The sequence below is a fragment of the Sinohyriopsis cumingii genome, chromosome 17 (assembly GCF_028554795.1).
Source record: "Sinohyriopsis cumingii isolate HCF-2022 chromosome 17, ASM2855479v2, whole genome shotgun sequence".
Lineage (NCBI taxonomy): Eukaryota > Metazoa > Mollusca > Bivalvia > Unionida > Unionidae > Sinohyriopsis > Sinohyriopsis cumingii.
In genome coordinates, this window is record NC_142977.1 from 4,097,013 (window position 1) to 4,241,191 (window position 144,179).

General features: G+C 36.7%; 4 protein-coding genes across 8 annotated transcripts; 3 read left to right on the top strand and 1 right to left on the bottom strand.

The window, feature by feature from the left end:
* Window positions 1-28,564: 28,564 nt before the first annotated feature.
* LOC149777664 (uncharacterized) lies at window positions 28,565-29,993 on the bottom strand. Its single transcript, XM_089940372.1, has 2 exons — window positions 29,950-29,993; window positions 28,565-29,510 (listed from the first exon to the last, which is right to left on the bottom strand). Exons 1-2 carry the CDS (start codon window positions 29,991-29,993, stop codon window positions 28,565-28,567), a joined length of 990 nt encoding a protein of 329 aa, XP_089796498.1.
* Window positions 29,994-61,113: 31,120 nt separating this feature from the next.
* On the top strand, window positions 61,114-67,095 carry LOC149777665 (uncharacterized). Of its 2 annotated transcripts, none has more exons than XM_089938227.1 (4): window positions 61,114-61,212; window positions 63,117-63,334; window positions 64,109-64,277; window positions 65,601-67,095. In XM_089938227.1, the coding sequence occupies exons 1-4, from the start codon at window positions 61,161-61,163 to the stop codon at window positions 65,825-65,827; spliced, it is 666 nt and encodes a 221-aa protein (XP_089794353.1). In that variant the 5' UTR covers window positions 61,114-61,160; the 3' UTR covers window positions 65,828-67,095. The 2 variants fall into 2 exon arrangements, with proteins under 2 accessions (XP_089794353.1, XP_089794354.1); XM_089938228.1 differs by having other exon boundaries at window positions 64,109-64,269; window positions 66,908-67,095.
* Window positions 67,096-77,080: 9,985 nt separating this feature from the next.
* LOC149777666 (uncharacterized) lies at window positions 77,081-82,879 on the top strand. Of its 3 annotated transcripts, XM_089938230.1 has the most exons (5): window positions 77,081-77,251; window positions 78,947-79,164; window positions 79,939-80,101; window positions 81,440-81,711; window positions 82,747-82,879. In XM_089938230.1, the coding sequence occupies exons 1-4, from the start codon at window positions 77,200-77,202 to the stop codon at window positions 81,664-81,666; spliced, it is 660 nt and encodes a 219-aa protein (XP_089794356.1). In that variant the 5' UTR covers window positions 77,081-77,199; the 3' UTR covers window positions 81,667-81,711; window positions 82,747-82,879. The 3 variants fall into 3 exon arrangements, with proteins under 3 accessions (XP_089794356.1, XP_089794357.1, XP_089794355.1); XM_089938231.1 differs by lacking the exon at window positions 81,440-81,711; XM_089938229.1 differs by lacking the exon at window positions 82,747-82,879 and having other exon boundaries at window positions 77,083-77,251; window positions 81,440-82,737.
* A 10,112-nt stretch (window positions 82,880-92,991) lies between these two features.
* On the top strand, window positions 92,992-114,693 carry LOC149777667 (uncharacterized). Of its 2 annotated transcripts, none has more exons than XM_089938233.1 (4): window positions 92,992-93,159; window positions 95,065-95,282; window positions 96,054-96,214; window positions 114,546-114,693. In XM_089938233.1, exons 1-4 carry the CDS (start codon window positions 93,108-93,110, stop codon window positions 114,616-114,618), a joined length of 504 nt encoding a protein of 167 aa, XP_089794359.1. In that variant the 5' UTR covers window positions 92,992-93,107; the 3' UTR covers window positions 114,619-114,693. The 2 variants fall into 2 exon arrangements, with proteins under 2 accessions (XP_089794359.1, XP_089794360.1); XM_089938234.1 differs by lacking the exon at window positions 114,546-114,693 and adding an exon at window positions 98,756-98,993.
* Window positions 114,694-144,179: the final 29,486 nt, after the last annotated feature.

Consider the following 144,179-nt stretch of genomic DNA (forward strand, 5'->3'; position numbering starts at 1 on the left):
GCAAAATCAACCAGTGGGAGGAGACAGTGCGCGAGCGTGGAGCAACCATCAGCGACGTAGCGAGATTAGAAACGTCGCTGAGATTTCCAATAACCGTTACAACGATAACCGGTGAAGTATTATACGAATCAAAGTATAAATCAAAGGGAACCCCAATCAAAATTATTGATCATAACGAACACGCATGGACGTCCGCGATCACAGTATTTCCACGGGATAGAACAGTAAAGTATATACCTGAAGAATTCCTGGGAGGGGGCGGTTTTCTCGCGGAGAGGAAACTATTTGATGCTATTGCCTGCTTGTGTAAAAACGACCCTGTATCAGTGTGGTTACTTCGCAGCGCTGAAAACGATGCGGATGCCTTTGATCAGTTTATAAGACCAAACGGTGAATTATATCGCACTGAAGCGTTTCACAACAAGATGAAAAAAACCGCCATGGAATTTGAAGAGCATGATGAACAACTGCTAACAAATTGTTTTACGATTCCATCGGTTGCGGCTCATGTTGCAGCAAAGAAAAATGCGTGGAGTCCAACACGCAAGGAATTTCTACCGGATGTACAATCCAGTTGTTTGGAATACTATCACGGTGGACTATGGAACACTGAATACAACCGCGACGCTATGATTTCCGTTGACATGGTTGCCTGTTATCCAGCGAGTTTTCTCGGGTATGGATCCGCCGCTGGGTACTTTAAACGATTTGGACACCCCAGACATGAAATGACTCGTGTTGCTATTAATGGACCACTGCCTGATTTTAATTTAACCGGATTCGCTCGCATAGTATCATTTGAATTCGCGGCAGGACTTCATCGCTGTTGCTATATTTGGATCGGTAGACACATGTCTGAAAAGAAGTGGCTGCCAATAGCGCTGCTACGGTATATGATTGATTGTAAAATGCTAGTTTCGTTGATTGTCAGTGACGCGATTATATCATACCGGGCGCAGACTGAAGTCTGGTTACCGGAACCGGAGCGTCTAGATAGTATAATTGACGAATCCAGAAAACAGATTGATGCCGACGAGGAATATATCGTCGAATGGTCCAAAAAGATATTCAACCAACGAAACAGAGAGGCAAAAGATCTCGGTAGAAGAATAATTGTTCACACAAGGTGGAAAAAACTGCGATTACAAACGATATTGCTCACGGCTGATTATAGATGACGCAGAATATGATTTCGTAATCAAGGACGCAGTGGCGAAAAATAAATACGTGAACTGTAAAACAGCTTTCTTGTCCAATGGAACAAGGTTGGGTACAGTTGTTACTTACAGCGATGGAGACAGCCCAGCATACCCGCATTTGAGGGCGTGTATGCTGGGTTATGCTTGCATAAATTTATTCTCGATGATAAATAGATTTTCCGACACCGCGGTTAGAGTTGCGATTGATTCATTTTATATTGACGTAAAGTATAAGGGAAACATAGCCGAGTTTACTAGTCCGGACGAGAGTTGGGGTACATGGAGAATTAAAAATGAAATACGACGCGATTATTCACCATCAGCAGATGTCACCGTTGAGAACAACTACTTACGCGGTGATAATCTATCAGAATGGTCTAATGCACCACCGTGTTCTGATCCAATTTGTAGACACAAAACAGTTTATTTAAGCGGCTGTGGCGGGTCAGGAAAGACGACTCGGGCAATTGAATTATTTCGAACGCGGGCAAGTATAATCGTGCTTACACCGACCCATAGACTAGCGCGAGAGATAAAACAACGAAATGTTGACGCCGTTACTTATCACAGCTTTTTTCGATACAGCGGCGGTGAGTGGACTCCTGATCGAATGGGGGAAAAATTTATTCCTGAGGTTATCATCTGGGATGAGATATGTACTGTTTCGTTAGACGTTTTACAAATGTTTCTTGATTGGTTGCTGCTCGCGAATACAGCGGTGATAATGTGTGGCGACCATGGCCAACCACCACCATTTGTCGGCGAGGGTCCCCATGATTGGTTAAAGGGTTTTGTGGACTATTATGAAGAAACCGATACTGATTACCGAGCACTTGATGAACAACTGCGCGAGGTTAAAAAATTAATCAGATTACAGCCGGATAGAATTCAATGTGAAATAATAATTCGCGAGGTGATTCCCGAAACTCCAATGAATGAATTTTGGGAAACATGGAGACCAAACGATTTGATTGTAGCGAGTAGAAAGATAGTCAGAGACACACTTCAGCAAAAGTTGTTTACGTTGCATAAGGAAAAGTTTCCAACGCGCCCAGTGCCGTTATGCTATAGACCCTCGGACACACGGCGGCAGAACATTGAAGTTGAAATCGCGGGCCCGACGGCGTCAGGGACAAAAAAACAAGTTCTCGTGCTGAATGATATCGTGCTCGTTGATATCAGCGTCGTCGAGGACGCGCTACGTGCTGATAAATCCCCGTGGACGCTAGGATACGCAACAACAATACATTCCTCGCAGGGACTAACCATCACGGACACAATTGTTTGGATAGTTGATAATCGCATCGAATGGTCGAATCTAGTCTATCTTGCAGTGCCCCGAGTACGGAGGATAAATCAGCTTCGAAGAATTGTTATTGACGAAGCCAGTGACGGAGTCAGTAACGAAGCCGGTATCACTTGTAGTTGCTCGCGTGTAAACCCTCGCTGTGGGACAGTTGAATCCAGTCTATAGATCGGTGGTCTACCAGTTGATCGTGTTATCGTTGATATGTTATGTGTGGTAACACTCCAAATAGGATCAGTAGCTCTTTTTTTACCGCCTTCAAGCTCTCCTGGTTCATATAGATATCTAACAGTGACATTGCCGAGAATCGGCTTGGAAACGCTATTTATTTTTGATCTTCCGGGTATATACTCGTATTTAATCGCGTCGCTGGGCTTCATGTTGATTGCTCGGGTAATCTCGTTATTTAACGCTGCAATTACGCCTGGCAACCTTTTGACCCATTCACGAGATCGTTTTTCTTGGATGAATTCCTTCGCGTATTGATACCCAAATAACCGTTCAGCAAGAGTCCGATTGAATCGTTCAACAATTGCCTGATCACGATGTAGCGCAGTATGACCTCGTCGTATCGCGACGCTATGATGCTTCAGCGTTGATAAAACAGCGCCGCGAAATTCACTACCAGGATCAACTTGTAATAGATTTGGCCAGCGCAGAGGACCCCTTCGATAAATCCGCTCAAACGCATCGGCTACTTCAGTTGCTGACTTTGTTTTTAACGGCTCCGCTTGTTTGTATCGACTCGCAACATCAACTACGGTTAGCGCGTATTTGTAACCGTTGTCATGCGGCAGAAATAGTATATCAGCCTGATGAACTTCATTAGGTACGCTGATATCAAAGCGCGAAAAGTTGATTTGTTTAGGCGGTGGTAGATAAATTTGCCATATAGCCTGTCTGGATAACCAATTAGCCGCGGTGGCCCTCGTTACTTTTGCAGCGCTTGCAAGCTTACCAATTGCGGCCTTCCCCCTCCAGTATCCTCTCGGAGAATAATAGATGGATTCCATGTTGTTATTATAAACGCTGGCGTTTTCAATTACCAGCGCGAGAAGCTCCGCTTCCAGTCATTAATTTACCTTTCATGGCCGATTTTACCAACCATGAAGCCAATTTTTCTTTGAAGGATTTATCAGGAATAGCATTTAACGCGTGAATTAATTTTACGTCCGCGATATGACGCTGTTGCAGATCGCTACTTTTGTAGTAAGCAACATCATGAGCATGACACGCCTTATCGATAGCGTTTATTGGATACTCACCGGGTTTGGGCTGATTTTGATCATCGAGTCTGATATCTAATCGTGTTCCGGGGCCACAGTAGCTATATCCTGGGAGGTGCTTTTCTCCTGGATACTTTGCCCACGGTGTTCCGGGGAGTTTTGATAACTTGGCTGCAATATCACCTCCTCGCTTTTTTTAAAACATCCCCGGGTCTAATAGAAATAAATCTAAATTTCTTTATACCGCATTGTACACACTTACCAGTAAGTGCCGATCTATTATTTCTTGTTGTAACGGTTGTCATATCATTTGTGCCAGTACGTACTCTACACTTCACACAATATAGATCCATAATTTATGTATAGAGATATGAATATAATTGATTTTTCGGCGACTAAAACAAGAGAACCAGTTAAGCATGTTGCAGCGTTACCAAACTCGATCAGGATGATTATCATCGGACCATCTGGATCCGGCAAGACGCAATTGTTACTTAATTTAATAATGAGATGGATGAAGTGGGATAAGTTGTATTTAATCGCCCCTAGCGTAGATGATCAACGATGCTACGAGGTGTTGAAAGATTTCAACGAGAATGCATCAGCGATCGCTGAAAAAAATGTTATTGAGTTTATTACAGATATCAATGATGCACCAGGTATCGATGATATTGATGGCGACGTTAACAATTTAGTCGTGTACGATGATGTTATGTTAGACAATCAAAAAACCCAGCTAGGATATTTTCCAGAGGCAGGCATAAAAACACCGACGTGATATATGTCACTCAACGATACACTCAGATTCCAAAAGTAATCAGAGACAACTGTAATATTCTTGCTGTGTTCAACGGCGTTGATACACACACGCTACGAAATATTTGGCAAACATGGTGCGGCGGTGACATGGACTTTAATGTTTTTCGAAACTTTTTTAGTCATGCTCAGTCGACCCCACATGGATTTGTAACGATAAATTTACATGATCCTCGGACACGATATCGTATCGGACTTGACCAAATATTCGGTTAAATTGTAAATAACCCCTTAGCAGCAGATGGGGCAATAACAACAACGCGGGACGCCCGATGATTACCACCGGAAAACACCAACGGGATGTTGTCGCGAAATATAGCGTTTTCGAGCAAAAAACACTAAGGCTCCATTTGCCAAACGGAGCCTTTATTTTTTTTTTGTTTGAAAAGTGAGATTTCGAAGGAAGGCTCTATTTGTCGTTTTAAAACCTCAATCAAATTTTGTCGAAAAAGTTGTCCGATTCGCCCCCTCTGCTGCTCAAGGTTCTTCTTTTCTTTTTTCCATGATAGTTCTATACTCTAATGTGTCATACAATTGGAACCTCATGTACATTTTTTTCGTGTTTGGTGTTATATTGGATATGTGAAAAAGACATGTATTTGTATTATTCTATTACGTAATGTAGGTATAATAGTTAAAATTAAAAAAAAAAATACATTCTTGGCACTTATGACGCTTTAAAATACCGTTAAACAGTCGGTTGAAATGACACCCGCTATAGCAGACTGATCGCTGTGTTCCGGTATGAATTTTTCCGAAACAAGGCTTGAAACTTAGTTATTTTATCAATATGTTACGACCTTCATTCAAAAACGGCAAGAAAAAGGTCAGCCCCTCTTTTTAACACGAAAATATACAAATGGATGAGAAAAATAGAAGAAAAAAACAACAACATGGGACCCCAGTTTCAGAGATATCTGTTAAAGACCCCACTTTGACGTTAAAACATGAGTGTGTGTGTGTGTGTGTGTGCGTGAGTGTAGGTTCATATTATTATGAAAATCAAAACCAAAAGACACTTACCTTTATCTTTCTGGTCTATTCTCGTAGAAGTTAAAGTCAAATGTCACAACACATCAATTAAAAAGTTCATAGGCTTATTCTTTTCTGTTCACTTTCTCCATTATGTGAATTTCTTCACTATCACAGGCTTTCCCTCCCCTTCTTCCTCACTTTCTTCTCGTCTTCTTTTCTTCTCTTTCTGGAAGGGTATGGCTTCTTCCTTTTCGGGGTGGGGGTCCATTTCTTCATATTCGGAACCCCTCTCTTCCTCCTGCCCCTTTTGTTTCTTGGATCGATTCTCTTTTTGCTTAGGACAGTCTGAAGACCAATGTCCTTTCTCTTGACAATGTTAACAGTGATGTGATGTGATGAGATTTCGATTTTTAACGTACCTTTAAAAAAAATTCAGTCATATAGCTACGATGTCTGCAATGTGCCAGTTTATAGTGATGTCTAGCACTGGGTCATCATGCCGCAGACATGTAGCATTATGTCCCACCCAGTCACATTATCCTGACACCAGGCCGACCAGTCCTAACACTAACCTCTTAATGCTGAACACCAAGCGAGGCAGCTGTTAGTAACATTTTTGTAAGTCTTCGGTATGACTCAGCCAGGGATCGAACCCACGACCTCCCGCATCCGAGGCGGACGCTCTAACCACTAGGCCACCAGAGCGGCCCCAATAAAACCAGTCTGAAGACCAATGTCCTTTCTCCTGACAATGATAACAGGTATCTTGACTTTTGTTTCTTATGACGCTTATCTTACTTTGACGTTTTGGTCATTCTGAATACCAATGCCCTTTCTTCTGACATATAGCAAGTGTCTCGACTTTTCTCTCGAACGGAGGGGGAGTAGTGCGTCGGCTTTTCTGAAGAAAACCTTCGAATGACACCTCGCAAAGCTCTGATCAGAAGTTAGATCTGTGTTGGCTGTTCCATCTTTCTGGTTGAGAGTGAAATTAATACTTAGTGGGAAGACACTTGCCCTTTATATATAAGAAGACACTTACCTTACAGTTACATACATACATACATACACACACCACCTACCTATATACTTACCTGCACATACATGCATGCATACATAAATACATAGATACATGCACAGACCGCTCCGGTGGCCTAGTGGTTAGAGCGTCCGCCTCGGATGCGGGAGGTCGTGGGTTCGATCCCCGGACGAGTCATGCCAAAGACTTAAAAAAATGGTATTAACAGCTACCTCGCTTGGCGCACATCATCAAGAGGTTAATGGTAGGACTGGTCGGCCTGGTATCAGGATAATATGACTGGGTAGGACATCAGGCTATATGTCTGCGGCATGATGCCCCATTGCTCGACATCACTATAAACTGTCACACTGCAGACATCGTAGTGATATGACTGAAAAATTGTTAAAGCTACGTTAAAAATCCAAATCGCACACACACACATGCATCCACACACCACCTACCTATCTACTTACCTGCACATACATACATACATACATACATACATGCATGCATCCATCCATCCATCCATCAATCCATACATACATACATACATACATACATACTTATCTTTTAAAATGCTGGAGAAAACAAATAAAATTACAGCAGAATGAAATGAAATGAAATGCAAGGACCATGTCATACACACCCATCTTACTCTCCAACATACTTGTATGCTTAGTGAGATTTTTTAAGACCAGCGAGAATGGTGGCTCAGTTGGAAGTATGTTGAAGAGTAACCTGTTCAATTACTGCCCAGACCAGGCAGGGATTGCCGCCTCTGTTTATCCTAGGGAAAGGCACTTGTTTGCCATTCCTTGGCATGATATAGCCTAAATTGTGTTAAACATGCAATGATGATCAATGACAACAATACAAAGCTTGTTTAGAACTACGTACAAAACACTAAAACAGACTAAATGGTGCTAGTACATCTTGTCAACATGAAGTAGATTATTAAACAGGACTAAAGAGTATTTACTTTATTTCATCATGCAGTTGTCGCCACAGAAGTGCATAGCGCTATTAAACTTTCATTTACTTCATTAATTTGAAAATGTTCCTTTTTTAAGATTGTTATTCTATATAACATTTATGGATTTAAAAAATAATGTACTTGTGTTGTTGTGCCACAAAATACCAAACCAACACATGTTCAGACAATTCTTAGTAGTTACATTTTAACTTGTGGATTTTTCTTTCTTTTACTTATGTGGTCACCTTTAAAGAATTGTTCCTGGGGACACAGTGGCTCACACAAGAATTGCCTGCAACATGTGAGAAAGCTAGAATGATAGCACAGCAGAATCAAACTTACAGAATACAGTACTCCACCAACTTAATTTGAATTAAATACATTCACTGATGCACACGATATATGAGTTTCAAAAACATTTTCATGAGACTTATTACTTATGCCTTGCCACGTAGAGGTGAGACTACATTAAACAGGAATCAGTTACATATGCCTTCCCAAGAAGAGGCGAGACATTAAATAGTCGGCAAAAGCAAATACATATGCCTTGCTATGTAAAGGTGAGACCTGAAATAGTCTGCAAAAGCAGTTACCTATGCCTTGGCAAGAAGAGGTGAGACCTTAAATAGTCTGCAAGTGCAGTTACCTATGCCTTGTTATGTAGAGGTGAGACCTTATATAGTCCGCAAAAGCCGTTACCTATGCCTTGCCATGTAGAGGTGAGACATAAATTAAACTAGAAAGCAGTTACCGATGACTTGCAAGGAAGATGTGAGACCTCAAATAGTCTGTAAAAGCAGCTACCTATGCCTTGCCATATAGAGTTGAGAACTTAAATGGTCTGAAAAAGCGAATTCCAATGCCTTGCCAATTCAAGGTAAGAGGTAAATTAAATTGGATAGCAGTTATCTATGCCTTGCATGAAGAGATGAGACCTTAAATAGTCTCCAAAAGCAGTAACCTACGTCTTACCATGTAGAGGTGAGACCTTAAATAGTCTGCAAAAGCAGTTACCTATGCCTTGCCAGGAAGAGGTGAGACCTAAATTGAATTGGAAAGTAGTTACCTCTGCCTTGCCACGAAGAGGTGAGACCTTAAATGGTCTGCAAAAACAGTTACGTATGCCTTGCCAAGAAGAGGTGAGACATTAAATAGTCGGCAAAAGCAAATACATATGCCTTGCTATGTAAAGGTGAAACCATCAATAGTCTGCAAAGGCAGTTACATATGAATTGCCATGTACAGGTGAGACCTGAAATAGTCTGTAAAAGCAGTAACCTATGCCTTGCCACGAAGAGGTGAGACCTTAAATAGTCTGCAAATGCAGTTACCTATGCCTTGCTACGTAGAGGTGAGACCTTAAATAGTCTGCAAAAGCAGTTACCTATGCCTTGCCATTAAGAGGTGAGACCTTAAATAGCCTGCAAAAGTAGTTGCCTATGCATTGCAATGTAGAGGTGAGACCTTAAATAATCTGCAAAAGCAGTTACCTATGCCTTGCCATGTAAAGGTGAGACCTTAAATAGTCTGCAAAAGCAGGTATCTAAGCCTTGCCATGTAAAGGTGAGACCTTAAATAGTCTGTAAAAGCAGTTACCTATCCCTTGCTACGTAGAGGTGAGACCTTAAATATTCTGCAAAAGCAGTTACCTATTCATTGTCATTTAGAGGTTAGACTTTAAATAAACTGCAAAAGCAGTTATATATCCTTTGCCATGTAGAGGTAAGACTTTAAATTTTCTGCAAAAGCAGTTACCTATCCATTGCCACGAAGAGGTGAGACCTAAAATAGTATGCAAAAACAATTCCCTATTCATAGCCATGTAGAGCTGAGACATAAATTAAACTGGAAAGCAGTTACCGATGAATTGCTACTAAGAGGTCAGACATTAATAAGTCTGCAAAAGCAGATACTTATAACTTGCCATGTAGAGGTGAGACATAAATTAAATCTCAAATAATCTGTAAAAGCAGCGACCTATGCCTTGCCATGTCGAGTTGAGACCTTACGTGGTCTGCAAAAGCAGTTACCTATGCCTTGCCACGAGGAGGTTAGACGTTAAATAGTATGCAAAAGCAGTTACCAATGAATTGCAACGAAGAGGTGAGACCTAAATTAAACTGGAAAGCAGTTACCTATGCCTTGCCATGTAGATGTGAGACCTGAAATAGTCTACAAACTCAGCTACCTATGCCTTGTCAAGAAGAGGTGAGACCTTAAATAGTCAGCAAAAGCAAATACCTATGCCTTGCCACGAAGAGGTGAGACCTAAATTAACCTGGAAAGCAGTTACATATGCCTTGCCACGAAGAGGTGAGACCTTAAATAATCTGCAAAAGCAGTTACATATGCCTTGCCATGTAGAGTGAGACTTTAAATAGTCTGCAAAAGCAGGTACATATGCCTTGCCAAGAAGAGGTGAGACCTTATATAGTCTGCAAAATCAGTATCCTATGCCTTGCCACGTAGAGGTGAGACTTTAAATAGTCGGCAAAAGTAGATACCTATCCCATGCCACGACGAGGTGGGACCAAAATTAAAATGGAAACCAGTTACCAATAGATTGCCATGTGGAGCTGAGACCTTAAAAAGTCAGTAAAAACGGTTATCTATGCACTGCTTTGTAGAGGTGGGAAATAAATTAAACTGGAAAGCAGTTACCTATTCCTTACCACGAAGAGGTGAGACCTTTAAAAGTCTGCAAAAGCAGTTACCTATGACTTGCCATGTAGAGGTAAGACTTTAAGTAGACTGCAAAAGCAGTTATATTTGCCTTGCCATGTAGATGTAAGACTTTAAGTAGACTGCAAAAGCAGTTGCCTATGCCTTGCCAGGAAGAGTTGAGTCCTTAAACAGTCTGGAAAAGCAGTCATCAATGCCTTGCCACGAAGAGGTGAGACCATAAATATTCTGTAAAAACAGTTACGTATGCATTGCCATGTAGAGGTGAGACCTCAGTTAAACTGGAAACAGTTACATATCCCTTGTCAGAAAGAGGTGAAACCTAAATTAAAATGAAACGTAGTCACCTATGCATTGGAACGAAAAGGTGAGACTTTAAATAATCTGCAAAAGCAGTCACTAATGCCTTGCCATGTAGAGGTGAGACTTTAAATAGTCTGCAAAAGCAGTTGTCTATGCCTTGCCACAAAAAGGTGAGACCTTAAATAGTCTGAAAAAACAATTATCGTTTCCTTGCCATGTAGAGGTGAGACATAAATTAAACTGGAACGCAGTTACCTATGCCTTGCCACTAATAGGTGAAACCTTAAATAGACTGCAAATGCAGATACTTATGCATTGCCATGTAGAGGTGAGACCTTAAATAGCCTGCAAACGTAGTTACCTATACCTTGCCATGAAGAGCTGGGACTCAAATTTAACTGGAAAGCAGTCACGTATGCCTTGCCAAGATGAGGTGAGACCTCAAGTAGTCTGCAAAACCAGTTACCTATGCCATGCAATGTAGAGGTGAGGCCTAAATTAGACTGGAAAACAGATACATATGCCTTGCCAAGAAGAGGTGAGACCTTAAATGGTCTGCAAAGCAGTTACCTGTGCCTTGCCACGAAGATTTGAGACATTATATTGTCTGACAAAGCAGTTACCTATGCCATGCCACGAAGAGGTGAGGCCTTAAATAGTCTGCAAAAGCTGTTACCTATGCCTTGTGAAGAAAAGGTGCGACGTTAAATAGTCTGTAAAAGCAGTTACCTATAACTTGAAATAATCTGCAAACGCAGATGCCTATGTCTTGCTATGTCGAGTTGAGACCTTAAATAGTCTACAAAAGCACTTACATATGCCTTGCCACGAAAAGGTGAGACCTTAAAGAGTCTGCAAAAGCATTTGTCTATACCTTGCCATGTAGAGTTAAGACTTTAAGTAGTCTGCAAAAGAAGTTACCTATTCCTTGCCACGAAGAGGTGAGACAAAATAGTTTGTAAACGCAGTCACCTATGCCTTGCCACGACGAGGAGAGACCTTAAATAGTCTGCAAGAGCAGATAATTATGCCTTGCCATGTAGAGGTAAGACTTTATGTAGTCTGCAAAAGCAGTTACCTATGCATTGCCATGTATAGGTGAGACTTTAAATACACTGCAAAAGCAGTTTTATATGCCTTGCCATATAGAGGTAAGACTTGAAATTGTCTGCAAAAGCAGTTACCTATGCCTGCCAGGAAGAGGTGATTCCTAAAATAGTCTGCAAAAGCAGTTATCTATGCCTTGCCACAAAAAGGTGAGACCTTAAATAGTCTGCAAAAGCAATTATCATTTCCTTGCCATGTAGAGGTGAGACATAACTTAAACTGGAAAGCAGTTACCCATGACTTGCCACGATGAGGTGAGACCTTAAATAGTCTGCAAAGGCAGTTACCTGTGCAGTAACATGTAGAGGTGAGACCTAAAAAGTCTGCGAAAGCAGTTACCAATGCCTTGCCGCGAAGACGTGAGACCTTAAATAGTCTCCAAAAGCAGTTACCTATGCCTTGCCATGTAGAGGTAAGACTATAAGTAGACTGAAAAATCAGTGATCTATGCCTTGCCATGTAGAGGTGAGACCTGAAATAGTCTACAAAAGCAGTTATCTATGCCTTGCCAGGAAGAGGTGAGACCTAAATTAAAATAGAAAGCAGTCACCTATGCCTTGGCACAAAATGGTGAGACCTTAAATAGTCTGCAACAGCAGTTACCAATGCCTTGCCATGTAGAGGAGAGACCTTAAATCGTCTGCAAAGGCAGTTACCTATGTCTTGCCATTAAGAGGTGAGTCCTTAAACAGTCTGCAAACTCCGTTACCTATATCTTGCCATGAAGAGGTAAAACCTTGAATTGTCTGCAAAAGTAGTTACCTATGTCATGCCACGAAGAGGTGAGACTTTAATTAGTCTGCAAAAGCAGTTACCTATGCCTTGTGAAGAAGAGGTGAGACCTGAAATAGTCTGCAAAAGCATTAACATATGCCTTGACATGAAGATTTGAGACTTTAAATAGACTACAAAAGCAGTTATCGATGCCTTGCAATTTAGAGGTGAAACCTTAAATACTATGCAAAAGCAATTACCTATGCCTTGCCATATAGAGGTGAGATCTTAAATAGTCTGCAAAAGCATTTACCTATGCCTTGCCTCGAAAAGGTGAGACCTTAAATAGTCTGGAAAAGCAATTACCTATGCCTTGACATGTTGAGGTAAGACTTTAAATAGTCTGCAAAAGCAGCTAGCTATGCCTTGACACGAAGAGTTGAGACCTACATTAACCTTGAAAGTAGTCACCTATGCCTTGGCACGGAAAGGTGAGACCTTAAATAGTATGCAAAAGCAGTTACCAATGCCTTGCTATATAGAGGTGAGACCAAAAATAGTCTGCAAGGCAGTTACCTTTTGCCTTGCCATTCAGAAGTGAGACCTTAAATTGTCTGCAAAAGCAGTTACCTGTGCCTTGTGAAGAAGAGGTGATGCCTAAGCCTTGCCATGTAGAGGTGAGACATTAAATAGTCTGCAAAAGCAGTTACCGATGCGTTGACATGAAGAGGTGAGACTTTGAATAGACTGTAAAAGCAGTTATCAATACCTTGCCATTTAGAGGTGAGACCTTAAATAGTCTGCAAAAGCTATTACCTATGCCTTGCTATTTAGAGGTGAGACCTTAAATAGGCTGCAAAAGCAGTTACCTATGCCTTGCCATGACGTATATCACAGTACACTCTGACCCCAGTCGAAACGACGGAGCTCCTACCATCATTAAAGTTTAAAACGACGTTGATCTGAAAATCATTTCACTGACGTAGACTACATTTAATGCATAAAGAGAATTAAACGTTGGTCAATTTATAAATTTCAAAGTAGTGAAAATACCACACATACTCGAGTTTTAATGACACAGTTTGTTGCCACAAGAATAAATTAGTACTTGTAGATCAAATACAGTTATTGCCTTAAGCTTTCAATCCCATCATTAGTTACTTGTACACATGAAACAGAACTTCCCTCAAGCCTTTTTTTCAAAGACAAGGCTATTTAAACCTATCATGAAATGTATATTCGCAAAGGTACGCTAGCAGATTCGTGATATATATCTTGTAAAATAAATGTCGGAATCACCTGAAATTATCAGCCAATACTATTTGCTCAGCTAAATTCGCGACAAGTTTTGATTTCATGCTGTTTTAAACTTTAAAATGATCAGCCACCAACGGGCTTTCTTGGACTAGAGAAAAATTCATCATGACATATTTTCTGAAACATGTCATGTATTTACTACCATGTTAGACGTCTTTGACTTTTCGATAACGTTAGTGCTATGACGTTAATGCAGTGATAAGAACCTCATGTCGTTGGTATGTAATATCAGTCAGAGGCTGGGTCTTTACGGAAGCAGAAGAAAAGACTAAAAAACTGCTTCTCGATAAAATTGTGCGAAACAATGCCAAATTGAATTCAACCTCGAGAACAGTATTTGCAATAAATAATGATAAACATTGCTGGATTCCATATTTGTGTGAAAGTCTGAATTGATAAATAAGGGAATAGGTGACGCTTTGTTGACCATGTTAGGTAATAAGACACGTTACGGATTAAGTGGAAATAAAGCAAAACATAATTACCTCCTACCTGAAAATTACGATCATTGACAATCTGAAGAAAAAAATGTATGTAACCTTTAATAGGTGGCTACAATGTAATACTATCGATTCCTACAAGTGGACCCGGAACTGATAGAAAAATATATATTTTCAACTTGTAAAATAAGGCATGGTACATATGAACACAAACTTATGTTAAGCCGTTTTAGAACTAATTGTTTTCACTTATTTAAAATTTCTTTAGCACATACTTACAATTCTTTATTATAATTAATAATTTCACACGATTCCTTCGCAAAAATGTAAAAATAATTTTAGCATATACAAAAATAATTTCTCAACTGAGTATTTAACCCTCAAGTCAAGGTAGACTAAAGTTAAATAGACCTAAGACTTAATATATATATATGTGTGTGTATATATATATATATATATATATATATATATATATATATATATATATATATATATATATAGACCAAACAGTAAAAAAATTGCTACAAAAACAAATATACTTCATTAGAGGTTAATATGCCAGATTCAAGCCCGAATCCAACCACTGAGCGATGTTGGGGCAGCTGCCGCAGATTGTCTTTTAGAAAGGTGAATTATTGTTACAAGTGGGTCAATTGTAGCATTTATGCTACATAATACATTTTTATAACTTTAATACTATTAATCTAGCATCCTAAAATGTTTTGTCACATAGCTAGCCTCCTCAGCCGCTCGCTATCGCTAGGGGACAGACGTTTTTAACCGCAAGAGTAGTCATACTGCTACAGTGTAGACCCGAAATGCTTGTGACTAGCCGTACGTCCTAGACACAGTACACTACTTACATGTGAAAGGTTGAATCCACTGGATTAAAGGATGTTTGCAATACACATCTGAACACATCATCACATTAATATTGCAATGTCATGAAATTAATTTTACTATTCTCAAGAGCGGCATTAGTAGCAAGCAGTATTGTCTTTAAATCCATATATATAGTTATTTTAGCTAACACCTTTCAGAATTTAGAAATACTGTAAGGATATTAAGAAAATTGTGTGAAGAATTTGAAATTAGTTTTTAAATATCTTTCGCTCTGCTATAACAAATTGTTTCATTCCCAGACGACAGTCTCTGATCTGTACAGAAAATATAAAATGAATATTACTCTGACAGATAGATTATGTCTCTAGAAAAAATAGTGAAAGTTTAAAAGCCATTTACAGTACTGTGAATTAAATCCCAAATAACCCACAAATCTAAAGTTACAGAATGATCTGAATCAAATAATCTTCCATATCCTGATGTACAAAGGGTCTTGAATGATCTGAATCAAATAATCTTCCATATCCTGATGTACAAAGGGTCTTGAATGTATCACAATGATATAATCCAGAATGTCTTTGAATGAGTTCTCAGTAATCCCAATGTAGGTTTAGTCCAAAAGCTGACATTAAATCGAAAAGCAGCAACAGACTCTGATCATATATTCATAAACGCTGATATAAAACATGAATAAAGACTATTTACAAAATCAATTATATACAAATTTCACTTGACCTAAGACACAATAGACTTTTCAAGGGAAAAACATAGGTCTTGTACTAATATCCAAGTAAACAGTTGGTTTATTTCTTATAAGCATGTCAATAATCAGGTAGAAAACACATGACAATAGTCAGGTAGACCAAACCTCTATCCTCACTCACGGAAAAGGTCAAACGCAATATAAATAGCCTCATAAAAAAAGAAAGATTTATACAATAAAGCTTTCTTTTGGATAGCAGGCAAATATACATGATTCTAAAATAATTAAAATTACATAGGAAAATGTGTTACGAATGCCACAAGATATTCACACAATAAATCAATATAGCACAATATGTCCTAAAATGTAACACTAACACAAAAACTCACTTTTGCATAAACGAAAACTGAACTGATACCAAACAAAAAAATTAAACGCAAAAAAGAAACCAAGATAAATCACGATACGATTCCACTCAATGATAAGATGAGTCATGTAAACAATAAGTTATCAATCAAATAATGATAAATGATTCATGCAGCCAATCACAAGCTTTCACACAAAAAAGACAAATAGTGATAAATGATTCATGCAGCCAATCACAAGCTTTCACACAAAAAAGACAAATAATTTTGAAACAAAGCCTAATGATTATGATTTACAAATAAATGATAACGATGCTCACAAAAATTAAAGATTTCACACAAAGGTAACAAAGATTTTCGTTGAAACATCAATAATGACGTTAACAATAACAAAGAAAGAACGTTCGCTCAAATAGCGATAATGACGTGAGCTCAGATATCTATAATGATAATATTTCTGGTTTTATAGCAATGATGGTGGTTTTTTATGCTCGAGTAGTGATCATGATATGTAACCCAAATGGCGGGAGATAACCTGGTGTCCAAAATGACACTCACATGGTATCTTCAGTCCCACCACTGTCGAATGGTGAAGGAGCCACCACGCATGGCCCGCCCCTCCCAGCCTACCCATGGATCCAATGGACCCTGCAAACCCGTTGGTTCCGGACCCCTGGTTCCTCTGCACGAGATAACCACAATCTCCATATGAACCTAACGTCACCGCCGACAGCAGCACACTAGGTACATATCAAGTCACACAGAACCACCACTCAACACCCAAACCAGCACCATGGCTAAAACATCCCCTCTAACACAGTTTCGCAGCTGACAACACAAACATCAACAGCTGTACGGTGGCCCAACAAACACGGACAGTCACTGGCTTTCTCATCAGCTCCATCATATCACATCACAGACAGTAACGTTCAGACACAAAGACGGACAGCATCGACTGCTCTACAGTGGCCCAACACACACGAACAGTCACTAGCTTTCTCATCAGCTCATCACATCACATCACAGACAGTAAAGTTCAGACACAAAGACGGACAGCATCGACTGCTCTACAGTGGCCCAACACACACGAACAGTCACTGGCTTTCTCATCAATATCGCCTTCATGACCTGTATGTCTTGCACTTCAAGATACATGACCTGTATGTCTTGTATGGCCCTACAGCTACCTTCAGCCCTAAACAGCTACAGATAGCTCTAGACATCTCTAGTCAACTCTAGTCATAGTCACAGTCACAATCACAATCACAATCAGCTACAATAAAACCTAACTGGTCATAATAGTTTCTGTAAAATCTCTAAAATAGTTTCTGTAAAATACATTATCCTCTAATAGTGACTTGTAATTCAAAGTTCAAATCTGCGTTGTAATAAATGCATTATTACGCGATAAGACATTACAAACCGAATAAGCTTCGCATATCAAATGAAATATAAATTTAACACTTACCCTTATGGCTGGAGAACAATGGAGAGCGTACACTCCTTGACGTGATTCAAAAAGACCAGTGTCGGTTTAGAAATTGATCTTACTTAAATCCATAGGAGAGTGAGCAATAGTCAGGGTAAAATACCCGTGAATATCATGTTATTAATGTCCCTCGTCGCAAGTAATTTCTGGCGAGGTACATGTTAATACAGTCGCTTACCTGGAAAAACACTTATTCATCCTAGATAACGTTGTACGTAATGTAGTAAATTTAGAGTATGTGCACGTGGTTGTAGTGCCCCGTTTTAAGCAATTCTTAGATTTGTGTGATTACTTGTTTGATTATTGGAATTCGACGCCATGGAAATATTCCTGGCCCGAACTAATGAGCTAATTAATAGGAGCAAACGTCACGGAGTGAAGTGTTAGTGTGTTTCCATGATGTCCTGGTTCACTAGTAGTGAATTCCGACCAAAACCGAATGAATGTCCCTGTCGTAAAATAGTACATATTAAAATCTAGTGGTATACATTGGTAGCGTGACTGCAAGGACAGCACTTACGGTATTAAACCGGTAAATTACACAAGGGCATAAATAAAAAGGGACTTGGCAGAGACCGTTTATGTCGCCATGCGGGCGAATATGGTGCAGTTATATCGGCGAAATGTGCCTGGAAAGCATACATACATTGACTGGCCTAAGGTGGCGGAGTTAAAATAGTTCCCATTGTTAGGGAGTACTCATGCATGTTTTAAGGCGTGAACGGTTGGTGGTACGGAAACATAATGAAGCCAAAACACGCAGATGTACGGTTGATAGATAGTTGACAGTTTGGTTTATCTGTGGTCTTGCATTAATTAGAGGAAAATTTAGGTATAGAATGGACACGTCGGGCTTTCTGATTTACAACTGAGGTTGTATGGAAGTCTTTGGAAAGTCGGGGAAACTTATGACTTCTAGCGAGAATCGCGCCAGGGTTTGACAACCGCTCGGTCAAGTAAATACCCGTGTGCGTGTAACAAGAAAATTTCTGGTGGCAGCGGTGGGAAATGTGAATAGTTATGTGATGTGTTGAACGTGGTTAGTTTTTTTGCTATGTATAGAACAGACTATTCCTTCGCAATTTTGAAAGAAAGACGTGTCCTATAAAATTTAAAAAAATAATAATAATAAATATTAAAAATAGATATAAATGATACAACACTTTTAAAAATTATTTTCATTATTTCGCAATATTTAGTCTGCGAAAGTAATTAGATTTATTTGCTCTTAAGAAATTTGTTTAATTTGAGTACACATGTCCAGTCGAGACGGAATATTTTACCTAGGATGTAATGTCAGCAGTGATGCAGCCAAGCAAGTGAAACTGGAGATGGCTCTCGGATAAACGAACGCGGGTCAGTCACAAGCATCGTGTCACATTGCTGAGACGTGGATATAGAATTGGGCAAAACGACTGATTATTCCCGAGATAACTAAGCTGAAATGGTCTAACGTTATCATAATTTATTTGGCCATGAAATTCTGTGCATTCCCGATTCATGAATTTGGCTGTATAATTATTAAATAATAAGAGAAGAACCGTGCGTAAGATCACGTGTTTGATACCCCCCCCCCCCCGAAATAGCATAAACACAGATTGGACCAAAATAATCGTCCATCTCGCTCTATTTTCGTATTAGTAAAACCTCATTTATTTCTGTTTTGACAGACCGATTACTTTCTCAGTGAATTGAAAAGTACACACATTGGTCTGCGTACTTGTGACTAGCGACCATTAATTGGTTTTAAAAAAAAAGTTATTTGACACCTCCCCCCTCGCCGTATTGTGTTAAGTCGATGAGTTTAATATTGAATTTATTAACATTTCGTAACGGTTTTGGCAAAACAATAACAACAACAACAACAACAACAAATATTTCTAAGCCTGTTCTAAATAGCAATTGGTAGTTGGAAAGTTTCTTTTAAAGTTCATCGCGACAGGCTAATAGGGAATTATTATAAGTTATTATAATGGCTACTGGCAGAGGTACGCCTACCTCTTTAATTGATACGCCTTTGCCACAGTCTGTTCACTGGCGACTGTTATCGCCCTTGTCGCCTACTATAGAGAGGCAGATAAAACATGTGGACGTAGACAGTAACGTCCAGTTTCTTGTGACCTCGACTCCGTGCGAGGCCAATAATGTTGATGGCGATGCCCGTGCATTTGGTGGCAAGTCGGATGATCTGAAGTTCGAAACTTTAAAGGAGGGTACGCCTGAGAACGTGAGGTCTGACGGTTACAATCGAGTTACGTATCCAATATCGAAGACACAGCTAAGTCCGCCCACTGATAGTCTGCTACAGACTATAGATACCCTCATCACAGAAAAGTTCGAAAAATTAGGAACAACCATAGATAATTTGTTGAGAGAAAAATCGGTCAGGAGCCACAGTGAGATAAACAATGGAAAAGTGATGTCAGGCTCACGTGTAACCAAGGGAGATGACACGGGAAAAACAGAGTGTAGTGCCCCTCTGTCTCCAACTCGAACAAAAACAAGAGTTAAAGCAGACACTTACGATGGTTCGCAACCTTTCCTAGACTACATGACACATTTCGAACACTGCGCAATGATTAACGATTGGAGTGAAGCTGAAAAAGGGTTGCGCTTAGCTGCGTGTTTAAGGAAAGATGCTCTCCAAGTCTTAACAGATCTCCAAGTCCAGCCCGGTCAAGTGGAATTTGAGAAGTTGAAAGCTTCCTTGGAAGCTCGCTTTGCGCCTCGTAACCAAGATGAGTACTACAAGGCACAGCTCCGAAGCTGTTTTAGGAGAAGGGGGGAAACACTCCCTGAATTAGGTCAAACAATACAAAGACTGGTTTCGTTAGCATATCCCTGTTGCCCACCTGATATTCGCGATAGGCTGGCAAAAGACCACTTCTCAGGGGCGGTACAGGATGAAAATCTGAAGCTTGAAATTTGGCGTCATCGCCCTAGCAGCTTGCAAGAAGCCATCAGGGTAGGGGTCGAAGGGGAGGCTTTCCTGCGTGCTGGTGCAAGGCAGAAGCCAGTAAGTTCTGCTAGTAAGGATTATGAGGAGTCTGCAGACAGGTGTAAGGAGAGTACATATAAAACTACAATAGAACAACTTGAGGCAAAGATAGAAACATTAGTGGAACAAAATAAGAAGTTGAATAAACAACAGCAGGTAACATTAGATCGTTGGCACCAGGCGGAATGTAGGCAACGCGAGTTAAGGCGATCAGGGGTTCAGTGTTTGAATTGTAACAGATGGGGTCATTACCAAAGCGAATGTACTAAGCCTCTCAACAAATACAACGAACAGTGGAGAAAAAGAGACCAACAAAAAGGGGACTCTAAAAAGATAAGCAGTACAGACATTTCCAATCCTGTACGTTACTTAAACGAAGAACCGGGACTGTACGCACAATGTCTTGTTAATGGGGTGGAGCTCGCTTTGCTGGCAGACACCGGTGCTGCCGTTTCCATTATCAGCAAAAGGGGGTATGAAGCACTATGTCATCGAAAGCCAAAACTCAGCACTGTGGATAGCCAACTAATCAGTGCATCCAGTAACAAAATTGAAACTTATGGTCAGGCTGAATTTTTGATTGCTTGGAAAGGCGTCAGAAGGCGACATGTTTTCGTCGTTGCTGACATTAGGCCTGATGGAATACTTGGGTTAGATTTTTTCCGTCTGCATAAATGTGACATTAGCATAACACGGTGTACACTGCAAATACAGGGACTAAAGCTCCCGTGCTACTTTGCGGGGTATTTAGGATGTCACCGTATCACCTTGGCTGAAAACATCTTTGTCCCAGGTGAGATGGAAATTATCACGCGAGGTTGGATGGCAAATGCCAGCTGTGGAAAGCGTGCTACCGAGTCAGTGCTTGAGCCTCTATCATCATTTAGACATGAAACAAAAATTCTTGTCGCACGAGCCGTCCTCAAGACTGTAGACGGAACAGTGCCAATACGGTTGCTAAACCCGACTAAAGAGGCGGTGAACTTGCAGGCTGGTGTTTGTTGTGCTGAAGCCAGTGCAGCCATATCTACACAAAATGTCGATTGTTCCAGACAGGATTCGAACAGCAGTCTACCGTTGTATTTGTCTGAATTATTTGAGAGGTCAAGCGTCCATTTGAATTCAGATCAAGCAGCCGCCCTAAGCAGACAGTTAAGCGCCTTTCGCACAGTGTTTGCTAAAGATGATGACGACTTGGGCAGAACAAACCTTATCAAGCACGCTGTCAAGACAATGAATGCCGCGCCAATTCGAGTACCACTTAGAAGATTACCGTTCCAGCTACGACAGGAGATTGACAGACAAGTGGACGACATGCTGAAAAAAAAGGATATAGAACCGTCCATAAGCCCCTGGGCTGCCCCTGTGGTATTGGTGACAAAAAAAAGATGGGAGGAAGAGGTTTTGCGTGGACTATAGGGCGCTAAATGCAGTTACAGAGAAGGATGCGTATCCTCTTCCTAGAATCGACGATAGTCTGGATTCGCTGTCTGGTATGAGCTGGTTCTCGACATTAGATTTGATGTCGGGGTACTGGCAAGTTGAAATTGAGCAGGCTGATCGGCCCAAGACAGCGTTTGCAACGCGAAGGGGTCTCTATCAATTTAACGTCATGTCGTTCGGTTTATGCAACGCGCCAGGGACCTTTGAGCGACTAATGGAAGCCGTCCTAGCCGGGCTGCAATATGAAGTTTGTCTGATTTATCTCGACGACGTGATAGTTTTTGGAAGCACGTTCGAGCAATTGCTAGAAAGACAAGCACGGGTCTTTACCTGTCATTTAGGAGCCGGCCTAAAGTTGAAACCCAGCAAATGTACACTCTGTGCACGAGAGGATCGGTATCTGGGTCATACTATTTCAGCGGCCGGAGTTGCCACTGATCATGAGAAAGTAGCAGCTGTTTTGAAATGGCCCACTCCGAAATCAGTAACCGCAGTGCGGAGGTTCCTTGGGTTTTGCAGTTATTATAGGCGGTACGTAGGTCACTTTGCTGAAATTGCAGCTCCCTTACACCGACTAACGACAAAGAATTCTGTTTTACGCTGGACAGAGGAACACCAGGCGGCATTCGAAAAACTACGCAAAGCGCTTGCCTCTGCACCAGTGCTGCCTGTACCGGATTTCAATAGCCCCTTTATACTTGACACAGATGTGAGTGGTGAAGCCATAGGTTCTGTCCTGTCCCAGAACATAGATGGGAAAGAAAGAGTAGTAGCTTACGCTAGTCGGTGTCTGGACAGGACCGAACGCCAGTATTGTGTCACTCGTCGTGAACTGTTGGCCGTCGTACATTTCATTCGCCATTTTAAGACCTACCTTTATGGCAGAAATTTCAAGGTACGCACTGACCACAGTAGCCTGCGATGGCTCATGAGCTTCAAAGAGCCGGAGGGACAGTTGGCTCGTTGGCTGGAGCAGTTGTCAGAATATGATTTTGTGATAGAACATCGCCCTGGAACTCGACATGCCAATGCTGATGGTTTGAGTCGCTTACCGTGCAACGGGTGCAAATACTGTAGCAAACGTACCGTGGGGTTTTCCGCTATACGGCTAGACAGTGGGATACATTTCGGAGAGATACAGAGACAAGATGCTACTTTATCACGAGTCATTAGTTGGGTTGAGGCACAGAAACGCCCTGCTTGGGAAGAAATACCTGGGAATAGTGCAGACGTTAAGGCTTTATGTGGGGCATACAAATTATTAGAGATGTCAGACGACATGCTTGTGCGAGTTTGGCTAGATCGTGCCGGCAAGCCAGTTAAAAGATACATCGTCGTACCATACAGTTGGCGGCGAGAAGTCCTAAAACAATGCCATGATGGAGCCGCCGGGGGACATTTAGGTGTTGACAAAACGCTCAGTAAAGTGCGTCAACGTTACTATTAGCCCGGTATGAGGGATGATATTCGTGACTACTGTGTGACGTGCTCCGTCTGCGCTCAGCACAAAAGTCCCAAACAGAAGCGCCGAGCGAAACTTCAGGGCATAACGGCTGGGGAAGCAGAAGAGCTGGTAGCCCTAGATATTTTGGGACCTCTTACGAAAAACGAAAGAAGGGAATGCATACATCCTTGTAATTGGAGATCACTTCACTAAGTGGATTGAGGCGGTGCCTCTACCTAATATTGAAGCCACTACGGTCGCAAGAGCGTTGCTGGATAATTTTTTCTGTAGATTTGGCGTGCCTCGTGTGCTGTTATCTGACCAAGGCTGGGAGTTTGAAAGTGCCGTATTCAAAGAGCTGTGTGTAATATTAGGGATTAAGAAGATGCGAACGTCTCCCTATCATCCACAATGTAATGGGATGGTGGAACGGTATAACAGAACTTTATGCCAGATGCTAGCAGCATACGTGGATGATAAACCAGAAAATTGGGACCAATACCTTTCTCTTACGAGCATGGCATATCGTGCATCTGAGCACACTTCCTCCGGATTCACCCCGAACAAGCTAATACTGGGCCGAGAAGTGATTCTCCCCACGGATCTTCTAGTTGGCAAAACACCAGACGAGGCCCCAAAGAATCTGCCTCGATTTGTGTCGGATTATAGAGAAGCAATGTGGGAAGCCAACGAGGAAGCCCGAAAAAAAAATAGGCACCGCTATTCGGCATCAGAAAGTCGCTTATGATCTCAAGGTTCATGGTCAATCTTTTAGTGATGTTGACCTAGTGTGGTTGCACCATACGCTACGAAAGAAAGGGAAGTCACCTAAATTACATGTCAAATGGACTGGACCATGGCGGATTGTTAAGAAAGTAACGGATGTTACATACCTGATCGCAAGAAGCAATCATAAGGCGACTCAGATTGTTCACTTCAATAGACTAAAACCATGCTTGGTGCGACCAGAAAGTGAAGGTACACACACCGATAGCCACGAAGATATACACGCTAGTGATGATGACACCGAGGAGGAGGAAGAAGTATTGTCATATCCAATTACGGCTCAAAGAACTAAACTAATGGAACAAAGAAGGGCTGGGCGAGGAAGTGTCACAGTGTTGTGACAAGTTACAGACATGTTTTTAAACTGAGTACAGTTATTTCATGAACTTATAGCACTGACCGGTGATAAACGAATGGGTGGGTAATAATCGTGTCCCCGTGATTATTAAATTGGTTGGGTACTAACAAATTGTCATAACGGGTTTGAAAACCAAGGCCACGCAGTTAGAATCATAATAATCTGCGCCCGTCGGCTGTGTAAATAGTGTGATTCTAGCAAATTAATTATGTGATGACAGATGTCCAATCTTTTTCTTTATTATGTTCCTATGGATAAGATGTATGTGTTGATCGTGTGGAGAGTTAATTCAAAATAGTTGTAGTTGTTTGCTGCTTGAATCCATAGTTTGGTAAATTAGATCTATTTGTTTGGTTTGTGCTTGGTGTGAAGCAAAGCTACATTATGAAGATAAGAGGGTGATTTTATGATGATTGTTTGGAGATTAGTGGACTGGTTTTTTTCTGTCACTGTAGAGTTAGTACAAGTGGTGAATAGATGATGGAAAAGGCAGTGTCACGTGCGTTCGGTGGATGACAATGTGTATCGCGCCAGTTTGGCGTTGAAGTCATGGTTGACTTGTATTTGAGGTTCGTAAGAGACGTGTTCTTCTCTGAAAAGCGCATTCTCTAACCCCGTTGTACACAGGAAAGTCCCTGTGTTTTCTTGTCATTGAACTGCTAAAGACTTGCCAGTTGAGAACTGCTTCGTACAGTGTGTGTTAAAAATTGTTCACTACCATCCTGACAATCATTATGATTCGGTGTGGTTTCCATCATGCGTAGTTTGATTTGTCTGCTTGGATGGAAAAGTGTCCATTTGGAAAACATGTCAATTAATTAGCAGCATAAAGTAATGACATTGCACACCACAGTATAGTGAATTGTCTATACGATGGTGTTCTAAACGTTTGCTTTTTGGAGTACGTTTAATTTTATGGCTATGTTGGGACGCTGTAGCATTAGTTCATTAGTGGTGAGTTAGTTGTAAGAAGATAGGATCGTCTGACACAGACTGAGACGAAAAAAAAAAGAAATATGTGTACGCGCATAACAAGGTCTATTTGGAGACGTGTATCCTGGTGGGAACGCAAACTCCAGACCTGAGTTATTTTTGGGTAAACAGGAATGGTCCTGTGTTACATTTACTGTCTTGTTGTTAGAGATCTATGTATAGAAAAGTCTTTCCTGCAGCGAATTCCGAAGATTGTTTTTGTTTTGAGAGAGTTTGAACACGAACAGCTTGTTGGAACATTTTCATGTTAGATTCAACTTGGTTAAATTATGTTTATTGTTCACAGTTAGGTTACTTATAAGCAAGCAGTGGATTCAAACAGAAAAAGAAACTTATGGATGTTGAGTGAGAGGCTATTAGGAACAAGTCCATTGATTCAGAGTTTTGTTTTAATCATCTTTGGGAATCATTAATCGGTTGGGTGGTTGATTTTGGGGAAAACAATCAATTTTGATTAGACCACAGAAGTGTGACGTTTGTGTCACTCGAGGTCGAGTGATCTTTTTAAAGGCGGGGGTAATGTAGTAAATTTAGAGTATGTGCACGTGGTTGTAGTGCCCCGTTTTAAGCAATTCTTTGATTTGTGTGATTACTTGTTTGATTATTGGAATTCGACGCCATGGAAATATTCCTGGCCCGAACTAATGAGCTAATTAATAGGAGCAAACGTCACGGAGTGAAGTGTTAGTGTGTTTCCATGATGTCCTGGTTCACTAGTAGTGAATTCCGACCAAAACCGAATGAATGTCCCTGTCGTAAAATAGTACATATTAAAATCTAGTGGTATACATTGGTAGCGTGACTGCAAGGACAGCACTTACGGTATTAAACCGGTAAATTACACAAGGGCATAAATAAAAAGGGACTTGGCAGAGACCGTTTATGTCGCCATGCGGGCGAATATGGTGCAGTTATATCGGCGAAATGTGCCTGGAAAGCATACATTGACTGGCCTAAGGTGGCGGAGTTAAAATAGTTCCCATTGTTAGGGAGTATTCATATATGTTCTAAGGCGTGAACGGTTGGTGGTACGGAAACATAATGAAGCCAAAACACGCAGATGTACGGTTGATAGATAGTTGACAGTTTGGTTTATCTGTGGTCTTGCATTAATTAGAGGAAAATTTAGGTATAGAATGGACACGTCGGGCTTTCTGATTTACAACTGAGGTTGTATGGAAGTCTTTGGAAAGTCGGGGAAACTTATGACTTCTAGCGAGAATCGCGCCAGGGTTTGACAACCGCTCGGTCAAGTAAATACCCGTGTGCGTGTAACAGTATGTACAACTAAAAATAGTCAAATAGTTCTAAGGCAAAACCAAGTTATTTTTTACCTAATTCTGTGACAATACCTCTCCCCTAAGAGAAAAAAAATGTACACATTTTTTAATTTAAAAAAAAAACCTCACAGAACAAAAGATAAATAAGTACTAATGATATGTTACAATATTTACATTGGTTATACTGCAAACACTCTTTCTCAATAACGGAATAGGTTTTCTCCCTGGGTAGCAATTTCCTACTCGAGTAAGCTACGGGTAACTTATTGTTATCTTGCTCTTGCAGTAAAACTGCTCCCAACCCAGTTTAAGAGGCATCTGTTCTTAAAATAAAGGGTTTGCTAACATCTGGCAATTTTAATATAGGTGCACTGATTAGTTTCTTGCGCGAAGAAAGCTCTATATTGTGGCGTTCCCCATTCTGCTTTGTTGTCGTCGATGACCGCCGAATAAACGACATTTAAGACCCCTTTTTCTACATTGTCGCTCTATCTCTTCATGTACAACTTAAGCATGTTAGCATGGAATGTCTTTAAATTACCGTCTTTGTCAATTTTATAGTCCATGGCATTCTTGACCTCTTTAACTTCGTAGGGACCTTTCCACTGGACTAGTAACTTATTTGTGCTAGTAGGAAGAAGCAATAGAACCTGCTCTCCTACATGAAATTTCCTATTTCGCGCTCTGCGGTTATAATACTTGGCACATCTGCGTCCCGATTTCATTAATTCGTCACGTGCCATCTGGCATGTACGTTCTAGTTTCTCTCGCAGATCTAACACGTACTGGTAGGTAGTTTTTATTTCCTCGTTCACGACGTCACCTGTCCATAGTTCGTGAAGTATCCATACCGGGCCTCGAACTGTTCTTCCGTACAGCAATTCGAAAGGTGAAATCCTTAAACTTTCTTGCGGTACTTCGCGGTAAGCGAACAGAACCGCGTTCAAATAGCGGTCTCAGTCTTGCGAACGTTCCACGCACATTTTTCGTAGCATATGTTTCAGGTTACCATTAAATTTCTCTACCAGTCCATTGCCCATCGGATGGTATGGGGTAGTGTTTAGCTGTTTGATGGACAACAGCCTACTTATTTCACCCATGAGGTCAGAGGTGAATTGGGCACCACAGTCCGTAAGGATTTCTTCTGGCACCCCTACCCTACTGAAGATGTCAACCAATGCTTCAACCACCCGTTCCGTTTCAATAGTTGGTAACGCTACAGCTTCGGGATATCTGGTTGCGTAATCCCCCAGAGTAAGAATATACCGGTTCTTACTTTCGGTAACTGGCTGTATTGGTCCTACAATATCCACCGCCACTCTTTTAAACGGTGTATATATTAATGGCATCTGTCCTAAGGGCACCTTTGTGACCCTTCCTTTACATACGGTTATTTGGCATACGTCACAAGACCTACAGAACCAGTACAATTCAGCGACTACTCTGCTGGTGGTCTTCGCCTTACCTAGGTGTCCTGCCATGCTAGACTCATGTGCCACCCCAAGTACTTGACATCTGTATCTCTGGGGTACGACCACTTGTCAATACCTCTTACCCTCCGGAGTGATAAACTCCCTATGAATTAGCTCGTTCCAGCGAACGAATCTCGAGCTGCCCCCACCCTTGCAGTGTTTAATTGCGCCGGACGTGATTTTCTCAATAGTTTGACGGATTCGTCACGTTCTTGTTCTCGTTTGAATTCATCACGCGAAATTCCGGAGATCGATTCAGGGACTATTAATTTCTGAAACGTGTTTTTCTCTCGTCGGGCTTGCGCTCGCGTTTAGACTGCCTGGGCCAAAGGTATTCTGAAATCTGCCATGGTTGGAAGACGGGAACCTTCAACATTACCGATCGTCAGATCATAAATAGGGTTTTCAATACAAAGGGCATCAACATTTCCGGTTAGGAAAGGTGTTTCTACCGTGATCCTTGCTACGGGAATGTGACCGTTCGTCGGATCGAGTAGCTTACATGGGGACTCCCACCTGAGCATTTGGTTATCCTTTACGAGACTTCGTTTGATCACTACACCCGTGCAACCATTGTCACGTAATGCTACGACTTCTCGACCGTTCACGAAACCTCTCGCGGTTGGTACTTGCGCTTCGGGGAAAAGACACGTGTCAAGTGTATGAATATCTGGTTCTACCTGTACTAGATTATCAGATATACCTTTACTCTGTATCGCCACGGCTACCTTACGCATAAATCCCTTTCTTTCAGGACATTTTGCTTGAACATGACCCCATTCCTTACACAAGTAACTTTGTATACCCTGACGACCTGTATCCCTAACTGACCTACTTGCCTCAGCTGATTTCACAAGCTCCCTAGACATCGGTCTCTTAGACTGGTTTCCAGACTTAAAATCTTTTGAAACCACTTTCTGGGTTCCCACATGAGCCTCGGCAAAGAAATCGCCTTGCTTAGCCATATCCTGTACGTTTGAGGAGACTTTCTCTTTCAGAAACTGACTTGGTTCCCGTGCAGATGTGTTCAACAATTGATATCTGAGCAAGAAATCAGTCAACCCTTCAAACGTGTTCACCTCTTTGCCGCATTCAATCCACCGCTGAAAATAGTTCGCTATTCTAACGATGAACTGATCAAAGGTTTCTCCCTTCTCGGGCTTGCTATACCTGAGCTTTTTTCGGAAACCCTGTTCAGTGAGCTCGTACCTTTTAAGAAGTGCTTCCTTCAGGACGTCGTATTTGAACACATCGTCTCTAGGAAGTCGCGAGTACACATCCAGCGCTTTACCTTTTAATTTACGTGAGGCAGAATCGTGTTCTCCTTTTCTAGCTGTTGCTAACTCTACCTTACGTTCATGATCTCGTTACCTTAACCTTTCTTCTACCTCCAAAGTTTCTAACTTTGCTTGTTTTTTCTAACTCTATCTTCTCCCTCTCAGCCCCCTTTCCCATTCTATCCTTTCCTTTTCGGCCTGTTTTTCTAGTTCTATTTTTTCCTTCTCTAATTCTACTCGCCTTTCCTCCGTTTCCCTTTTTTCCCGTTCAAGTTGTTTGGTCATTTTCATCTCCTTTACCCTTTCATCCCTCTCCCGGGCTTGTTCTTCCATTTCTAATTCCCTCGCCTTTACCATTTCATCCCTCTCCCGGGCTTGTTCTTCCCTTTATAAATTCCCTTAAACTTTCTCCCTCATACCCAAGTTCTTTGCCTAAGGCGACCAAGTCCTTAAGAGATGACATGATTAATAGTAATATAACAAACTAACCTTATCTTCCTGATGAAGGCAACCAAAACAAAATGAATATGTATTTATACTAGACCCACAAACCTAGAACAACTCTGGGGCAAGCCTGTGAACCATAGCTTTTGCATGCATCTCAAAATAAATGTTTTTCTTATATTTGCAGCAGTCATAAATAAACAATGTACACACGACATAATGAGTGAACATTATCACATCTTTTCATTTTCCTTTCTTTTTTCCACGATGCTAATGCTAAGATCTTTCAACCAAAAAGAACTGCTATCCAACTGGAAGGAACAGCCGTTTCTGCATTTGACGGACACCGTACAAGAAACTCTCTGTGCCAATTGGTGTATCTGGAAAGGATTAAACAGTATTTGTACAGTTAAAAACAAAGACAAAGAAAAGCCTGTATATAATGAAAAAAAAATTAGACTAACAAGAGAAGAGTTAGAGTCTTAGTCTCAGGCAGAGCAGTTACAAACGAAATACTACACAAAAGAAAAGGTTGAAGTTACAAAACTCTACAATATTATGGATTTAATAAAAGTATCATTTCAACCGTTTGGATATCTGGCCTCAGTGATTTTAACCCTGATGATAAAATATCAACTCAGACCAGTGTGGCTTTGACCTTTTGACCTAGTGCGCCATCTATTCCTGAATAAGACGTGATGTTAGCGTGGACTGTATTATGGATAAATCATAGTATCTTTAGTAATAAAAAGAGCAGCAGAGGGGGCGAATCCCACAACTTTTAGAAGCCTCCAAACGCCGAAATAAACCCTTTATAAAAACGCGTTGACGCTTCATTGTAAACGTAATTGTCGCCGTTTTGTTGTTGTCGTCGTCAGAAGGGGCACCGCCTACAACTTCCAAACGCCGAAATAAAACCGCGAGGGTGCTTCGTTGTAAACATAATTCTCGCCGTTGCTGCTGCGTGCTGTTGTCGTCGTCCCCTCTGCTGCTGTGAATTAAAAATTTAAGTTAACAATAATGGCCAACATTGGAGAAGCACATTCCGCTAGCTAGCTCGAGAGCGACTAGAAGCAATAAAAAAATTTCTTCCTATGAGAGATTCTGTAAGACAAAAATTACAAGCGCGGCAACAACCACCAGTTGAATTTGCGACAGGTGCAGACAGTTATTTAGACCTGTTACGACAGCTACTGAAAACGCTGCGGTGGTCACTGAAAGAGCTTTGCTGGGAGATCCTAAGGATGATATTAAGGAGGAAGAGGAACGAAGAAAGGGTATTCTTCCAGTGCTAAAACAAACCGCCGAGCAGACTGAAAAAAATGCTAGAAGAAATAATAATAAAAAAACTTTTACAAGATCTTCCAACTGATATAGCTGCAGCTCAACCCGGTGAAGAAATACTTGAAGGCATTGAACAAATTCGTACTGAACTCACGTCTAAACCAGTAAAGGAAAATATTGGACTGATTGCAAAATTTAAAAAGAATTTTATTTAAGATATTAGAAATACTAAAGGAAAAGAATTGCCTGAAAAAATATTAATTAGTATTTTTGATAAACCTAATATCTTAAAATCCGGTTTTAAAGGAGTAACCGACGACAATCTTATTAAGTGGATATATCGCATATATGAAAACAAAAAACAGGCCAGAGATGATGATTTAGAATACAGAAGTCTTGATGAAGAAATAAAGAGCCTTTATAGAGAGAAAATAAACCAACTAGAACCCCAGCCACCTCTGCAACAGATAGAACAACAACAGTCTTCTTCGCCGGAACTTAGAAAAGAGGAGTTTCTTAAAAAAGCAAGATCCCTATCTAAGAAAAGCACAACAGAAGAAGGAGCAACTGGCAGTGGTTTGGGAATTACTTGTCCTGATAATATCATCAATGATGTATCACGGTTAGAAGTTCTCATAGGAGGGGCGGGGGCTGGAAATAACTCGCCAGAAATCATTAATGAAGCGTCTGATATCTGTCAGCGATTATTTCAAGGTGGTATCATGGATGCTCACATTTATCGAGAACTTATTGATGATCTTGTTGACAGCGATTAGATTAACCATTTGAAAAATACGCAATTAAATACGATGATCATACATGACTCTCATCATATGTCTGAACGATTTAGAGTGGTAATTTCGCGATATCCTGTTTACAGTGCATATTATGAAGATGGATTTGGAGATGTTATTCAATTATTGTTTACAAGAATAGCTCCAAAGGCAGGGCCAATTGCAAAAGAATTATCGTCAAAGGCTATTAATATTATTAAAGATAAAGCTCCTGGCGTAATCAGTGATGCTGCCGGCAAAGCGTTCTTGGCAATCAAAGATAGACTAGCACGATTAATACGTAGAAAACCTCAGACGGTAAAATTACCAAGCACTGCGGACATGCCTGCAGATGTTAGCAAAATAATAAATGAAACTGCAAATCAAAAACTAGCGTCGCTGATTCATGTACCTTCCAAAGAAATAGAAAAAATATAGCTTTAAGTTTAATAGCGGGAAGTGGTCTTCGTTTTAGATAATAATACATTACAATAAGATGTTTCAACGCGTATCCAACGTTGCATTTGATATGGATAAACCATTTAGAAAAGATGAATCCTTGCGCGATTATCAATATTATTCCTATGACGCAAAAACACCTAACGCGCAGGGGGAGAATTGAATTTCAAATTCATGATACGAGTAGATATTTTCTACCTTGTGAAGCTTATATTGAAATTGTAGGTAGAATCGTAAAAGAGGATAATACTGGATATGGGCCAGGTGATCGTGTTGGTTTTGTTAATAATGGTGTGATGGCGTTATTTAACAAAGCCACATATTCGATTGATGGAAAAGATATTGAGTCTTGTTTGGACAATGTCGATGTTGCCACGAGGATACTTGGTCTTGCAAGATATTCTGATGATTACTCAAGATCAACTGGTCCAACAATGATGTTTGTAAAGGACACATCTGATCATTCGGAAAACAGAAATGTAACGATGAACGCGGCGGGGGATGCAGTTGCGTCCATGAACGAAAATTTCAACTTGGGTTTTGCCGCGCGTCGAGCAATGCTGAACGGCGACGAAGAGTTTTCGTGTGCTATTCCACTATCTCATATTTTTGGATTTTGTAGAAATGTCCGAAAGGTTATATTTGGCGCTGAACATCCAGTAGTACTCGGTAGAAAAAACTCTGATAATGATGCAATATGGCGAGCTGATGGAGTTGATCCTGGTAAAGTAGTGTTAACAAAACTATCTCTGTGGATGCCAACAATGACTCCATCAGTCACTGAAGAACAACGGTTACTTTCTTTTATGGATCAAGGTGGAAAATCATTGCTATCATGGTTATCAATGACAACATATAGCACTTCTATTAACGCTGCTGGATTATTCACGTGGCAATTAGGATCACAACAGGGGGTGTCAGCAGCACGACATATATTTATCGCGTTTCAGGCAAATTCTAGAATAAATAACCAAGAAGCAAGTCCAATGATATTTGACAAATTTGGAGTTTCTGAAGTTTCATTAAGAATAACCGGACATCAAGAACCTGCTGAGGACATTAATCTAAATTTTGGACAAAATGATTTTGTACGGGCATATTATCGATTAATGTCTTATGATGGGCGTGATCAAAACGTTGACACTGGGTTGCAGCCATCCCAGCGTGATTTTACAACGTTGTATCCGATCTATTACTTTTCATTGGAACATTTTGATTTATTCAGAAAATCTGTCGTTGATATAGTTATTCGGGCTCGCCTGGCTCGAGTACCAGCGGCGGTAGCTGGTCCAGCAGCAGTTCCTGGAGGTTCTAGAGCAATCGCGGTCATCCTCAGTGACAAAGCAATGTTACTTGAAGTGGTGGTGGTCGAATGAGAGTCGTTGATGCACCAGTGGAAAACATGTAGACAATTAGACCAATCGCGTTTATTATAAAAATGTCATACAGTCAGGTTAATGTCACTCTGACTCCTGGCCAGGTGAAAAAATTACAATCGAAAAACGCGAGCGCATGTGGGACAACAATAACACTAAAAAATGATCAGATCGCTAATGGTGGTCCATACAAGTTATCGCTGACTAAAACCCAACTAAAACATTTCAATAAAGCAAAGCAAGCGAAAACTGGAACTCAGCTTCATTTCGCTCCAAAAGCCATCAAAGATATGGTTAAAACCGGTGTTATATTTCCACTTCTCGCAGCAATACCGGCACTGATAGCTGCTGATGCTCCCGCAGACGCTAAGGCCGCCGCGTTAGGAGCTGTTGGAATGGCACTGAAAAAAGCCACAGGGAAAGGATACCAAAAAAAGGACGAGGGCTAAGACTTCCAGGAACTCCGGTGTCATGGTACCCAAAATGGTTCTGAGCGCACAAAGTGTTTTTACTCCAATGTCAAATTTTGATTTGCTGGATGCTGTTAAACAATTAAATATAAAAACTTTCAGAGGCGTCTTTATGCGAGATCAATTACCACAACAACCGAATAATTCAGAAACCGGAATTATTAATCTTGATAATAGGGATGGTGCAGGAACTCACTGGGTCGCTGGTACTCACTGGTATCTATTTTGATTCGTATGGATTAGCACCGCCAGTTGAATTTCTAAAATATACAAAAGGCATCCCCCTGTCAAAGACAGGGACAAAAGTGTGGTACTCAACACTGCCAACACAAACACTGACCGATCCTCCGATATGTGGCCGTGAAGTATTGAATGTTCTTGATGCGATATCAGCGTCAACCAAACCACCTCACAAAGTCGTGCACGAGTCTACCACGGGTCGATCTAAACGGTTTCCTATCCAATAATGGTTGATATCTACGGAAGATCTCTCCTTAACAGAAAAGTGAAGCTCGTTGATATAGATTTATCGAATATCGAACAAAGATGAAATCGATAATCTTTTAAGTCTGACCGGGATAGATCCAGATGAGGTTGTTATTTTTCAGGACCGACACGGAAAACTAAAAACTAGTGATATCAGATGGCATGAAATAATTCGTAGGGTTATTGGAGCTACTCCGGGTAACATCCCTGTGTTCACTGATAGCGGAAAAATCAGAGATTCGCTGATATCAATTGCGGCGCTTCGAGATGATATGCAGAAAGTTGCAGTAAAAAAGACCGGTGATACAATGACAGGTGAACTCAGCATGAACGGAAACAAAATAGTGGTGTTAAGAAATCCAGTATCCGACGAAGATGCAGCGACAAAACAATACGTAGACGTTAACTACGGCGCCATTGACGATAAACTAACCACGTTGCGGGCCGAGTATGATGTTCACGTAACCTCATTCACAAGACTTCGAAGAAACTTTCGAAAAACCGATGATGCCACGGATAAGTTCTTTGGAACTCCTCCCGTCTATGAAGCTTTCTGATATCAAGACCAACATTGACACGATCAAACAAACACAGCAGGATATCGTAAGTGGGATTCCTGAGATCGTTAACAAAACCAGCTTGATTAAAGTCCCCACTGGAGTTACTCCCGGGCATATCACCAACATAGTATACACGGTATCATCTGGATTTGCAGCATGGTCTCGACAAAATAATACTATCAAATATACAGCAACAGTTACTGGAGTGTATAGACTGTCCGTGTTCATTTCCGCTAAATTTGAAATCTTCACAACGTATCCCTGGAGACATTCCACTGACAAGTTTTCCGGGGTTGTAACTATCATATTAAGCAAGGGAACCGAAGAAACATTTATACTGGAATCCTCCGACAAGAAATTAACCGCAATATCTTACTGGTGGTGTTTGGAATTTGTAGCTGAAACGCCTCAATTGGTTACTGAGTAAAATAATAAAATGGGCTGGGATGCGCAACAATACAGATATGATCAAGTATGCGAATGGCAGTCAGAGTTAAAAAATACCATCAACGAATGCACAGCAAAGGTAAAAAAAAATACAAACGGCGTGTAATCATGTTAGAGACAATAGTGTATTCAGTGTCCGCGTTAGTTGCATCTACGGGAGTATTATTATCAGCGCTAACACCAGTGACAACTGCAATCGAGGTCATCAACGACAATTGCAGGAGTTGCTAATATTATCGCGAAAAAAATATCCTCGTGTGCGCTAACAAAATTGCACGAATATGAAAAGTTAAACAGCGCGGCCACGAGCACCTACTCGAAATTGTCGTCGTTGATATCATCCAGTCTTGACGATACAACAATATCAGATTCCGAATTCGCGCAAATGGCAAAGATGTATGAAGACTACACTCAGCGTATAAAGTACTTCGATTTGAAACGACAGCAGATAAATAATGACGGAATTACTTCAACAGATAGTCGCAAATACAAGGCCAGCGCGAACATCTTTGTTAACAGTAACCTCAACTAAGCCAGAATTCAATATTAATTTTCCAACTGCGATTCCAGTAAGCGAGATCGCGTTAGCACAATTACGAGTATATCACAGTTGGCCCAATATCAGATCAAGATCGTTTGGTGGATTACCAGCAAATAATTCGTTTGTGTTTGCATATAAAAATAAACCCGATGGCACACCAGACTGGAACGTCATTGGGTTACCAACCGGGTCTTATCAAATCGAAGAAATCAATGAGGAATTACAACGTCGAATAAAAAATATTACAACAAAGGAATCCAAAATAGCATTAACTGTTCATGAGCCAACGCTGTCATCCGCGATCGAAATAAACACCCCAGACTACGCCGTGGATATATACAACAGTTCGATCAGAACAGTGTTAGGATGGCCTGAAGTTGCTCCACCGGCGCCACCAACGCCGCCAACCCCTAAGAGATCTGACTATGTCACTGATAAACAATCATATCACGAAGTTGATCCATCGTACAAGCAAGACCTACTTGACATAAAAAGATCAAAGTTACCTGGGTTTATGTTTCGCAGCAAGGATGATATAGTATGGTCTCCCGTAGGAAGAGGTTATGCGCTTAATTTAAGTATAATTATTAATCATTTTAAAAACATTAATCAAGAACATGAAACACAACTAACGCGACTACGGCAGTATTTCCAAGAACATCTTTTTGATATAACAAGTTCACGCGTTGAAATCATTAAACAAATTGAAATATTAAATCAGCTTGTATCAGACATGGAATATTATCACCGGCAATTAATTCAAGCAATAATTAACGATGAAACTCTTGTCAATAAACAACGATTTCTCGATTATTACAAAATAACAGAAGCTGAATTGCCAAATTATAAATTCCCTTGGTACAACGCAGACGAACTAGAAAAAATCCACCGCCAACATCATCAATGAGTTCTTTGGTTACATACTTGCACAACACAGGCGACCACCAGCAACTATCCTCAGACACGACAATGACCCCGAAGGGCAAGGCCGGCATGTATCCCCGGGCATCGTAAACATCACCGAAGTGGTCGCGGTCAATCTTGTGTGTGATGTCATTGATGGAAGTTACAGCACGGAATTGCAACGTCGAATAAAAAATATCACAACAAAGGAATCCAAAATAGCAATAACTATTCATGAGCCAACGCTGTCATCCGCGATCGAAATAAACATCCCAGACTACGCCGTGGATATATATAATAGTTCAATCAGAACAGTGTTAGGATGGCCTGAAGTCGCTCCACCGGCACGACCAATACCACCAGCGCCCAAAAAGTCTGATTATGTCACTGACAAACAATCATATCACGATCAGTCTCTTATGCAACGCCTGATTCTTGATGTTGCTCACATAAAGTGGGATACACGTTACATACCCATTGTCAATGCAATGCTTGATAGAATTAATCAAGGTTATAAACAACAACTTGAGCAATTACGGCGGCACTTCCAAGAACATCTTTCTGATATAACACGTTCACGCAGCGAAATCATCAAGCGCGTAGAAATATTAAATCAACTTACAGCCGACATGAAATATATTAATATACGTTTTATTCAAGATGTATTAGGCGCCACAGAGGGCTCTGTTAGAACCCAGTTTGCAGATAACTATAAAATACGCGTAGAAGATATTCCAACATTTAAATTTCCCGGATATATTTCTTCAGCTGAAAATAAAAAAATCGTCAACGATCTAATCAATGAATACTTCGACGACATACTTGCACAACACAGACGAACACTGTCAACACCAACTATCCTCAGACACAATAACAGTCAAATCAGCGATGGCAGGCATGTATCCCCGGGCATCGTAAACATAACCGAAGTGGTCGCGGTCAATATTGTGTGTGATGTCATTGATGGCAGTTACAGCACGGACACGACAATATCAAATCAAGCCCAGCAAGGATTTATTCTTTATTCATTTACTCCGAAAGATGTACCACCTGGATTTCTGATTGTGCAAGAACCGATCAATCCGGTCTATCTACGATGTCATAATCCGTGGCTGACCAGAATAAATTTCGCGCTGACAGACCACCGTGGGAATCTTCTTGATTTTCGAGGTGAAACACTACATATTAATCTGCTAGTAAAGTCTTAGGACTTTCAATCGTAAACGATTTTCAGTGAAACATTAATTTTATTTTATATTTTCTGCAACGCTGACAAATTCACTGAAATTTAGAGGGTAATTACTAGTAAAAATCACAGAAATCGACCAATTTGCTAATTTGGAAAGGTAATTTACTAGTAAAAATCACAGAAATCGTCCAATTTCTCAATTTTTTAGGGTGTTTACTAGTAAAAATCATACGAATTTAGTAAAATGCAAAAAATATATATATTTATTTTTTTACTGACAATTAATCAAGCAAGTATTATACAATGTATCACCGCGTGAAATGTTTCATACATAACAAAGAACTTCTTGATGAAGTTGTTAGCGGGGAAAAAGTTACCCCAGAAAAAATAATTGTTGATCAATAAGGTAATGACGATCTTATACTGACTGATACACAACTACAGCAACTAACAAAAGATCATATTGTGATCGCGCATTGCTGTATACATCAAATTTTAGAATATATACGCGTATTTAGATCTTAGATTAGATTTATATGTACCACCACATAAATATTTCCTTGTATGACAAACAAGCGCTCGAGCAAGCAGTTAGGGCTGCATTTGCACAAAAAGAAATTAACGTTAAATTCATTATTGACGAATACGGAGACGAAGACTTCTTACTAACACAGCAACAGTTAGATAGTCTCAGAGCATATTACTTCAATCGTATGCGACAGAGATCAAATTCTCAATTATGCACACTCCTGCATTAAACCCCATCGACTAAGGAAAATATTATCTAACTCGGACTGATGCAAGTAAAAAAATACATATCGTTTTTTTTTACTTTCAATTTCATTTCCAAGTACTTGACTTCTAGGTATCCTAATCAAAGTGAGGTATTAACTTCCTTGATGCTTGACTTTTTCAAGGCGAGGTATTTACTTCCTTGACTTCGTCAGCCTTGATTTCATCAGCGGACATACAATCTTTTAATCTTCTCACACGAGTATTTATTATCTTTTTTGTTTTATACTCTTGAGCTAATTTCAACCTAATCTTTTCAATTCCACGAGACAATGAAACAAATTCATTTATGTGTGCTTCTTCTACTGTAGCTAGCGATTTGTACAAATTGTTCTGAATTCTTTTTATAAATCGATACTGAGCAGGAAGAATGTAACGCCCTGCGCATTTAGCTTCATGTAGTAATTCAAAATCAGACATAATTGTTTCAGGATTTAGTGATATATTAAATCCGCGCTCTTCTAATTTTTTTAATAGCAACAATCACATCATTGATATTTTCGTAAGTCATATATATAATATTATATATTTAAAAGAAAAAAATGGACACCACATCTCCTTGTGTCTCTAGCTTATCAAATAATTGGGCTACCTAACCTGTCAAATAACAGTCTCGAGAGCCCAGAGGGTGTGTTTGCGAGAGACGAGACATTCCCTTTGTTGAGCCCCTAGCTTACCCAAATGATATGCTAGCAGGTTCATATAGGGACAACACAACATATAGTATTTACATTTGTAAAGCTTCTAAAGTGCCACCGCATCTTAGCAAGCTTACAGTAGGACAGTACAAGATATAGTATTTACATTTGTAAAGCTTCTAAAGTGCCACCGCATCTTAGCAAGCTTACAGTAGGATATATAGTATTTACACTATTACACATAATATTTACATGTATTTACAGTAGGATATATAGTAACTAAGGACAGCACAGACAGATACGGGGTTATATTCTACGCTCAACAAAGTTCCACACCAAATCAATCCCGCGTAGTGGCAAAATGTCACCCCGTTAGGGTGATAACGCGGAAAGTTGTGCACTTTTGTTGGGTTTCGAAACCCCGTACATAATTCGGACGCTATAGTATATAAACCGACTGATACTTGGAAGTTCAAAAATAGCTCACTCGGTTTTTCGTACTTGTTTTCTTAAATATAATCGCAGAAAAAATACAGATGAACCATAAAACCGAACAAATGTAATAAAATAAGGATTTTATCTGTGAAAACAAATATTATTCATTGTACGCCCGCCCGTCTTGACAGTTTTTGATAAAGTCACCTTGACCAAGTCAAAGGGGAAGTAATTGGAGACCGTGTTGTGATCGTATAGGTAACACGGAGAACCGTTTACCCGTTTGTAGTATATTATCGTTAACAAATTCTAAATTTTAACACGGTTTATGAAAAATAACACTTACCTGTACTGACAAAACGCGGAAGTGTAGACTGTAAAAAAAATAACATACCGTTCTGCCGCGCTGGATAAATTTACTTGTAATGACATTTCAAGGAGTGTTGCGCGACACTTCCTGATGAAATCACCTTGACAAGGGGAAATAATTGTATCATTGACTTTTACACAGTCGCTGTAGAGTTATCTGCATCTACATAAGAAAATATGATCCAGCTATCAAGCTTGTATAAAAATGATGATTTGGTTATATTTTCTGCAACACGTTGAACCGAACGCGGGTTAATACAGAAATACTTGGCAGCTGAGTTCATCGATTGAAATATTTTCTCTTCACAGGTACTTATGTTGAAAGATCTGACAGCTCTTTTTGCAACGCTCTTAAATTTACCGGTACACCCTCGTGCAGAATTCTCACTCTGCGTGATGGCTTGTAGATTAGATAATCCATTATTAAGTCTTTGTCCATCAATGTGATCAATTACAAGACCGTCTTCGATCTTCCCCAAGAAACACTCGAACACGAACCTGTGATTATAATAGCTTTTATCCCCAGCAACAATAAATCTAAGATAGCCAGAAGTATTAACAACACCAACTGGCTTTTCAATCTACAGTGCCTAACTATTCCATCACGATTCGCTTCGTAAGTCTTAATGATAGGATGTGGGACAAACTCTTGGCTCATTTATATAATAATATATTTGTCTAATTTATAATTCGTCTGAAAACTTAGTTAAGTAATCACGCTCGCATCTCAGTGCAACATCGTTATCTTTTTAATTGTTGTAATATCGCTTGAGTTCACGGTATCTCTTTCCTCCGCACTTTCACATAACTGTGTTTTACCCTGACCCCAACACCACATCGCAGGCATGGTATTGACCCTAAACTCCCCCTTCGGACGATTTGGGAATGGTTTCCGCAGAATTCTTTTCTGCAGGATTTATTACAAGGAATTACGGATCCAACTTAAAGCCACTTGCACCGGTTCATTCTATATATAATATTTTCTTATTTAAATTTTGTCTTAAAGATAATATGGAGGAGTTTAAAAGATTATCTGCCATTGGCACTGGGAAAGTTTCCAGATTCGATCTTGACAGACTAACCCCTGACTCGCGGAGACGGGACCTGACTCATCTGTTTCATATTATCAGGAATGCCAAAAAAGAATTTCATAACGACGGTGCATCTCACGTGTGGTCGTCATTTAAGGTTATACGCGACACTCACTCTGTCAAGGACGCTACAATGAATGATGAAAGAGCGAAAACAATTATTGATTATCTCTTTGATAATCAGAAATATTTTTTCAGAATAAAATTTATTGTGCAAGCAGATTCCGATACGTGGATTGTCCGTGACAAAAATGATCCTGTCCTTGCTAATGGAAAAACCATTCTGTTAAGTAAAGATTCCAAACCAGGAATACTGACTGGGATTGATAAACAATATTACGCTCGAGCGTATCCTGTGACCGCGGTCATTTATGGAATCTATCCGATAAAAACACCAAAAATCAATAAACTCACCCCAATGAGATTGTCAAGGCTGAATTGTGTAGCCGAGCGAGTAATGGAACATTTTAAAAATGCGACGCGCGGAAACGGTCTAACTGATCTAAGACGTTCCAAGATAGCAGCGTGGGCTAAGCGAGTCAAGGACACAGGAGCATCAATAAACGATGTTGCCGAGCTAGAAAAAGCATTAAGATTTCCCATAACTATAACAACGATAACAGAAGAAGTATTATACAAATCGAAATATAATCGATACGGAGCTCCAATAAATATCATTGATCATAACGCTCACGCTTGGACTAACGCAGTTACGATATTTCCGCGGGATCGTGTTGTGAAATATTATTCGGGAAATATATTTGATTTTGTTTATCAAATAAGCAAAAACAACCCTGTGTCGATGTGGTTGTTTAAAGGTTTCGAAGATGGCGATTATGATCAATTTGTAAGACCCAGCGGCGAATTATGCCGGACGGAATCTCTGCAACAACAAATGAAAAAACTCGCAGAGAAATATTCAGAAAACACTGAGCAGTTATTAACTAATTGTTTTACAGTTCCAAGTATTGCCGCTCACACCGCCAGAGAAAGAAATTCATGGAAGCCAACCCGAAGTGAGTTTCTCGAAGACATACAATTGAGTTGTGTCGAGTATAGACACGGCGGTTTGTGGAATACCGAGTATAACCACAGCGAGATGATTTCCGTGGATATGATTGCGTGTTATCCGGGAATCTTTTTCGGAATGGGCGAGTGTAACGAATACTTTAAAAGATTTGGACATCCCACGAACTCGATGACACCAGTTGCTATAAACGGTCATTTACCCGATTTTCCCCTGACAGGATTTGCTCGTGTGACGTCGTTTGAATTTGCTAAAGAGCTTCATCCGTGCTGTTATGTTTGGTTTGGCAGACACTTTAGTGAAAAGAATTGGGCACCAACAGTGTTATTGCGATATATGCTTGACAGCCGAATACTGGTATCGTTGTCTGTCAGTGAAGCAATCATATCATATCGACCGCAGACTTTGGTTTGGTTACCAACACCGGAGCGGATCAGTCTCGATGAAGTCATTGAAGAATATGGACGAGAGTGTCCCCATCAGACCATGGATGTCATTAACAATAACGCTCTTAATATTCTTAAGATTAAACTCAGCAATAGTGAAAAAACAGCAAAAGATCTTGGTAGAAGAATGATCAGTAAATTGACTCAAGTTGGTGCATATGATCATAAACTACATCACTCATGATTGATTATCGATGACGCTGAATTAAATTTTATAAATGCTGATGCCACTGCGAGAAATATATTTTGTAATCGGGAGGACGTGCTCTTGTCCGACGGGAAAAAAGTTAGGCACAGTTGTAAGTTAAATTAATAGAGAATCTCCTCAATATTTAAGATCTTCGATGCTGGCTTATGTTTCTATAAATTTGCTATCAATGATAAATCGATTTCCTGACACTGCGGTTAGAGTTGCAACGGATTCATTTTATATCAGTAAAAGATATTCAGAATCACTGGCTCGTTTTACAAGCAATGATGAATCATGGAGTTCGTGGAGAATAAAAAAGGAAATGTTACATGGATATTGTGAATCCGCTGATGTTGCTATCAAAGATAATTATTGCAAATCAGAATTATCAGAAATGTCTTCTGCACCATCTGTAAATGATCCAATCACTAGACACAAAACCGTTTATCTGAACGGACCGGATGGTTCTGGTAAGACAACTCGAGCGATTGAATTATTTCGAAATTCAGATATGGTTGTGCTAACACCAACACACAGACTTGCCAGGGAGATGAAACAACGAGGAGTTAATTCTTGTACTTATCACAGCTTTTTCAAATACAGCGGTGGTGTATGGACTTAAAATCGAATGGGAACAAAATATATTCCTGGGAAAATAATTTGGGATGAAATAGACACAGTGTCGTTAGATATATTAAAATTGTTCCTGGATTGGCTGCTAACAAAAAATACAGCTGTGATAATGTGCGGCGATTACGCTCAGCCACCACCTTTTGTTGGTCCATCTCCGCATTTGTGGTTAAAAGATTGTGTTGATTATTATGAAGAAGTGTCTGATGATCATAGAGCATTTGATGTAACGCTGAAGGAATTTAAAACATTAATCAGATTACAACCGAATAAAATTCAATGTGAAATCATGCGCGAGATGATTCCTGAAACTTCAATGAGCGACTTTTGGAAAATATGGAAACCAGACGATTTGATAGCGGCAAGTAGAAAGATAGTCAGAGACACACTTCAACAGCAGTTATTTCAATTACAGCGGGAGAAATGTCCAATGTTGCCAACGCCGCTGTGTTATAGACCAGCTGATACGCGGTTACAGAATGTAGATGTTGATATACCAGGACAGCCCGAGAAACAGAATTTAGTATTGAATGATATTGTGCTAGTTGACACTGATGCTGCTAAAGACGCACTGCGCATGAGTACACGCTAGGATACGCAATGACGATACATTCATCTCAAGGACTGACTATCGGTGATAAAACTGTCTGGATCGTTGATGATCGAATCGAATCGTCAAACTTAGTTTTCTTATCTGTGTCCAGAGTCAGAAGAATATCTCAACTGCGGAGAATTGTCTTGGATGAGTCCATGGCTGATGAAATTAATAATGAAAACAACAATGATATAATAAGAAAAAAATTAACCGATTACAGAGTGACAAAAAAATAATAGAGAATTTGACCTCGATGTTGAATTTATCATGACACTGAAACAACAGCAGAATAATCACTGTGCGAGTTCTAATTGTATAATGTTATGGCGGTATCTGAAAAATAATCCAAGACAATTTACCGTAGATAGAAAAGATAACAGTCGCGGTAGACAGAAAAGATAATCATCTTGGTCATACACTCGATAATGTGATGCTGACCTGTCTTGAGTGTAATCGACAGCGCCAGCGCCTTGGGTACTAGTTAAGTGATTTGGGTGGTAATTGTGTGTCCTCGGGAATTACTTGTAATTGCTCACGTGTAAATCCACGTCGAGGAGCAGTCGAATCCAACCTGTAGATTGCTGGTCTACCAGTGGATCTAGTTATGTTAGATATCTTGTGTGTCGTAATACTCCAAATAGGATCAGTCGCTCTTTTTTTACCACCTTTAAGTTCAACTGCTTCATATGAATATCTCACAGTGACGTTACCCAGTATTGGCTGTGCTGAGAAACCACATCGTTGTACAGGTATATGTTTTTTAGTGACTGCGATGGCAGGTTTCATGTTGGTTGTTCGAGTAATTTCATTATTTAGCGCAGCTATCACGCTTGGTAATCTTGCAACCCATTCGCGTGATCTCGTATCCTGAATGAATTCCTTCGCGTATTAATATCAAAATAACCGTTCAGCAAGTGTTAGATTAAATCGCTCAACAATTGCCTGATCACGATGAATTGCAGTATGTCCTCGCCTGATGGTGACGTTATGTTGCTTCATCGTTGATAATACTGCGCCTTGAAATTCTTTACCAGGATCAACTTGTAGCAGCTGTGGCCATCGTAGAGGTCCTCGTTGATAAATTCGTTCAAACACAGAAGCAACCTCAGATGCTGTTTTAGTCGCTAACGGTTCCGCATCTTTGTCTCTACTTGCAACATCAACTACAGTTAACGCGTACTTGTATGTTTTACGAATGGCATCATGGCAGAAATAATATATCAGCCTGATGAACTTCATTTGGCACAGTAACATCAAAATGTGCAAAGTGAATTTGTTTAGGCGGTGGTTGGTAAATTTGCCATATTGCCTGTTTGGATAACCAATTCTTAGCAGTATCACGTGTAACCGCTGCTGCGTTGGCAAGCTTGCCGATTGCTGCGTTACCTCTCCAGTATCCTCTTGGGGAATAATAAATCGACTCCATTATAATTAATTACCAGTGCCTAATACAAGCTTAGATTTCATCGCAGATTTTATTAACCAGCTAGCTAACTTTTCTTTGAAAGATTTATCAGTGATTGCATTTAACACGTGAATTAATTTCACATCCGCGAGATGCCTATCTTGTAGATCCTTACTTCGGTAGCTACATCATGGACATGGTATGCGCTATCGATAGCATTTATCGGATACTCACCTGGATTGGGCTGATTTAAGGCATCAAGCCTGATATCAAGTCGGGTTCCCGGGCCACAGTAATTATATCCTGGAAGATGTTTTTCTCCTGGGTATTTAGCCCACGGAGTTCCTTGTAACTTTCCAACTTGGCCGCGATATCACCTCCTTTTTTCTTACTTGACTTTGATTTTGGTTTTGATTTTGGCGCTGACTTTGGTTTCGGCGTTCCACCTGACGGAATAAATTTAAACTTCGCTGTGCCGCATCGTTCACACTTGCCTGTAAGCGCTTGTCGATTATTTTTTGTTGTAGTGGTTGTTATGTCTGCAGTTGGGGTACGTGTTTTACATTTCACACAATATAAATCCATATTATTTTACAATATATCTAATGGAGATCAATGATTTTTCTGCTACAAAACGACGAGAGCCAGTTAAGCATAACTCGGTGCTACCAAATTCAATTCGAATGATAATTATAGGCCCATCTGAGACTGGTAAGACGCAGTTGTTACTTAATTTAATAATGAAGTGGATGAAGTGGGATAAGTTGTATTTGGTAGCTCCATCTGTGGACGATAGCGATGTTACAGCGTGTTAAAAGATTTTAATGAGAATGCAAAATCGATAAGCGGCGGCGATGATGTTGTTGAATTTATTACTAGCATTGATGAATCACCAAGCATCGATGATATTGATGGAAGTATTAATAATTTGGACAAACAATAAAATCCTGCCAGGATATTCTCACGCGGCAGACATAAAAATGTAGATGTGATTTTTGTAACTCAATGATATACACAAATTACGAAAGTGATCAGGGACAACTGTAACATTCTTACGCTGTTCAACGGCGTTGACACACACACGTTACGGAATATACATGAGACTTGGTGCAGTGGTGATATGGATATAAATAAGTTCAAACATTTCTTTAGTCGTGCTCAGGCAAAACCACATGGGTTTGTAACGATAAATTTACATGATCCTCGAACATGGTATCGAGTTGGGTTAGATACAATTTTCAGCTAGAGAGCAGCAGAGGGGCGACAACAACAGCACGCAGCAACAACGGCGACAATTACGTTTACAACGGCGTAGGGTTAGAGCCCTCCATTTCGGCGTTTGGAGGCTTCCTAAAAGTTGTAGGCGATGCCCCTTCTGACGACGACGACAACAAAACGCAGTAACGACGGCGACAATTACGTTTACAATGAAGCGTCAACGCGTTTTTATAAAGAGTTTATTTCGGCGTTTGGAGGCTTCTAAAAGTTGTGGGATTCGCCCCCTCTGCTGCTAAAAGTAATAATAATAATAATAATAATAATAATAATAACAAGACAAGGATTAAAAAGTAGCTATGGAAATTGTGTGTGTGTGTGTGTGTGTTCAGGATTTTTAATGTAGCTTTAACGGTTTTTCAGTCATATTGCTACGCTGTCTGGAGTGTGGCACTTTATAATGATGTCTTGCACTGGGGCATCATGCCGCGGACATGAAGCATGATGTCCCACCCAGTCACATTATCCTGACACTAGGCCGACCAGTCCTAACACTAACCTCTTAATGTTGAGCGCCAAGCGAGGCAGCTGTTAGTACCATTTTTGGTAAGTCATTGGTATTACTTAGACGGGTTTCTAACCCGAAACCTCCCTTATCTGAGGCGGACGCTCTAACCACTAGGTCACCGGAGTGGTAATGTAAATTGTTTGCAAGGGAATGAATAATGAGCTCAACGAACAAATTATTCAATTGAAATATGGGCTCAAAACATGTAATGCTTTTATTTTATTTGTTTGCATTTCGATACCGTTTTAGAGTCTTCTTGATTTAAGACACTTGAATTCATTGTTTTTAGGCAGAGATTCAATTAGATTTCCCTTCTTTTTCCTGGTTTCGGTATTCCAACTGCGATTTAGAAAAATTTGGTAGGTACTATTTATCCTGACACACCATTCTGATTGCATGATAATCTAAAAAATAATCCAGACCAGACACACATTCATACTAGAATAGTGCAACACATTAAATTTAGTACTCCCAAAACACCAGTAATAACCTACCGCAGACCCAAAATCACCAGTGGCATCCTACTTAGGGGAACGTTAACGGCAGGCACAAGCCAAAACTATACTGCCATATATGTGATCTGTGGTTATATAAGCTGCCAAACATGTCAACATACGATACAGACGTACAATCCTCTAGAACAGTGACGAGCGAAAATTAAACACAAATGATCCAAACAAACCATGCAAACAGGTGAAAGAGAATGTATTTATTTTTTATCCCATTATATGTAAGATTGGCGTCCGTAACACTAAGTAAGATAACAACTCCAAACTACCATTATCAACTTATGTCATTAGTTGAAAATAATTGGATAGAGGTCCAATAGAGAGAGAGAGAATTATACCTAACCTTTGACAGTTATAGAATGAAAAGTCATAATTGTGTACATTTATCCTCCAGGCGTTCTCAAATTCGTCGACCCGACCAGGGCGACTAGTTAATCTAGTCTCCACTAACGTGGCGCGTTCTTTACAGCAATGTAGACTGTTGCTGTTGCAATTCATTCGTCGCTGTGAAAACATGACTGGTTTTATGACGTTATATTGTGTTATAAGTCTACATGTATCCACCACCTTCACCTATCAAACTCAAACTTCTGAATTCTCAAAATGGAACTGCTTATACTGGTACATTATACTTGTTAGTTTTATCTCATTTCTTTTAAATATGCCTATTTCGAATTTGATGTGTCTTTTCTCTGTGACAGGTTTATTTGCATTTTTGTCTCAACTCCGTCTACTACATAGCAAAACACCTTCTACAAAATTAAAAGTGTTAGTTTGAAAATGACTTTCAAAGAAATATTCGGTCACTCTTGAAAGTTCGTAAAAGGTGAGCAGATTGTTGCAAATGTATAGCACGATGTCTGTGTGTGTGTGTGTGTGTGTGTGATTTGGTTTTGAAACGTAGCTTTAACAATTTTTCAGTCATATCGATACGATGTCTGCAGTGTGGCAGTTTATACCGATGTCTAGCAGTGGGGCATCATGCCGCAGACATGTAGCATGATGTCCCACCCAGTCACATTATCAGGACACCAGACCGACCAGTCCTAACACTAACCTCTTAATGCTGAGCGCCAAGCGAGGCAGCTTTTAGTACCATTTTTGTAAGTCTTTGGTATGACTCAGCCGGGGATCGAAACCACGACCTCCCACATCCGAGGCGGACGCTCTAACCACTAGGCCACCGGAGCGGTGCACGATGTCTTGGCTGATGTAATATAGCGTGAAATGCTGAAGAGATCGTAAAAGCTACAGCTTAGCTTCGCCGTTGGATTTTATGTCAACTAATCATACAGACTTTACTCTGGAAAAGTCAGTTTTGGAATCTCAGTTTTATTTTCAAGGTCATTTTTGTATGGTCGTCAGGTCAAGTGTCAGAGTTTAGTTAGCGGTTATCCAAACAAATAAGCTGCACCGTAGTGATTGTATACCATCTGTCAGGTGGCTTGTATTCTAAATGGTCACAGCTCTCATGGAATCACTGATTAGTGTTATCTATGTATGTTTGAAAATACATCACGTGGAGGTAGAACGCTTTACTTTACTCATCGATTCTTTTTAACTCAAGGACAAATTTTCTTTTTTAATCACCACAGCTAATGAAATCATAAATTTTCGCGCCCGTCAGTGTATATGACAAGATATATGATTGTTTAAATTTGGACTTCTGGATATATAAAGAACAATCTGCTGACAGGTTCAATTTAAAGTTCCTGTTTACTTTGATAAAATTTATAAACAAAGCATAAACTCGTTCCACAACTATCATGACTTTGATATTTTGTTTTAGTGCAAGTTTAAATATTTAATGGATAGAGGACATAAACCACACTGCAATATTCTCTAAATTTTTTGATTACAATTGACAGTGTTAATACATTCCTTTTGTCAAATGCTTTTAAAATTTCTGAATAGTCACATTCCTAAATTCATTGAATCTATGTCATGTGGCGATGAAAATATAAACCATAGAAATAAAACTAACAATGAAACGGCGCACTCTCATCCTTTAGGTACCAACACGCATGTTGCACCCATTTATAACTGCCTAGACACAAATTTGGTTATAAAAATGATCACGGTTTCAGAAAGCTATATGGGCAGAGTATGGTGGACAGGTCAGTTATCCGTTGGCATGCCTCTACCATAGGGAATCAATGACAGCAACTATTATTCCTGGCTTTTAATTCTTTGGAGTGTTAGATCACATATTTCAGAGACCAAAATTTAGATACTCTATAACGCTATTTCGTATTCGTTTCATTTATCATTAAACACCTTTTAATGCCTTTGTTTCAGACAGATTTTACAAAATTCAATTACAATGTATGTAAATGATTTTCTTCATAATCCATTATCTAAGGTTATGAATTTCTGTCTGGAAGCCCAGGAGCCCCGAGATATAATAGTGTCTAAAGTGTTCACCTATGTGTTCGGATGTATATATATATATATATATATATATATATATATATATATATATATATATATATATATCGGCAAACATTCCTCGAGTATATGAATATGAGACATTATTCCCACAAATCATATATCAGTACCAGCTGGAGTAGGTGGAAGCTGATTTACAAGGCTATTCAGTTCCAACTACGACGTGTTTTATACTACTTATCAGCGATATGGATTTGGGCACTTGCTGTTACTTGAAGCAAACATAAATCCCCTTTAATGTTCTTCTTGCTAGAACATAATTATGATACCTTACCCCCCCCCCCCCCCATCTCTCTCTCTCTCTCTCTCTCTCTCTCTCTCTCGTATTGTAGTCATAGTCATGTCTTTATCGTTAACGAAATCTACCGGCATCATACACATGAACATCACAAGTACAATGAAACCATTAACTGGTCATCAAAGTAATTTTAATAAATTAGGTTCTTTGAAATGTGTGAGAAAATTTCTCAGTTTACCCTTCTTGAACGGCGGGGGCTTATATTGATTTCGTCCTGTTTCATGTTTTGATTGATCGCTATGTAAGAAAATAACAAATTCATAGTGATGATGCCTTAGATATTGTCCTTGTCATTTCAAGTGGAGAAAATCCACGATGAGAAGATCTTATGCATGGTAAATCGTACGTAAGCGTTACCAAGACGATAGCTGGATGAGCTTCTAAAACGGGGAAATCGTTGTAGATTCAGCTTGTGAAATTTATGAAATCGAAGAGATCCAGTATAAATTTAGGTGAACAAAATCGGCATATTTAATCACATGAAGTACAACATGTATTCCTTCTTCATATAGCACTGTTTTCACCTTATTGTTGATATGGCTGATGTTACTTATCTCGATGTAATCTTAATACGAATGTTTCCATGTTTTCTGAAACATTGCAGCATACCTGCGTTTGATGTTTTAAGTCTACAGATTGATATATGTTCGCTCGAATGATATTCGATGAGAACTTTGATTACACTTAAAGATTTAAATAACTAACCATTATTTTCTGATAATGGAAAATCAATTTCACGCTAAAATAATTAAATATTTATATCACCTCTCTAAGACCATTTGAGTTACTCATAAATGTGTCTCGGTGTGATCATTTATCATGTGTTTAATAAAATCAAATATTTATTTTGTTGTTGACTTCATGTTATTTTCACGAAGACCATACAGTTGTGTCCAGTTTTATGTGTTGTTTAAATATTTATCGATTACATCTAGTACACACATTAGTTGATAAGTATAATATTTGTTTGTTCTGCACACATTTGATTCCATGATATAAAATGCTGACTATTGCTGTGATTAAAAGAAGCGAGTAGATCCTATTCCAATATGTTCCTGAAAATTACGTGTATTTTTTAGTAATTAAGAATGGAAATACTTCTCAAAGAACTCTTATATGTCAGTCATGTGTTTGTTAGCGATTTTGTCATTCAGTGGAATGATGTGTACGCTCCAATAATTTGTGTTAAATCTAAAATTTATGTATTTGCTTCAATTGAATGCATTGAAGTATCTTGGAATAGTTACGCTTATATTTGTGACCGAACCAATGGTATACCTAAAACCTTAAAACTGGTGTTATACATATTGTCCACTAAGAAAAAGAAACACTCGTACGTACCGCATGCCAACAAAATCACGACCACAGTTGAAAACGCGATGCTCAGTCTCATCTTCAAATTGGTGTATAGATTACTGCAATGCTTACCAAAGCAGTGGTGTGTTAGAAATGCAATGGCACACCTGTAAATACAACGGATCCGCCTACACGGGATATATAGACGTACGTGCGACCGACCATTTGCTCGTACTCAGCCACGTAGTGTCCCCTAAATGATCCAGAAGATAACGAATAACAGGAAGGACACCGCAAACTTTATAACACGCGTCTAGGTAACTCAATCTTTCAAGATAATGAACATTTTTTATGGCGTGCAGAAAACAGCCCGCTATTTCAACAATACAGCTTTAAAAAATATTCAGATCAAACGTTCTTGTGTCATCATGCTTATCTATACGTCCTCGTTAATACTCCTTCTACTACTGCTACCAACGATCATAATAACTTTTTTTTTTTCACAAAATGACATATTCAGCATTTTAATAAGTGCTCTAAATGGTCATGTCGGGAGTGAAAGTTACATTTAAACATACATCCTGTGGCTGAAAACCTCATAATCTTGATTTAAATTTAGATAAGAAGGAAGGAAGAAGACAAGAAATCCAATCAGTATGAAGTTGTTGGAAAGTAGTTTTTCTATTTTATGTAATAATGAATAAATAAATGCATACAAATATATGAAAAGAAACGAAAGACCGGGGAAGAGAAATTAGCGCAATAACTCAACAAATGATTGAATGAATGACGAATGAATCAATCCAGTAATAAAAGCAATAATAGATGGATCCTATCTATCTATCTATCTATCTATCTGTCTGTCTGTCTGTCTGTCTGTCTTTTTGGCCGTCTATCTATCTATATATCTATATATATATATATATATATATATATATATATATATATATATATATATATCTATATATATATATGTGTGTGTGTGTGTGTGTGTGTGTGTGTGTGTGTGTGTGTACATACATTTATATGAACAATAAAACAATAAAACTGCTCATCGTTACATCGGTATTTAAAAGATAAATAATTTCGCCGAACAACGGTTAAAAACATAAACAAACAAGTATATTGGTTTTTCTTCGTCCTGCGCACATCTTATGGATCATTATGCACGTTTTATTAGGACAATGTACATCCGTACTTTATACATATATGATTCTCGATTCTTCATATCAGCCATGTTAGTCTCATAGATATAAAGTAGTCTTGATGTATGATGTGATATTCTGTTATCACCTAAATAGCCTAACGTTTCACAGTAAAGTCTGACTGCATTGCAAATTTGTGCCTCTTGTAAATTTATTATTAAACGCAGAATTTAGTTTGATTGATTGGTGTGGTCCCTCTCTCACTCCATCATAGAGAGGACATCTTAGTACCGCAATTTGAATGATTTTATTTGTTTTGTAGCCCCCATTATATATGTAATGCGTGTATGTGCAAATATAATTATGATAGATTTATTAATTTGGATTAAGGTTTTGTATACAGTCCTACTATAGTGTTTATATAGCTCCTTGACCCTGGTTGGGTATGGAGCTTTTATTACCTTATTGATCCTTGTCAGGGATCTATGTCGCCCAATGTATGCCTTATGCAGTGTATGCTCTCCGTTTATTTTTCTTCTATGGACTGGCTCTATAATCACATTTATGTTCAAAGTTTCTTTTAGTTATCAGAGTTCCTCTGTTAAAAAAATAAATTAATTCCAGATAGAGAGGTCCGGTATTAGCATGTGGCGGTGGCATGTGACCCAGTCTTATGTTCACACGCTTCCGTGACAGAGGCCAATACCTTCATATGTCATTTCATGCAGACTTCGGCGAACTTCGTAATTTCCTCGGAAATTTGATCACCTGACGGATGGTCAGCTGACCGTAATATCCACTCGATAGCTGGTGTGAAAAATATGGCGGATTCTGCAGCATCAGCATCAATTTCTCCAACTACTTCAACATCGTTTATCGAGTTGAAAAATGACTAATCAACAGCGATGCTGCCGCAGATGTTGGCGACATTTAATATTGGAACCATCCTGTCTTATTTTCTGGAAACTAGGGCTGTTAACATCTGGACATGTACATGTAAGTAAGGAAACGGTGTCGAAGTAAACAAATTTAATCCTGACAATCAAAGAGCAAGTTGTTCAAACTATTTATATGCATCCGAAACATCGCAGAAATAAAATGCGTTTCATATGAGTTTATCCCATTTGTTTTTAAAAGTCCGTGGATACTTGTCATGTAAATTTCAATCATTTAATTAGCTCCACTTGCTGAATTTGGGAAAAGCCGACTATCGGCGTCACCCGTATTCGAGCTTTATGACGTTCACGGACAAGTACAAAACTATTTCTGAAGTCGCAATACTAATACATGTAATACATTGTATGTGTAGTGTTTATTGTTAATTGGATTTAAATAGATTTTTTAAAAAATGGATACGTCTAGCAAATTAGAATATGACCTTGTTTCAAGCTCCCCTCCATTATTTACATTGTAAATACAGGTACACGAATGATGGCAATGTATTGCATCTAAGTAATGGCATGTGCTTTACATTGACACTTTCACATTTATTATTTTTAAATTATTTTTTACACGGAGTTTAACCATTTTTATGTGGGAGAAATAATCTGAAACATAAAATTTTAGTTTTGTCCTTCGTAATGAACATGACTATGTGTTTATTGTTATCCACAAAAATATTTAAATGTGTGTTCTTTTGTTACAGCACATCGGAGTGAAGCAAGATGAAATTGCAAAAAAAGGCCATTGTTTCTGCTGAGGTTCTAGCATGCTTGAAATAGCAATTCTACAGAGTGATTCTGATGCTGAACCTCAGTGGGTGACGTCATACATGCTAGCTGCTTATGCCCAGCTGGGTCTGGTCCTAGCTGTACGTGCAAACATACCGCTGGACTGTGTTATTCACTGGAAGATTTTGTCATGGTGGTTTTGTTTCCTGAAGACATTCTATCATGTACTAGTATGTATATCTTCAAGTTGAGACACAGTACTTTAAATATTGGTCCTCTAATTTACAAAGACATTAAATAACAATAGCATCATTTGTAGCAGAAAAACATTTATTTTCTTTATCCTGTTACCTAAAATGTTCCTTATCGATAAACTAGAGGCCTGGCATAAGCCAAGGCTAGTTAAACTTCCAGCAGCTCCAATCGGTGATATAGACTTTACAAGAAAAAACCATGGAAGTAAAGAAAACAGAACAGACCATTATAACGAGAACAACCGGAGGCTTATAAGCTTAATAAAGTCTGCGACACTGAGAGAGCATTTGCAAAATCATTCCTCTGTGAATTAGAGCAATGGAGTAAAGAATCCAACCCCAGTAAACAGCTCTTAATAAATACAGTTGCAAGTCAAGATGATCCAGTTGAAAAACTGGTCTCTGTAAATCCATTATATGATTACGTGGAAAAAGTAATAAAAATATCACAGATTTATCTCATTCAGACAGTATCACCAAAAACAGAGTTAAGAATTACTTAAAAGTCACCAAGGATGAAGAACTACTTATCCAAGTAAATACACTTCTACAAAGCAGATTGTCTGGATGGATTAGTTTGAGACAATTGAGGATAACTGGTTCTATTGTTAGCAGTATTTGTAACTTTTTTGTACATGAAGTCCAATCCCAACACAATAAGTAGTGCAATATTAGAGCCATCTTAGTTTCCTCAGCTGCAATGAAATGTGGATTAGATATGGAGCTGACATTTGTCAATCGGTATATTGCTGAGAAAGTTAAAAAGAACTTCAGCCAAAGTTTCTGCGTTAAAACCTAATCATGCTTGGTATCAAAAGCTTCAGTTGCAACTGTATGTATGTAGGCCATTTACAAAGTATTGTGATTTGGCCTTGCTTCATAGTGTCTGGAAGTGTTCATTGTCAGAGATTCGAATTGAATCAAGAATGGGTAGACAAATTCTTGCCAAAACTTGAGACCTTTTTTGATGGGTATATGGCTGACAAAATTGTACAAAAGTAAAAGAACAAAAATGCTATAAAGCTGCAGCTATTATGAAAATCTATGCTTTGGATACTTATCTAACGTGAAAGTGATGTGTGTAGAATAGAAGAGGAAAGTATAAGTTTGAGAATAAAAAAATCAAGAGTAGAAAGAAAAAAGAAAATCTTTTATTGCTGAGTGCGTTTATACCTCGTAGCTTTGTTAGATTTTATATGTGCCCCATTTCTGTGTTTTCGTAATGTTCTATAATTTGACCTGAACCTTTGGGGAGATCCGTTATCTCGCGTGAACCACGTAGCTTAGTCATCGTACCATTATATACTCCTGAATCAGTAAGACTAATCCTTGTCCCACTTGTTTTGTTCTTTCTCTTCCTTTCGATGTTATTGCTTATATTAGTTTCTACAAGGTATTCAGTGTTTTTATTGTTATGTTTATTTTATTAGTCTTAAATTCAGTATGTATGTTGGTAAAGAATACAAAACGGTGCAGAGAAGTTTGTTTAGAATAAAAGTAGTGAATAGGGACGATTCAGGGTCTATGGGACTTACCATTAAAAACCACCCTGGGACGATATGGGGTCTATGTAAATTTAACATGGGGAGCACAGGATATGGAATATAGGGTCTATGGGAATTTAACATGGGGAATGGGACTGTTGAGGGTCAAGGGGAATTTAACATGGGGAATGGGACTGTTGAGAGTCAAGGGGAATTTAACATGGGGAATGGGACTGTTGAGGGTCAAGAGGAATTTAACACGGGAATAAATCGTGGGACTGTATAGCGTCAAGGGGAATTGAATCGGGTCGGGACCCTATTTTAATATGGTCCCGACCTTATGGGTCTATGGAAATTGAACAGGGGAGAGGGATAACACACACACACACACACACACACACACACAATAGACAACATACATTTTTTGTTAAAAAAGGGGTAGGCAATGCAAGTCAAGGTCTTTTCGAGACCTATGAGTGGCCCTGAAAAGGGCCTTTGGGTTTATGTTAACATACCCTATTGTTAACACAGAGGGCACCGCATTGGTCTTCTTCTTGTCCTCAAACTACAGCTGATTTCAGGACCGTAAATGAGAACCCTCTTTAGGCATCCTTGCCTCTCCACATAAATCCTTCTCATCCATCGGCTTGTTTCTGTCATCCTAACAATAGTCCACTTGAATCGGACATACATCGGTATGTCCGTCCGGAACATCATGGAAAATACAAGAGTTGATGATTGCACGTCGGTGCACATGTTTGGGGTGCCGAGAACAGGTGAAGGAATGCAGTGAACTGCGCTTATTTATAGGGAGAGGAAGGATTGAAACGGATTGAGTTGGCTAACCAATGTAAACACGCGTTACAAAATTCAGTCAGCCCACGTCCAATCCGAATCTGTGACGTTGCATGTCCTATATAGATTCGCTAGCGCCTGTGCGCAGTCAATCCATGCGGCAGTTTTTCAACATGACGGAAACTCAGAAAACGATAAATTGGGGTGCACCAGCCGTGGAGATTACCCAAGAGAACCCGGACTTACTTTCAGAAGAGGTGAACTGGGATTTTGTGGATTTTGTTACCTCGCAAGAATTTGTTCCGGAACCTTCGTCACCTTCTCCTTCATTACCGCACGTGGAGAATTTTAGACAGAGACAGAAAGAAGAATTGGAGAAATTTATACAACAGCAAAAGGAAGCCGAGCAAGCTTTTCTCCTACAGCAACAGCAGCAAAAAGAAGAGGTAAGAAAAGAACAACAACAACAACAAGAAGCGGCAGCAGCAGCAAAGAAACAAGGGTGTGAACGTCAAACGGTCACAGTACTGTTAGACATTTTAGCGGAGTTAAGAAGTCTGAAACAACTGTATCAGACTTCTTTATTACGACCGAAGAGAATACGACCTTCCCGAGCTAAACACTCCAACTCTGTGACTCAGCCTACCGTACCACCCTTAGTGATTTCAACCAAATCATCATCATCATCAACAGTACGCAGTCCAGAAGTAGGCCTTGGCCGTGGCAAAGGCTTAAGGCAGTTAAAGTTGATTGTTTAAACTCACTCATACCCCAAATAAAAGGCCCTTTTCAGGGCCACCCATGTCTCTCGAAAAGAGATAGTCTTTCAATTGCCAACATCGATTAAAACTCAAAAAAACAAACATTTTACACCTATAGTACGTGTGAATGATGGAGTGTGTGAGTGTAGGTTCTTATTTTAAAATCAAAACCCAAAGACACTTACGTTTTATAGACTTTCTATTCTGGTACAAATTTTACAATTCAATTCACAATTCACAACATAGCACTTTAAAAAGTTCATTGACTTCTTCTGTCTTTTTGTTCACTCTCTCTGTTTTTTGAATTTCGTCACAATCACTTTCTTTTCCTCCTCTTCATCCTCACTTTCTTCCCTTCTTTTTTTCTCCTGTTTCTTTTTCTTCACCTGTCTGCTTTCTTCCTCTTCTTCCTCTCCATCACTCCCCTCTTCTTCTTGCCCCTGTTGTTTCTTAGGGCAATCTGGAGACCAGTGTCCTTTTTCTTGACAATGATAACAAGTATCTTGACTTTTGTCTCTATTAGCCCCTGTTTTGCTTTTTTGACGGTCTGGACACTCTGAAGACCAATGCCCTTTCTTCTGACAGATATAGCAAGTATCTTGACTTTTATCTCGATAGGAGGATGAGTAGTCCCTCGGCTGGTCTGAAGAAAATTTTGGGATGACCCCTCGAAAAGCTCTGATGAAAAGTTCGATCTGTGTAGTCTCGTCCATCGTTGTGCTCGGTTTGAGAGTGAAATGCATAGTGGAAGGACAAGACACACACCCTTTATATATGCTGGTCTGTCATGACTATAAAATAACCAATGGTGTTTAAATTTTAGTCATTTGACGTTTTGCAGTCAAGATGAAACGATCCAATTCATTCAAGAAGAGAGAAGAAGAAAGTAAGAGGCAGAAACGTGATCTATCGCCTCGTACCAGGGCTGAAGTCTTGGCACAAATTCATGACAGTGATTTTGCAGAGGACAGGTTTAGAACAAACCTCTGTCATCGTGTCTGTTTCTGATTACATATGATATAAAATGAATTTATTGTTTTCCTTCATTTGGAATATGTTTTAAACGTATATGAATAGTTATAGTTGTTTATGTAATCTGTGGATATAACAATATAGTTCCAAAATTACAGTCACAAACACTATGCAGAGAAGCTCCTTTAGGATAAATTATATAGGAGAGTTCATACATATCGAGACTTGTCTATTTCTGTTTATATATCATATTTAAAAACATTTAAATTAATGTAAAGGTATACGTGTCATTTCTAAAGATTTTCATAATTTCGTTAACAAAGTGTGTTTGTTCAGAGTATATTTTCTTATATCTGAAGTAATTGTTTAGATTCCACTCCTCCGTATTTATCTCTAATCTTATTCGTGATTCACTACCTGTCTGTACAAGTTTGGATACATTTTAAAATAATATGATTTTTTAACATCGGTATGGTTATTACACAGTCTGCAAGGTGGTATAGTTCATATTAGGTGCCTGTTGAAGACAAGCTCTCCAGTCACCCATTTGTCGTGCAGGTATAAGATCATCCTTCCCTGTATGCAGGTCGATCCTATAACTGACTATTTTTCTATATATTCCACTAGTTCTATCTCATGTTTCTCTTTGAATATTGTATCGTTTAGTATGTTATATATGGTTTTACCGCTAATCCGTATTTCACTATTTTCTCTGTTTGTATAAATTAAATCTTTTATTCTTTTACCACATTTCAGTGGTTCCAGTAACTTTGTAAGTATATTATTTTTAAAAAGAGGATCGTTAAATCGACACAAATCTTTCCATGGGAAAATAGTGAGCTATTTATGTGCTTAATTTATTTAAAATGTTTCCCTTTTGTTTAATACTTATGTTTGGTAAATTTAATCCTCCATTCTCTTTTGGTGTGTGTGTGTATATAGTGAGAGAGAGAGATAGATCGATAGATAGATCCATCCATTATTGCTTTTATTCCTATATTGATTCATTCGTCATTCATTCAATCATTTGTTGATTTATTGCGCTAATTTCTCTTATCCGATCATTCATTTCTTTTCATATATTTTTATGCATTTATTTATTTATTCTTACCTAAAATCCCAAAACTACTTTCCAACAACCTCTCATTGATTAGATTTCTTTTCTTCTTCCATCCTTCTTATCTAAATTTAAATCAAGTTTATTAGGTTTTCACCCGCAGGATGTATGTTTAAATGTAACTTTCACTCGCGGCATGACCATTTTCAGCACTTATTAAAATGCTATATATGTCATTTTGTGAAATAAAAGTTATTATTATCATTAGTAGTAGAAGGAGTATTAATGAGAACGTATAGATAAGCATGATGACACAAGAACGTTTGATCTTGATATTTTTTAAAGTTGTATTGTTGAAATAGCGAGCTGTTTTCTGCACGCCGTAAAATGTTCATTATCTTGAAAGTTTCAGTTATCTAGACGCGTGTTATAAAGTTTGCGGGGTCATTTATGGGACACTACGTGGCTGAGTACGAGCAAATGGTCGGTCGCACGTACGTCTATATATCCCGTGTAGGCGGATCCTTTGTATTTATAGGTGTGCCATTGCATTTCTAATACACCACTGCCTTGGTAAGCATTATAGTAATCTATACACCCATTTGAAGATGAAACTGAGCATCGCGTTTTCCACTGTGGTGGTGATTTTCTTGGCATGCGGTACGTACGAGTGTTTCTTTTTCAATCTCATTTTGTTCCATATGTTTCTGTTTCTTAGTGGACAAAATATATAAAAACAATTTTAATGTTTTAGGTATACCAATTGTGCGGTCACAATATAAGCGCAACTATTCCAGTATGCTTAAATGGATTCAGTTGAAGCAAATAAGTACATTTTAGATTTGACACAAATTATTGGAGCGTACACATCATGTCACTGAACAACCAAATCGCTAACAAACACATGACGGACATAGAGTTCTTTGTCAAGTATTTAGATTCTTACTTACTAAATAATAGATGTAATTTTCAGTAACATATTGAGATATCATCTCCTCACATTTTTGTAATCACAACAATAGTTAACATTTGTTACCATGGAATCAAATGTGTGTAGAACAAACAAATATAATACTTACCAATATAACTCGTGTACTAGATGTAATTGGGGAACACTTAATGGTGAACACAACTACATGGTCTCTGTGAAACTATTTCTTGTTGCTCAAGTTAAATTCTATTTCCTCAGGAGATTTTTAGCTTAGCTATTTATTAAATAGCAGTAGACATATCTCAAGGGATTTGAACTGAATTCAAACATATAGTTGTGTGTTCCTGCAGTTCAATAGGTTTTCAAGCCTGGGATTCGGAAAAGTAAATATGTAAATGTGACTCCGTTTCTTCACTTTACCTCCTTGATACGGCTTGATTGCTTTGTTCAAGTTAATGTATGCATGCAAATAGTTATATCTGAGTAAATAATTTGCGTTTTGAAATAGTGTATGTCCATTCATTATGTGGAGAAAGCTAATCACGATATCCGCACTTTTGAGAATACAGTGTGATTGGTCATGTCTGTCATTCTGTCCGTCTGCCAATCATTCCATTCCTGTGTTTCAGCTTCTGTCACTCATTCACTCGTCTTTTTTTTTGTAACCTGACAACGATGGAGATCGAATAATAATACTTGGTTTAATATTTCACTAGAATAAAAAGATGACAAAAATGGTTCCCAACAAAAACTCAGCCAACGCGGGTGGAAGACGTAAGGGTTTATCTCTTGTAACACGAATTCCATATACACTGATTGAAAGAGGATGATCATATCGAGTGTGATGATTCATTAGATAAATAGATAACAAGGAAGATTTCAAAACTAGGATTAACTCATCGAGTATTATGGTGGTTGGGTTGGGAGTTAAGGATCAAATTTCGGAGATAGTATGGACCCTTCTTTATAATCACAACTTTGCAAACACATATGTTTGCCTGATGGTTATCACGGCTTTTAATAAAGTTTAACGAAGCTAGTAGTACGCATATGTTAGTTGGCGCGTTTTAGGTAATGTAATTTAAATTGTTAATTGCAAGTACAAAAAACGTTTTCTACATTTTAATTGTTAATCTAATGACTAATACATCACGAGCACGGAAATACACATATACGGGATGTGACAAAATACGTATATCAGCTTTTTCAGAAGTACTTATTACGCAATTCCTTCGTATCAATCAAATAATTCGCATGATACGTTCATTAATTCAACAAAGTCATTATTTTTTATGGATACAAAATTTAAGATTATTATTCGATTTCGTCCAAAGATGAGAAGTGCTACTAACCGTTTGAACCTCTGCATTGGGGAATATTCATTTGTTCTTATTATTTCAGCAGTAATAATGCTTTCTGTAACATATATAGTGTTTGTAATTAACAGTTTCAATAACATTGCTAACGAACCAAAAAACGGCTTATATATACAACTGAGGGCGAGTCAATTACAACAACTGTTTTAAACCTGAAATGTACCTATGTGATTTGAGATGGGAGGGAAAAAATTGAAGGGTTTGCTTGACAGCCAAAAATACAATTTGAAAATTCGTGTGTGTTCTCTTTCTTTCAGGAAGTGGCTCGGCTTCACAGCTGTTTCATGTATACACATGTCCTTTGAGTCCCTCACTTAGCTCACTCGACAGCTGCAAGAGCGGGAGGAGAAATGCATCGTACGAAACCCAAATAGAAGAAAAAAGATCTATAGAAATAGATGCACAATACGGGATTAAACATGCATTTGTCCAGATCGGAAACCTTTGCTATGACTGGGGAAACTGGAATTATCAAGTAAGTTACGCGATGCCCTTTATCTTCTATATCAATCAATTTTAAAGATATGTGGTATAAAGTATGTCCATATCGGCTTGCCATGATGGGAATTATACAATAAGAGTACAATTTTATTTTCCTAAAGATAGTTTCAATTTTAAACACATATATGGCTACTTGACTACTTTTTTCAGCCAGAGAGAGGGACAGGGAGAGATAGAAAGAGAGGCCATTAACCATCGGCATAAGTTTGAAGTTTGTGAAGTTTTAGTCTGTGTAGAAAACATGGGCTTTTTAAGTGTTACATGAAAGGATTATGTCAAAATATCAATCATAAAAATAAACGTAAAATCAGACTAAAACATGTTTGCAATGCACATTTACATCTTGAAAGGTCCATATGCGCAGAAACGTGGCTTTATAGGCTCATACTCTTCATTTTGTTCTTTAAGTCCTGGATCGAACCTTCCAAAAAATACAAGATCAGGACGAACACCTACAGGACATTTCAACCTTTCTTGCATGTACAAATCATTATGTCATAAACATAATAACTTGAATGCATTTTAGGCAAGAGATTTCTAAAGTAATCTGATAGCTCTTTCAAAGTAATATTAAAAATAAAACGTTTAATCTTAAAGAAATTGATATGCTAATTAGTAAGAAAAGATATCAGATTATCTACAGTTTGGTTGGTGCTGAATGTTTGCACACTTGCATCAAATTTCAATTCTTTCTAATTATCTATGATGCCTGAGTAAATCTATTAAATTAAATCTCTTCTTTTCACAGAGAAGACGGAATTGCAACGATGAGGACCTACTTTGCTGTTGGCAGTATAAAACGTTAGAGTTTACTGGTACAACTAATTGTCCAGATCGGGTGCCCCAATTTGAGTCAGCCTGGAGAGAAACTGGATACACTTATAACGTCGTAAACTGGAACTGTCAGACGTATATATGTATATATATATATATATATATATATATATATATATATATATATATATATATATATATATATATATATATAGATAGATAGATAGATAGATAGATAGATAGATACTTCGCTTCTGCCATCCAATAGATTTAAGATTGATTCTTAAGTGGAGATTTAGGTTACTAAGATTTATTGAATATCTCAAATCTTACATATACCACATTGATACTTTGGTCCATCAATGTTTAATTTACTCGCTGTTCTAAGTGCTACACCATGTCTTTATGTCTATCATAGGTTGACATATTCACCTTTTGTAATCACGTGTGAAAATATGGTCTTGGCTTGTAATCTGCATTTACTTTGCTATAGCAAAATGTGTCTATGAGGTTCTTTGGTCTCAGTTTAGCCGTCTATCGGATTGCTTTAGTGTGCCTCACGATTCCCCAATTGACCAGTGTGTCTGAATAATGTGACCTAGTTTCAGGTTATTTGGATGGCATGTCAGAATAAAACTTAGTCGTTCATTTAGTTTATTATTTAGTCACTTACCTATAATTTGTACTTCTTGTAGATCTATTACTATTATTGTTATTATTATTATTATTACTATTGACACAGTTTATGTTAGTGGTGTTGGTGTGGTTATTTTAAGAAAGGGACAACGACACGTCCTGGATAGAATCGTCTGCTACTTGACTTAAAGTTAAGAAATAACAATATGGTGCAGTGCCAAAATGTTGAATAATACTTTTATTCGACATAGAATCATGTGCATTTTTGTAGCATCAACACGTTATACGTGTATTTTAACAAGATAACCTGGTTGGATTTCGGATTTAGAACATAATAATTTTGATGGTGATACAAATATAATGTTTAATGATGAATAACATGAATGAGGAAAAGAATTATTATTAATACGTGCGTGTATAAGATCAAAATATTCGACAAATTAACATAAGCTGCACGCACCTAATAATGCACCAAATGAAAATACAAATAACCTTATACAGTACAAGGACAAAGGTGAATGATTCACATTAATTTCACACGACGAAAAGAATGATGTGTTTTATTCAAATAGTAAAAAATGATGCACTTTACTCTTATAGTAAAATGTATTTACTCAGATAGTGACAAATGAGATATTTTACTCAAATAATAAAATAATGAAAACAAAGGAACATATATAATACAAATATCGCTAAAATCCTAAACGCTGGGAATTAGAAACCCGAAACTTTTCCCACGGCTAAAAGATTACACGTATGGAGTTACACACTGCGTTACCAGCACACTTAGTTAACAGTCACACTGGTCAATCGTGCAGTCACCATTCCAGGTAGTCACCGACCACCATTCAATTTCTTGGTCAATCAAGCAATCAGCGTCCTCCAATTGGGCAGCAACGCCGATCCCCTGCAAATCAACCGACAACACTGTTCACTCAGCTCTACGGCTGCAATGGTTCAGTTTTTCATCTGTTATGGTCAACTTCTATGTTTAGCTCTACAGCTGGTACCACGTAGACTCCGATCAGCTGAAATTAAATCTAACACCGTGTACTAAGAATGACACGTGCATATATGATAACAGGCAATGAGGTTATATACGGTAAGCTATAGAAATTACATTGTCGGCACGACATTAAAAAACTATAAACAGGTTCAAAAGTGAACATACCTGCGTCCGATGAGAATCCTATGGAACTATACGTTTCTTAATAAAATGCAATTTTACACTGCTAATATAAATCTTTTGCTAAGTCAGAAACAAGAATGGAAAAAATTTGCATTATACTACGTCAGCCGAAGCTACATAGAAAATATACAAAAATAAACGTGGAAGAGCAATAGTTATAACTCATACACAAGAAATTAATAAATAACTCACATACCTATGCAGATAAAGCTGTGCAAGTGCTTTAAGTAGATTGCTCACTGACAAGACGTTCCGTAATGTGAAGATTTAGTCTCACGGTGAGGCATTTATACACTGACGATGCAGCCATACATCGTCTGTGCGCTGGAAGTATTCGGTTTTTTCCCATCGCAAGCACTTCGCACGTGCGGCAGAGGATGACCCTAAGTCACTGTTGCGAAATATAGAACAATATACATAAATCACCCTTGGGTATCGTTGTATCCACAAAAAACGTAACCAGAGTACATGTATTTAATAAAGGGATTTATACAATTCAGTGACATTTATTATTTGCCTTGGTTGTCTATATTTTGTATCTTCTATTTTACCTTCATTTACAGATATTTCATGACCGCTCCGGTGGCCTAGTGTTTAGAGCGTCCGCCTCGGAGTTCCCGGGTTGGAACCCCGGAGCAGTCATACCAAAGACTTATAAAATGGTACTAACAGCAGCCTCCTTAGGCGCTCAGCATTAAGAGGTTAGTGTTAGGACTGGTCGGCCTGGTGTCAGGATAATGTGACTGGGTGGAGCATCATGCTACGTCTGCGGTAAGATGCCCCAGTGCTAGACATCACTATAAACTGTCACACTGCAGACATCGTAGCGATATAAAAGAAAAGTTGTTTAAGCTACGTTGAAAATCCAAATCGTACACACACAGAGACACAAACAGATATTTCACTGTGCTTTTATCTCAAGTTACAAATATTCTTCACTCTTTCCAGATACGCCGATGCGCTGAAAGACTTTCTTTTACGCTGTCCCCAAACAACAAGCTACGCTGTTTCTGTTGGGTGATTGGACAATATTATCATTACTACTTGAACATAATTTTGTTTCCCGGAAATAAGACAGCAGAAAATAAAATATGTTTGACTGATCAATCGATGTGTCATGTTTTGAATAATACAGCTTGGTTTACCGTTGTTTATTTTTGCATACTATTCACATCTTTTCTAGTATCTGTGCATTAACATAATATTTACCTATGTTTCATTTCTCTTGCATTCAGTACTCTCATTATAGACGGAAAAAACGTAATTACAATGTAATTTTTAATAAATAAGTGCCGAGCAAACGAAATAAATAAAATGACTGAATGACTGCGCGGACTTTAAAAACAACAATAATACACAATACATATATATATATATATATATATATATATATATATATATATATATATATATATATATATATATATATATATATCTTCTTACATGTTTAGGCTCTCATAATCAGTAGCAAGACAGAAGTGAAGACAATAAGTTTTATAAAGTCTGACGAATAATCTATTTTCTTAGAAAACAAGATTAAAATGAGGTAAAGATCTTGCAGTTTTAAGAATCAAATCCAAAGATAATACAAGTGTAATCCAAGACTTAAAAATTAGAAGTCTTAGTAATAAAATATTCCAATGAATTTGAGTTCGAGTCCCAACTAACACCCAAAATGGAAGAAGATGACTTATAGTGTGGTCAGTATAATACTGAAGTGTCAACAGTCAACAGCTTTGAATTCCGAATAAAATTTCAATAAATGTCTTTGTCAAAGAATTCTGTATGAGCACTTAAATATTCCAAGCAAAAATACTTAATCTCGTAGAATCCAAATAATTTCAAGAAAAATTAAAATTAAACTCCAACTGGTCATAACAAACAAAAAAAGACGTTACATCCAATTGTTTAAAAGCCCAACTAAAATTAATTATCAAAACATCACTTTTAAATCGGGCTACTGCGCAAAACAGACGCCCGGATAAGACCAACCCTCCGGTAAAACAAGAATTTCTACATGTTTAAAGTCACGTACTCCCAATACAGCCTCAATTTCACTCTATAAATCCCACACTAAGAACGAACAAAAAATGAAGAAAAAAAGAAGTTGTTTACTGATTCTCAATCAAGGTTAGGAACTAGGTCAGCATTTGATACAAATTTCTAATATTAGGTTTTCGAAAAAGTGAACTGAATTACTGGAAAATATAAAATCCAATAAATAAAATTACATTACAATAGCATGTAATGGAACATAAAAAAATTAAAACTAACAAACAAACACTTAAATTAAATCAAATATATATTAAATCAAATAAACACAACACTTACCTCCATAATAGAAAATAAAGATTTATAGAATAAAGCTTTCTTTTTACCATAGATTAATTATACATGAGGTTAAAAAGCATAAGAAGAACTCTTATGAATTATACACAGTGTACATGAAATAATATATTTTTAAACGCGGGAAAGTGCATCTGCTATTAAATTATATTTTCCCTTGATGTGCCTGATGTCAATATTATATTCCTGTAACAATAAACTAATCCTTAGCAGTGTTTGATTTTTTTTATCTTGCTGATGAAAATAAAGGTGTTGTGATCACTAAACACAATAATCGATGAAGGAGCTTAGCCAACTTCAGCTTCAAAATGTTGTAATGCCAATATCAAAGCCAAACATTTCTTCACGATTGTTGAATAATTTCTTTGGTGCTTAATTAATTTCTTAGAAAAATAGCTCACTGGATGATCAACAATATTTTCATCTTCTTGAATCAATACTACTCCAACTCCAATATCACTTGCATCAACGGACAATTTAAATGATCGGCTGAAATTTGGATTTGTAAGAACTGGCGTGCTTTTAAGTATGGCTTTTAATTTATCCTGGCATTTTTTAATCCAAAGAAACTTGCTCAATACATTTGTCAGGGGTTCAGCACTTATAGAAAAATTGGAACAAAAAGTTCCTATAGGATTTAAGATTTAGTACAATATACATAAGAGAGCATTACATGGAACGACAACTCGTTGATAGACACGGGACTCATATAATACATTTTCCTGATATTTGCTTGAATTCTTACGTGCTCATTGATAGTCTTCAACTTCTGGAGCATATTCAGATACGGTCTCCTTTCCTTTATTTGATCCCAACAATTGTTAGAATTTGACCCGATTAAATCACAGCAATAGTCAGAATTTGACCTGATTAGGTCACAGCAATAGTCAGAATTTGATCTCCTGAATTCATGCATGTTGAATCGTCAAACAGCAATAGTTAGAATCTGATCTCCTGAAATCATTTGTGTACAAAGCAGATATAGTTAGAGTAGTTAATGGGCACGAAATAGGGACAATGGGGCTTACCATTAAAAGCATGGTCCCAACCCATAGGGACAATGGGACTTTAACATGGGTGCGGCTATCTACGGACAATGGGAATTTAACATGGGACTATGTAGGGAGAAGTGGGAATTAAACATGGGTGGGACTGTCTACGGACAATGGCAATTTAATATGGGACAGTCTAGGGACAAGAGAGGATTTGAACATGGGTGGGGACCGTCTAGGGACACGAGTGGCAGAGGAACATTTGTGTGTGTGTGTGTGATTTGGATTTTTAACGTAGCTTCAACAGTTTTTCAGTCATATCGCTACGATGTCTGCATTGTGGCAGCTTAAAGTGATGTCTAGCATTGGGACAACATGCCATAGACATGTAGCATGATGTCCCACCCAGTCACATTAACTTGACACCAAGCAAACCAGTCCAAACACTAACCTATTAATGCTGAGCGCAGTTAGTATCATTTTTACAAGTCTTTGGTATGACTCGGCTGGGGATCGAATCCACGACCTCCCGCATCCGAGGCGGACGCTCTAACCACTAGGCCACCGGAGCGGTCGGTAGATGGACAAATAGAGACATAGAGATAGGCACATTTACAAACAAACAAACAGCTAAAAATATTGTCATTACCAAGTGCTACTAATATTATTGTCGTACCATACTCCAATGTTAAATATTTCAAAACGCAGATGTGGAATGTTTAACTTTTCTATTCCAAGATCAATCAAAACGGGGATTTATTGAAAACAAGGATTTTAGTTTTAATATACTATTGTACGCAATGTAAATACATTGGGAAGCAAACAGTTGTTATATCAATTGAATTCAATAATTTGAAGAAAATAACATTCAGCTCAAACTGGTCACAACATAATATTTTTTAAAGTCCTAGATGTTAAAGAACGACTGTTAAATCCTCACAGTCACAAGATAATAAAGTTTTCTGCTTGACCTGATGTCACAATTAGTATTACAAATAATATATATATATATATATATATATATATATATATATATATATATATATATATATATATATATATATATATATATATATATATATATATATATATATTGTAAGTACCATTACATGATTTTACTTTTGGAATTTTTATTCATGGTAGTAAATTGTACAGTTTGTTATATTTTATTTACGTGACCAGGCTGTTCAGGAAGCAGATTATATGGTATATAGAAAGAGATGCTTTCGAATATGTTGACAATTATTGATAATAAACTTAAATACAAGACATAATAGAGCTGTTGTCTAATTTCTCATTGGCTGATGGGGCTTTCATTTGGAAGAATTCACTAACTTCCCATTCGTTGGTCTGGGTCACGTGAATAGGAAAAGTCAACGCAACATGAGTAGTAATGTCCGTCACGTGGAGTAGATTGCAATTTATAATCGAAATAGATGCGGTATATAAAGAGAGAATTGAGTAATCAGTTTCATTCCGATTTTTGAATCGTTCTTACTTCTTGTGTCCTGTTTTATATCTGCAGACGTTGTTTATATTGTACTTAGATATTATTCGAGAGAGAAAACCCCATTTGTTTGGTGTATTTAGTGGAAACAGAAAGTGCTCTTTTTTGGAATATGATATTATTATGGAACTTTGAGAAACTATTTGAAGGAATGCGTGACATCGCCACTTTTACAACGTCACGGTTCTTGGAGGACCAGTACAATCCAGGTTTTGAAATATACAAGGAATTGTTTTTATTAATTTAATACTTAATTGGGTCTTGACTATGATTAATTTGGAATCACTTCATAATGCTGTACGGTCTTCGCATAATCTTCATTTGTAAAATCAATAATTAAAATGTTTGTTAAGTTTTACAAAACTTGTTTTTTTTTTGTTATTTCTCTTACATTGTGACCATATAATCATAACAAAGCAAGCCACACATTGCAATGATACTGGAAAACACAAAATAAGTTGAAACCTTATGGTCATTGCACACGTACATGCAACGAGACGTACATATATATTACTAGACAGCCTTACGTACATGTTGACCGTTGCTAAGTAAAATGATTGGTCATTCCTTCATAGATTAATGGCCGTATTTTCTATGTCTGTCTCCTTGTACATCGAGATAATGTCAGCCTATCTGTCTCCACGAGTATGAAGACATATTACGATTTACTTAAAAGAAAAAGGTTCGGTCTAGCTTATGTAAGGTGTTATGTCAAGAAATCGTTGGCCTCATGTCATTATATTTATTGGTCTCTTTCACAATTTTTGTTTCAAATGTCCATATTAATATGACATGGGTTTGAAAGTGGTGATATAAAGAAATTTAATTTTACCAATACAATTGGTATATCAAATTTTGATCCGCCCGTGGCGCAATAATACTCATATATAAAGATTCTTGCAACTGTGTGCTGTCGATTCTAGGCCTATAAAGCAATGATGAATTTCCACTCATTAATCAGTGTCCTGATATATAGGTTATTTTCTTCCGTACTGACTTAAAAGGTACCAGAAGCTGGACTTTCAGAGTCGTCGGCTTTACTGTAATGTAATTAAATAGTTAATCCTATTATATTTAAATCAAGTATCAAGTAATTATTTTAAATGCAAACGTTGTTCTTTGACGAACATGAAGTAAAAAAACACACACACACACATGACAACATACTTTTCCTCATATCCAAAACTGATCAAATCAAGAATATTATATGAGAATAATTCGTAAGATATATGAATCTATAATTTTTTAACAACTATTACATCTTCTCGTGGATTAATAAAAATGTACTTATATATGCATGTATGTAAAGAAAATAAAAATGCAAGCTAGTATTGTTAATATCCTAAAGATGACAGCTCTAAGCTACTCTAACGTCTTAGCGTCTGTGCTAAAGTTAAATACAGCATGTAATTATTCAGTAAAATTGATCAGAATTGAATAATAAACTTGCAAACATTCTTGGCCCGTATTTGGTCAAATAAATTTTAATATAAAATACTTAAATTTTTGTCATTTAAAGATAGAGGTGATTAAAAATGCCTTTCATCTAAAATACAATTACAGGTCATGGAGATTCAATGGGAACCTTTGTTGGCAAATACATTGTCATCATGAACATGTTTCTTGAATATGATTCTCATTTTCTCTTATAATCATCACCTTATATTTGACAGTTAATTGGGCATATATTACCCAATAAGCCATTTGCCAATTACAAGGAATTTAGTCTATAAAGTTTTCATGAACAGGTATTTCCCATTCAGACGGAAAACAAATGCGGTGATTGAGTTTTGATTTAAGCAAGTATAATATTAACACTTTAATTAGTTCTAAGTGGGGATGCGAGTGAACTTGCAAGAAGCAGAATTGTCACCCTGGTTCTCCTCCAAGTTAATACAACTGTGAAAACGCGAAATAAAAGTATTTTCTTTAGCGATTCTAATTCATGAAACTGAATGTATGTGCTAAAAAGAATCCAACGGGATTTTGTTTTGGGAAAGGGTTGCTATGTCTCGTCTGATTTTTTAGCATATGACCCTAGATAAAGCACGGACATTTTAAAAGAAAGGTATGCTTGTATGTGCAAATATAATTATGACATATTTATTAATTTGGATTAAGGTTTTCTACACCGTCCTGCTCTAGTGTTTATATAGCTCCTTAACCCTGGCTGGTTGCGGAGCTTTAATTACCCTAGTGATCCTTTTCAGGGATCTATGTTGTCCAATGTATGCTATATGCGTATGCTATATGCAGTGTATGCTCTCCGTTTGTTTCTCTTGTATGAACTGGCTCTATAATCACATTTATGTTCAAAGTTTCTTTTAGTTATCAGAGTTCCTATGTAAGAAAAATAAATTAATTCCAGCTAGGGACGTTCGGTATTAGCATGTGGCGGTGGCATGTGACCCAAGTCTTATGTTCACACTCTTCCGTGACAGAGGCCAATACCTTAATAGGTCATTTCATGCAGACTTCGGCGAACTTCGTAATTTCCTCAGAAATTTGATCACCTGGCGGGTGGTCAGCTGACCATAATATCCACTCGATAACTGGTACGAAAAATATGCAGCGTCAGCATCAATTTCTCCAACTACTTCAACATCGTTTATCGAGTTGAAAAATGATTATTTAACAGCGATGATGCCGCTAATGTTGGCGACATTTAATGTTGGAACCATCCTGTCTAATTTTCTGGAAACTATGGCTGATTTCAAAGCTATACGAGAGCGTGGCTTTGAGCTATTAACATCTGGACATGTATATTTAAGTAAGAAAACGGTGTCAAAGTAAACAAATTTAATCCTGACAATCAAAGAGCAAGTTGTTCAAACTATTTACATGCATCCTAAACATCACTGAAATAAAATGCGTTTCATATGAGTTTATCTCATTTGTTTTTGAAAGTCCGTGGATACTTGTCATGTAAATTTCAATCATTTAATTAGCTCCACTTGCTGAATTTCGGAAAAACCGACTATGGGTGTCACCCGTTATATGATTATATGGAAAAAGTAATAAAAATATCACAGATTTATCTCATTCAGACAGTATCACCAAAAGCAGAGTTAAAGAATTGTTTAAAAGTCACCGAAGATGAACAACTACTTATTCAAGAAAATACTCTTCTACAAAGCAGATTGTCTGATTGGTTTACTTTGAGACAATTGAGGATAACTGGTTCTATTGATAGCCGTATTTGTAACTTCTTTTTGTACATGAAGTCCAATCCCAACACAATAACTAGTGCAATATTACAGACATCTACTTTTTCCTCAGCAGCAAAATGCAATGTGGATTAGATATGGAGCCAACAGTTGTCAATGGGTATGTTGCTGAGAAAGTTAAAAAGAACTTCAGCCGAAGTTTCTGCGTTAAAACCTAATCATGCTTGGTATCATCAGCTTCAGTTGCAACTGTATGTATGTAGGCCATATACAAAGTATTGTGATTTGGCCTTGCTTCATAGTGTCTGGAAGTTTTCATTGTCAGATATTCGAATTGAATCAAGAATGGGTAGACAAATTCTTGCCAAAACTTGAGACCTTTTTTGATGAGTATAGGGCTGACAAAATTGTACAAAAGTAAAAGTACAAAAATGCTATAAAGCTGCAGCTATTATGAAAATCTATGCTTTGAATACTTAGTGATGTGTGTAGAATAGAAGAGGAAAGTATAAGTTTGAGAATAAAAAAATCAAGAGTAGAAAGAAAAAAGAAAATCTTTTATTGCTGAGTGCGTTTAAACCTCGTAGCTTTATTAGATTTTATATGTGCCCCATTTCTGTGTTTTATAATTTGTTCTATAATTTGACCTGAACCTTTGGGGAGATCCGTTACCTCGCGTGAACCACGTAGCTTAGTCATCGTACCATTATATACTCCTGAATCAGTAAGACTAATCCTTGTCCCACTTGTTTTGTTATTTTTCTTCCTTTCGATGTTATTGCTTCTATTAGTTTCTACAAGGTATTCTGTGTTTTTATTATTATATTTATTTTATTAGTCTTAAATTCAGTATGTATGCTGGTAGAGAATACAAAACGATGCAGAGAAGTTTGTCTCTCTCATCGTGTCAGTTTCTGATTACATATGATATAAAATGAATTTATTGTTTTCCTTCATTTGGAATATGTTTTAAACGTATATGAATAGTTATAGTTGTTTATGTAATCTGTGGATATAACAATATAGTTCCAAAATTACAGTCACAAACACTATGCAGAGAAGCTCCTTTCGGATAAATTATATAGGAGAGTTCATACATATCGAGACTTGTCTGTTTCTGTTTGTATATCATATTTAAAAACATTTAAAATAATGTTAAGGTATATGTGTCATTTCTAAAGATTTTCATAATTTCGTTAACAAAGTGTGTTAGTTCAGAGTATATTTTCTTATATATGATGTAATTTGTATGTAATAATTGTTTAGATTCCACTCCCCCGTATTTATCTCTAATCTTATTCGTGATTCACTACCTGTCTGTACAAGTTTGGATACATTTCAAAATAATATGATTTTTTTAAAATCGGTATGGTTATTACACAGTCTGCAAGATGGTATAGTTCATATTAGGTGCCTGTTGAAGACAAGCTCTCCAGTTACCAATTTGTCGTGCAGGTATAAGAACATCCTTCCCTGTATGTAGGTCGATCCTATAACTGACTATTTTTCTATATATTCCACTAGTTGAAATTTGGTTGCACAAACTCTATCTCCTGTTTCTCTTTGAACATTTTATCGTTTAGTATGTTATATATAGGTTTTACCGCTAATCCGTATTTCACTATTTTCTCTGTTTGTATAAATTAAATCTTTTATTCTTTTACCACATCTCAGTGGTTCCAGTAACTTTGTAAGTATATTCTTTTTAAAAATAAAATCGTTAAATCGGCACAAATAGCCAATACACCCACACAAATATATATATATATATATATATATATATATATATATATATATATATATATATATATATATATATATCTTTCCATGGGAAAATAGTGAGCTATTTATGTGCTTTATTGATTTAAAATATTTCCCTTTTGTTTAATACTTATGCTTGGTAAATTTAATCCTCCATTCTCTTTTGGTGTGTGTGTGTGTGTGTATATGTATATATATATATATATATATATATATATATATATATATATAAAGAGACAGACACAAAGTATATATTTATATATCTATATATGTGTATATATATATATACATACATACATATATATATATTTATATATCTATAAATGCATATATATATGTATTTATATATCTATGTATATATATGTATATATCCATATATATATACACATATATATACATATATAGATATATACATATACATACACATATATAGATATTTACATATATATACACATATATAGATATATACATATATATAGACATATATAGATACATATATATATATAGACATATAGATATATACATATATATAGACATATAGAGATATATACATATATATATAGATATATACATGTATATACATATATAGACATATACATATAAATACATATATATATACACATATATATACATATATAGATATATGCATATATATAGATATATACATATATAGATATATACATATATATACATATATATACATATATACATATATAAATATATACATCTATATAAATACAGATATATATATATATAGATAGATAGATAGATAGATCCATCCATTATTGCTTTTATTCCTGGATTGATTCATTCGTCATTCATTCAATCATTTGTTGATTTATTGCGCTAATTTCTCTCATCCGATCATTCATTTCTTTTCATATATTTTTATGCATTTATTTATTTATTCTTACCTAAACTCCAAAAACCACTTTCCAACAACCTCTCATTGATTGGATTTCTTTTCTTATTCCTTCCTTCTTATCTAAATTTAAATCAAGATTATTAGGTTTTCACCCACAGGATGTATGTTTAAATGTAACTTTCACTCCCGGCATGACCATTTTGAGCACTTATTAAAATGCTATATATGTCATTTGTGAAATAAAAGTTATCATTATCATTAGTAGTAGAAGGAGTATTAATGAGGACGTATAGATAAGCATGATGACACAAGAACGTTTGATCTGAATATTTTTTAAAGTTATATTGTTGAAATAGCCAGCTGTTTTCTGCACGCCGTAAAATGTTCATTATCTTGAAAGTTTCAGTTATCTAGACGCGTGTGATAAAGTTTGCGGGGTCATTTACGGGACACTACGTGGCTGAGTACGAGCAAATGGTCGGTCGCACGTACGTCTATATATCCCGTGTAGGCGGATCCGTTGTATTTATAGGTGTGCCATTGCATTTCTAATACACCACTGCTTTGGTAAGCATTGTAGTAATCTATACACCCATTTGAAGATGAGACTGAGCATCGCGTTTTCAGCTGTGGTGGTGATTTTGTTGGCATCCGGTACGTACGAGTGTTTCTTTTTCAATCTCATTTTGTTCCATATGTTTCTGTTTCTTAGTGGACAAAATATATAAAAACAATTTTAATATTTTAGGTATACCAATTGTGCGGTCACAATATAAGCGTAACTATTCCAAGATGCTTAAATGGATTCAGTTGAAGCAAATACGTACATTTTAGATTTGACACAAATTATTGGAGCGTACACATCATGTCACTGAACAACCAAATCGCTAACAAACACATGACGGACATATTAGAGTTCTTTGTCAAGTATTTAGATTCTTACTTACTAAATAATAGATGTAATTTTCAGTAACATATTGAGATATCATCTCCTCACATTTTTGTAATCACAACAATAGTTAGCATTTGTTACCATGGAATCAAATGTGTGTAGAACAAACAAATATAATACTTACCTATATAACTCTTGTACTAGAAGTAAATATGTAAATGTGACTCCGTTTCTTCACTTTACCTCCTTGATAGGGCTTGATTGCTTTGTTCAAGTTAATGTATGTATGCAAATAGTTATATCTGAGTAAATAATTTGCTTTTTGAAATAGTGTATGTCCATTCATTATGTGGAGAAAGCTAATCACGATATCCGCACTTTTGAGAATACAGTGTGATTGGTCATGTCTGTCATTCTGTCCGTCTGCCAATCATTCCATTCCTGTGTTTCAGCTTCTGTCACTCATTCACTCGTCTTTTTTTTTTGTAACCTGACAACGATGGAGATCGAATAATAATACTTGGTTTAATATTTCACTAGAATAAAAAGATGACAAAAATGGTTCCCAACAAAAACTCAGCCAACGCGGGTGGAAGACGTAAGGGTTTATCTCTTGTAACACGAATTCCATATACACTGATTGAAAGAGGATGATCATATCGAGTGTGATGATTCATTAGATAAATAGATAACAAGGAAGATTTCAAAACTAGGATTAACTCATCGAGTATTATGGTGGTTGGGTTGGGAGTTAAGGATCAAATTTCGGAGATAGTATGGACCCTTCTTTATAATCACAACTTTGCAAACACATATGTTTGCCTGATGGTTATCACGGCTTTTAATAAAGTTTAACGAAGCTAGTAGTACGCATATGTTAGTTGGCGCGTTTTAGGTAATGTAATTTAAATTGTTAATTGCAAGTACAAAAAAAGTTTTCTACATTTTAATTGTTAATCTAATGACTAATACATCACGAGCACGGAAATACACATATACGGGATGTGACAAAATACGTATATCAGCTTTTTCAGAAGTACTTATTACGCAATTCCTTCGTATCAATCAAATAATTCGCATGATACGTTCATTAATTCAACAAAGTCATTATTTTTTATGGATACAAAATTTAAGATTATTATTCGATTTCGTCCAAAGATGAGAAGTGCTACTAACCGTTTGAACCTCTGCATTGGGGAATATTCATTTGTTCTTATTATTTCAGCAGTAATAATGCTTTCTGTAACATATATAGTGTTTGTAATTAACAGTTTCAATAACATTGCTAACGAACCAAAAAACGGCTTATATATACAACTGAGGGCGAGTCAATTACAACAACTGTTTTAAACCTGAAATGTACCTATGTGATTTGAGATGGGAGGGAAAAAATTTAAGTGTCTGCTTGACAGCCAAAAATACAATTTGAAAATTCGTGTGTGTTCTCTTTCTTTCAGGAAGTGGCTCGGCTTCACAGCTGTTTCATGTATACACATGTCCTTTGAGTCCCTCACTCAGCTCACTCGACAGCTGCAAGAGCGGGAGGAGAAATGCATCGTACGAAACCCAAATAGAAGAAAAAAGATCTATAGAAATAGATGCACAATACGGGATTAAACATGCATTTGTCCAGATCGGAAACCTTTGCTATGACTGGGGAAACTGGAATTATCAAGTAAGTTAAGCGATGCCCTTTATCTTCTATATCAATCAATTTTAAAGATATGTGGTATAAAATATGTCCATATCGGCTTGCCATGATGGGAATTATACAATAAGAGTACAATTTTATTTTCCTAAAGATAGTTTCATTTTTAAACACATATATGGCTACTTGACTACTTTTTTCAGCCAAAGAGAGGGACAGGGAGAGATAGAAAGAGAGGCCATTAACCATCGGCATAAGTTTGAAGTTTGTGAAGTTTTAGTCTGTGTAGAAAACATGGGCTTTTTAAGTGTTACATGAAAGGATTATGTCAAAATATCAATCATAAAAATAAACGTAAAATCAGACTAAAACATGTTTGCATTGCACATTTACATCTTGAAAGGTCCATATGCGCAGAAACGTGGCTTTATAGGCTCATACTCTTCATTTTGTTCTTTAAGTCCTGGATCGAACCTTCCAAAAAATACAAGATCAGGACGAACACCTACAGGACATTTCAACCTTTCTTGCATGTACAAATCATTATGTTATAAACATAATAACTTGAATGCATTTTAGGCAAGAGATTTCTAAAGTAATCTGATAGCTCTTTCAAAGTAATATTAAAAATAAAACTTTTAATCTTAAAGAAATTGATATGCTAATTAGTAAGAAAAGATATCAGATTATCTACAGTTTGGTTGGTGCTGAATGTTTGCACACTTGCATCAAATTTCAATTCTTTCTAATTATCTATGATGCCTGAGTAAATCTATTAAATTAAATCTCTTCTTTTCACAGAGAAGACGGAATTGCAACGATGAGGACCTACTTTGCTGTTGGCAGTATAAAACGTTAGAGTTTACTGGCACAACTAATTGTCCAGATCGGGTGCCCCAATTTGAGTCAGCCTGGAGAGAAACTGGATACACTTATAACGTCGTAAACTGGAACTGTCAGACGTGTATATATATATATATATATATATATATATATATATATATATATATATATATATATATATATATATATATATATATATAGATAGATAGATAGATAGATAGATAGATAGATAAATACTTCGCTTCTGCCATCCAATAGATTTAAGATTGATTCTTAAGTGGAGATTTAGGTTACTAAGATTTATTGAATATCTCAAATCTTACATATACCACATTGATACTTTGGTCCATCAATGTTTAATTTACTCGCTGTTCTAAGTGCTACACCATGTCTTTATGTCTATCATAGGTTGACATATTCACCTTTTGTAATCACGTGTGAAAATATGGTCTTGGCTTGTAATCTGCATTTACTTTGCTATAGCAAAATGTGTCTATGAGGTTCTTTGGTCTGAGTTTAGCCGTCTATCGGATTGCTTTAGTGTGCCTCACGATTCCCCAATTGACCAGTGTGTCTGAATAATGTGACCTAGTTTCAGGTTATTTGGATGGCATGTCAGAATAAAACTTAGTCGTTCATTTAGTTTATTATTTAGTCACTTACCTATAATTTGTACTTCTTGTAGATCTATTACTATTATTATTATTATTATTATTATTATTACTATTGACACAGTTTATGTTAGTGGTGTTGGTGTGGTTATTTTAAGAAAGGGACAACGACACGTCCTGGATAGAATCGTCTGCTACTTGACTTAAAGTTAAGAAATAACAATATGGTGCAGTGCCAAAATGTTGAATAATACTTTTATTCGACATAGAATCATGTACATTTTTGTAGCATCAACACTTTATATGTGTATTTTAACAAGATAACCGTGTTGGATTTCGGATTTAGAACATAATAATTTTGATGGTGATACAAATATAATGTTTAATGATGAATAACATGAATGAGGAAAAGAATTATTATTAATACGTGCGTGTATAAGATCAAAATATTCGACAAATTAACATAAGCTGCACGCACCTAATAATGCACCAAATGAAAATACAAATAACCTTATACAGTACAAGGACAAAGGTGAATGATTCACATTAATTTCACACGACGAAAAGAATGATGTGTTTTATTCAAATAGTAAAAAATGATGCACTTTACTCTTATAGTAAAATGTATTTACTCAGATAGTGACAAATGAGATATTTTACTCAAATAATAAAATAATGAAAACAAAGGAACATATATAATACAAATATCGCTAAAATCCTAAACGCTGGGAATTAGAAACCCGAAACTTTTCCCACGGCTAAAAGATTACACGTATGGAGTTACACACTGCGTTACCAGCACACTTAGTTAACAGTCACACTGGTCAATCGTGCAGTCACCATTCCAGGTAGTCACCGACCACCATTCAATTTCTTGGTCAATCAAGCAATCAGCGTCCTCCAATTGGGCAGCAACGCCGATCCCCTGCAAATCAACCGACAACACTGTTCACTCAGCTCTACGGCTGCAATGGTTCAGCTTTTCATCTGTTATGGTCAACTTCTATGTTTAGCTCTACAGCTGGTACCACGTAGACTCCGATCAGCTGAAATTAAATCTAACACCGTGTACTAAGAATGACACGTGCATATATGATAACAGGCAATGAGGTTATATACGGTAAGCTATAGAAATTACATTGTCGGCACGACATTAAAAAACTATAAACAGGTTCAAAAGTGAACATACCTGCGTCCGATGAGAATCCTATGGTACTATACGTTTCTTAATAAAATGCAATTTTACACTGCTAATATAAATCTTTTGCTAAGTCAGAAACAAGAATGGAAAAAATTTGCATTATACTACGTCAGCCGAAGCTACATAGAAAATATACAAAAATAAACGTGGAAGAGCAATAGTTATAACTCATACACAAGAAATTAATAAATAACTCACATACCTATGCAGATAAAGCTGTGCAAGTGCTTTAAGTAGATTGCTCACTGACAAGACGTTCCGTAATGTGAAGATTTAGTCTCACGGTGAGGCATTTATACACTGACGATGCAGCCATACATCGTCTGTGCGCTGGAAGTATTCGGTTTTTTCCCATCGCAAGCACTTCGCACGTGCGGCAGAGGATGACCCTAAGTCACTGTTGCGAAATATAGAACAATATACATAAATCACCCTTGGGTATCGTTGTATCCACAAAAAACGTAACCAGAGTACATGTATTTAATAAAGGGATTTATACAATTCAGTGACATTTATTATTTGCCTTGGTTGTCTATATTTTGTATCTTCTATTTTACCTTCATTTACAGATATTTCATGACCGCTCCGGTGGCCTAGTGTTTAGAGCGTCCGCCTCGGAGTTCCCGGGTTGGAACCCCGGAGCAGTCATACCAAAGACTTATAAAATGGTACTAACAGCAGCCTCCCTAGGCGCTCAGCATTAAGAGGTTAGTGTTAGGACTGGTCGGCCTGGTGTCAGGATAATGTGACTGGGTGGAGCATCATGCTACGTCTGCGGTAAGATGCCCCAGTGCTAGACATCATTATAAACTGTCACACTGCAGACATCGTAGCGATATAAAAGAAAAGTTGTTTAAGCTACGTTGAAAATCCAAATCGTACACACACAGAGACACAAACAGATATTTCACTGTGCTTTTATCTCAAGTTACAAATATTCTTCACTCTTTCCAGATACGCCGATGCGCTGAAAGACTTTCTTTTACGCTGTCCCCAAACAACAAGCTATGCTATTTCTGTTGGGTGATTGGACAATATTATCATTACTACTTGAACATAATTTTGTTTCCCGGAAATAAGACAGCAGAAAATAAAATATGTTTGACTGATCAATCGATGTGTCATGTTTTGAATAATACAGCTTGGTTTACAGTTGTTTACTTTTGCATACTATTCACATCTTTTCTAGTATCTCTGCATTAACATAATATTTACCTATGTTACATTTCTCTTGCATTCAGTACTCTCATTATAGACGGAAAAAACGTAATTACAATGTAATTTTTAATAAATAAGTGCCGAGCAAACGAAATAAATAAAATGACTGAATGACTGCGCGGACTTTAAAAACAACAATAATACACAATACATATATATATATATATATATATATATATATATATATATATATATATATATATATATATATATATATATATCTTCTTACATGTTTAGGCTCTCATAATCAGTAGCAAGACAGAAGTGAAGACAATAAGTTTTATAAAGTCTGACGAATAATGTATTTTCTTAGAAAACAAGATTGAAATGAGGTAAAGATCTTGCAGTTTTAAGAATCAAATCCAAAGATAATACAAGTGTAATCCAAGACTTAAAAATTAGAAGTCTTAGTAATAAAATATTCCAATGAATTTGAGTTCGAGTCCCAACTAACACTCAAAATGGAAGAAGATGACTTATAGTGTGGTCAGTATAATACTGAAGTGTCAACAGTCAACAGCTTTGAATTCCGAATAAAATTTCAATAAATGTCTTTGTCAAAGAATTCTGTATGAGCACTTAAATATTCCAAGCAAAAATACTTAATCTCGTAGAATCCAAATAATTTCAAGAAAAATTAAAATTAAACTCCAACTGGTCATAACAAACAAAAAAAGACGTTACATCCAATTGTTTAAAAGCCCAACTAAAATTAATTATCAAAACATCACTTTTAAATCGGGCTACTGCGCAAAACAGACGCCCGGATAAGACCAACCCTCCGGTAAAACAAGAATTTCTACATGTTTAAAGTCACGTACTCCCAATACAGCCTCAATTTCACTCTATGAATCCCACACTAAGAACGAACAAAAAATGAAGAAAAAAAGAAGTTGTTTACTGATTCTCAATCAAGGTTAGGAACTAGGTCAGCATTTGATACAAATTTCTAATATTAGGTTTTCGAAAAAGTGAACTGAATTACTGGAAAATATAAAATCCAATAAATAAAATTACATTACAATAGCATGTAATGGAATATAAAAAAAATAAAACTAACAAACAAACACTTAAATTAAATCAAATATATATTAAATCAAATAAACACAACACTTCCCTCCATAATAGAAAATAAAGATTTATAGAATAAAGCTTTCTTTTTACCATAGATTAATTATACATGAGGTTAAAAAGCATAAGAAGAACTCTTATGAATTATACACAGTGTACATGAAATAATATATTTTTAAACGCGGGAAAGTGCATCTGCTATTAAATTATATTTTCCCTTGATGTGCCTGATGTCAATATTATATTCCTGTAACAATAAACTAATCCTTAGCAGTGTTTGATTTTTTTTATCTTGCTGATGAAAATAAAGGTGTTGTGATCACTAAACACAATAATCGATGAAGGAGCTTAGCCAACTTCAGCTTCAAAATGTTGTAATGCCAATATCAAAGCCAAACATTTCTTCACGATTGTTGAATAATTTCTTTGGTGCTTAATTAATTTCTTAGAAAAAATAGCACACTGGATGATCAACAATATTTTCATCTTCTTGAATCAATACTACTCCAACTCCAATATCACTTGCATCAACAGACAATTTAAATGATTGACTGAAATTTGGATTTGTAAGAACTGGCGTGCTTTTAAGTATGGCTTTTAATTTATCCTGGCATTTTTTAATCCAAAGAAACTTGCTCAATACATTTGTCAGGGGTTCAGCAGTTATAGAAAAATTGGAACAAAAAGTTCCTATAGGATTTAAGATTTAGTACAATATACATAAGAGAGCATTACATGGAACGACAACTCGTTGATAGACACGGGACTCATATAATACATTTTCCTGATATTTGCTTGAATTCTTACGTGCTCATTGATAGTCTTCAACTTCTGGAGCATATTCAGATACGGTCTCCTTTCTTTTATTTGATCCCAACAGTTGTTAGAATTTGACCCGATTAAATCACAGCAATAGTCAGAATTTGACCTGATTAGGTCACAGCAATAGTCAGAATTTGATCTCCTGAATTCATGCATGTTGAATCGTCAAACAGCAATAGTTAGAATCTGATCTCCTGAAATCATTTGTGTACAAAGCAGATATAGTTAGAGTAGTTAATGGGCACGAAATAGGGACAATGGGGCTTACCATTAAAAGCATGGTCCCAACCCATAGGGACAATGGGACTTTAACATGGGTGCGGCTATCTACGGACAATGGGAATTTAACATGGGACTATGTAGGGAGAAGTGGGAATTAAACATGGGTGGAACTCTCTACGGACAATGGCAATTTAATATGGGACAGTCTAGGGACAAGAGAGGATTTGAACATGGGTGGGGACCGTCTAGGGACACGAGTGGCAGAGGAACATTTGTGTGTGTGTGTGTGATTTGGATTTTTAACGTAGCTTCAACAGTTTTTCAGTCATATCGCTACGATGTCTGCATTGTGGCAGCTTAAAGTGATGTCTAGCATTGGGACAACATGCCACAGACATGTAGCATGATGTCCCACCCAGTCACATTAACTTGACACCAAGCAAACCAGTCCAAACACTAACCTATTAATGCTGAGCGCAGTTAGTATCATTTTTACAAGTCTTTGGTATGACTCGGCCGGGGATCGAATCCACGACCTCCCGCATCCGAGGCGGACGCTCTAACCACTAGGCCACCGGAGCGGTCAGTAGATGGACAAATAGAGACATAGAGATAGGCACATTTACAAACAAACAAACAGCTAAAAATATTGTCATTACCAAGTGCTACTAATATTATTGTCGTACCATACTCCAATGTTAAATATTTCAAAACGCAGATGTGGAATGTTTAACTTTTCTATTCCAAGATCAATCAAAACGGGGATTTATTGAAAACAAGGATTTTAGTTTTAATATACTATTGTACGCAATGTAAATACATTGGGAAGCAAACAGTTGTTATATCAATTGAATTCAATAATTTGAAGAAAATAACATTCAGCTCAAACTGGTCACAACATAATATTTTTTAAAGTCCTAGATGTTAAAGAACGACTGTTAAATCCTCACAGTCACAAGATAATAAAGTTTTCTGCTTGACCTGATGTCACAATTAGTATTACAAATAATATATATATATATATATATATATATATATATATATATATATATATATATATATATATATATATATATATATATATATATATATATATATATATATATATATATTGTAAGTACCATTACATGATTTTACTTTTGGAATTTTTATTCATGGTTGTAAATTGTACAGTTTGTTATATTTTATTTACGTGACCAGGCTGTTCAGGAAGCAGATTATATGGTATATAGAAAGAGATGCTTTCGAATATGTTGACAATTATTGATAATAAACTTAAATACAAGACATAATAGAGCTGTTGTCTAATTTCTCATTGGCTGATGGGGCTTTCATTTGGAAGAATTCACTAACTTCCCATTCGTTGGTCTGGGTCACGTGAATAGGAAAAGTCAACGCAACATGAGTAGTAATGTCCGTCACGTGGAGTAGATTGCAATTTATAATCGAAATAGATGCGGTATATAAAGAGAGAATTGAGTAATCAGTTTCATTCCGATTTTTGAATCGTTCTTACTTCTTGTGTCCTGTTTTATATCTGCAGACGTTGTTTATATTGTACTTAGATATTATTCGAGAGAGAAAACCCCATTTGTTTGGTGTATTTAGTGGAAACAGAAAGTGCTCTTTTTTGGAATATGATATTATTATGGAACTTTGAGAAACTATTTGAAGGAATGCGTGACATCGCCACTTTTACAACGTCACGGTTCTTGGAGGACCAGTACAATCCAGGTTTTGAAATATACAAGGAATTGTTTTTATTAATTTAATACTTAATTGGGTCTTGACTATGATTAATTTGGAATCACTTCATAATGCTGTACGGTCTTCGCATAATCTTCATTTGTAAAATCAATAATTAAAATGTTTGTTACGTTTTACAAAACTCGTTGGTTTTGGTTATTTCTGTTACATTGTGACCATATAATCATAACAAAACAAGCCACACATTGCAATGATACTGGAAAACACAAAATAAGTTGAAACCTTATGGTCATTGCACACGTACATGCAACGAGATGTACATATATATTACTAGACAGCCTTACGTACATGTTGACCGTTGCTAAGTAAAATGATTGGTCATTCCTTCATAGATTAATGGCCGTATTTTCTATGTCTGTCTCCTTGTACATCGAGATAATGTCAGCCTATCTGTCTCCACGAGTATTAAGACATATTACGATTTACTTAAAAGAAAAAGGTTCGGTCTAGCTTATGTAAGGTGTTATGTCAAGAAATCGTTGGACTGCCACAGATGGCACAGCAGGACAAAGAATTTACTGAATCGTATTTTGTCTCTCCTCATGTCATTATATTTATTGGTCTCTTTCACAATTTTTGTTTCAAATGTCCATATTAATATGACATGGGTTTGAAAGTGGTGATATAAAGAAATTTAATTTTACCAATACAATTGGTATATCAAATTTTGATCCGCCCGTGGCGCAATAATACTCATATATAAACATTCTTGCAAATGTGTGCTGTCGATTCTAGGCCTATAAAGCAATGATGAATTTCCACTCATTAATCAGTGTCCTGATATATAGGTTATTGGCTTCCGTACTGACTTAAAAGGTACCAGAAGCTGGACTTTCAGAGTCGTCGGCTTTACTGTAATGTAATTAAATAGTTAATCCTATTATATTTAAATCAAGTATCAAGTAATTATTTTAAATGCAAACGTTGTTCTTTGACGAACATGAAGTAAAAAAAAACACACACACACATGACAACATACTTTTCCTCATATCCAAAACTGATCAAATCAAGAATATTATATGAGAATAATTCGTAAGATATATGAATCTATAATTTTTTAACAACTATTACATCTTCTCGTGGATTAATAAAAATGTACTTATATATGCATGTATGTAAAGAAAATAAAAATGCAAGCTAGTATTGTTAATATCCTAAAGATGACAGCTCTAAGCTACTCTAACGTCTTAGCGTCTGTGCTAAAGTTAAATACAGCATGTAATTATTCAGTAAAATTGATCAGAATTGAATAATAAACTTGCAAACATTCTTGGCCCGTATTTGGTCAAATAAATTTTAATATAAAATACTTAAATTTTTGTCATTTAAAGATAGAGGTGATTAAAAATGCCTTTCATCTAAAATACAATTACAGGTCATGGAGATTCAATGGGAACCTTTGTTGGCAAATACATTGTCATCATGAACATGTTTCTTGAATATGATTCTCATTTTCTCTTATAATCATCACCTTATATTTGACAGTTAATTGGGCATATATTACCCAATAAGCCATTTGCCAATTACAAGGAATTTAGTCTATAAAGTTTTCATGAACAGGTATTTCCCATTCAGACGGAAAACAAATGCGGTGATTGAGTTTTGATTTAAGCAAGTATAATATTAACACTTTAATTAGTTCTAAGTGGGGATGCGAGTGAACTTGCAAGAAGCAGAATTGTCACCCTGGTTCTCCTCCAAGTTAATACAACTGTGAAAACGCGAAATAAAAGTATTTTCTTTAGCGATTCTAATTCATGAAACTGCATGTATGTGCTAAAAAGAATCCAACGGGATTTTGTTTTGGGAAAGGGTTGCTATGTCTCGTCTGATTTTTTAGCATATGACCCTAGATAAAGCACGGACATTTTAAAAGAAAGGTATGCTTGTATGTGCAAATATAATTATGACATATTTATTAATTTGGATTAAGGTTTTCTACACCGTCCTGCTCTAGTGTTTATATAGCTCCTTAACCCTGGCTGGTTGCGGAGCTTTAATTACCCTAGTGATCCTTTTCAGGGATCTATGTTGTCCAATGTATGCTATATGCGTATGCTATATGCAGTGTATGCTCTCCGTTTGTTTCTCTTGTATGAACTGGCTCTATAATCACATTTATGTTCAAAGTTTCTTTTAGTTATCAGAGTTCCTATGTAAGAAAAATAAATTAATTCCAGCTAGGGACGTTCGGTATTAGCATGTGGCGGTGGCATGTGACCCAAGTCTTATGTTCACACTCTTCCGTGACAGAGGCCAATACCTTAATAGGTCATTTCATGCAGACTTCGGCGAACTTCGTAATTTCCTCAGAAATTTGATCACCTGGCGGGTGGTCAGCTGACCATAATATCCACTCGATAACTGGTACGAAAAATATGCAGCGTCAGCATCAATTTCTCCAACTACTTCAACATCGTTTATCGGGTTGAAAAATGATTATTTAACAGCGATGATGCCGCTAATGTTGGCGACATTTAATGTTGGAACCATCCTGTCTAATTTTCTGGAAACTATGGCTGATTTCAAAGCTATACGAGAGCGTGGCTTTGAGCTATTAACATCTGGACATGTATATTTAAGTAAGAAAACGGTGTCAAAGTAAACAAATTTAATCCTGACAATCAAAGAGCAAGTTGTTCAAACTATTTACATGCATCCTAAACATCACTGAAATAAAATGCGTTTCATATGAGTTTATCTCATTTGTTTTTGAAAGTCCGTGGATACTTGTCATGTAAATTTCAATCATATAATTAGCTCCACTTGCTGAATTTCGGAAAAACCGACTATGGGTGTCACCCGTTATATGATTATATGGAAAAAGTAATAAAAATATCACAGATTTATCTCATTAAGACAGTATCACCAAAAGCAGAGTTAAAGAATTGTTTAAAAGTCACCGAAGATGAACAACTACTTATTCAAGAAAATACTCTTCTACAAAGCAGATTGTCTGATTGGTTTACTTTGAGACAATTGAGGATAACTGGTTCTATTGATAGCCGTATTTGTAACTTCTTTTTGTACATGAAGTCCAATCCCAACACAATAACTAGTGCAATATTACAGACATCTACTTTTTCCTCAGCAGCAAAATGCAATGTGGATTAGATATGGAGCCAACAGTTGTCAATGGGTATGTTGCTGAGAAAGTTAAAAAGAACTTCAGCCGAAGTTTCTGCGTTAAAACCTAATCATGCTTGGTATCATCAGCTTCAGTTGCAACTGTATGTATGTAGGCCATATACAAAGTATTGTGATTTGGCCTTGCTTCATAGTGTCTGGAAGTTTTCATTGTCAGATATTCGAATTGAATCAAGAATGGGTAGACAAATTCTTGCCAAAACTTGAGACCTTTTTTGATGAGTATAGGGCTGACAAAATTGTACAAAAGTAAAAGTACAAAAATGCTATAAAGCTGCAGCTATTATGAAAATCTATGCTTTGGATACTTATCTAACGTGAAAGTGATGTGTGTAGAATAGAAGAGGAAAGTATAAGTTTGAGAATAAAAAAATCAAGAGTAGAAAGAAAAAAGAAAATCTTTTATTGCTGAGTGCGTTTAAACCTCGTAGCTTTATTAGATTTTATATGTGCCCCATTTCTGTGTTTTATAATTTGTTCTATAATTTGACCTGAACCTTTGGGGAGATCCGTTACCTCGCGTGAACCACGTAGCTTAGTCATCGTACCATTATATACTCCTGAATCAGTAAGACTAATCCTTGTCCCACTTGTTTTGTTATTTTTCTTCCTTTCGATGTTATTGCTTCTATTAGTTTCTACAAGGTATTCTGTGTTTTTATTATTATATTTATTTTATTAGTCTTAAATTCAGTATGTATGCTGGTAGAGAATACAAAACGATGCAGAGAAGTTTGTTTAGAATAAATCTCTCTCATCGTGTCTGTTTCTGATTACATATGATATAAAATGAATTTATTGTTTTCCTTCATTTGGAATATGTTTTAAACGTATATGAATAGTTATAGTTGTTTATGTAATCTGTGGATATAACAATATAGTTCCAAAATTACAGTCACAAACACTATGCAGAGAAGCTCCTTTCGGATAAATTATATAGGAGAGTTCATACATATCGAGACTTGTCTGTTTCTGTTTGTATATCATATTTAAAAACATTTAAAATAATGTTAAGGTATATGTGTCATTTCTAAAGATTTTCATAATTTCGTTAACAAAGTGTGTTAGTTCAGAGTATATTTTCTTATATATGATGTAATTTGTATGTAATAATTGTTTAGATTCCACTCCCCCGTATTTATCTCTAATCTTATTCGTGATTCACTACCTGTCTGTATAAGTTTGGATACATTTTAAAATAATATGATTTTTTAAAATCGGTATGGTTATTACACAGTCCGCAAGGTGGTATAGTTCATATTAGGTGCCTGTTGAAGACAAGCTCTCCAGTCACCCATTTGTCGTGCAGGTATAAGATCATCCTTCCCTGTATGTAGGTCGATCCTATAACTGACTATTTTTCTATATATTCCACTAGTTGAAACTTGGTTGCACAAACTCTATCTCCTGTTTCTCTTTGAATATTTTATCGTTTAGTATGTTATATATAGGTTTTACCGCTAATCCGTATTTCACTATTTTCTCTGTTTGTATAAATTAAATCTTTTATTCTTTTACCACATCTCAGTGGTTCCAGTAACTTTGTAAGTATATTCTTTTTAAAAATAAAATCGTTAAATCGGCACAAATAGCCAATACACCCACACAAATATATATATATATATATATATATATATATATATATATATATATATATATATATATATATATATCTTTCCATGGGAAAATAGTGAGCTATTTATGTGCTTTATTGATTTAAAATATTTCCCTTTTGTTTAATACTTATGCTTGGTAAATTTAATCCTCCATTCTCTTTTGGTGTGTGTGTGTGTGTGTGTGTATATGTATATATATATATATATATATATATATATATATAAAGAGACAGACACAGAGACAAAGTATATATTTATATATCTATATATGTGTATATATATATATACATACATACATACATATATATATATTTATATATCTATAAATGCATATATATATGTATTTATATATATGTGTATATATATGTATATATCCATATATATACACATATATAGATATATACATATACATACACATATATAGATATTTACATATATATACACATATATAGATATATACATATATATAGACATATATAGATACATACATATATATAGACATATAGAGATATATATATATAGACATATAGAGATATATACATATATATATATAGATATATACATGTATATACATATATAGACATATACATATAAATACATATATGTATATATACACATATATATACATATATAGATATATACATATATATAGATATATACATATATAGATATATACATATATATACATATATACATATATAAATATATACATATATATAAATACAGATACATATATATAGATAGATAGATAGATCCATCCATTATTGCTTTTATTCCTGGATTGATTCATTCGTCATTCATTCAATCATTTGTTGATTTATTGCGCTAATTTCTCTTATCCGATCATTCATTTCTTTTCATATATTTTTATGCATTTATTTATTTATTCTTACCTAAACTCCAAAAACCACTTTCCAACAACCTCTCATTGATTGGATTTCTTTTCTTATTCCTTCCTTCTTATCTAAATTTAAATCAAGATTATTAGGTTTTCACCCACAGGATGTATGTTTAAATGTAACTTTCACTCCCGGCATGACCATTTTGAGCACTTATTAAAATGCTATATATGTCATTTGTGAAATAAAAGTTATCATTATCATTATCATTAGTAGTAGAAGGAGTATTAATGAGGACGTATAGATAAGCCTGATGACACAAGAACGTTTGATCTGAATATTTTTTAAAGTTATATTGTTGAAATAGCCAGCTGTTTTCTGCACGCCGTAAAATGTTCATTATCTTGAAAGTTTCAGTTATCTAGACGCGTGTGATAAAGTTTGCGGGGTCATTTACGGGACACTACGTGGCTGAGTACGAGCAAATGGTCGGTCGCACGTACGTCTATATATCCCGTGTAGGCGGATCCGTTGTATTTATAGGTGTGCCATTGCATTTCTAATACACCACTGCTTTGGTAAGCATTGTAGTAATCTATACACCCATTTGAAGATGAGACTGAGCATCGCGTTTTCCACTGTGGTGGTGATTTTCTTGGCATGCGGTACGTACGAGTGTTTCTTTTTCAATCTCATTTTGTTCCATATGTTTCTGTTTCTTAGTGGACAAAATATATAAAAACAATTTTAATGTTTTAGGTATACCAATTGTGCGGTCACAATATAAGCGTAACTATTCCAAGATGCTTAAATGGATTCAGTTGAAGCAAATACGTACATTTTAGATTTGACACAAATTATTGGAGCGTACACATCATGTCACTGAACAACCAAATCGCTAACAAACACATGACGGACATATTAGAGTTCTTTGTCAAGTATTTAGATTCTTACTTGCTAAATAATAGATGTAATTTTCAGTAACATATTGAGATATCATCTCCTCACATTTTTGTAATCACAGCAATAGTTAACATTTGTTACCATGGAATCAAATGTGTGTAGAACAAACAAATATAATACTTACCTATATAACTCGTGTACTAGATGTAATTGGGGAACACTTAATAGTGAACACAACTACATGGTCTTTGTGAAACTATTTCTTGTTGCTCAAGTTAAATTCTATTTCCTCAGGAGATTTTTAGCTTAGCTATTTATTAAATAGCAGTAGACATATCTCAAGGGATTTGAACTGCATTCAAACATATAGTTGTGTGTTCCTGCAGTTCAATAAGTTTTCAAGTGAAAGCCTGGGATTCGTAAAAGTAAATATGTAAATGTGACTCAGTTTCTTCACTTTACCTCCTTGATAGGGCTTGATTGCTTTGTTCAAGTTAATGTATTTATGCAAATAGTTATATCTGAGTAAATAATTTGCGTTTTAAAATAGTGTATGTCCATTCATTATGTGGAGAAAGCTAATCACGATATCCGCACTTTTGATTATACAGTGTGATTGGTCATGTCTGTCATTCTGTCCGTCTGCCAATCATTCCATTCCTGTGTTTCAGCTTCTGTCAATCATTCACTCGTCTTTTTTTTGTAACCTGACAACGATGGAGATCGAATAATAATACTTGGTTTAATATTTCACTAGAATAAAAAGATGACAAAAATGGTTCCCAACAAAAACTCAGCCAACGCGGGTGGAAGACGTAAGGGTTTATCTCTTGTAACACGAATTCCATATACACTGATTGAAAGAGGATGATCATATCGAGTGTGATGATTCATTAGATAAATAGATAACAAGGAAGATTTCAAAACTAGGATTAACTCATCGAGTATTATGGTGGTTGGGTTGGGAGTTAAGGATCAAATTTCGGAAGATAATATGGACCCTTCTTATAATCACAACTTTGCAAACACATATGTTTGCCTGATGGTTATCACGGTTTTTAATAAAGTTTAACGAAGCTAGCATATGCTAGTTGACGCGTTTTAGGTAATGTAATTTAAATTTTTAATTGCAAGTACAAAAAAAGGTTTCTACATTTTAATTCTTAATTTAATGACTAATACATCACGAGCACGGAAATACACATATACAGGATGTGACAAAATATGTATATCAGCTTTTTCAGAAGTACTTATTACGTAATTCCTTCGTATCAATCAAATAATTTGCATGATACGTTCATTAATTCAACCATGTCATTATATTTTATGGACACAAAATTTAAGATTATTATTCGGTTTCGTCCAAAGATGAGAAGTGCTACTAATCGTTTTAACCTCTGCATTGGGGAATATTCATTTGTTCTCATTATTTCAGCAGTAATAATGCTTCCTGTAACATATATAGTGTTTGTAATTAACAGTTTCAATAACATTGCTAACGAACCAAAAAACGGCTTATATATACAACCGAGGGCGAGTCAATTACAATAACTGTTTTAAACCTGAAATGTACCTATGTGATTTGAGATGGGAGGGAAAAACTTGAAGAGTCTGCTTGACAGCCAAAAATACAATTTGAAAATTCGTGTGTGTTCTCTTTCTTTCAGGAAGTGGCTCGGCTTTACAGACGTTTCGTGTATACACATGTCCGTTGCATTCATCACTCAGCTCACTCGACAGCTGCAAGAGCGGGAGGAGAGATGCATCGTACGAAACCCAAGTAGAAAAAAAAAGATTTCTAGAAATAGATGCACAATATGGGATTAGACACGCATTTGTCCAGATCGGAAGCGATTGCTATGACTGGGGAAACTGGAATTATCCAGTAAGTTTTGCGATGTCCTTTATCTTCTATATAAATCAATTTTAAAGATATGTAGTATAAAATATGTCCAGATCGGACTTGCCATGATGGGAACTATACAATAAGATTACAGTTTTATTTCCTAAAAGATAGTTTCAATTTTAAACACACCTATGTCTACTTGATACTATTTTCAGCCAGAGAGAGGGAGAGGGAGACAAAGAGAGGCCATTAACCATCGGCATAGGTTTGAAGTTTGTGACATTTGTTTGGAAGGATTAGTCTCTAGAAAACATGGGCTTTTTAAGTGTTACATGAAAGGATTATGTCAAAATATTAATCATAACTGAACGTAAAATCAGAGTAAAACATGTTTGCATTACAGGTTTACATCTTGAAAGGTCCATATGCACATAAATGTAGTTTTATAGGCTCATACGTTTCATTTTGTTCGTCAAGTCCTGGATCGAACCTTCCAAATAATACAAGATCAGGACGAACAGCCTGCAGGACATTTCAACCTTTATTGCATGTACAAAACATTATGGTATCACTTGAATGCAGTTTAAGCAAGAGATTTCAGAAGCAATATGATAGTTCTTTCAAAGAAATGTTAAAAATAAAATTTAAAATTAAAAGAAATTCATGTGCTAATTAGTAAGAAAAGATATCAGATTATCTACAGTTTGGTTGGTGCTGAACGTTTGTACACTTGCATCAAATTTCAATTTTTTCTACTCATCTATATGATGCCTGGGTAAATCTATTAAATTAAATCTCTTCTTTTCACAGCGAACACTGGATTGCGACGGACAGGAGCTACTTTGCTGTTGGCAGCACAGAACGTTAATGTTTACTTGGCCAACTAATTGTCCAGATCGGGTGCACGAATTTGAGACAGCCTGGAACGCAACTGCAAAAACTTATGACGTTTTCAACTGGAACTGTCAGACGTAAATATATATATATATATATATATATATATATATATATATATATATATATATATATACTTCACTTCTGTCATCCAATAGATTTAAGATTTTTAGTGGTGATTTAGGTTACTAAGATTTTTTGAATGACTCAAAATCGTACATATAGCGCATTGATACTTTAGGCGATCAGTATTTAATTTACACGCTGTTCTAAGTGCTACACAATGTGTTTATGCCTAACACATGTTGACATATTCACCTTTTGTCATCACGTGTGAAAATATGGTCTTGGCTTGTAATCTGCATTTACTTTGCTATAGCAAAATGTGTCTGAGGTTCTTTGGTCAGTTTAGGCGTCTACTGGATTGATTGGGAGTATTTGCTTTAGTGTGCCTCACGATTCCCCAATAGGTCATTGTGTCTGAATAATGTGACCTAGTTTCAGGTTGTTTGGATGGCATGTCAGAATAAAACGTATCCTATCAACATTTTCTGTTTTGCCATATTTTGGACATTGCGTTTTCATTTGCTTGGACGTTTTGTTCCCTGCGCTCTCAATCTCCACATATCTGCTTTGATAATAAAAGTAGGATATAAATCCAGTAGTAGAACGCTTCTCTTCCACTAGCCATACGTACAGAGACAATATACTAGCTGTCATTGCCCTCAACCGCAACTCGAGTCCCAAAACGAGGAAATGAAAGGTTTCTTAAAGTATACGCTGCCTACGAACATAGAAAACACACCATTTAAATGAACAAGACTCTAAAGGGCTTCCATATGGATACAAACTAAAATCGTTTTCTGTTTAGAGCCATTGCTTTCTTTGACTAATTAAGTCGTTCATTTAGTTCATTGTTTAGTCACTTACCTATAATTTGTACTTCTTGTAGATCTATTATTATTACTATTATTATTACTATTATTATTAATATTATTATTATTATTGACACAGATTATGTTAGTGGTGTTGGTGTGGTTATTTCAAGAAAGCGACAACGACATGTCTGCTACTTGACTTAATGTTAAGAAATAACAATATGGTGCAGTGCCAAAATGTTAAATAACACTTTTATTCGACATAGAATCATGTACATTTTTGTAAAATCGATTTTGTGTTTATTTTAACAATATAACCGGGATGGATTTCGGATTTACAACATAACACTTGATGGTGATACAAATACAATGTTTAATGATGAATGACATGACCTGAATGAAGAAAAGAATTATGATTAATACGTGCGTGTGTAAGATCACAATATTCAACAAAATAACATAATCTGAACGAACATAATACCTAGTAATGCACCAAATGAAAATACAAATAAACGACCTTATTCAGTACAAGGACAAAAGGTGAATGATTCACATTAATTTCACACGACGGAAAGAATGATGTGTTTTATTCAAATAGTAAATAATTATGCACTTTACTCATAATAAAATGTATTTACTCAGATAGTGACAAATGAGGTATTTTGCTCAAATAGTAAAATGAAAACAAAGGAACATATCATAGAAATATTGCTACAATCCCAAACACTGGGTATTACAAACCCGAAAATTAGCCCAAAACCAAAAGATTACACGCATGGAGTTACACTCTGCGTCACCAGAACACTTAGCTAACAGTCACACTGGTCAATCGAGCAATCAGCATTCCAGGTAGTCACCGACCACCATTCAATTTCTTGGCCAATCAATCAATCAGCGTCCTCCAATCGGTCAGCAACGCCAGATCTCCAGCAACTCAACCAGCAACACTGTTCCGTCAGCTCTGCGGCTGCAATGGTTCAGCTTTACATCTGCTATGGTCAACTTCTGTGTTTAGCTCTACAGCTAGTACCACGTCGACTCCGATCAGCTGAAATTAAATCTAACACCGTGTACTATGAATGACACTTGCATATATGATGACACGTAATGAGGTTATATACGGTAAGCTATAGAAATTACATTGTGGGCACGACATTAAAAAACCAATAAACAGGTTCAGAAGTGAACATACCTGCGTCCGATGAGAATCCTATGGTACTAAACGCCAATATAAGTCTTTTGCTAAGTCAGAAACAAGAATGGAAAGAATTTGCATTATACTACGTCAGCCGAAGCTACATAGAAAATATACAAAAATAAACGTGGTTGAGCAATAGTTATAACTCATACACAGGAAAGTAATAAACAACTCACATACCTCTACAGATGAAGATGTGCAAGTGCTTTAAGTAGATTGCTCACTGACAAGACGCTCCGAAATGTGAAGATTTAGTCTTACGGTGAGGCATTTATACACTGATGATGCAGCCATACATCGTCTGTGCGCTGGAAGTATTCGGTTTTTCCCCATCGCAAGCACTTCGCACGTGCGGCAGAGGATCCTAAGTCACTGTTTCGAAATATTGAACAATATACATAAATCACCCTTGGGTATCGTTGTACACATAAAACGTAACCAGAGTACATGTATTTAATAAAGGGATTTATACAATTTAGTGACATTTATTATTTGTCATGGTTGTCTATCTTTTGTATTTTCTATTTTACCTTCATTTACAGATATTTCATGACCGCTCCGGTGGCCTAGTGTTTAGAGCGTCCGCCTCGGAGGTCCCGGGTTCGAAACCCGGAGCAGTCATACCAAAGAATGGTACTAACAGCAGCCTTGCTAGGCGCTCAGCATTAAGATGTTAGTGTCAGGACTGGTCGGCCTGGTGTCAGGATAATGTGACTGGGTGGAACATCATGCTACGTCTGCGGCAAGATGCCTCAGAGCTAGTGTCACAGGATGAAGCCGGGTTGGGACTGAATTAGGGAAGACACCAAAAGCAACTGCGTTTACAAGATGTTTATTTATTAACGCAATTTAAATGTTAACAAATCTGACACCATTATAAACAAAAAGATAAGGAAAATTATAAAGTTCCTAACATTGAAATTATTAACAACAATTAACTCAACGAGAAAAACTCAAAAACATGAATTTAACAAATGGAATTTCAAAACAAATGTTAATTCAGCGGGGCGGGGGAACAGACCAAGTTTTTTCACGAAATAAAGGCTTCCACAGAGAAGTTCTCCGTAGAAACCTTAATTTGTCAAATAAAAACCTTCTACGGGATGTTATTAATGACATTATCTAGATATCATTATTAGTCCAGTAGTAATATTTAACTCCAATAATAACCTTTGTCTGTGAACACCTTAGCGGTCCGCCCACCCCTGCTGCTCCTACGAGATAAATCTTTAAAATATCTTGTCGAGACCGATTCGATATCGTGCTCGTGGATCGTGCAAATTTATTGTTATAAATCCGTGCGGAGTTAGCTGAGCATGACTAAATAGATTTTTAAATTTAACTATGTCCATGTCACCGTTGCACCAAGTTTGATGAATATTTCTTAGCGTGTGCGTGTCAACGCCGTTAAATACCGCTAAAATGTTACAGTTATCTCTAATTACGTTTGGTATCTGCGTGTATCGCCGAGTTACGTAAATAACGTCAGTATTTTTATGTCGTCCACAAGAAAATATCCTAAACGGGTTTGCTTGTTTATCCAACATAACGTCGTCGTATACAACTAAATTGTTAATTTCCCCGTTAAGATCGTCCATAGATGGCGCATCATTGATATCGGTGATAAATTCAATAACATTTTCACTTATCAGCGACGCGTTTTCGTTAAAATCCTTTAATACCTCATAATATCGCTGATCGTCGACGCTTGGTGCAACTAAATATAATTTATCCCATTTTAACCATCTCATTATCAAATTCAACAATAACTGCGTTTTACCAGATCCTGATGGTCCAATTATTATCATTCTAATCGAATTTGGCAACGCCGCATGATGTTTGACTGGTTCACGTTTTTTTGTGGCAGAAAAATCAATTACATTCATGATATAATTATCATGGATCTATATTGTGTTAAATGTCGTTCAAGCACGGGCACAATCGATTTAACTACGGTTACTACACGAAATAACAGATTAGCGGGAACAGGCAAATGTGAAGTATGTGGAACAAAAAATTTTAGATTTATTAAGCGAGAAAAACCTGTTAAAAAAAAGCGACATGGCGGTGATATCGCATCAGGATTAACAAGTTTACCTGGCGCTCCTTGGGCAAAATATCCTGGAGAAAAACATATTCCCGGATATAATTATTGCGGACCAGGAACTCGACTTGATCTTAGACATGAAAATGATATGCCAAAATCTGGCGAGGAACCCATAAATGCCATCGACGATGCGTGTCTTATTCATGATATTGCTTATCGAAGCGGCGATATTCAGCAAAGACATCTCGCTGATGTAAATTTAATTCACGCGCTAAATTCTATACCTAACAAAAATATCAGAAAAATTGGCTAGCTGGATAATTAAAAGCGCAATGAAAGGCAAATTAATGTTTGGCGCTGGTTAGAAATAATGGAGTCAATTTATTATTCTCCGGCTGGATTTTGGCGTGGCAAATCAGCAATTGCCAAACTCGCCAAAGCAGCTAAAGTAAAAATTCCCGTTGCAGCGTAATGGTTATCTAAGCAGGCCGTTTGGCAGATTAATCTTCCTCCGCCAAAACGAATCGAGCACGCACATTTCGACGTTAGCGTACCTAACGAAGTTCATCAGGCCGATATAATGTTTCTTCCTCACGACGTCGTTGACGGCAAAACTTACAAATACGTGCTGACCGTCGTTGACATCGCTAGCAGATACAAAGAAGCAGAGCCTCTAATAACTAAGACAGCCACCGAAGCCGCAAACGCATTTGACATAATTTATCAACAAGGACCTTTAACTTGGCCAAATTTACTTCAAGTTGACCCTGGTAGGGAATTTTTTGGCGCGGTTTCATCAATAATGAAAAGAAAATAGCACAAATATACGTCGCGGGCATGTTGGAATTCATCTAGATCAAGCGATTGTTGAGCGATTCAATAAAACGCTTGCTGAGCGATTATTTGGATATCAATATGCGGGGGAATTTATTTCTGATGAGCGATCTCAAGAATGGGTTCAACGATTACCAGACGTAATTAACGCGATAAATAACGAAAAAACAGGAACAATAAAAATGAAACCAGCAATAGCAATTACGAAGACAATTATACCAATTCAACGGCGTGATTTTTCAACTCGGCCAGTTTAAGGTAGTATTATTGTTCGATATTTATACAAGTACGGCGAAGCTGAAGGTGGCCGAAAAAGAGCGACCGATCCAGTCTGGAGTGTTACATCACATAAAATATCTGCCGTAACGAGGTCATCAGGAAGGCCGGCAATTTATTTTCTTGATTCGTTAGCTCCTCAGCGAGGATTTACTCGTGAAGAATTACAAATAATTTCCGCACATACTCAATTACCACCTAAATCGCTTAGGTAACGCGCCTGTTGCATTCCAAACACGCCAATGTGACGTTTTCTCGGTTATGGCCGAGACTATTATTTTTCCTATTAATGGTAAATTGTCGATGATCATTTTTTTTTATATTTCCACGCCATTATGCAGTTACAGACCGCGCAGTGATTGTCCTGCTGTTGCTTTAGCATTATTATCACGTCCACGTCAAGGTCGAATTTGAGATTATATTTTTTATCAAACTGATTATAACTGGACAATTTTTTCCTAATTATATGCTCGCAGGTTTCATCATTAGTCATCGTCTCATCTAAAACTATCCGCGCTAATTGAGATATTTTTGTAACTCTTGATACGGCTAAATAAACCAAATTCGACCATTTTATGCGATCATCAACGATCCAAACTCGAGTATCTATGGTCAATCCCTGCGATGAATGATTTTGTCATTGCACATCCAAGCGTCCACGGAGATTTATTTGCGCTTAGTGCATCTTTGACTAAATTGATATCAACGGCGACGATGTCATTTAGTACTAAAATTGTTCTTTCTTGCCCTGGCACGTCAACGCTAATATTTTGTTGTCGCGTATCAGCTGGCCGATAACATAACGGCACCGGCAGCAGGGGAAATTTATCCTGTTGATGCTGAAATAATTCTCGTTGAAGTTTATCTCGAACTATTTTTCTACTGGCAACTATCAAATCGCTTGGCGTCCATGATAGAAAAAAATCCTTCATTGATGTTTCTGGAATTATTTCTCGCATTATGCTGCATTGAATTGTATTTGACTGTAATCGAATCAATTTCTTAAATTCACTCAATGCCGCATCGAGAGATCTGTAATCGGCGTCAACTTCCTCGTAGTAGTCAAAGAAATTCTTTAGCCAGTTATGCGGCGATTTGCCATCAATTGGACCTGGTTGACCTTGATCTCCGCACATAATTACGGCGGTATTTTTCAGCAATAGCCAGTCGAGGAATAATTTTAATGTTTATAGCGGAACCGTACAGATTTCATTATTACCGTATTTATATATTTGTTGCCCATTCGCGAACAACTCCATGTGCCGCCGCTGTATTTGAAATAGCTGTGATAAGTGCAAGAATTAACTCCACGTTGTTTCATTTCCTTTGCTAATCTATGCGTCGGTGTCAACACGATCAAGTCGGAGTTTTAAAATAATTCGATTACTCGAGTTGTTTTACCTGATCCGTCTCACCCGTTTATGTAGATAAATTTATATCTAGATGCTGGATCATGCACGCACGGTGACGAAGAAATTTCTAATATTTCTCCATGACGATATTCGTCGGCGTCCATGACATCGGCGGATTCGCAATAATCAAGAATATCTTCGTCCTTTATTCTCCACGTGCCCCAACCATTACCAGATAATTTTTTCAACAGCGATGAATATTTTTTATCAACGTAGAACGAAACAGTAGCTACTCTAACTGCGTTATTAGGAAATTTATTTATCATGGAAAGCAAATTTGTACTTACAGATGCGAGCATAGAAGATCTTAAATGAACATACTGAGGTGATTCCCCAACAAGATAACTAACTACAGTACCTAATTTCGTTCCGTCGCTGAGATGAATATTTTCTCGACTACAAAATGTATTTTTTCTCAGTTGTATCAGCAATTATAAAATCTAATTCAGCGTCGTTCATTATTAACCTGCAATGATGTCGCTGATGGTCATACGCGCCACCTTCGGTAAATTTTCCAATTATTCTCCTAGCTAGATCTTTTGCGTTGTCATAATCAGTTGGCAACCAGACTTCAGTTTGTTTTTTATTCGATATAATTGCTTCACTGATCATCAACGACGTTAACATGGCCAAATCTAGCATATAGCGTAACAACGCCGTATGAACCCAACGTCGTTGCGAGAAATGCCTGCCAAACCAAACGTAACAGATTTTATGCAAATTATCGGCAAATTTAAATGATACGACGCGAGCGAATCCGGTAATGGAAAAATCTGGCAGCGGGCCATTAATTGATACTCGCGTCATTTCGCTGCAAGGATGCCCAAATTGAGCAAAATATTTAGCGCAATCGCCGTATCCTAGAAAACTTCCAGGATAACACGCAACCATGTCAAACGATATCATGTTAGTGTAATCATATTTAGTGTTCCATAATCCGCCGTGACCGTATTCGATGCAGCTTTGCACCGCGTTGGTTTCCAAAGATTTCTTTCCCTGGCAGCCTGAGCAGCGACTGATGGAACAGTAAAACAATTAGATATTTGATGTGAATTTATTGAATATTTTTCTGCTAATTCACTCATTAAGTCATGAAGCAGCTTATTTCTGTACACGCCACCGTTAGGCCGCACGAATTGGTCGTATTCGTCATCGCTACGAAACAACCACACCGACACTGGATCTGATTTGCTTATTTCGTGAATAAAATCAAATATTTCCACGGAATTTGTGGAATTTTCCGAATAAAACTTGACAGCACAATCTCGCGGAAATATCGTCACCGCGCTCATCTACGCATGAGAATTATGATCGATTATGTTAATTGGCGCTCCTCGAGATTTATACGGAGAATCATATAAAATTTCTCCCGATAGCGACTTTACTGTTATTGGAAATTTCAATTTTCCCGACAACGCGGCAACGTCGTCTATTGACGCGCCGTCAGCGACTGATTTCGCCCAAGTATTTATTAAGGATAATCTTAAGTCAATTAAACCAGATCCGCGTTTTGTATTTTTCAAATGCTCTATTACTCGCTCAGCCACGCAGTTTATCGAGGATAATTTCATCAAGGGTAGATTTTTAACATCTGGTCAATTATTTAACCGATAAATTCCATAAACAACCGCGGTGCGGTGACCAGATAAAATCTATCGTAGTATGGTTTATCTATGCCGGTTAACAAACCAGGCTTCGAATTAGCAGATAAAATCACATTTTTTCCCGCTAATTACAGGATCACGTTTATCTCGGATAACCCAGACGTCATCGGACATTTGTGCGATAAATTTTATTCCGAATATAAATTTCTCACCGGCGTGGTTAGTTTTAATGTAATGTAATCAATAATACTTTTCTCCCGCTCATCGGTCATGGTATTGTTAATTTCGTTTGTTTTCCACGTCGTCCACGTGTGAATCGCTTTATCGTCCAAAAATTCTTTCTTGGCTTTATTAGCGTCAGATATATCAATATCGGCTTCGTCGAGGTCAAAAAATTCCATGTTATATTTTAGACTAATATCTAATACAATAATGAATCATTGCAAATGGGTATTGGTCGGTTCGTTATCCTGCTGCGAAAAATCATTCCAGCGTGAATTCTGCGGCGAGCATATGCAGGCTATTCGTGTAGGCAATTATGGACCAATTAGGTGTATAAAATGCAATATTGGATTACGAGGAAAAACTCGTATTTGCTCGAGTTGTGGTGGAAAACGCTACCGAGAGCTTAAACGACATTATGACAAAAACTCTGTTGCTAGCGATAATGCCATCAAATGCGAAGAAGATTATTTAAATAGGTTTCAAGGCAAATTTTGATTTAGACAAATGATATTTAGTAGATGAATAAGATATTCATGATCCAACCATCGATAACTACGAGGCATCATACGACGGTGTTGTCAGACACTGCAAATTGAAAAAAAACACTCGGTAATGTTAATAATGCTGGTTATTTAATGTTTAAAGCCGGAGACAAACTATATTTATGTCATACATTTATTTACGATTGTTTCAACGGATCAATCAAAAATAATCTCGTAATTGATCATATTGACGGAGATAAATTAAATAACTCAGTACAAAATCTCCAAGCAGTTACACAAAGTGAAAATTTAAAATCAGGAAAAACCGGTAGGTGTTCAAAAGTACCTAAGGCAGTTAAATCAGTAAATATTGAAACCGTCGAGGAAATGATATTTATATCTATGAAATCTGCCGGCAAATATTTTGGTATTCATCCTGCCTCAGTGCGACATGTTGCGGAAAAAACAATCTGACATTTTCATATAAATTGGGGGACTGGATCAAATTTGATTATGTTCCTCTGATTTTAGATGATAAGATTAATTTTATTTATTTTAAAAACGTTATATTTATAATTTTTTTGCATTAGAAATATAATATTCAGTATAATGAACGAAGAAAATATCAGTAATGTAATTGATGCTATTGAGAAATTAAAAATTAAAGAAATAGCACTATCGGACGAGTTGGATGCTGAAAATATCATCGCCGACTCTGAGACGCTCGCGCAAAGCAAACACGAGGGCATGTACGTTCTACCGGCTGAATATAAATATATATAAAAAAAAATTCATTCAGCGATGTATCAGTCGTTGGCGTCCGTCGACGAGTCGTCGATAAAGGATTTCGCGCCGTTATCAATTGCCATCGAGAAAATAAGATCAGAGTTATCTGACGAATACGAGGCAAAAAAAGTTATTAATACTCGCGTAAGGCAATTAAGAAAAATAGTAAATAACAAAAAGTAAAATTATTTATTTACTAAAATTATGTTTTTTTTACTAAAATTATTTATTTACTGAAATTATTGTTTTTTTTAACTGAAATTATTGTTTTTTTGACTGAAATTTCGTGTAAATACCCCAACAAAATATAAAATTTACGCAATTACTCGATTTTGACCACCAAATACCCCATCAAAATATAAAATTTGCACAATCTGCGCGATTTTGACTACCAATTACCCCATTAAAATTGTGAAAATTAAAAAGAAAAGAATATTTTACTAATATTTTTTGGTTTTTATCTGTTTTTTATTTTGTTGTTTTTTATGTAGAGAGATCAGGATTTTACTAGCAGATTAATGCTTAAAGTTTCTCCGCGCATATCAAGTAGATTCCCAGATTAAACTAAAATTCTCGATAACAAACTATTATGGCACCGTAGATAAATCGGATTGATTGGTTCTTGTATAATTAAATATCCTGGTGGATCTTTTGGCGAAAACGAGTAAAGAACAAATCCTTGTTGAGCTTGATTTGACACTGTTGCGTCGACGCTATAGCTGTTTTCGACGTCACAGTTAAGATTAACGCGACGACGCTTGTTATATTTACGATATCTGGCGAAATATGTCGTCCTTCTCCGTTTTCACTATTATCATGCTCAAGTACACTTGATGGTGGTAGTTTTTTTCTCCACGCGGCATGTAGTTGAGAAAATGACTGGTCAATGGTGTCAGTGACAGATTTTTTTCATTCAGGTGCGTTATATCCGGGAAATTTAAAATTTGGCAACGTCGCTTCTGTCAGCCCGTATGCGGTTAAAAATTACTGTTTATTATCAGTTTTCTCATTTATTATTGCCTGAATTAGGTGATAATTAGTGCTTTCCATGTCGTACGCGAATGTATCTAAATTTTTCGCAACCTCGATGATCTTATCACAGGAACCTGATATGTCAAAAATACACTCCTGAAGATACTTCCGCAGTTGTTGCAAATGTTTTTTATGATCCTTAGTAATCTGATCGAATAATTCAGTGATTAGCGAAAAAAGAAACTCCCATCTCCCATATTATTCGGATAATAAAAAGTAAATTTCCACAATGGGTCATTTTCATTAAATTTAAATGTGCAGTTCCATTTCTCATATTTATACACATTTTCACGTAAATTTCTCATAAAATCTGGATAAGTACCACCATAGGATGTTCGCCCTGAATAATCTTATGGATACGCCGATGGTTTTTCATAGGGACCAGGGGAAAATAATTTTCCACCTGCTACAAAATCAGATTTTTTAGGTTCTGGTGGCGCTGGCGGTGCTGGCAGCGCAATTTCAGGCCAACCTAGAACGGTTCTAATCGTAGATTGATAAATATCAACAATATACGGTGCCGCTACCTCGATGATCGAAGTTAACGTCGGTTCGTGCACAGTTATTTTTATTCCAGGTTCATCTCCGGTTATTTTTTTTTTTTTATCCTATATAACTCATCATTAATTTGTTCAACCTGATACCTACCTGTTGGTAATCCAATAACGGTCCAATCTGGAGTACCATCGGGTTTATTTTTATTAGCGAAAACAAATGAATTATTTGATGATAAACCACCAAATGATGTTGATCTAATATTACGCCAGCTATGATAAACTCGCAGCTGCGACAGCGCAATCTCGTTGACCGGAATTGCTATCGGAAAATTATTAAATTCCGGCTTAGTCGAGCTTGCCGATATCATCGTTGTTACTCGCGGGGTCGTGTTTGTAACGATCTGAGATAATTCCGATATTATTATTATCCGTAACTTTAATATCAGCCTGCGAATAAATTTTTATCATCGCGGAAAATTCGTGATCAGAGATAACTCCGTCGTTGAGACTTTCTGATAGCAACGAAGATAATTTCGTATACGCGATCGTTGCCGCGTATAATTTTACCACGTACGAGGATAATTTTTCACTCGTGCATGATATTTTTTTGCAATAATATTAAGGACTCCAGCGAGCGTCGTTGTCGCGCAATTACAAATTGTAACTGCGACGGGCGCCATCATTGTTACCGCGGATACTACTATTCCAGATCCGGCAACGACGGCCGATACCGAGTAAACAACTAAGTCGATGATAACTAATGGTCGCTGATATTTTTTTATCTTTGCCTGGTACGTATCTATGATAAGTTTTAACGAATTCTGCCACTCACGCGCCTGATTGTATCTGTAATCGGACGGCATCATTATTTAATTTATATTGTGAACAATTGAGGCGACTAGGCAATAAATTCCATGCACCACCATAATGGCGTTGGCGCTATTGTTGTTCTTTCGAGCGGTTCTAACGTGAAAGTTTCCTCGACGTTTTTATTTAGCAAAATATTTAGAAATCCAAGAAATCTGTCGCTGATATGCCTCCATTTGTACTCTTTAGCTATTATTCTAAATCTTATCGAGGAAAAAACGTACAATCGATATACACCAGTAACTGATGCACTGTATTTGAAGATGTTATCCTCTGGTTTCCACGTTAACGACCCCGTCTACGTTACAAATGATATATTATTTACCTGCGCTGGGGTTATTTCTGCCGGAACTTTAATAAGGTTAGTTTTTGCGACGATTTCGGGAATCATTGCTTCAGCTCTCTTAAACAGCTCAATATTGACATCGATGTCAGCAAGAGATTTATTGATGCTATTAATGTCAGTGTCGTATTTTGCCTTATCAATTTTTGAGACATTTAAAAGATCAGCGTCAGTTCTTAAATTAGCAATATCTTCATTGGTTTTTTTAAGATCCTTGCTGTATTTTACTCTCAGTTTTTTCATCGATGGAGGATCTTAAAAGGGTTGATAAAGATACTATTTGTTTAAGATCCTCGTCGTATTTTACCTTACCTTTACATCATTTTATCTAATTAGCCATTTATCTAACTACTCGTTGTAATCGTCGACGATTTCATCAATTAAATTTCTATAAACGTGAACATCCATGATACCGCCGAGAAATAATCGCTGACAAATATCAGTTGCCTCATTAATTATTTCTGGTGAGTTATTTCCAGCTCGTTTCCCTCCATCAAGAACCTATAGCCGAGAAACGTCGTTGACGACTCTATCTGGGCAGATAGAATTATAACCGGTACCGGTAAAACCCAAGAACTTTCATCACATCATATGGTTCTTCTTAAGGTTCTTCTTGAGGTTGTTCAAATGTTCTCCCAGAAATCATTGAGCCATACGGGGAAAATCGTCCCACAAAATATTTTTTCTCAAATTGTGAATTCCTCAATTTTGCTATTTCTCTTGTAAATTTCAAAACATCTGGATCATTAGGATTAGGTTTAGTTTTCGTGGAATATAACACTTATTTCTGTTCATTTTTTTAGGATCATATTCTGGAATCAGATATTCGCTTCTTCGTTCATAATCAAATGCAGCAATTCCAATTAAAATTTTTCGATGTTTAAAAAGATCAAGGGCTTCATCAGTGAATATTGCATTAGGCGCAGGTTCTTCCTCTCAAGGGTGGAGGAAGTTTATATAAAGGTTTTTCTTTAGGGGTCTTCTTAGATCTTAATTTTTCGATTTTTAATTCCCTTTCTTTCTCAGCTGTTTCTCGAGCATATTCTCTTCCTAATTCCATTCCTCTTAAATATTGTAAACATTTTATCGCCAGGAATTAATCTTGGTATATTTCTTTTATATTTATGTACGATTGGTGACCTCTCCTAAATGTTCATTTTTTAAATAATTTTCTCTGAAAAACATGCATCTGCAAAAAAAAAACATAATCTTGCAAGTCATTATCATCTCTTAATTCAAATTTTTCTATTACCCGAGCACCATCCTCAGAAAATTTTGATTTAAGAATTTCAAGTTCTGTTTGAACTTTAGCTTTAGGTGTAACTCGAGGTTGACGCGGAGGTACAATTGCAGGAGCAACTGCGGGCTCAGGAGCACCTGCAGGCGCGGGTCGAGTTTGTTCAATTTTTTCAATACCGGAAGAATAGCCTTTTTTCTCACATCAGTATCTTCAAATATCTCCTAGTAAAATTTGCTCGGTGATTTTAGTTATTGGTTTGAATAACAACTCAGTCGACTCGGTAAATCCTCGCCTTGCGTCATCAGCGGCACGCATTTTTCGCTTGACAGATTCTTTCAAGGGAAGACATTTTTTCAGTATCCCTAATCGCTCTCGTGCTAATCTAGCAGAATATGGTTCTCCGACATCCATTAATATTAATATACCAATAATTTTAATTAATCATCATAAAAAAAATACAAATCGGTCTCGACAAGATATTTTAAAGATTTATCTCGTAGGAGCAGCAGGGGTGGGCGGACCGTTATGGTGTTCACAGACAAAGGTCATTATTGGAGTTAAATATTACTACTGGAGTAATAATGATATCTAGTTAATGTCATTAATAACATCCCGTAGGTTTTTATTTGACAAATTAAGGTTTCTACGGAGAACTTCTCTGTGGAAGCTTTTATTTCATGAAAAAACCTTGGTCTGTTCGCCCCCCGCTGCTTTAATTCCTATCACCGATCAACAAAATAGAAGTGATCTACACCCCAATATAGAGTCTTGAATGTATCGTTCATACAACGATATTGAAATGCATGTGAATTTGAATGCATCGTTCAAATAACGATTTTGAAATACATGTAATTATGAACCTATCGATCGTAAACCGATATTGAAATAGGAATGAATGAAATTATGAACCTATCGATCGTTCATATAACGATAGGAATGAATGAAATTATGAACCTATCGATCGTTCATATAACGATAGGAATGAATGAAATTATGAACCTATCGATCGTTCACATAACGATATTGCAAAAGGAATAAATAAAATTATGAACCTATCGATTGTTCACATAACGATATAACAATAGGAATGAATGAAATGAGATGTAATAGTGGAAATAACATGGAACACTATATATAACTATCGTGGCGCCCATTTGACGTCCAAGATGCAATTCCGGTTCCACTCGCTCTAGTCAATGGCCAGAGAAGCACCCACGCATGGTCCGCTTCTCTCATTCTGTTGAAGGATCCCTCGAGAGCCCTCACATCACAGACCCGATGGTCGCAAAGCCCTGGTCCCTCGCATCGAGAAAACAGTCCACTCTTCCGATACAACGTCACCAAAACACAGGAAACCCTAAAGAGTTCTGTGACTCCACATCAAACGATGTATAAGGCATAGCAGGCATGTAAAAGCATCTCTACAGCTAGTGACTCCACATCAAACCATATACAAGGCATGGCATAAGGCAGCTAAAATTATAACAACTAAACCGTGTAGAAGATATCACACGGTTAAGTACTTCTGCATTGATATATGTTGCGCATGCGCGCACATGAATTCGTTGCCCATTACATTAATCGTTCAATGCATGTAGCTTATAATTAAATATCAATTTGTTTGTTCAGTTACAACAAATAGCTAACTCGAACCAGACTATAGTATTTCTAATATGGCGTTGTATCGCCTAGGTATTGACTCTGTAGAATTTAGAATAAATTCTAAAACATCTAAAGTATGAAACAATTGTCATAAAACGAATGCATAAATTGCATTACCTCTACAGCTGGAGATTTGCTCCCGTAAAGTGTTTAATTGGTGTGGTCCTTCTCAGAATTAACATCATTTGACGGACCCCCTAGTTCCGAAATTTAGAAATGTTTGTTTATTTGTTTTTCCCCCTCGATAGTGTGTATGTTTGTTTTATTTATTTTAGAAATTTCATTTTGAAAGATTTTGATCTAGGGTTTCTACACCTGCCTAACTAGTGTATCATTTCTCCACAACCCAGGCTGGTTTTTGGAGTTAATTATACAAGTGATCCGGGCCAATGGATCAATGGTGTCCAGTGTGTGCTATGCATTTATTGCTATAGTGTTTGAAGGTTTTATCCCTTTGTGTTTTTGTACGGACTGGTTTATATGATCAAATTCCATTCGAGTTCTTATTTTGCTTCGTTGAGTTTGTAGAAGCATTTTAGTGTAGGCAGTAGGTTGGAAGATAGGTGTGTGAGAAGGTGTTGAATGTGTTCTTTTTATTGTTATTTGGTTGTGTTAGAAAGGTGAATAAGTAGGTCTATAATAGTATATACGTATATACTGTCGTACAAGGATCTCCTTAGGTGTGCTAACAAAAAAAAAATCATAAAATAATCAAATTTTAGTATCAAGTTAAAATCATAATTTCTGAGGTTTTAAGTTAAAAATCTTCCCTTCTCGTTTTCATAATGTAGTTGATGTCTAACAAAAGCAGTCTCACCTGTCATCGATCTTTCGTGCTTTTACCTGTTTTTTAATTAAGTTGGGGTAATCCAAGGTGATTACCTCGCCAGTTTCCTATCAATAAAAGTTCTGTTTTCTCATGATTGATCGCTGAACCAGATGCTTTTCCAAATTTTGTGAATTCATATTGTAGATGTTTTGAAAGAAAATCCTTCTCTGGTAAAGTTGGTGCAGTCGTCTGCATGTAATAGTTTTAAATTTTCAAATTTGGTATTTTTGTTCCCTTAATGTTGGTGTTTTGGTTGATGCTCAGGGATTCTATTGCTATTACATAAGCAGCATAGACAGGGGGCAGCCATGTCTGACAGATCTTTTTCTAGTAATTTCCTTAGTAATCGCTCCATTTACTATTATTTTAGAGGTGATATCTTTATACATAGCTTTGATCCAGTTTATCAAATTTTGGCCAAAGCCACATTTTTCTAATGATTTAAAAATAAAATTATGTTCTCTTCGATCGAATGCCTTTTCTTCATCAAACAGATACATTACTCCCTTTTCTCCTTTATCATTTAAAATATTTATTATTTCATTAATTGATAAGAGTATTATTCGTAATATTTCTTCCCTCCCCCCCACAGCTCTGGTTTATATCTATTGCCTTGTTTAAACAATTTCTTATTCTATTGGTTATGATTTTGATAAAGATTTTATAGTCGTTATTTAGGAAGGTTATCGGTCTCCAGTTTTTTTTTTTATCAATTCTTTGTCTCCCTTCCCTTTATAGCTTAAAGTAATAATTCCCTCCCTTAGTATTTTCGGCATATCCCCTTTTAACAGTATACTGTTATATAATAGTTCTAGAAAATCAACTAATTCGTATTTAAATGTAATATAGAAGTCCGAGGTTATGCCGTAGGACCCTGGTGATCTCTTTTTGAAGGCTATTAATTGCTTCTAAGTTTTCGCATTTCTCATTATCTTCTGTTGTAATTTGCCTATAATTAGTGTTTTCTATATAATTATTTATTATTTCCTTGTTGATATTTTGAGATTCATATATTTGTGTCGTATTGTTTTATGTATTCTAAAATTTATTTTGGTGAATGATGTCGTTTTCTTGTATTGATTCTATCTTTTTATTTTCTCCCCTTTTAATTTCCATTCTTCTGTATAGCCCTCTCCCCTTTTATATATATTCCCATATTTCCCGGATATCAATTTTATTCCCTGTGTAATCTCTTTCAATTTTCTCCCATTCATTGATTATTTCATTATCTAATTTTGTTAATGGCCTTATAGATGTCATTATTTCTAAACATTTTTCCTTTAGACATTGTTGCTGAGGTTTTTTTTTTGTCTTCCTATGATATTTCGTAATTCATTTAATTTCACTTTTGATTGTTTCCCACTCTTTCATTATGTCTCCGGTATACTTTTCCTTGAAAATCTTGAGGTATGTGCGAACAGTGCTCACATAGAGATCATCCTGCATGAGCGCACTGTTCATTTTCCACACTCCCTGTTCCCATTTTATAGTGTTCAGAATAGTTATTTCAAGTAATACTAACTTATGATCTGCTATTTTTTCGTGTAGAATTTCACATTTCTTAATTGTATTTGTCTCATGTTTAGATATGTAAAATGTATCAATACGACTTTTAGTATGGATTTGATAGGTATTGACTCTCTGTAGAATTTAGAATAAATTCTAAAACATCTAAAGTATGAAAACAATTCTGTCATATAAAACAAATAGTAATAAAGAACATTTCATTACCTCTACAGCTGGAGATTTGCTTCCGTAAAGCTTTCTGACAAGAATCGGCGTAATGTAATTTGGTTATAGAGAATTTGCTCTATATGTACACTAGAAGTGACAGATATGCGCAGCTAGGTACTTAGGTTTCCCGCTGCAGGAAATTTGCTCGTGCAGCATGGTCTGAGTTTCGCTCAGGATTTCGAAATAACTAGAACCGAAAAAATATACCACCCTCGGGAAACGTTGTACGCGGCAACGAAACCCGAGTACATTTTTGACAACATATACATATTGATATAACTCATACACAATGTCGTGACATCTAGACATCACTATAAACTGTCACACTGCAGACATCGTAGCGATATCACAGAAAAGTTGTTTAAGCCACGTTGAAAATCCAAATCACACACACACACAGACACACACAGATATTTCATTGTGCTTATATCTCAAGTTACAAATATTCTTCACTCTTTCCAGATACACCGTTCAGCTGAAAGAATTTCTTATCAGCTGTCCCCAAACAGTAAGCATCGCTGTTTCTGCTGGGTGATTGGACAATAATGTCATTGCTAATTGAACATAATTTCTGTTCCCGAAATAAGACAGCAGAAAATAAAATGTTTGACTGACCAATCGATGTGTCATGTTTTGAATAATACAGCTTAGTTGACCATTGTTTATTTTTGCATACTATCCCCATCTTTTCTAGTGTGTGTGCATTAACACAATATTTACTATGTTTCATTTCTCTTGCATTCAGCACTGTCACTCTAGACGGTACAAAACCAAACTAAAACGTAATTTTTAATAAATAAGTACCGAGCAAACGAAATAAATATAATGACTGAATGACTGCGCGTACTTAAAGAACAATACACAATACATATATATATATATATATATATATATATATATATATATATATATATATATATATATATATATATATATATATATATTCTTACGTTTTTAGGCTCTCAAAAACAGTAACAAGAGAAAAGTGAAGACAAGTTTTACAAAATCCAAAGAATAATTTATTTCCTTAGAAAACAAGGTAACAATGAGGAAAAGATCTTGCGGTTTTAAGAATCAAATCCAAAAATAATACAAGTGTAATCCAAGACTTAAAAATTAGAAGTCTAAGTAATAAAATGTTGTAATGAATTTTAGTTCGAGACCCGACCAACATCCTAAATGGAAGACGATGACTTATAGTGTGGTCAGTATAAAACTGAAGTGCCAACAGTTATATGTTGAGCCACAAAAAAATAATATTCCAGCTTTGAATTCCGAATACAATGTCAAAAAATGTATTTGTCAAAGAATTATGTATAAGCACTTAAATATCCCAAGGGAAAAGAATTAATCTCGTAGAATCCAAATAATTTCAAGAAAATTTAAAATTAAACTCCAACTGGTCATAACAAACAAAAACACCTTACATCCAATTGTTTAAGAGCCCAACTAAAAAAATTTCTCAAAACATCACTTTTAAATCGGGCTACAGACGCCAAGATAAGGCCAACCCTCTGGTAAAACCAGAATTTCTGCATGTTTAACGTCACGTACTCTCAGTACAGCCTCAATTTCACTCTATAAATCACACACTAAGAACGAATAAAAAATAATAAAAAGAAGTTGTTTCTTGATTCTGAATCAAGGTTAGAAACTAGGTCAGCATTTGATACAAAGTTCTAATATTAGGTTTTCGAAAAACTGAACTGAATTACTGGAAAATATCAAACCCAGTAAATACAATTACATTGCAATAGCATGTGATGGAATATAAAAATATCAAAACTAACAAACAAGCACTTAAATTAAATCAAATATAAATTACATCAAATAAACACAACACTTCCCCCATAAATAGAAAATAAAGATTTATAGAATAAAGCTTTCTTTTTACCATAGATTAATTATACATGAGGTTAAAAAATGCATAAGAAGCACTCTTATGAATTATACACAGTGTATATGAAATGATACATTTCTGAAGACGGGAAAGTGCATCTGCTATTAAATTATATTTTTCCTTGATGTGCCTGATGTCATTATTATATTCCTGTAACAACAAACTCAGCCTTACTAGTCTTTGATTTTTTTTATCTTGCTGAAGAAAGTAACGGGGTTGTGATCACTAAACACAATAATCGATGAAGGAGCTGAACTAATTTAAATTTCAAAATTTTGTAACGCCAATTTCAAAGCCAAACATTTCTTCTCGATTGTTAAATAAATTCTTTGGTACGTATTTGATTTTTTAGAAAAATAGCACACTGGATGATCAACATCATTTTCATCTTCTTGAATCAATACTACTCCAACTCCAATATCACTTGCATCAACGGACAATTTAAATGATTGACTGAAATTTGGATTTGTAAGAACTGGCGCGCTTTTAAGTATGGCTTTTAATTTATCAAAAGCTTCCTGACATTTTTCAATGCAAAGAAACTTGCTCAATACATTTCTCAGGGGTTCAGCAATTATGGAAAGATTGGAACAAAAAGTTCCTATAGGATCCAGACATACATAAAAATCTCAACAGTCGCTTTGTACTAACAGGCACAGTGAATTCAGAGATAGCCTTGACCTCAGAATCTATAGATTTAATTTGTCCATATCCCAGGATGTGTCATAGAAATGCTACACTAGCACGGCAGGACTCACTTTTGAACAAATTAATTGTCAAACTTGCATCAGTGAGTCTGTCATGGAATTTCAGAGTTGTTGCTAAATTTTCTTTCCAGATATCGTTGTAGATGATGATATCATCTATGTAAATATCACAATTATCTAGACCAGAAGTTATCATATTAATTATACGTTGAAATGCACTTGGCGACCCTTTCATCCCAAACAGCATCACTTTATATTGATAGCTTCCATCTGGAGTCACTAATGCCGACATTTCCTTTGCTCTTTCGGTCAGTGAAATTTCCCAAAATCCTTTCAGAAGGTCAAATTCGGTGACATACTTGGCATTTCCGATCTTATCAATACAGTCATCGACTCTTGGTAATGGAAATTAATCTATTTTTGTCATACTGTTCACCTTCCTCTAATCAGTGCACATGCGGAAAGTTTTATCTGGTTTCGGAACAAGTATACATGGTGAACTAAAGTCACTTTTGTTGGACTCTATGAAATCATTCTCAAGCAAATACTGAATTTCTTTTTTCAAGTATTCCTGTTTGAGAGGGTTAATCCTGCACGGGTGTTATTTTACGGGTTTGGAATTTACGATTTCAACGTCATTGAAAAGTTTGTTCTTGTAGGAACATCTGGAAATAAGTGCTCATATTCAAATAATAGCTGTTTAAGTTCATTTCTTTTTTACTGTTGCAAATGTGAAAGTTTCTGCTCCAGATCTTTCATAATTTCTGAATTCCAAGGATTTGTCCCTCCAATATCAGTAGAATTCGATCATATTCCTTTACTTAAAACTTCAATGAGTGCGACAGGTACAACTAAATTAATTGCATATTTAGCCTGGCTATTTCTCTCAATATACTCCTTTAACATGTTTATGTGGCAAAGTTGTTTTTGTTTTCGGCTCCCATGAGTATTTATAATGTAATTTAAATCATGCACTTTTCTGTAATCTGTGTAGGAACCATAGCACTTAGCCTGAAGAGGATTTTATGGTATGGGCAAGATAGCCAGAACTATCGCCAAGCTGAAAACTCCTTTCCTTTGAGTTTTTGTTATATTTTAAATTCATTTTCGACTGAGTAGAGTGCAGATTGGCTCTTGCAACCTCACAAGCCTTTGATAACTAACACTATAACTCACTCTTCTGATTTATCACAGTCTTTTAGCCACTAGGCAGTCGATGAAGAGGTGCAGGTGAGTAAACAATATTGAGTTAGGGCTCTACAGTTTTTATGTACTTCGGAAATATTGACGCAATAAGTTGTTGTTGCTGCTGTTTTAGGGTTTAAAGCCATTTTTGAGCAAAAGATAGGCTATATATGGCGGCCAGTATAACTAGTGGAGGAAGAACCCTGGAAAACCCAGGGAAGAACCACCGACCCACGAGAAGTTACTGGCAGGCTTCCCACGTACCCACGCTTGCCAAGCCTTGGACTCGAACCCTCGCAGACAGAGGTGAGATGGCAGTGATCCGGAACGGTGACTCAAGGAAGTGGTCTTACTGCCTGTCCTAACAATGTTCTTTCTGACGTAGAACGAGTAGAAATACTGATTGGAGGAAAACGAGCTGGAAATAACTAACCGGAAATAATTAATGAAGCAGCTGATATCTGTCGACGATTATTTCAAGGCGATATTATGGGTCGCAGCATTTATCGTTCCATTATTGATGAAATTGCTGATGATTATCACAGCGACTAAACAATTAATTAATCAGTATATAAAAATGATTATACACACTGCTCAACGTGGACCGATCATGGTCAGGGTAGTAAACTCATGACTGCCAAATTACAAAACAATTTACGGAGATGGACTTGGTGATGTTGTTCAAGGTGTATTTAGAAGGATGGCTCCAAAAGCAATACCGATTGCAAAACAATTAGGGATGAAGGCTATTGAGGCTGTTCGTGATAAAATTCCTGGCGCTATTGGTAATCTTGCCAGTAAAGCGTTCTCGACTGTCAAGGACAGACTAGCTCGATTAGTACGAAGAAAATCGCAGCAACCAGTGAAACTGGCCAGCACTGAAGTTATGCCCGCAAATGTCAGCAAAATAATAAATAAAGCCGCAAATAAAAAACTAGCGGAATTATCTGAAGAAGCAGAAAAAAATGTTGCTTCAAGTTTAATAGCAGGAAGCGGTCTTCGTGTCCTTGGCAAGTCAAGGCAACCATGATTTAGATCATGGCAATTATAATAAATGTTCAAACGTGTATCCGATCTAGCGTTCGCTATGGACGCGCCAGTTCTCAAAGACGAATCAATTTTATTCTTATGACGCACGACAACCAAACCAACGTGGTCGAATCGAATTACAAGTTCAGGATACAAGTAGATATTTCTTACCCGCCGAAGCGTTTAATGAAGTAGAGGGTGAAATTATAAAAGCAGATGATACTGAATACGCAGCTGATATTTGAATCGGTTTTGTTAACAACGGTATTATGGCGTTGTTTGACAGTGCCACATACATGATTGATGGAAGAAATATTGAATCGATTCAAAAAGACGTCGATGTTGCCACAGCGATAATAGGTATAGCAAGATATTCAGATGATTATACAAGATCAGTCGGTCCGACAATGATGTTCGCCAAAGACACTTCTGATCACTCAGATCACAGACAGTATATTATAAGACGACCAAGAAATTTTGCCAATAGCGCTGATGCTGATGTGTGGCCAGTTGTTCATGATGCTAATTCAGAGTTCAACTCAGGATTTTCATCACGACGATCGATGTTAAGAGGTAATCGTAGAAATTTCTCATGCGCGATTCCATTATCCCATATCTTTGGATTTTGCAGAAATGTTAGAAAAGTTATCTTCGGGGCTAGACATACAATTGCACTGGTAAGAAAGGGTGATGATAACGATGCACTCTGGAGACCTACTGGTGATGCTGGTAAAGAAATACTGACAAAACTTTCATTGTGGATGCCAGTAATGACTCCATCAATTGCTGAGGAACAAAACTTACACTCTTTTATGGATTCAGGCGGTAAATCATTATTATCATGGCTGACAGTGACCACAGACAGTATCCAAAGTTCTGTTAATGGTTTATTTACGTGGCATATAGCTTCACAGTAGGGTGTTTCCGCACCACGACATATATTTGTTGCTTTTCAGGATTTTGGGCGAATGAGTTTACAAACACGCAGTCACATGCTATTTGACAAACTTGGAGTTAATGAAGTTTCTTTGCGGATAAATGGACATGAAGAACCAACTGAAGATATATTGTTAAATTTTGATCAAAATCACGTAGCGCGTGCATATCATCGTTTAATGTCATTTATGGGACGTGATCAAAATATAGATACTGGTCTACAAATGACACAACTAGATTTTACAACATTCTATAAGATTTATTACTTTTCGTTGGAACATCTTGATTTATCTAGACCATCTGTCGTTGATATTCACTTTCGAGCTCAGGTAACACAACCTCCTGTTGCCGTAGTTGGTCCACCAGCTATTTATGGTGCTTACAGAGCAGTTGCTGTTATATTTAGCGACAAATCAATGTTGCTTGAGGGTGTTGTTGGACGAATGAGGGTTATTGATGCACCAGTGGGAAATCATTAATCATGTTATTTAAAAACACGAGTATTATCATAAAATGCCATATCATCACGTTAGTGTCAGTCTCACTCCTGGTCAGATTAAAAACCTTCAATCAAATTCAGCAAAAAACTGCGGAATGAAAATATCACTAAAGCGATAACAGATCACGGGTGGTCAAAATAATTTATCATTATGAGAACGTCAACTTAAACATTCAACGGCGCCAAACAATCAAAAACAGGCGTCAAACTTAATCTCTCTGCAGGTGAGATTAAAGACTCAATTAAAACAGGTGGTATTTTTCCACTTCTCGCGGCAATTCCAACATTAATTGCCACAGCCGCACCTGCCGTAGCAAAAGCAGCCGCATTAGGTGCTGTTGGAACCGCCGCTGGAATGGCATTAAAGAAAGCAACAGGAAAAGTATTAAAAAAAGAGGACTGGGTCTAAGATTACCAGGATCTCATCGAGGAAGAGGTCTGAAGCTGCCAGGAACACTTCGTTAATTATTCCAGCATTAAATTTTGATTTACTTGATGCTGCTAAACAATAAAAATAAAAATCTTCGTAGGTGCTTTTATGCGAGATCAATTGCCGGACCGACCAAACAATATTGAAACGGTTATCATTAATCTTGATGATAATTCAGGACCCGGTACTCATTGGGTATCATACGCAATTGATCCACGTGGAATCGTTTATTTCGATTCGTACGGGTTAGCTCCACCTCGTGAGTTTATCAACTATGTCGCCCCACTTCACGCAGCGGTTTGGTATTCAACGCTACCAACACAAACAATGACAGATCCGCCAATATACGGCAGTGAAGTAGTTAATGTAATTAACGCTGTATCAAAGTCTTCCACGGCACCTCATAAAGTCGTGCATGATTTTATAAGTAACCGTTTCGTTTTGAACGGATCGTAATTATAATGGTTGATATTTACGGAAGATCTTCTTCTATCAAGGACAAGAAAAAAAAGGATGATATTGATTTGTCGAAGTAAGTGACTAAAAGATGAACTTGCTGATATTATGAACCTGGCTGGAGTTGACCGAGATGAAGTTGTTGTTTTTCAGGACCGATACGGAAAACTAAAAACGAGCAACTTCAAATGGAATGATATAGTTCGACGAGTACTCGGTGCGGTCACGGATAACATTCCGGTGTTTACTGACGGCGGTAGAATCAGAGACTCAAGTATATCGTTTGCAACCATCAGAGATGAAATTGCAAAAAGTGTTGTTAATCGCTTAAAAATACCGGTGACATAATGACATGTGAACTCAGCATGAACGGAAACAAGATAACAGTGTTAAGAGATCCAACATCCGACGAAGATGCCGCGACGAAAAAATATGTAGACGTTAACTATGGCACCGTTGACGGTAAATTATCCACGTTGCGGGCCGAGTATGATGTGCACGTAGGCGCTTTTGCAAGATTTCGCAGAAAGTTTAAGAAAACCGATGAAGCCATAGATAAATTCTTCGGCACTACACTCACCGTTGACACAAAACTTTACGAAATCAAAACTAACCTGGACACAACTAAAAAAACACTCGAAGATGTCGTAAGTGGAATTCCTGATATCGTTAGCAAAATTAGTTTGATTAAAATTCCACCCGGAGTAACTCCCGGGCATATTACCAACATAGTATACACGGTGTCATTTGGATTCGCAACATGGTCACAGCAAAATAAAACTATCAAGCATACCGCAACAGTCACTGGTGTGTACAGGCTGTCTGTGTTCAGTGCTGCAAAATTCGAGATATTTACAACGTATCCATGGCGGCATTCAACCGACAAGTTTTCCGGGGTTGTGTCTATCATGTTAAATAAAGGAAACGAAGAAATATTTATTCTGGAAGCAGCTGATAAGAAATTAACCGCAACATCTCTCTGGTGGTGTCTAGAATTTGTAGCTGAAACACCTCAGTTGGTTACTGTATAAAATATAATGAGTACCTCAATCGACGTTCAAAAGTTCAGGTACAATCAAGCACGTGAATGGCAAACAAACTTAAAAGATCGAGTCGAACAAAACGCAATGAAAGTAAAGAAATATCGAAGACGACTAGTTATCGTCGACTTAATCGTTTATTCAATATCCGCTATTGTTGCGTCCACCGGCGTATTATTATCAACGATAACAATGATGGCGCCAGTAGCCGTAACAATCTGTATTTCAGCTACAACAACAATTGTAGGCGTTCTCAATATCATTGTAAAAAAAAATATGCACCTGCATGAATGAAAAATTGAATGATTATATGATAAAGTTGCACTTAGCGACGGTAGCATACTCAAAGTTATCTTCGTTGTTATCAGCAGGTCTTAATGATGGAATTATATCTGATTTCGAGTTTTCAGAGATGATTAAAATATATCACGATGGTGATGGTATTAAAGGTGCAAATATATTAAATAATGACATCAGTAGAGCTACTTCAACAAATTGTAACGAACACAACTCCGTTGAAAACCACGATGATCTCGGTAAGTTCGACTAATCCTGAATTTAACGTCAGTTTTCCAACTGCGATTCCAGTAAAAGAAATCGCACTAGCACAATTACGAGTATATTACAGTTGGCCAAACATCAGATCGAAATCATTTAATGGATTGAGAGCAAATAGTTCGCTTGTATTTGCTAATAAGAACAAACCGGATGGAACACCTGACTAGCAAGTTGTTGGGATACCCACTGATAGTTATGAGATTGAACAAATCAACGATGAATTGAATAAAATCAATAACCGGAAAAGAAGCAAAAATATCAATTAACGTTCATGACCCGACTTTATCTTCTACGGTTGAGATACATTCTCCCGATTATGCCGTTGATATTTATCAATCATCGATAAGATCCGTACTAGGTTGGCCTGATATTGCGCCAGAATACCATGGACCACCAGAACCACGTCGGGATGATTTTATTACACATGAAAAGAAATTTATAACAATTCCAAAATATAGAGAGAAATTTCCAGGAATGGAGCCGGTGTGTATAAGCTTTATGTTTTCTGTGGTGAAATAAGATATTTGGAAGTCTATGAAATGTATTCCGGCCCTATTAATTCTGAATTCAAACAATCAATCGACAGTATACAAAATTTGTTTTTGTCGTTATCGCAACATTATAACGATGATATAAAACAACAAATCATTGAGTCAATAAAACATCTAAATCAGTTGGAATCAGATAATAATTATGTTAATGAAACTTTCATTAAGGAAGTATCTATTCATGCTCTTTCTTTTCCCCGCCTTAGAAAACCATTTATCAATTATTATAGAATAACAGAAAAGGAATATGAAAGGGAAGATCTTAAATTTCACATACCAAAATTTAATAAAGATGAACTAAAAAAAATTATTGAAACAAATTTTTCTAAAATCATCGAATCATGGAAAACAATAGCTCCACCTCCGGTTGTTCTCAAACATGAGGCGGCAGACATATTTCACCAGGAATCGTCAATATAACATCAACGATCGCGGTTAATCTTGTGTGTGATGTGATTGATGGCATCTATCAAATAGATCTTGGAAAGTCAAATCAAGCTCAGCAGGGATATATCTTATACACGTTCACTCCGCAAGTACCTCCTGGGTATTTGATTGTGCAAAAACCAATCAATCCTGTTTATCTACGGTGTCATAATAGTGTATTATCACGAATACATTTTAAGTTCACCGATCACCTTTATCCTAAGGATTTTTATCGTAATGATCTTTGATCAGAAATATTTTATTATTATTCTGAAATATTTTATTTATTATGAAATATTTTTTTATTATTCTGAAATATCTAATTATTATTCTGAAATATTTTGTTTATTCTGAAATATTTTATTATTATTCTGAAATATTTTATTTATTCTGAAATATTTTATTCTTGTTCTGAAATATTTTATTTATTCTGAAATATTTTATTATTATTCTGAAATATTTTATTTTACCAGAAATATTTTTTTATCAGAAATATTTTATTATTATTCTGAAATATTTTATCATTATTCTAAAATATTTATTTATTATGAAATATTTTATTACTATTCTGAAATATTTTATTTATTCTGAAATATTTTATTTTTTATGAAATATTTTATTTTTTATGAAATTGATGGTGTGGTTGGTACTTAAAATCGTGTAAATCGATCAGTTTGTTAATTCTGATATGTAGTTAGGTAGTTAAAAATCGTGTAAATCGATCAGTTATGTAGCTAGGTAGTCAAAATCATGTAAATCGATCAATTATGTCGTTAAGTAGTCAAAATCATGTAAATCGATCGTTTTGCACACAAAAAGTTATCTTATTATTATTCTGAAATATTTTTTTTATTCTGAAATTGATGGGTAGTTAGGTACTCAAAATTATACAAATCGATCAGATTGTTAATTCTGATGGGTAGTTAGGTACTCAAAATTATACAAATCAATCGCAAAAAAATTTCAGAATAAAAAACATACTTCAGAATAAATAAAATACTTCAGAATAAATCAAATATTTCAGAATAATATTTTAGACCAAAAATAAACAGTAGCTGTGATGAGCGGTTATCATTCATGGGTCCCTGTACTGGCCTGTGTCTCTTTCATGAGATCCTTGTCTGACTTTGTCTTTGTTTGAGACTTTGTCTTTTTTAGAGACCTTTCTTATGGTCTTCTCGGCATGTCATGATCGTTTCTTTTAGCCAAACATTCTTTCTGAATGTTTTTTTGTGGGTACCCATGTGACTTAGAGCATATACATCCACTCTACTGTTTATTTTGGGAGCGAAATGCACTCGTGTACACGCCCCCCAAGATCAAATTCCGGGGCAATACGCACTCACCACGAATTTGAAGTGATGACAGATGTACACGGGCTGCTAGCGCCCTCACTTTATATAGGAAAAAACCTATAAATCGGTACCGTCAACAATATGCCTGTTACGAGATTCGAACCGCTGACTTCAGAACAAAAATCAGTTGCTCTACCACTGCGCCATGGCTCTAATCTGCTTGTGCATGCTTCAGAAATTATTATATAGTTTAACCATAACTGAAGAAATCAGTATTAAAAATTTTTTCATAAAATACAACTGAATTTTAGTTCTGAACACGTGAATTCAGAAGAAATGCACGATATAAACATATTTCTGCTTAACAAGTCAGATTTAAAAAATTAGTTACTTTCGGGATAATATATGTACCCGAAAATAATTCGAGAAACTTTCTGGCTACTTGTTTGCTTTATTAATTACTATCGCAGAAAGGAATACAGATGAACCAGGAAACCGAACGAATTTAATAAAATAAAATAAATAAAATAAAAATATTGTTTCTTAAAAATAAACTGTTTGTGCTTAATAAAAAGATTACATGTACCATAATGACAATCATTGATACAAAATAACGGAAAAAATAAGTGAGATAACTGATACTCTTCCTGTAAAGCCAACGGAAAATATAAGGAAGATAACTGATACTCTTCCCGTAAGCCACTCTCAACAAATCGAAATTAAATAAGTACGGTTTGTCGATTTAATGGTTTCTCAACTGACTTTAGAAATACATAACAAACCACAGAAAAAATATTATATACAAGTTTATACTTATGTACAACAATTTTCCGCTTGCACAGAATGCTTGTGATAATATTTATCTGCGAGTGTCTTGGTCAAGGGGAAGCAATTTTATTACACGTGTATCCTCAACAGAATTATCTCCCTTTGCTCAAGTCGAAAAAAAGTACTATGTGAGGGGAATGTGGATTACAAAAAATATTAAAAAAATAAATAGTGAATAAATATAATTCGAGGTAAATATTAAGTTTTACATTGGTGTGAGGATCTCCTGAAAACAGACCTTTTTGGGGATAGATAGTTTATCTCCCTAACAATATTAGAAAATAATCTTTTGTTTGTATATTTTGGAAAAGGTAGTTTTGGTTATATTTTTTGCGACGTATTTTACCACACGCCGGTTAATATCAAAATATTCCGTAGCAGCATTCATTGATTGAAACATTTTCTTTTCACCATTTTATGTATTTATGGATACAACTGCTTTGGCACTCTTATCGTTATAGTCAGTGTTTCCAAATCTACAATTCTGGCTTTGTGTGACAACCCTCAGATTGGATAAATTGTTATTAATTTTTTTGCATCAATATGATCGATCACAAGACCATCCTTGATTATCCCAAGGAAACATTCCAAAATAAATCTATGACAAAGATATCTTTTATTCCCAATAGTAAACATTAGATAGCCAGCATTACTAACAAAACCAAGTGGTCTCTTCAACCTACAGTTTCTAATCACATCATCACGATTTGTTTCGTAGTTCGTTATTATAGGATGCTTTACAAACTCCTGGTTTATATTTTGCTCCATATATTTAATAGTATTTGTTTAAATCATAATTTGCCTGAAAACTTAAATAATCCTCAACGGATTTTATAGCGTTGTTACTGTCATTATTTTTTTTATCATAGTATCTCTTAAGCTGGCGATATTTTTTCCACCACCACTTCGCACAACTGTGTTTTTCTCGTACTCCGGCACCACATCGCAGACACGGTATTGGTCCTAGACTTCTACCACGAACGCACTGCAAGTGTTGTCCGCAGAATTCGTTTTTACAGGATTTATTACAAGGAACTAGTGAACCCACCATGAGCCATTTGCATCAAGACATTGTATACATAGTATTTTAATTTAAGTATTTGTTTGAAATTTAATATGAACGAATTCGATAGATTATCCAGAAAACATATAAATTTAATCTCGACAGGATATTTCCTGACCTACCGATGCGAGATCTGGTTGATCTGAAAAACAAAAGTTTGATTAATAAAATTCACGGCACCAAGAAAGAATTTCACACAGATGGTGCATCTCATGTCTAGTCAACGTTCAAGATTATGCACAACACCAAAGGTGTCATCGACGCTACGATGAATGACGAACGAGCAGCAACTATCATTAACTATGTTGATAATCGAAAATATCTTTTCAGAATAAAATTTGTCGTGCTAGCAGGAACAGGTAATCGGATTATCCGTGACAAATATGATCCTGTACACCATGGTGAAAAAATTGCCATACTGAGTAAAAATTCCAAACCAGGAATGCTGACTGGCATTGACAAACCGTATTATGAGCAAACGTATCCTGTAACAGCAGTTATTTATGGAATCTATCCGATAAATGAAAAACCCATCGTTGATAATCTGAATCTGATGAAATTTTTACAAATAAACTGTGTAGCTGAACGAGTAACAGAACATTTTACCGTTTCGACTCGTGGAAACGGTCTAACGGATAAAAGACGTAAAATAATAAACGAGTGGGGAGAAATGGTTAAAGATACCGGGGCGTCTATCAAAGATGTGGCTGAGTTCGGAAAAAAACTGAAGATCCAAATAACCGTAGCGACGACAACTGGAGAAATAATATATGAATCAAAATATAAATCAAAAGGAGCTTCGATTGAAATTATTGATCATAACGCGCACGCATTGACTAGCGCAGTAACAGTGTTTCCACGAAATCGAACTGTTAAATACTATCGCGGAGACATGTTTGATTTTATTAACGAAATAAGTAAAAACGATCCTGTGTCAGCATGGTTATTTCAGAGTTCTGAGAACGACGAATAAGATGGAAGTATTTTAACGGAAGAAAAAGTAAATTTGATCAGTTTGTACCACCTAATGGCGTTATTTATCGAACAGATCTTCTTCACACAAGAATGAAAAATCTTGCGCCGCGATATACTGATGATACTAACGAACTATTGAGCAACTGTTTTACTGTTCCGTCAGTTGCGGCTCATTTTGCTACAAAGAAAAATTCGTGGAAACCAACTAGGTTTATTTTCTTGATGATATAATATCCAATTGTGTCGAATACGGACACAGTGGACTATGGAATACTAAATACGATCATAATGATGTTATTTCCGTTGATATGGTCGCGTGTTATCCCGGAAGTTTTCTTGGATACGGAGATTGTTCTGTATACTTTAAAAGATTCGGTCATCCGACGAACGAAATGACGCGAGTATCGATAAATGGACCATTACCAGATTTTGACCTGACTGGATTCGCTTGTATCGAGTCATTCGAGTTTGCTAAAGGACTTCATCCAACTTGTTATGTTTGGTTTGGAAAACATTTTTCAGAAACAATGTGGGTACCAATAGTATTGTTACGGTATATGCTTGATTGTAAAATAATAATATCGTTGATTGTAAACGAAGCAATTATATCATATCGAAAACAAACCGAAGTTTGGTTACCACAACAAAAGAAATATTCTGATGATGAAAACCCGGATAAAAACGATTATGAGAATAAAATTACGAAAGATCTTGGCAGAAAAATAATTGGCAAGTTCGCTCAAGGAGGATCATATGATCATAAACGACATTGTACAAGACTGATTATGGATGATGCTGAGTTAGATTTTATAATCGCTGATACAACGAAAAGAAATACGTTAATAAATAGAAAAATAGTTTTCGTGCAAATGGAAATAAACTAGGTACAATTGTGAGTTATATGAACGGTGAGGCACCTCAATATACTCATTTAAGATCTTCAATGCTCGCATACGTTTCGATAAATCTATTATCGATGATAAACAGAGTTTCTAAGTTTGCTGTCAGAGTTGCTACTGATTCGTTTTATATCAATAAAAAATATTCAGCATTGCTAGAACAATTACATATCGATACATGTGCACCGTGGGGTTCGTGGAGAATAAAAAGGAAAGTATACTCGATTATTCCGAATCCGCTGATGTTACGATTAAAGATATTTACCTGATACAATCAGGCAGAAATAATCAGATATCAAAATTATCATCTGCACCATCGGTGTACGATCCAATAACTAGAAATAAAACGGTTTATCTAAACGGACCTGTGGGTTCTGGTAAAACCACTCGACTAATCGAATTATTTCAGAATTCAGATATGATTGTTTTAACACCTACACATAGACTCGCGCGAGAGATGAAACAACGAGGAGTGCAATCATAAACCTATCACAGCTTCTTCCGATGGAAGGGTAACGCATGGACTTCTTCGAGGATGGGAGAAAAATATATTCCAAGGATTATCGTTTGGGATGAAATATGTACAATACCGTTAGAAACATTAAAAACATTTCTTGATTGGCTATTAACAAAAAATACTGCTGTAATAATGTGCGGCGATCACGGTCAACCACCACCTTTTGTTGGACCATCTCGTCATGATAGGCTAAAAGATTTTATTGATTATTACTCGGAGATAACTGATGATGATAGAGCACTTGATCCAGAATTAAGTGAGTTAAAAAATTAATCAGACTACAGCAGAATAAAACTCAGTGTGAAGTAATGCGTGAAGTGATTTCAGAAACCTCTATGAACGACTTTCTGCAAACGTGGAGACCAAATGATTTGATAGTTGCAAGTAGAAAGATAGTTCTTGATACACCTCAACGGGAGTTCTTTCAGTTACATAAAGAAAAGTTCTCAGCGTTACGTGTAACATTATGTTATCGACCAGCAGACACGCGACGGCAGAATATTGACGTTGATATACCAGGACAGACCGAGAAACAAAATCTCGTATTAAATGATGTTGCCGCAGTTGACGTCAGTGTTGCTGAGGATGCGCTAAAAACAAATAAGTCTATGTGGACGCTAGGATACGCGATGACAATTCACTCAACTCAAGGGTTAACTATTACTGATACAGTTGTTTGGATCGTCGATGATCGTATCGAATGGTCAAATTTAGTTTATCTCGCAGTGTCTCGAGTCAGAAGAATTTCTCAGTTACGGAGAATTGTCTTGGATGATCCAGCTATCAACGATGACCTCGGTGACAACGATATACTAAGAAAAATATTGGCTGGTTATAAACAAATTGACATAAAAAATGATCGGGAATTTGATATCGATGCTGGATTTATGAACACGCTGAAACAGCAGCAAAATACTCACTGTGCGAGTTGTAATTGTTTAATGTTATGGCGGTATCTGAAAAGTGATCCAAGATTATTTACAGTGGATAGAAAAGCTAACCGTCTTGGTCATACACGAGAAAATACGATGTTGACCTTTCTTGAGTGTAATCGACGTAGGGGTGCTAGTTAAGTGATCGCGGCGGTAATTGAGTGTCTTCAGGAACTATTTGTAATTGTTCACGCGTGAATCCACGTTGAGGAGCAGTTGAATCCAGTCTGTAGATTGCGGGTCTGCCAGTATATGTTACTATGTTAGATATCTTGTGCGTCGTAATACTCCAAATAGGATCAGTCGCTTTTTTTACCACCTTCAAGTTCACCGGGTTCATATAAATCTCTTACAGTAATATTACCAAGTACTGGCTGCGCTGAGAAACTACGTCGTTGTATTGGTATATGTTTTTTTGTGACTGCGCTAATGGGTTTCATGTTGGTTGTTAGAGTAATTTCGTTATTTAGCGCCGCTATCACACTTGGTAATCTTGCTACCCATTCGCGAGATCTCTTGTGTTGAATAAATTCTTTCGCGTATTGATATCCAAATAACCGCTCAGCAAGTGTTCGATTGAATCGTTCAACAATTGCCTGATCACGATGAATTGCAGTGTGTCCTCGTCTGATTTTGACATTATGTTGCTTCATTAACGATGATACTGGACCAAGAAATTCTTTGCCAGGATCAACCTGTAATTGGTGTGGCCATCGTAGACCACCTCGTTAATAAATTCGTTCAAACGCAGAAGAAACTTCGGTCGCTGTTTTAGTTGATAATGGTTCTGCCTCTTTATACCTACTCGCAACCTCAATGACAGTTAACGCGTATTTGTACGTTATTTGACGTATTCCAATTTTGATAGTATCGTGTGGTAAAAACAAAATATCTGCTTGATGAACTTCATTAGGAACACTAACATCGAAATGTGCGTACTGAATTCGTTTCGGTGATGGTAAATAAATTTACCATATTGCCTGTCGTGCTAACCAGGTGCGGCGACAGAATGCGTGACATTTGCTGCATCAGCGAGTTTACTAATTGCTGCTCTACCCCTTCAGTATCCCCTTGTACTATAATAAATTGATTCAATTAATAATAATTGAATAATTAATTACAAGCCCCTAACGCCATTTTACTTTTCATCGCGGATCTTACCAACCAATTAGCTAATGATTCTTTGATATTTTTATTTTTTATGCAATCTAGCGAATGAATCAACTTCACATCTGCATTATGCCTATGTTGTAGATCTTTATTGTTATAAGCCACATCATGAACGTGGCATGCTTTATCAATATCATTTATGGGATATTCACCTTGTTTTGGTTGATTCTGATTATCAAGCCTGATATCAAGTCGAGTACCCTTACCACAATAATTATATCCTGATAGATGTTTTTCTCCAGGGTATTTAGCCCATGGAGTTCCCGGCAGTTTTCCTAATGACGCGGCAATATCACCACCATGTTAACTTTGAGTTCTGGGTAAAAACGAAAATTTCTTCCTATTACATATTGCACATCTTCCACTGTATGCTATTCTTTTATTTTTTGTTGTAACAGTGGATAGATCATTAGTTCGAGTTTTAGCTCTACAACGTAAACAATATAAATTCATATTATTTATAATATGGATATAATTGATTTCTCAGCGACGCGAAAGCAAGAGCCAATTAAACACCATCCTGCGTTACCGAATTCCATTAGAATGATAATAATAGGTCCATCTGGATCGGGAAAGACGCAATTATTACTTAATCTGATAATGAGAATGTTAAAGTGGGATAAGTTGTATTTAGTAGCTCCGTCAGTTGATGATCAGAGATGCTATGATGTTATTAAAAATTTTAATGAAAATACAAAATTACTGGACGAAGATAACGATGTTATCGAGTTTATAACCGATATTGATGAAGCGCCGAGTGTTGATGTTTTAGACGGATTTATTAATAATTTAGTTGTACACGATGATGTGATGCTGGACAAACAATCAAGTCCTGCCAGAATATTTTCACGTGGCAGACATAAAAACACTGATGTGATTTATGTTACTCAGTGATACACACAAATACAAAAAAAAGTGATCAGAGATAACTAATATTTTAGTTAAGTTTAATGGAGTCGATACGCATACGTTGCGAAATATTCATCAAACATGGTGTAGCGGTGACATGGATATAATTAAATTCAGAATTTTTTTTCACGAGCACAATCAACCCAGTACGGGTTTATAACAATAATCTTGCATGATCCTAGAACAAGATATCGTATTGGACTTGATCAAACTTTTGGATAAATTTATAGCAGCAGAGGGGGCGGGACCTCAATGAGACGTCTAGTTGGAAAACACAAATTTCGACACAAATAAAGTAATCCAATTAGAGAAACTCTCGGTCAAGTTAAACGCTTTGTTTTAGCGTCAGTGACCTTATTTTTTATTTCGGAAGAAGCCTTTATTTTAAGCAAATGACGTTTCAGCCAAGTTGTCTCTTCGCCCCCTCTGCTGCTACTTTACCTCGTATGCGTCGATCCAGATCGTTACCTCTGTTGTGTAGGTCGGTAACACTGAAGTCAAGAAACCGAATATTGTTCTGAAATGAACATGGCCGATTTATTGCACGTTGTGATATATATAATGTTTTCCGAAAGACATACAAAAATGTTGACTTCTATATCATTCATTATTGCAACTACTTCCTTACACCCCATACTATCCTTAATCCATTGTGGTGTTGTGAAATCAGTTTAGACACGGAATGAAATATTGCAGACACATTGTCCTATTTGTAAAACATCTGTCTCTTATGGAAATGGAATTCCATACACTGTATTTCACCCAGTACCCTTTCAACACAAAGGCATATCTCCGATTTATCAAGGACAGGCATATACGAATTCCGATTTCGGTGGCGGTTATTATAATGCATTCGTTTAGTGAGGGAATATCCGATAAAACAAGCCAATACTCATACATGTATGTATCTATATATGTATGTATGTATGTATGTGTGTATGTATGTATGTATGTATGTATGTATGTATGTATGTATGTATGTATGTATGTATGTATGTATGTATGTATGAATGTATTATGTATGTGTGTATGTAGTGTAATGTATGTATGTATGTATGTATGTATGTATGTATGTATGTATGTATGTACGTACGTATGTATGTATGTATGTAGGTAGGTAGGTAGGTAGGTAGGTAGGTAGGTAAGTAGGAAGATAGGTAGACAGGTAGATAGGAAGATGGTTAAATAGGTAATATGTGCATGTATGCATGAATGTACGTGTACAGAAACTGAGACAGAGGCAGGTATACCATTTAGCCACTGGTCTGCGTCTTGAATGTTGGTGGATACTGCCACGAATTGATGCTGAATAATCTTTGATATGTCTCCCGCCTGAAAGTAAAATGTCCCATTCTTAAGGAATAGGCGTCAAAGTACTTAATATTAAGTCCGCAGGATACAACAAAACATGACTTCACCGTTGGTCATTACAGAAAATGCATGTATTTATACTATAAACCATTTTCGAATTTTGCAGACTGTAGACAAGGAATTTAATATTACATAGATGAAACAAACAAATGGAACTTATTTAGAATAATTGGGTTATAAAGTAACTTACGGTTATATTGACGGATGGACACCTCTAATATAAAAACCTGGACATACCAGTCATTATTTCCTTTCTCACAGTAGGTTAAATTTGCAAAATTTCCCCCCTGGCGTCCTTGATATCGATGTCACCACCTGGGAAGAGCTCACTCTAGACAGATCAAGCTGGCGACATGCTTTCATCACTGGTCTGAAAGCCGGAGAGGACAAGCAACGCTTGCTAGCTGATGAAAGACGATCGCAGAGGAAGAAGAAGCAGCTCCAACCAACACCTGACACAACCTTCAAGTGCAGCAGGGACTGCCACTCCCGCATTGGACTACTTAGCCACAGCAGACGTTAAATGTATATATATATATATATATATATATATATATATATATATATATATATATATATATATATATATATATATATTACCAAGCAATGAAAATCCATCCTTTTTTCATGGCAAATGCATCCCAAATGACATTAAGAACAGTCAATCACAGTGATGTACACCCTGACTACTTCAAGTGTTGGAAGACATTAATGGCCCATATAGGTTAGATATCTGTAGTCAGTTCTGGTTTTTGATGAAACAGAGCTCTCGCTTTCTAAATTGCAGCATTACAGTGTTGTTATATGTCGTTGCATTGCAAGGTGATCTCTCTTTCTTAGGCAGAATGACAATCGGCAATCAAACATCTCTTTAAATAGCAAATTGTCTTTAATCCATCGATAAAATGAACATTATTGACTGTTTTTCTTAAAAAGAATAAACACGAAGAAGAAGATAACGAAGAAGAAGAAGAATTGTGACAATGCCATCACTACTGGTACTACTGCTACTCTCTCACACTCACACTCTTTTAAGGCTGCTGGACAACAGTCCATACCTCGTGTCTCTTTCTCTTCTAGTTCCATTTCGCTGATGTTTTTTAATGGGATAGATTCAATACTCTATTCAGCTTCTGTTACAGCTAAAAGACAAGGTAAGAGAAGGACGTTCAACGTCATGTTGAGTTGGATTCCTTCGTTACAGATTCGCAAGGAATAAAGGGAAATAATGTTTGGACTCATTGTTGTGCATGCCTTTATATTCGAACAGATACACTAACCCCTTTGCATGTCCAAAACTATGAAGCGGTCATTGAATTTATTTGTATTTTTTATAATTAAGTTACCTTTGACAAATGGATTCGTTAAGACTATGCGCATAAAAGCTAAAGAGTATTTGTTAATTGTAGCCTTAAAATTGAAAAGAACAATTTCAAAGTCATACTTCATACAGAACTAGAGACAATGTACTGATTTGTAATATAAAATTGCACTCTAGAGGTCATTTATGTATCACATACATTTGTGTTAAAACTGTGGTCACATCACAAATACTGTCTATTCTGAGGTTTTTTATATATCTGTTTTCATTCCTCTCAAGATCGGCCCTGAAGACGTATTTAGGAATATTTTCAAAGTCAGCCTTGTTTATCCTACATAAACATGTCATGTTGTTGATATGTTATCTTCTTTTAAATTTATTTGGTTTCTATTTTGCTCTTATTCTTTTGAAAGCCCTTATGGCTACACAAGAAAATGTTGAAAACCCAGAAGGATGGTTTTCTTAGATCCGGTTCTACTTTCAAATAGACTTTTCAAGCCATGACCGTATAAATCAGATGCATTTACATATTTATGCGTTTATGAATCATCGTTGTGATGGAACAAAAATACTATTTTACCCCTGTACATATACAGTGTGTGTTTCTGAAGTTCTAATACAAAAGATAAAAGCAATGATTCTAGGAATGTAACGCATGCTTCATTAAGGTAGCATGGGGAAAAAGGTAAAGTCCATTAATGTCTTCACACTAATATTTCATAGACATTAGCTTCATCTGTACCAAACATTTAAATGAAATTCGAAAAATACATATTTATAGAAAATAAATCCTCAAACGTTTTGAAAATAAGAGGTATTTGTTGCTTGTTTCGCATCGTCAAATTGCAGAAGTAAACTCATAAATTATTGTAAATTGTTAAGAAAATCGAACTAATAAATCTCGAATCTAAAACGGGTTAAAGCTGGAAATACAATATTCAAATTCTTTTTGTTTGCAATACTTAACTGAACTTTGGTTGCTCCTATTGCCTAATTATGTGACCTAGATGAAATATTTGGTTAAGGGATCTTTATTATTCAATATCTAATTTAGCAGAGTGAACCTTTAATTGCATATATTATATAAGCATGTTATGGTAACAACATTGGTATACGTTATTTTTGTTACAGCTGAATAAACTGTTCTATAAATTAGTTCAGGTTTATTGATTGAATTATTTCTTTATAAAACAGTTTAATGGAGCGTTTAACCTGTAAACTTTCCATTAGGTAATAAGTATTACCCATTTCATCAACCGCACGGTCGACGGTTATATCCCTTAATTAGATATTGAATAATAAAGAATCCCGTAATACACATATCGACATTTAGGTCATCTAATCGGGCAATACGAGCAAACTGAGTTCAGGTCAGTATTGCAAAGAAAAATAAGTTAAATATTGGGTTTCGAAATCGAACCCGTTATAGCATCAAGATTTAGTAGTTCAACTTCATTAACAACTTACAATATTTTATTAAAAAGTCTTTTTAATTCGCGGCAAGCCGTCTACTTTTAGTGAAGCCAAGATAGTGACCTCTAATCCCTCTCGAATTATAAATTATAATTCTTAAATAGCTCTTACGCATTTTATAACAGTATCATATGATGTCTACGCAGGTCGTTACGGCAAATGTCTAGCATACCTCACTTTGATCCCTTCATGTCATTTCAAACATGCATTTTGCCATGAATCCCAACATGTCCTCCAGTGTATTTGCAAGTCATGCTTCCTGGTTACTTTAATTGTGAACATAGGTTAATATCTGTGAACTATTGATGTACAAACATTCATAGAGCTCATACTTTCTCCCCCTGCTGCATTAGTGAACATGTGTACGACTAACTTTAGTTTTAGCTGTAACATAACATCAGAGATTCATATTAGATATGTACAGAGATAGACAAGCGCTGGCTTAATTTCACAAACATCGATGATTCACATATAGATGCAAAGGTATATGCTTTGCACAACCAGGTCTTTGAAAGTCTACATTAAAATAGAATATTATCTAACAAATTCAAACATCTAGTTTTTCAGCACTTTCTTATGTAGCGATAGGGCTTCTTAGAGAGCCAGATCAATGCAACAATATTTATGCATTATAAACAAGACTGAGTTTGAATATATTACTGGATACGCCTTCAAGGCAGATCAAAAGCAACACTCAAATTAAACAGTCTTTGTGACGTACACACAGTTTTATTGACACGTAGGTCAAGCAAGTCACCTCTAGAGTGCAATACCATACTCCAAATGTGTACGTAGTCGCTAGTTTTGCATGCAATATGCCTTGGAAATTGTTCTTTTTTAATTTTAAAGCTACAAGTATCAAACAATATCTAGCTTATATGCCCATGGTTTTAACGAATCCACAGCTGGTGGGTAGGCTAATTATCATAAATGCAAATTATTCAACGACCGATTCGTTGTTTGTGGGATGCAAATGGTACTGTATATTTGATTGTATATAAGGGCATGAGCGCCAAGGAGGGCAAACATTATTTCTCTTCATTCTGTGCGAGTCTGTTACGAAGGAATGAAGCTCAAGATGAATGTCCTTCTCTTACTTTGTCTGTTAGCTGTTACAGAAGCTGAATCGATGATTGAATCTAGCCCTCTGGAAAACATCACAGAAGTACAACAGGAAGAGAAAGAGACCCGAAGTCAAGACTGTTGTGGAGCAGCCGTAAGTAAAACATAGCAAATAGACAAAGACACAAGATTATTATTATCATTTGTTATTATTATTATTATTATTATTATTATTGCTTTTTATCGGTTTCACGACAACATATTCGTATTTTCTAGTTTTCGATGGCATCAAGGCAATTTGCTATCGGGTCTTTCGTGCATGGTTCATAATGTTACTCTGAATCACAAAACAGAGGGAAACAGAAAACGTCTTGCAATATCGCGTGACTTTGAAGAACTTTGCACCTCAAAATGGAGGGAGACAGAGAATGTCTTGCAATATCGCATGACTGTTGAAGACCTTTGCACATCTGCAATTTAAAAATAGAGAGCTTTTTTCCATTTAACATCACAATCCAATATATATATATCGTTGGCATCGCTCGCGATTTCGTTAAATTCATATTTGCGCCGCAGCAAGTTGATGCGATAGACGAAGAAAAGGCTAAAACGGCGTATAAACACTATCGGGAAATTAAAAGAAACGCGCGTGAATATGAAAACCAATGCTGCAAAATTACTGGAGCAGCAGAGAGGGTGAACAGACCACTTAGGGGAACGGTCACCCTTGTGTTTTACCAAAAAAAATAGTGACCACTCATAGAGGTCAATTACCACGTCTACGATTATTGTTTGTCCCAAACAGAACCGTAGACGCCCCTCTCTGCTGCTATCAATATTGGGAATCATCATCTGAATCATTGAAATCTTCATCTGTTTCATCTTTATTTGTTTCATCTTTATTTGTTCTATGTTTCAAGTAATATTCAAGTTCTGATGGTGGTTTTTCTATTTTGGGATTTATGTTCTTTCTGTGTTTATAATATATCATCAAACTTCTGTATCGATCTCCACCGCAATTTTTACAAATCTGATATAATCCTCTAACGCCGTTGTTACATCCAACACATCTTCGTGGACCAGCATGAGGATTTTTCTTTATAAGATAATTATGTTTCTTGCAATATTCTCCACGGCACCTTTTGTTGCATTTATCTGTTGTTCCTTGACGCAGCCACGCACAGTTGTTCATTATATTAATGATATCTGTTTAATTCAATTTAATTTTATCATCACACCTCTCTGCTGCTCCTCTTCTGCTGATATTAATTAAATTATTATGTTATAATAAAAATGGTACATCCAGAATCTCATACTGCAAGAACAGCTCGAGAACGATTAGAAACAATTAAAAAATTTCTTCCTGTCAGAGACTCATTTAGAAAAAATCTGCAAGCTCAGCAAGAATCAAAAGTTGAGTACGAAGAAGACACTAAAAAACTATTTAAACCCGTCACTGTAGCTACTAAGAAAGCTGCATCGGCTGTTGAAAAAACTATATGGGGAGATATTGCGGAGGAAGATGAGAAGAGGAAAAAGGGTATTTTTCCGGTATTAGAACAAACTGCAGTGCAGGCTGAAAAAACAGCAAGAAGAACCAAACAAACAAAAAAGATTTTACGAGACCTTCCAACTGACATAGCTGCAGCTCAGCCTCCACCTGTTGATGAGGAAATACTTGAAGGTATTGAAGAACTTCGTGCTGAAGTCGCCGATGTGAGAAAAAAACTTGCATCTGAACCCAAAACAGCAGAAGAGAGCTTAAGATTAATTGCAAGATTTAACGAAGGAGTTGTTGAGGAAATTAGAAACACTGAAAGAGAGAGATTACCTGAGATGATATCAAAAAATATATCTAATAAATCTAATTTTTTAAAACCCGGTCATGAAAAAACAAATGATGATAATTTCATTAAATGGATATATCGCGTATATTACAATAAAAAACAAGCTAGAGGTCAAGAATTTGAAAGACTTAAAGAAGAAGTAAAAAGACTTAGAGGGAGACGGGAACAACTAGAACAAGGAGAGTCCTCCCAGTATCAGCTTCCTCCACCTCTGCAACAAATAGAACAACAACAATCTTCTTCGCCGCAGCAAAGGTTGATGTCGGAAATTAAAAAGACTAAAGAGTCACTTAAATCACCCTCCTCGAGGAAAATTCCTGCACCGAAAATGACATTTACACCGGCAGGTTCACCACATGGATTTCGAGAAGGTTCACCCCCGGACACCACTGAAGTACTTACTTCGGTAATGCAACCACCACCCCAAGATGAACCTAAAACAGGATCTGGTTTATGTCCTGATAATATCATCAATGACGTGTCACGGTTAGAAGTTCTCATAGGAGGAAAACGAGCTGGAAATAATTCACCAGAAATAACCAATGAAGCAGCTGATATTTGTCGGCGACTATTTCAAGGTGGTATCATGGATATTGGCGTTTACCGAGAACTTATTGATGAACTCGTTGATGACTAGTTGTTAGATAAATGGTAAATAAAATAAGATGATCGTGCATGATAATCATCGTAAACCCACACAGGTTAGAGCGGTAAACTCACGATTACCAATCTATGAAGCAATTTACGGAGATGGACTTGGTGATGTCATTCGAGGATTATTCACGAGGATAGCTCCAAAAGTAGCACCTGTAGCAAAACAATTATCGATGAAGGCTATTGATATTGTTCGTGATAAAGCTCCTGGTGCAATTGTCAATGTTGCTGGTAAGGCGTTCTCGGCGATCAAAGAAAGATTATCACGATTATTGCGACGAAAACAACAACCACCGGTGAAACTGGCAAGTACTGAGGTGATGCCCGCAGACGTAAGTAAAATAATAAATCAGGCTGCAAATCAAAAACTAGCGGCGTTAGCAGATCAAGGACTCGGTGAATCTGGAAATAATATCTCAAGTTTGATATCAGGAAGTGGAACTTCCCGAGGTGGAACTTTCCGGCGGCGGTGATCAACGTGTTAGACGAAAAATAATTATAATAAAATGTTCAAGCGCGTGTCCGACACAGCATTTGATATGGAAGCACCCGTCCTTAAGGATGAATCTGTACGTGATTATCAATTTTATTCCTATGACGCAAAACAACCAAATCAGCCCGGGAGAATTGAACTACAAGTTCATGACACAAGTAGATACTTTTTACCCGCTGATGCCTTTCTTGAGGTAGAAGGTACAATTATAAAAACGGATGATACTAATTACTTAGATCCAGTAAAAATTGGTTTTGTCAACAACGGGATCATAGCATTATTTAGTGGCGCCACATACATGATTGATGGAAAAAATATTGAATCAATTCAGAATGATGTCGACGTTGCTACAACAATAATTGGTCTGGCGAGATATTCTGATGATTATACAAGATCAGCAGGTCCCACAATGATGTTTGTGAAAGATAACTCCGATAACCCTGAAAGTGATCCGTATAATATAAGACGACCAAGAAATTTTGCCGATGCCGCTGATGCTGATATCTGGCCAGTGGTTCATGGTTCTAATGACAATTTCAACTTGGGATTTGCAGCGCGTAGAAATATGTTGCTAGGAGGCAATAGAGGTTTTTCATGTACAATTCCACTATCGCATATTTTTGGATTTTGCAGGAATGTTAAAAAGGTTATTTTTGGAGCTAGACACACGGTTGTTCTTGTAAGAAAGAACGATGATAATGATGCTCTGTGGAGACCCGTTGGTGATGCTGGTAAAGTAATATTATCAAAACTTTCATTGTGGATGCCGGTAATGACTCCAACGATCGCAGAAGAACAGCGATTAATTTCTTTCATGGATGCAGGTGGTAAATCCTTGTTGTCATGGTTAACAACAAGCACAGACAGTATGCAAACTAACGTTAACGGTCAGTTTACATGGCATATAGCATCACAACAGGGTGTTTCTGCACCACGACATATTTTTATTGCGTTTCAGAGAACTAATCGTTTAAACTCACAAACTCACTCTCATATGATATTTGACCAACTAGGTCTCACAGATATTTCTTTACGGATAAACGGACAACAGGAACCAACAGAGAATATACAACTAAATTATGCATTAAATCATATAGGACGTGCATATCATCGTTTGATGTCATTTATGGGACGTGATCAAAATGTTGATACCGGGTTGCAAATATCACAACTAGATTTTAAAAAATTGTACCCGATTTATTATTTTTCATTAGAACATCTTGATCTATCAAAACAATCTGTCGTTGATATACATCTCAAAGCAACATTAAATACCGGTGGTGGTGTTGATTACAGAGCGATCGCGGTCATACTTAGCGACAAGGCCATGCTACTTGAAGGTGGTAGTGGTCGAATGAGGGTCGTTGATGCACCGGTGGAAAATCTTTAATCGTGTTATTTAGAAAAATATATTTTATATAAAAATGTCGTATGGTCATGTTAATGTTACTCTGACCCCGGGTCAGGTAAAAAAGCTTCAATCAAAAACCGCCAACAAATGCGGAACTAAAATATCACTAAAACGAGATCAGATTGGTGGTGGTCCAAACAAATTATCGCTGACAAATAATCAGATTAAACATTTCAATAAAGCCCTAGAATCAAAAACTGGAGTTCAATTCCATCTCTCCTCGAGCGCCATCAAAGACATGGTTAAAACAGGTGGTATATTTCCACTTCTTGCGGCCATTCCGGCATTAATAGCTGCAGCTGCTCCAGCCGTAGCAAAAGCGGCCGCGTTAGGTGCTGTTGGAACAGCCGCTGGAATGGCACTAAAGAAAGCAACAGGGCGGGGATACAAAAAAAAGGGGCGCGGTCTAAGATTACCGGGATCTCGTTGGGGGAGAGGCCTAAGGCTTCCAGGGTCATTTCGTTAAATGTTCCATCATCAAATTTTGATTTACTTGATGCTGCTAAAAAATTAAAAATATCTGCCTTTAGAGGTGTTTTTATGCGAGATCAATTACCGAAACAACCAAACAAACTAGAAACAGGTATTATTAATCTCGACAAACGTTCCGGACCTGGTACTCATTGGGTATCATACGCGATTGATCCGCGTGGAATTGTTTATTTTGACTCGTACGGGTTAGCTCCACCTGTTGAATTTATCAAGTATGTCGCACCACTCCACGCAACAACTAGCGGTTATAAAGTTTGGTATTCAACGCTACCCACACAAACAATGACAGATCCGCCAATATGCGGCCGTGAAGTAATTAATGTACTCGACGCAATATCAAAATCATCCAAGCCGCCACATAAAGTCGTGCACGATTATACAAGCAACCGATATGTTGCGCGTAAAGCATTTTAAACAACGGATCTTATTATAATGGTTGATATTTACGGAAGATCTTCTACTGGTAAGAAAATAAAATCCGACGTTGATCTGTCAAAGTATGCGACTAAAGATGACCTCGCTGATATTATGAACCTTGCTGGAGTTGACCCAGATGAAGTTGTTATTTTTCAAGATCGATACGGTAAACTAAAAACCAGCAATATCAGATGGAATGATATAGTCCGGCGAGTACTCGGTGCAGTTACGGATAATATTCCCGTGTTTACTGATAGTGGCAAAATCAGAGATTCAAGTATGTCACTTAAAACCATCAGAGATGAAATTGTAAAAAGTGTTGCTAATCGCGTGAGAAACACCGGTGACACAATGATGGGTGAACTCAGCATGAACGGAAACAAAATAGTAGTTTTAAAAGATCCAACATCTGACGAAGACGCAGCAACAAAAAAATACGTTGATGTCAACTATGGCACCGTAGACGGTAAATTATCCACGCTACGGGCCGAGTATGACGTTCACACGGGCGCGTTTACAAGGCTTCGAAGAAATTTTCAAAAAACCGATGATGCCATAAATAAGTTCTTTGGAAATCCTTCCGTCATTGACATGAAACTTTCTGATATCAAAAGTAACCTAGACACGATCAAACGAACACAACTAGACATCGTAGCGGGAATTCCTGAGATTATCAATAAAACCAATCTGATTAAAATTTCAGCTGAAATAACTCCCGGGCATATCACAAACATCGTATGCACGGTATCATCGGGATTTGCAACATGGTCGCAGCAAAATAAAAATATCAAATATACCGCAACAGTCACTGGCGTGTACAGGCTATCTGTGTTTAGTGCTGCAAAATTTGAAATATTTACAACGTTTCCATGGCGTCATTCCACAGACAGGTTTTCCGGGGTTGTATCTGTTATATTAAATAGCGGAATCGAAGAAGTATTTATCCTGGAAGTAGATGATAAGACATTAACCGCAACATCTTACTGGTGGTGTTTGGAATTTGTAGCTGAAACACCTCAATTGTTTACTGCATAAATATATATGGACGGTGCACAATACAGATACAATCAAGCACGTGAATGGCAGGCTGCGCTAAAAGATCAAGTTGATCAATATACAGTAAAAGTAAAAAAATATCGACGACGATTGGTTATCGTTGATGTGATTGTTTATTCAGTATCCGCTGTTGTTGCTGGAACCGGTGTAATATTATCAGCGTTGACAACGATGGCACCAGTAGCTGTAACTGTTTG

What these genes read in the sequence shown, in the direction of transcription:
- LOC149777664 (XM_089940372.1), bottom strand. Translation starts at nt 29,993, where the DNA reads ATGTCATCTCTTAAGGACTTGGTCGCCTTAGGCAAAGAACTTGG. An exon ending in GCCTTAGGCAAAGAACTTGG is followed by an intron (nt 29,511 to 29,949) that starts GTATGAGGGAGA and finishes GCGACTTCCTAG; the next exon opens with AGACGATGTGTTCAAATACG.
- LOC149777665 (XM_089938227.1), top strand. Translation starts at nt 61,161, where the DNA reads ATGAAACTGAGCATCGCGTTTTCCACTGTGGTGGTGATTTTCTTGGCA. An exon ending in GGTGATTTTCTTGGCATGCG is followed by an intron (nt 61,213 to 63,116) that starts GTACGTACGAGT and finishes TCTTTCTTTCAG; the next exon opens with GAAGTGGCTCGGCTTCACAG. An exon ending in GAACTGTCAGACGTATATAT is followed by an intron (nt 64,278 to 65,600) that starts GTATATATATAT and finishes TCACCATTCCAG; the next exon opens with GTAGTCACCGACCACCATTC.
- LOC149777666 (XM_089938230.1), top strand. Translation starts at nt 77,200, where the DNA reads ATGAGACTGAGCATCGCGTTTTCAGCTGTGGTGGTGATTTTGTTGGCA. An exon ending in GGTGATTTTGTTGGCATCCG is followed by an intron (nt 77,252 to 78,946) that starts GTACGTACGAGT and finishes TCTTTCTTTCAG; the next exon opens with GAAGTGGCTCGGCTTCACAG. An exon ending in GGGGAAACTGGAATTATCAA is followed by an intron (nt 79,165 to 79,938) that starts GTAAGTTAAGCG and finishes TTCTTTTCACAG; the next exon opens with AGAAGACGGAATTGCAACGA.
- LOC149777667 (XM_089938233.1), top strand. Translation starts at nt 93,108, where the DNA reads ATGAGACTGAGCATCGCGTTTTCCACTGTGGTGGTGATTTTCTTGGCA. An exon ending in GGGGAAACTGGAATTATCCA is followed by an intron (nt 95,283 to 96,053) that starts GTAAGTTTTGCG and finishes TTCTTTTCACAG; the next exon opens with CGAACACTGGATTGCGACGG. An exon ending in TTCAACTGGAACTGTCAGAC is followed by an intron (nt 96,215 to 114,545) that starts GTAAATATATAT and finishes CACTCTTTCCAG; the next exon opens with ATACACCGTTCAGCTGAAAG.